The sequence below is a fragment of the Lontra canadensis genome, unplaced genomic scaffold (assembly GCF_010015895.1).
Source record: "Lontra canadensis isolate GAN:19392208 unplaced genomic scaffold, GSC_riverotter_1.0 scaffold123, whole genome shotgun sequence".
Lineage (NCBI taxonomy): Eukaryota > Metazoa > Chordata > Mammalia > Carnivora > Mustelidae > Lontra > Lontra canadensis.
This window is the reverse complement of record NW_022631117.1, coordinates 3,925,715-4,069,893: the sequence shown is the minus strand read 5'-3', so window position 1 is coordinate 4,069,893 and position 144,179 is coordinate 3,925,715.

The following is a 144,179-nucleotide window of genomic DNA, read 5'->3' as shown; positions in this document are numbered from 1 at the left end:
GTGTGGTGCTTAGCATAGTGCTTGACACAGACTAAATCCTAAATAAATAGCATTTATGATTGCTGTCATTACTGATTAGTGTCATCAAATTGTTTCACATGTGTAAGTTTTAGCTTTCCAGGTTATCTCCAAGCTCTTAGAGGCAGGAACTCAATCTTTGTTCAGCATAGCTTCATACTATTTTGCACAAATATGTACTCAATAAATGTTAATTTCTTGCTTGTCTAATTACCTGATGGGTTAAATTCAACACTCTATTTCTGATGACCTATTTTTTCAAGAATTTACCCCAACTGCTGATTTTACTGATGAATGGAAATCTTTCATTTGAATTGAGAGCAAATCTAGCATGGATTTATTATGAACTGGGTGCTCTTGTAAACAAATAGTTTACAACTTAGGGCAGGAAGTGTGACCCTCACTGAAAGATGAGGAAATTAAGGCTCAGAGAGGTTAAAATATTGCCCATGGTCTCATCTCCCATAGTTAATGAGATATGGAAATAGGACCAGAAACCAGGCCTTCTGCCCTATAGTTCTGTGCTCTTCCCACACACCACATGGCCTTTCTAGAGCCCTTTTATGATACTCTGGGGGTTTCCAGTCTGGTGAGAAAATAAGACCCTTGCAGAGGAGAGTGTGAAAACAATAGGAGCTAGCAGCACCTCACTCTTTCACATCAGTTACAGATTGTCAGAGAAACTGTAATGCTCAGTAGGTTCATTGTGCTTCTTAATTGCCCACGCTACTTCCACAGTGCTGTCACTCACTCAGGGGGTCTCCAAGGAGACAGTGCACATCCTGGCAGTCAGCTCTTGGCACCTCCACCTTGATATTTTTACAAAGATTATAATGCTAGGTTCATTCCCTCAGCTTTGAAGTATTGTTTTATATAAATCTTGCCCTTTGGTTCATGGGAGATTGAAAATGGGGCTCTAGTTTCCCCAAACCACAAATCTCCCAGAGTTGGAGAACTGAAAACAGAAAGAAGGTGTAAAGAAATATAGCCTTTGTCCCCACTACAATTACTAATTCCAGGGTCCCCACTACAATTACTAATTCTGGGGTCATATTAAATTGACAACCTATTGAGTATTTAGGAATTGTCTCCATCCACCATGTTATTCCCTCTTTGTCGAAAGCCAATGGTGGGAGTGAGGGAGCAGAGTTGAAGTGAGAAGGAGGCTGTTGGAGGCACAGTAATTAAGCCCAAGACCCAGATTTGAATACCCATCCTGCCTCTCCCTGGCATTATGAATTTGGGCAGGTAGTTAGCATCTCTGAATTTCAGTTTCCTTATCTATAAAAATGCCAGTTCTTTTTATTTGGAGGGAAATGGAAAAGAAAAATGGAAAAAAAATGGAAAAGGGGAAAAAAAAAAGAAAGATTGGAAAAGAAAAAGCCACAGAATAAGACTAAGTTTAGGCACCACTGAAGTTAAAAACAAATGATCCAAAAGATAGGAAGATTACAGAAGCGGCAGGTGATAAAAGACAAGTGGCAAATAGCTCCACAAACAACAGAGGAAAATGCAGAAGAGACATTTAGAATTGGCCAGAAGTAGTTCACTGAGAACCTCAGAGCAGATTTTATGGTGTGCTGAGGACAAGAGCCAGACTGCATGGGCTTGAGGAGGGAGCCAGGACTGAAGAAACAAGACAATGAGAGATCCCTCCCCTCTAGCCATGAAAGGCATGACCTAGGAGAGTGGTTGCGTCTTAGTGTTGTGATGCCCTGGGGACAATGGTGGACTTCCCGTCTCAGTCCAGTTCTAGATCTGATCTCTTTATTTCCCCTTCAGAATCTCCGTTTCCTTGTCTGAAAATGACAAAAATTTATTATTGATTTCATAGGCTTTAGAATATTGAAGGTGTGACAATGCATGTAAATGCCTGGCCTATGGAATGAAATGACTCTATGTTAGCTGATGTTATTGTATGATTATTATGTTTTAGAGCATTTTACTATTTTATTATTGTTTTAATTACTATGTAGAAGAGCAGGTTAGTTAAAAAATGGCTTGAGTTGCAAGTAGCTCAAGGTGGGAGGTGTAGGAGTCTAGTAGTCAAAACTGTGCTAAATTATGTGCTGGTGGACATATAGGAGTAGAGCAGATGTTCCTGCCCTCATGGATCTTACAAACCAGCTGGGGGAGTAATGCCAAGGAGGCTGTGCTGGGGGTTAGAACAGGGGAAGCAGAGGGTACTTGTCCCAGGAGCTCCTCCCCTGCCCAACCCCACCACCATCTTTGGAAGAGAAACTCTGGATCTAAGAAGTAATGTTAGATCTACAGGTTTCTGTTAGAGAGGGACTCTCATATCCATTAGAGATTCCTTCATTGGCCGATATTAACTGGCCTGAGGAAGGATCCAGAGATGGCTCAACTTGCTTAATTTTAACTCAATCAATCAATCCATCCATCAATCCTAGTGTGAATGCTCTTAGAACAGTCTCTGAAACTTACTATGAATAAAATCACTATAATAACAATATGGAGTCTTTCATAGCAAATCATTACAGAAATTCCATTTTCTGTCAGCAAACACAATTTAAGCACTTAACAGCTAAGCTTCTTAAGATTCATAGCTGACTAGGGAGCAATTAGGGCTGGATTTTAATGAATACACACGAACTCAGGGGTTTCTGCCAGGAAGAAAGGCTAAGTTTGTAAGTGGTAGAAATGGCTTTTGGATTTAATTTAGAATATTGCTTAGACATCTTCTTGGATTAAAACACAATCAAACAGATCCTTAACTTATGCACTAATTACAATACACTATATTCTCCTCATTTACAACATCTTTGTCATTCAGTTTGATGAGCAAAATGCATGGCGGGGAGCTACTGCAGATTTTTAAATGACTATTAAACAGGTAAATTGATCAGCTATTCAACAGAAATAGGACCCCCCTCCCCCCAAAAAAGCCCCACCTAGACTGATGAACTAACTTGTGTGTTCTGATCAACTCTGGCGGTTTGGAGTTCAGGATCTTTAGCATCTGAATTTCAAGGGGAAGGGACTACAATGAAAAGAAGTAGGCACTGAATGGTTCTTGCACAGGACTGCTTTTTAGTACCTCTTTCCCAATTCCCTGGAACTTCTATAAGTCATATCTGTTAGTTCTTAACCCCAGTGTCTATTTTAGGATCCCCATAGTTTGCAAAGTTCTATACCAAAATATTTCTTGGAGTCTCCATGGGTTCTTTCTCTTAGACACACTGTTTAGGTACATGTGTCAGTTCAGATCAGCTGGGAAGTCAAGATGGAGTTTTAAGGATAGGAGGGCTATTCAGAGTAATACCCATGGAAGAAAAGGGGGAGAAGGGGCTCCAGTAGGCAGGAGGAGCCTTCAGACCATAATGCTGATCTGATACCTCTAAGGGGAGGTGGGAAGGAAGGAAAATTGAGTACGAAGAACCGCAGACATCAGTGTAGCTTATAGAAAGTCTTGGCCAGCCCAGCAACGACCTCTGGCACCACGATTTCCCATAGGGGAGGTCCATATTGGGCAGAACAGGCCAGGCTCTAAGACAATCCCCACCTGCCCCCCCGCCCCCCATAATCTTACTCAGTCACTGGCTGGGGGCAGCTTGGGAAGAGCATGGACTCAGCTCAAATGCCACAGCAGATCCCTGAGTCACGACAGCTGGAGGCTTTCAGCTAACTATGTTCCTCGCAGGATCAGCCATTGCTTCCTGGATGGAGTTCCCTACCACTCACCTTCATGGCTGCCAGAGGAACGCATCTAGATTAGAGACATACAGGGCTGCCCCGGCATACACTTCAGGATTTGGTGTTTGAAATAACTTAGAAAAGGATATTCCCAGTGGCTTTAATGCTTTGTGGGTGCATTAGAACTCAGAACAAGGCCAGCAAGGGGACAGTTTCCATTGGGAAAATTCTACTAAAGTCAATTGTATTGAATGTAGAGTTATTCACTAAGATTTTAAGAAGGTTACTTAATAAGTATATAACTTAAAAACCTCAAGAGTAACTGAACTTATTTTTTTCATTTAAAACAGGATTTGGAACCTCAGATACACAGAAATGTTTATAATATGCCAAGTAGCAGTCTTTCAGCGTTTAAGTACAAGCTGATCCAGCCTGCTAAAAACAGATAAGTTTGTAAAGGACTTTTCCTTAATTATGAAAATGTCAAGTCTGATTTATATGAAGGGGTTTACTGCATGAGTAGTTTATAATGTTTTAATGTTTAGAATGCCTGTCTTCCCTGAGTCCCTGTGTGTAATCAGGTGCAAGCTGATTTTTCTCAGGCTTAATGGGAAGTGTACGTTAATCACTAGGTACAACATTCCCCATGGTTTACCACTTGTAATCCTCAAAATAGGCAGAAGAGATACTACTTTGATGCCCATTTTATGGACTAGTGCCTGAGAGTGAGAGTTTAAGTAGATGGCTTAGCTTTTTTTCTGATAGAAAGTGGCAGGATCTAGGTCTGTCAGATTCTGGAGTCTGTGTGTCCAAACATTGTATCATACTGCCTATCATTAGAAGTTAAATAGAGAATTTTTAATCTACAGGTAAATAATGGATCTGTTCATATTTGTGGTAATTTGTACCTTCTTAAAATACTCCTTTATTTTGTTTTGCTGTTGATTTTAAATGGGATCCTTTGTTCACTAAAATGAGCAAATTATAGTGTGGCCAACTCCCTTAAATTATACACCAAATTTTGTGTGTGGGGGACTTTTCTGGTGAGACAGTCTATATATTTAACCAAATTCAAATGTAATCAGAGAGAGTTTGACCCATAGGTTATTTAAAAGTTCTTTAGATTCCATCTATTTGGAGATTTTACTGTTATCTTTCTGTTGATTTCTAGTTTGATTTTTCATTCTGGTGTGACAGTGGATTCTGCATGATTTCAGCTCTAAATTTTTTAAGTTTGTTTTATGGCCCAGGATATGGTCTGTCTATGTATTTGTCCCAGGGACATTTGAAAAGAATATGTACTACGCTATTGCTGCGTAGAGTGTTCTACAAGTGTTGATTAGATCTTGATGGCTGACGGTGTTGATTCTTTTATACCTTTGCTGATTTTTCTATCAGTACAGTATCATCTATCAGAAAAGTCAGATATTCTATCAGTTTGCAGATGTTCTATCAGTTTTTGAGAGGCATATTGAATTTTCCCACTATAATTGTAGATCTGTTTATTTTTTTCAGTTCTGCCAGCTTTGGCCTTGTGTATTTTGCAGCTCTGTTATTTGGTGGAAACACACTTAAGACTGCTATGACCTTGTTGTGGATTGACACTTTTTTCATCATATAATATCCTATCTGCCTCTGGTAATTTTCTTTGATCTCAAGTCTACTTTATCTGATATTAATTAGTTAATATATAATTGCTTATGCTTTCCCTTGCATGATAATATCTTTTTTTACGGTTTCACTTTCAACCTGTCTATATTATTATTTTTGAAAGGAATTTCTTTAGATAGCATATAGTCAGATTGTGTTTTTAAATACGGTCTGCCAGTTTCTTTCTTTTAATTGGTGTGTTCAGACTATTTCGCATTTAACATAATTATTAATAAGTTAGGGCTTAAGTCTACTATTTTATTTTTCGTTTTGTTTGTTCTCTTTGCTTTTCATTTTCATTTTCCTGTCTTCATGTTTGTTAAATGGACATTTTTTAGAAATTCATTTTGATTAATCTTCAGTATTTTTGAGTGCATATCTCTGTTGTGTATAGCTTTTTTAGTGATTGCTTTAGATATTACATTTTATATACACATGCTAGTGTAACCTGTTGACGGTGTTATTTTTATCCATTGGAGTGAAGTATAGAGACCATACCTCCCTGTATATTCCTTTACCCTACCTCATTTATAATATAATTATCTTAAATATTTCCTCTACCTATTTAGAATCACATAAGACAGTGCTATAATTTTGCTTCAACCATCAATATAATTTAGAAAAATCAAAAGGAGGGGGACAGTCTTTGTTTTTATTCATATTTTTGCTTCCTGTGTTCTTCCCTCTTTCCTCATATCCCAAGTTTCCTTATTTATCATTCCATTTCTGTTTAGAAAACATTCTTTAGCTATTCTATTAAGGTAGGTTTGCTGGTGAAAAATTCCCAGTTTCCCCTTATCTGAGAATGTTTTGATTTACTCATTATTCCTGAAGAATGTTTTTGCTGGGTATAGGATTATAGTTTTGCAGTTCTTGAAAAATATTGTTTCACTTGTTTCTGGCCTCCATGGTTTCTGATAACAAATATGCTATCATTTGAATCATGTTTCTTTTATAGGTTAGGTGTCATTTTTCTCTGGCTGTTTTCAAGATTTTTTTCTTTGTCTTTAGTGTTTAGAAGTTTAATTATGATATATTGTGGCATGGATTTCTTTGGGTTTATTCTGTTTGTGTTGTTCAGCTTCTTTATGTTTTTTGAGCCCAATGTGGGGCTCAAACTCACAACCCTGAGATTAAGATCTGAGTTGAGATCAAGTCAAATGCTCAGCTGACTAAGCCACCCAGTTGCCCTTTGCTCAGCTTCTTTAATCTGTAGGTTTATGCCTCTATATTTGGAAAGTTTTCAGCTATTATTTCCTCAAGGTATTTTTTTTAGCCTTTCCCTCTTTCTCCTTTCCTTCTTCACTCTGATGATATGAATGTATAGATATTCTATTATAGTCCCATAATTCCCTGGGAGCTGTGTTTATTTTTTTAGTCTACCTTTTCTCTGTTATTCACTTAAGTAATTTCAATTGTTCTGTTTTTCAAGTTCACTGACACTTTCCCTGTCACCTCCATCTTGCTGTTGAGTCTATGTGCTGAGCCTTTAATTTTGCTTATTGTATTTTTCAGTTCCAAAATGTCCATTTGATTTTTATCATCTTCTATTTCTTTGCTGAGACTTTCTATTTCTTTTCTGGGGCTTTCTATTTTTTCCATTTGTTTTAAGAATGTTTGTAATTGCTCCTTGAAGCACTTTAGATGATGGTTGCTATAAAGACTTTGTCAGATAATTCTAACATTTTTGTCATTTTGGTGTTGTCAGCTGTCAATTGTCTTTCTTCATTCAGTTTAGAATCTTCCTGATCGTTGGCATGAGCAGTGATTTTTTTATTAAAACCTGGTCAGTTTTGTATTTTAAGATTCTGGTTGTTATTTAAATCTTCTGTTTTAGTTAACTTTGTTTTTTAAATATTTTATTTATTTATTTGACAGAGAGGGACACAGTGAAAGAGGGAACTCAAGCAGGGGAGTGGGAGTGGAGAAGGAGAAGCAGGGTTCCTGCCAGGCAGGGAACCCAGGGTGGGGCTCGATCCCAGAACCCTGGGACCATGACCTGAGCCAAAGGCAGACGCTTAATGACTGAGCCACCCAAGTGTCCCTTAGTTAACTTTTTCTGACAATACTGTGGCAGGGAAAGGTGAGGGCACCACTTCATTATTACCAGGAGGAAGCACAAGTTCAGGTTCCCTACTCAGTCTCCGTTGACACCCAGGGATCAGGCTCCTCATTGCTGTTGGGTCGAGGTATGGGTTCTGGCTTCACACATGGTCTTCCCTGACACTGTCATGGGGATGGCCTTGTAACCACTGGATAGTGGCAAAAGTCTTGACTCTTTGCTAGGCATCTTCTGGCACTAGCCCAACAAAGGCACTTCATAACTTCCAAGTGGAGGTAGAATTACAAGCTCCTCTGTGGTTTCCAATGACACTGTGGGGATAGAGGATCATTACTGGCCAGCAGGGATGAGAGTTCTAGGTCCATCCATGGCCTTCTCTGACACTACCCTGACAGGGGTGTTGGGGTGCCTTGTTACAACCTTCCAAGAATGGAAGTCCTGCAACCACATGCAGAAGAATGAAACTGGACCATTTCCTTATACCATACAATAAAATAAACTCAAAATGGATGAAAGACCTAAATGGGAGACAGGAATCCATCAAAATAGTAGAAGAGAACATAGGCAGCAACTTCTTTGACTTCAGCCACAGCAACTTCTTGCTAGACATATCTTCAAAGGCAAGGGAAACAAAAGCAAAATGAGCTATTGGGACTTGATCAAGATAAAAAGCTTTTGCACAGCAAAGGAAATAGTCAACAATACCAAAAGGCAGCGCACAGAATGAGAGAAGATATTTGCAAATCAGATAAAGGGCTAGTATCCACAATCTATAAAGAAGTTGTCAAACTCAACACCCAAAAAACAAATAATCCCATCAAAAAATGGGCAAAAGACATAAACAGACATTTCTCCAAAGAAGACATACAAATGGCCAATAGACACATGAAAAAATGCTCAACATCACTTGGCATCAGGGAAACACAAATCAAAACCACAATGAGATACCACTTCACACCAGTCAGAATGGCTAAAATTAACAAGTCAGGAGACAAGAGATGTTGGCAAGGATGCAGGGAAAGGGGAACCCTCCTACACTGTTGGTGGGAATGCATCTTGTTTATCTGTACAACTGTGTATACACACTCACAACCTTCCCCCCCACTGGAATATTACTCAGCCATCAAAAAATGAAACCTTACTATTTGCAACAACATGGATAGAACTAGATAGAGGGTATTAGGCTAAGTGAAATTTGTCAATCAGAGAAAAACAATTATCGTATGGTTTCACTCATGTGGAATTTAAAAAACAAAACAAATGATCATAGGGGAAGGGAAGGAAAAATAAAATAAGATGAAATCAGAGAGAGAGACAAACCGTAAAAGACTCTTAAGCATAGGAAACAAACTGAGGGTTGCTGGAGGGGAGGGGGATGGGGTAACTGGGTGACCCGCATTAAGGAGGGCACATGATGTAATGAGCACTGGGTGTTATATGCAACTGATGAATCACTGACTTCTACCTCTGAAACTAATGACACACTATATGTTAATTAAATAAAAAAGAATGGGGATCAAGTCCCGCATCAGGCTCCCTGCTCAGTGGAGAGACTGCTTCTCCCTCTGCCTGTTGCTCCCCCTGCTTGTGCTCTTTCTCTCTCATTCTCGCTCTATCTCAAATAAATGAATAAAATCTTAAAGAAAAAAAAAAAAGAATGGAAGTCCAGGTTCCCTAATTTGCCCTTTGCTTGTGTGGGTGGTAATGGGATAAGTTTTTTTCTGTTACATTTGGCTGGAGTAGAGTGGTTGTAGACTAAAATGTTTCTTCCTTAGTAGGCTGCTGCTTTCCTGGTCTTTTGGCAAGACAGAGAAAACTTGGAAGGGGGAGGGGGATTTTTTTCTGTCTTCTTCTGTTGGTATTTCCAAATTATCAGCTTCTTTAGCTCTGTGCCTAGGATGTATCAAGCCAAAAAAGAAAGAAAGGAAGAAAGAAAGAAAGAAAGAGGGGGGATTTTTTTCTGTCTTCTTTTGTTGGTATTTCCTGGGATCATGACCTGAGCCGAAGGCAGAGGCTTTAACCCACTGAGCCACTTTAGCTCTGTGTCTGGGATATATGAAGCAAAAAAAAAAAAAAAAAAAAAAAAAAAGGAAGGAAGAAAGAAAGAAAAAAGTAAGGAAAACCCCAACAACAACAATAAAAACTAAGGAATTTACTACTATGTCATTCCTTAGGTCCCATGGTCCCTAACCAGTTTGCTTTCTTCTCTTTCTGTTTTGGAGTCTTCTTAGGGTTGTTTTATATGTAGTGTGTAGGAGTGAAGGGTTTTAGTTGTACTTAGTGACAGGAATAGGGAAAAGTACATCATCTTTCTGGATGCAGAAGCCCAAGTTGTGCATTTATTTTTTTTAAAGATTTATTTATTTTAGAGAAAGAAAAAGAGAGTGTGAGCAAGGAGGGGGCAGAAGGAGAGAGAATCTCAAGCAGACTCCCCAGTGAGTGCAGAGCCCAATGAGGGGCTCGATCTTACAACCCAGAGATCATGACCAGAGCTGAAATCAAAAGTCAGCCACTTAACTGACTGAGCCACTCAGGTGGCCCCCAAAGTTGTATTTTTTTAAAAGGTTCCTTGCAAGCAGATGCTCTCACTTCCCTGGCATCTAGGCTCCCGAAATATCTCCTCCAGCACTGTCTGGAATTTTTGGTCATGTTGCCTGAAGTTTCACCGATTAGAGTATCATTAAGGTTAACAGGATTCTTCTAAAAAATTACATGTGTTTCAGATTGACAGGCCACTGATTTTCCACACCACATTGAATAGGAGTCTTGATGGGCGAAAAAGCAGGGAAGAACTGTGTGTACTTCTGTAGCATGGAGCACTATTTGAAGGAGGGCAGTTTGATAAAATGTCCTAGTGGATAATTTAGAGCAGAGGTGAGAGCTGTGAGGATACCAGGATCTAGGACAATAAGAAGACAATGCTGCAAGAAGGAAGGCAGATAAAAGGATATTCAAGATGAACACCACTGATTATTGAAATTTTGCTTAAGGTCATATCTGGCCCTACCAATGGTATTTATCTTCCATTTTCTATCAAATGACAGGCACTTTTTTTTTTGACAGGCATTTTTGATACATTATCTCATTAAACTCCACAATGGCTCTGTGGAATAGGAATTATTCTCACTTCACAGAGGAAGAAAGGGGAGCATAGAGTTTAGGTGACTTGCCTAAGGTTTCCTAGATAACAGATGGAAGGGTGGAGATGCAAAACAGCTGATCTGGCTCCAAAGCCCAGTTCTTAACAACTGCAGATCTACTCTTTCCCCTCTTCCCTCCAGCGGAACATCAGCCATTTTCTGGAGTGGTCTTGGGTTTATGGAGATAGTCCCTGAATGCAGGATGGTGAGCTTTGCAGGACGAGCCTAGGACCCTTTCAACAATGGACCCTATTGTCTGTGGCAAAACACATTCTAGGTCCAACTGACATATAAATGACCCTTTGAAACACATCCCATTTGTAATGTTGGAGCAGCTTGTATTTTTCAGTCCCACACAAGTGCTTCTCTCTTTTTCTTTCTCTAAAGGCTGCATTTTCATGTAAGTTAAAGAGACAATCAAGTTAGCAATCTTTTTATTTTTTCTTTCAGGTAATGACCCAGTATTTTCCTTCAGGCTCATCCAAGCTCTGAGGACTATTGCAATCATTTGTAAGATATTTCCTTTGGCCAAGAAACATTTTTGTCTATATTCTGCCATGTGATCTAATCATGGGAGTAATTGATTCAATAATCACAATAGCAGGGACCTCAGGGGGCCATTTAAATGTGGCCTGTGCTGATGTGGCTGAGGCCTCATTGGAGCTAGGGCCATAAAAGATTGTGTTTTTCATTTTCAAAGACAAAAGTACACTTTTCCCCCTTGGTCTTATATGCAAGAACCTCCTCACACTTATACACACCTGGGGCATGGGAAGATAGACAATTTCAATATAGTTGGACAAAGGAACAAAAACCTATCTAAATCTGGTAAGTCGATCTTTTATTCCAGTTTGGATTTTAAATAACTCAGTAAGATTGAGACTGACTGTATCAAATGGGCTATATAAATGCAAATCCAAGGGCTCTCATTCTGTGAGCAAAGGTCACTCACTGGGCTGCAGCATGGAAACACAGAGGTCAATATCTATAATGGCACTCAGGTTTACCTGAGACAGAAATCCAGGCCCCTCTGTTTTAGTTTATATCTAGGGATTTTCTTAGGGTCACACACATCCTGACTACAGTCATGGAGTTACTATTGACAGTTTCGCGATTATCAAAATAACTAAAATTGTTATCAACCTGTTGTCTTGTAGAGAAAGTTGGAAGAACTTCCAGCGGGATGGAGAAGGGTAGAGAGTAGAGAACGAGGCACAATATTATTTTTTCTGGTCATTTTGACCATACATGTTCATTGTAAAACAAAATTCAAATACTATGAGCAAGAAGAAAGCAAACCTAAGTATAATATCACCATTAATGTTTGAGTGATCATTCTTTCATAAATCTCTCTCCACACACATAAACACTATATATATATACACATATGTAAATGTATGTATATGTTTTATACAAATATTTCTCTATATATACAAATATTAATCTCCCTGCTCATATAATTATATACAAACACACATACACATGCAAAGTTTTCTTGGTTATTATTTTTGAAAAATGGAGGCATATATATGGCATATATCTTGTTTCATTTTTTCCTTCCCTACCCTCCAAACCCCCTACGTTGCCTCTCAAATTCCTCATATCAGGGAGATCATATGATAATTGTCTTTCTCCAATTGATTTATTTTGCTCAGCATAACACCCTCTAGTTCCATCATTGCAAATGGCAAGATTTCATTTCTTTTAATGGCTGCATAGTAGTCTAGTGTGTGTGTGTGTGTGTGTGTGTGTGTGTGTGTGTGTGTGTACCACCTCTTCTTTATCCATTTATCTGTTGATGGACATCTAGGTTCTTTCCATAGTTTGGCTATCGTGGACATTGCTACTATAAACATTAGGGTGCATGTATCCCCCCTCTTTGGATCACTGCATTTGTATCTTTAGGGTAAATACCCAGTAGTGCAATTGCTGGGTCATAGGGTAGCTCTATTTTCAACTTTTTGAGGAACCTCCATGCTGTTTTCTAGAGTGGTTGCACCAGCTTGCATTCCCACCAACAGTGGAGGAGGGTTCCCATTTCTCTGCATCCTCGCCAGCATCTGTCCTTTCCTGACTTGTTAATTTTAGCTATTCTGACTGGTGTGAGGTGGTATCTCATTGTGATTTTGATTTGTATTTCCCTGATGCTGAGTGATATGGAACATTTTTTCATGTGTCTGTTGGCTATCTGGATGTCTTTGCAGAAATGTCTGTTCATGTCCTCTGCCCATTTTTTGATTGGATTACTTGTTCTTTGGGTGTTGAGTTTAGTACGTTCTTTATAGATTTTGGATACTATCCCTTTATCTGATATGTTGTTTGCAAATATCTTCTCCCATTCTGTCAGTTGCTTTTCTTTTTGTTGACTGTTTCCTTTGCTGTGCAAAAGCTTTTGATCTTAATGAAATCCCAATAGTTCATTTTTGCCCTTGATTCCCTTGGCTTTGGTGATGTTCCTAGGAAGAAGTTGCTGCAGTTGAGGTCAAAGAGGTTGCTGCCTGTGTTCTCCTCAAGGATTTAAAAAAAATTTTTTTTAAAGATTTTATTTATTTATTTGTCAGAGAGAGTGAGCACAGGTAGACAGAGTGGCAGGCAGAGGCAGAGGGAGAAGCAGGTTCCTTGCTGAGCAAGGAGCCCAATGTGGGACTTGATCCCAGATGCCAGAATCATGACCTGAGCCGAAGGGAGCCACTTAACCAACTGAGCCACCCAGGCATCCCTCCTCAAGGATTTTGATGGATTCCTGTCTCACACTGAAGTCTTTCATCCATTTGGAGTCTATTTTCGTGTGTGGTGTAAGGAAATGATCCAGTTTCATTTTTCTGCATGTGGTTGTCCAATTTTCCCAACACCATTTGTTGAAGAGACTGTCTTTGTTCCATTGGACATTCTTTCCTGCTTTGTTAAAGATTAGTTGATCTTAGAGTTGAGGATCTATTTCTGGGCTCTCTATTCTGTTCCATTGATCTATGTGTCTGTTTTTGTGCCAGTACCATACTGTCTTGATGATGACAGCTTTGTAATAGAGCTTGAAGTCTGGAATTGTGATACCCCCAACTTTGGCTTTCTTTCTCAACATTCCTCTGGCTATTCGAGGTCTTTTCTGGTTCCATATACATTTTAGGATTATTTGTTCCATTTCTTTGAAAAAAAAAAGGATGGGATTTTGATAAGGATTGCATTAAACGTGTAGATTACTTTAGGTAGCGTAGACATTTTCACAATATTTGTTCTTCCAATCCATGAGCATGGAACATTTTTCCATTTCTTAGTGTCTGCCTCAATTTCTTTCATTGAGTACTTTGTAGTTTTCTGAGTACAGATTCTTGGCCTCTTTGGTTAGGTTTATTCCTAGGTATCTTCTGGTTTTGGGTGCAATTGTAAATGGGATTGACTCCTTAATTTCTCTTTCTTCTGTCTTGTTGTTGGTGTAAAGAAATGCAACTGGTTTCTGTGCATTGATTTTATATCCTGACACTTTACTGAATTCCTGTATGAGTTCTAGCAGTTTTAGTGTGGAGTCTTTTGGGTTTTCCAGATAAAGTATTATCTGCAAAGAGTGATAATTCGACTTCTTTTCTGATTTGGATGCCTTTAATTTCTTTTTGTTGTCTGCTGAGGCTAGGACTTCTAGTACTATGTTGAATGGCAGTGGTGATAATGAACGTCCCTGCTGTGTTCCTGACCTTAGTGGAAAAGCTCTCCATTTTTTTCCATTGAGAATGATATTCGCAGTGGAATTTTCATAGATGGCTTTGATGATACTGTGGTATGTACCCTCTGTCCCTACACTTTGAAGAGTTTTGATCAAGAAAAAATGCTGTACTTTGTCAAATGTCAGCATCTATTGAGAGTATCATATTGTTCTTGTTCTTTCTTTTATTAATGTATTGTATTGCATTGATTGAATTGCGGATGTGGAACCAACCTTGCTGCCCAGGAATAAATCCCAGTTGGTCATGGTGAATAATCCTTTTAATGTAAGGTTGGATCCTATTGGCTAGTATTTTGGTGAGAATTTTTGCATCCTTGTTCATCAAGGATATTGGTTTCTAATTCTCCTTTTAGATGGGGTCTTTGTCATATAACATAACATAATATATATATATATAATATATACTGTGATATATGTATGGTATATTATGCATTATGAGATGTCTACATTATATATGATATTATATATTATAATATATTCTGATGTAATATATATTATACCTGACATATTAATATATTATGTATTATATTATATATATTATATTCACAATATATATTGAATATTATGTGTTATATATCACCCTATATGATATGTGCGACATACAATATATATTATGTAATATATTATATCTTATATAATAATATATCATATAATATGCATTATATGTAATACATTACATATAATAATATATACATATGTATAGTATATAGTATATGTGATATGATATATGATATATCATATGTTATTTATCTTATTTATATATAAAATAACAATATATTTAATATATAATATATGATTATTTTTATGTATTATATGTAATTACATAACATACTGTTATGTAATAATATGGTATAATAAACACTATATATGATATATAATTCTATAATATAATATATGCATTATATATTATATAACACATAACATAATGTATATTAATATTAATAATGAATAATTAATACAATAATATATATTGTATGAAATATGTATTATTAAAGTATAATATATATAATTACAGTATATAAGATATATTGCATATATAAGAATACATATTATATACCATATACTATATATAATATATCACATATGCAATATAACATCATATTGACATACAATATATAAGTATGTCACATGTAATATATGACATCACATATGATATACATCCTATATAACATGTATCATATGTGATATGTCACATATTGCATATGACACATGTTATATATAACATATATATAATATATCACACATATAATATCGACATACATGAATATATCATATATATCATAGTACATATATTACATGTATATTATTATTATTTTTTAAAATATTTTATTTATTTATTTGACAGACAGAGATCACAAGTAGGCAGAGAGGCAGCCAGAGAGAGAGAGGAAGGGAAGCAGGCTCTCTGCTGAGCGGAGATCCCGATGCGGGGCTCGATCCCAGGACCCTGGGATCATGACCTGAGCCGAAGGCAGAGGCTTTAACCCACTGAGCCACCCAGGTGCCCCTATTACAAGTATATTATATATGATATAATAAAATATTATATATCTATGTAATATCACATCATATATGTAATAGATAATATATTGAATATTGTTATATATTATATATGTTATACATTATATGTGATCTATGTAATATATGATATATTTATATATTATATGGCGATATAATATTATATAGGTATATATATCATATATGATATGTTATATAATATATAAGTAAAATATTACATATCATATATTTATATATTGTATATCGATACAATGTTGTGTATGTGGTATATTATATAATACAGTATATGTTATGATATGTTATGTATTATATACCATATATTATATGTGATGTTATATTTAAATATATGTATATGTGTTATATATTATATATTATGTTTATACATATAGTATATTAATATATTATACAATATATGATATATATTTAATATATATTTTATATGTAATGTATAATACATTATTATATATGTTATGATATTATATATTTATGATATATAATATCATATCACATTACATATTATTACATTGTATGATATATTACTTCTTAAACATCACATATTATATATTATATATAAATATCACATATTATATATTATATGATATATGTAATATATTATCCTTAATATAGCATATATGTGCCATATAATATTATAATATATAATAATATATAACATGCAATATATTACATGTTATATATTATATGATATATATGTAATGTATTACATTACTTATACATATGTTATATATATAGCATATATATAATTTTATAATTATATATAACATATATATAGTTTTATAATATATGCTATATAACAAATTCCTGTACTAGATTTAGGGTGTAATTTGATCTATTAGAAGAAGTTGTATCCCAATATTTTTTAGAGGAAAAATCCCTATGTGTATACAAAAAATAAAGTTAGATACAATGAAGGATAAAATATGACTATAATAATGAGGGATCGAAAAGATTTTTTTTATGAAAGGTAATGTTAAGATAAACTAGTTTAAAAATTTTAAAAGAGGAAAGGGTAAAAGTGAAAAAAATTAGAATAAGAATAAAGTAAAATTTAAAAAAATTAATTAACTTTGTGAGACTAAAGAATCATGGGGAGAAAGCCATGAATTCCATGCTTTGCTTTCCCCTCCTCTGGAATTCCGCTGTTCTCCTTGATCAGTGAGCTTGGTCTTGGCTGGATGTTCTTGCTGATCTTCTGGGGGAGGGGCCTGTTACCATGATTCTCAAATGTCTTTGCCTGAGGCAGAATTTCACTGCCCTTGCAAGGAGTGGGGCTGAGTAATCTGCTCGAGTTCACTTTTGGGAGCTTTTGTTCCCTGAATGCTTTCCGTAGAGCTCTGGAGGACAGGAATGAGAATGGCGGCCTCCCAGTCTCTGGCCCAGAGGAACCAGAGCTCTGGGCCCCACTCCTTAGCGCGCTCTCAGAGAAAAGCAGTCAATCACTCTTGTCTGCCTGGTCTCTGGCCGTGCTCCGAGCTCACTCGGCCTGTAACTGAGCATTTCTGTCTCTGGCACACAGCCCCATTTGGAGTCGCCAAACCCAGCACATTCCTGCCACTCTGCTCTTCTGGTGGTTCTTCCCGGATTTGTCACTTGTGGGGTCCCTGCTCAAAGAGCAGTGACCCGATTGTGCCACGGATCACAGTTTAAGGTAATCCCGAGCTGAGAGCTCACTCCTTGGCTCTGTCTCTGTAGCTGGCTTCCCCACTCTAATACCTGTGACCTCTGCTACACTCAGACACCCCTGATCCTTCTGTGACCCTGCGGGACCTGAGACCATGCTGTCCCCGCCGCGGCTCCACCCCTGCTTAGCCTCTGGAGTGATGTCCCTCAGTGGAGCAGACGTCTAAAAGTTCCAATTTTGTGCTCCGTTGCTCCACCGCTTGCCGGGAGCTGGCCCCTCCCCCCATGGTCTATCTTCCTGTGACTTCGGATTCACCTGTCCACATATCCTACCTTTCAGAAAGTGGTCAATTTTCCGTTTCTAGAATTGCTGCTCTTTTTCTCTTCGATCTCTGGTTGGATTTGTAGGTGTTCAGAATGGTTTGATAACTATCTAACTGAACTCCTGCGACCTGATGTCATCTCAGTCTGCTATACCTCTGCCATCTTGACCCTTATCTGATAAGTATACTCTTTTTTTTAAAAGATTTTATTTATTTATTTGACAGAGATCACAAGCAGGCAGAGAGGCAGGCAGAGAGAGAGGAGGAAGCAGGCTCCCTGCTGAGCAGAGAGCCCAATGTGGGGCTCGATCCCATGACCCTGGGATCATGACCTGAGCCGAAGGCAGAGGCTTTAACCCACTGAGCCACCCAGGCGCCCCTGATAAGTATACTCTAAATCCCCATCACCTATTTCACCCATCCCTCCAACCTCCCTCTGGTAACCATCAGTTTGTTCTCTATGGTTAAGAGTCTGTTTTTTGGTTTGCCTCTTTTTTCTGTGTTCATTTGTTTTGTTTATTAAATTCTACATATGAGTAAAATAATATGGTATTTATCTTTCTCTAACTAATTTATTTCACTTAACATTACGGTTTCTAGATCAAACCATGTCGTCGCAAATGGCAAGATTTCATTCTTTTTATGGCTGAATAATATTCCATTGTGTGTGTGTGTGTGTGTGTGTGTGTGTGTGTGTGTGTTGTGTGTATAATCTCTTCTTTATCCATTCATCTACTGATGGACACTTGTGTGGCTTCCATAATTTAGTTATTGTAAATAATGCTGCAATAAACATAGGGGTGCATTATGCTAAGTGAAATAAGTCAAGCAGAGAATGTCAATTATCATATGGTTTCACTTACCTGTGGAGCATAAGGAATAACATGGAGGACATTAGAAGGAAGGGAAAAATGAAGGGGGGTGGAGTTGGAGGGGGAGATAAACCATAAGAGACTATGGATTCCGGGAAACAAACTGAGGTTTTTGGGGGGTGGTGGGATGGTTGAGCCCAGTGATGGGTATTGAGGAGGGCATGTATTGCATGGAGCACTGGCTGTTATACACAAACAATGAATCATGGAACACTGAATCCAAAACTAATGATGTACTGTACATGAATAGCATAACATAATAAAAAATAGGGTACATATATCTTTTCAAATTAATATTTTCATATTCTTTGGGTAAATACCCAGTAGTGGGATTACTGGCTCATATGGTAGTTCTATTTTTAATTTTTTGAGGAACCTCTGTACCATTTTCCAGAGGGGCTGCACCAGTTTGTATTCTCACCAACAGTGCATGAAGTTTATCTTTTGTCCACATGCTTACCAACACTTGTTTCTTGTGTTTTTTATTTTAGCCATTCTGACCAATATGAGGTGATGTCATTATAGTTTTGATTTGCATTTCACTGATGATGGGTGATGTTGAACATCTTTTCATGTGTCTGTTGGCCATCTGGAAGCCTTCTTTGGAGAAATGTCTCTTCATTTCTTCTGCTCATTTTTAAATTGGATTGTTTGGGATTTTTTGGTGATCAGTTGTATAAGTTATTTATATATTTTGAATACTACCCTTTTACTGGATATGTCATTTGCAAGTATCTTCTCCCATTCAGTCATTTAGTTATGTTGATTGTTTCCTTTGCCGTGCAGAAGATTTTATTTGGAAGAAGTCCCAGTAGTTTATTTTTGCTTTTGTTTCCCTTGCCTCAGGAAACATCTAAGAAAATATTGCTGTGGCCAATGTCAGAGAAATTACTGCCTGTACTCTCTTCTATGATTTTTATGGTTTCAGGTCTTACATTTAGGTTTTTAATCCATTTTGAGTTTATTTTTATGTATGGTGTGAGGAAGTGGTCCAGTTTCATTCTTTTGGATGTAGCTGTCTGGTTTTCCCAGAACTGCTTGTTGAAGAGACGGTCTTTTCCCCAGTGTATATTCTTGGCTTCTTTGTCAAAGATTAATTGACCATATAATTGTGAGTTTATTTCTAGACTTTCCGTTCTGTTGATCTATGTGTCTGTTTTTGTGGCAGTACCATATTGTTTTGATTACTACAGCTTTGTAGTATATCTTGATATCTAGGATTGTGATACCTCCAGCTTTGTTCTTATCTTTAAGATTGTTTTTGCTATTCAGGATCTTTTATGTTTCTATACAAATTTTAGAATTATTTTTTCTAGTTTTGTGAAAAATGCTATTAGTATTTTGATAGAGATTACATTAAATCTGTAGATTTCTTTGGGTAGTATGGACATTTTAACAATATGTGTTCTTCCAATCCATGAGCACAGAATATCTTTCATTTGTTTGTGTCATCTTCAGTTTCTTTCATCAGTGTTTTATAGTTTTCAGCATGCAGGTCTTTCACTTCCTTTAAGTTTATTCCTAGATACTTCATTATTTTGGTGTCAATGTAAATAGGATCATTTTCTTAACTTCTATTTCTGCTACTTTATTATTAGTGTGTAGGAATGCAATGGGTTTCTGTGTAATTGATTTTGTATCTTGAAATCTCACTGAATTCGTTTATCCGTTCTAGTTAGTAGTTTTTTTGGTGGAGTCTTTAGGGTTTTCTATATATAGTATCATGTCATCTGCGAATAGTGAAAGTTTTACTTCTTCCTTGCCAATTTAAATGCCTTTTATTTCTTTCTGTTGTCTGATTCTGTGGCTAGGATTTCCAGTACTATGTTGAATAAAAGTGGCAAGAGTGTACATCCTTGTGTTCCTGATCTTAAGGGAAAAGTTCTGTTTTTCACCATTGAGTATGATTAGCTGTGAGATTTTCATATAAGGTCTTTATGATGTTGAGGCATGTTTGCTCTATCCTCTGTCATGAATGGATGTTGTAGTCTGTCAAATACTTTTTCTTCATTTATTGACATGGTCATATGGTTTTTATTCTTCCTCTTGTTGATGTGACGTATCACATTAATGTATTTGCAAATAGTGAACCATGCTTGCGCCCCAGGAATAAATCCCACTCAGCCATGGTGAATAAGTTTTTTAATGTATGGTTGAACTCAGTTTGCTAATATTTTGTTGAGGATTTTTCATCTATGTTCATCAGAGATATTGGCCTGTAGTTCTTTTTTTGGTCATGTCTTTATCTGGTTTTAGTATCATGGTAATGCTAGCCTCATATGATCTCACTGATATGTGGAATTTAAGAAAGAAGGCAGAGGATTATAGGGCAAGAGAGGAAAAAAATAAAACAAGATGAAACCAGAGAGGAGACAAACCATAAGAGACTCTTAATCTCAGGAAACAAACTGAAGGTTTCTGGAGAGAAGGGAGTTGGAGGGATGGGGTGGCTGGGTAGTGGACATTGGGGAGGGTGTGTGTCATGGTGAACACTGTGTGTTGTGTAAGACGGATGAATCACAGACTTGTACCCCCAAAACAAATAATACATTATAGATTAATTTAAAAAAGAGTAGGGGGTTAATAAAGATTTACTTAAATTTACTTGACTGCTATGGGCAGATGATAGTCCAAGCTTATCTTTGATAACCACATCCCCTGATTTTTTAGCTTTTTCCATTCTAGTTTGTAAGTCAGCTCTTTTTAAAGAAAAACAAGATTTTAAATTACTGTATTTATATGAAATGATATGATGCATAGTATTTGCTTCAAAATAATCTCAAAGTAAGTAAGTTACAGGTGAAACAACTGTTGAAGCTGGTTGATGGGTATATGGGACTTCATTACACTATTTGATATACTTCTGTGTAATTTAGAGATTTTCTATAGAAAAGGTTTTTAAGAGGACTTCCAGGGAAGATGGCAGAGTAGGAGGATCCTAAGCTCATCTCACCCCATGGATACAACTAGATAACACCAATATCAGTATAAATAATCCAGGGAAAAAATCTGAAGATTGGCAAAACAGCTAAAGGTAAAGAGGCCACAATGAAGAGGGTAAGAAGGGTGGAGATGCAGTCAGGAGCTAAATGGACCCATGGGACTCTTTGCAGGAGGGAGGGACACCACGGGACACCATGGGAGCCGAGAGAGGAGAGGAGCAGACCCCCACATCAACCACCCAGGAACAGAAAACCCACACTAGGAAGACAAATCCCCATAACATTTGGCTTTGAAGATCAGAGGGGCCTAACAATCATTGGGGCTTAATACCTGGAACTTTAATAATCAGTGAGTTTGGCTCTGGGAGAACTGAGTGCAGAGTGACAGTACAACAAACAGCCTCCACTGAGATACAGCATAGAAGCAGAAGTTTGAAAATCCCCTGGAGTATATGGAAAGGAGTTTTATTTACTAATCTTAGAGCACGCACTGGAGGGACAGGGATCTTTGGAATACTTCTCCAAGAACAGAGCTACTTCTGTTCCCATATGCAGGGGGTTAAAGATGGCCAGAAATTCTTTGCTGTTTCTCCTGTCAAAAGTGGAATCTAATTTCCCTCCCCTTGAATCTGGGCTTGTTCTAGTGACTTGCTTGGCCAGTAGAATGTCGTGGAACTAATGTTCTGGGACTTCTGCAGCTGAGTTACAAGAAGCCTTGAGGCTTCCACCTGGGTTTCTTGGAACCCAGAACTCTGCTGTGAAGAAGCTCAAGAAGGCCTGTGGAAATGTCCATGACAAAAAGAACCAAGGACCCTGGCAAACAGCCATAGCTGAACTTCCAGAGAGCAACTACCACCATTTTGCCAGCCTTGTGAATGTGTCATCTTGAAAGTGGATCTTTCAGTCCTAGTGCCATATGGAACAGTGACAAGCCATCCCCACTGAGATTGCAGAATCATAAGAAAAAGAAATGATTGTGTTATTTAAACCACTAAGGGTTTGCGTAGTGTGTTAGTTTTGTGTGTAAGCATTTCTACTCCAATGGCTGCTACCAGAATGCCACACTGTTGCTGACCATCTTGCTTCTACAATAGCCTCTTTCTGAAATGGGTTGTAAGTCTCTGGGATTGTTTTATAACTTACAAAAGAAATCAACATAAATTTCACATAGTAAAATTAGGAATATAGAGAAGGAGAAAGAAAAGAAAGTTAAAACACTCATTGTGTGGGGAGTAGGAAAAGAATAAATGAAACAAGATGGGATCGGGAGGGAGACAAACCATCAGAGACTCTTAATCTCACAAAACAAACTGAGGGTGGCTGGGGGGACGGGGCTAGGGAGAGGGTGGTGGGGTTATGGACATTGGGGAGGGTATGTGCTATGGTGAGTGCTGAGAAGTGTGTAAGCCTAGACAATTCACAGACCTGTACCGCTGGGGCTAATAATACATTATATGTTAATAAAAAATAATAAATTAAAAAAACCCCACCCCTTACACCACCACCTATGGATTATCACTATTAGTATCTTGGTGCATGGCATTCCAGATATCTTCCTGTACATGTATTCATACACACACACACACGTACACACACACACACACTTTTAAAATTTAAATTCAATAACCAACATAGAGAACATCATTAGTTTCAGATGTAGAGTTCAGTAGTTCATCAGTTGCATATAACACCCAGTGCTCATCACATCACGTTCCCTTCTTAATGTCCATCACCCAATTACCTCATCCCCCCACCCGTCTCCCCTCCAGCAACCCTCAGTTTCTTTCCCATAGTTAAGAGTCTCTCATGGTTTGTCTCTCTCTCTCTGATTTTTTCCCATTCTCTTTTTCCCTCCCTTCCCCTATGATCCTCTGCACTGTTTCTTATATTCCTCATATGAGTAAAATCTCATAATTGTCCTTCTATGATTGACTTATTTTGCTCAGCATAATATGCTCTAGTTCCATCTGTGTCAGTGTAAATGGTAAGATTTCATCCAATTTTATGGCTGAGTAATATTCTATTGTGTATGTGTGTGTGATTATCTATCTATCTCTCTATCTAGATATTGCTACTATAAACATTGGGGTGCACATGCCCCTTTGGGTCACTACATTTATATCTTTGGGGGTAAGTACCTAGTAGTGCAATTGCTGGGTTATAGGGTAACTCTATTTTCAATTTTTTGAGGAACCTCCACACTGTTTTCCAGAGTGCTTGCATCAGTTTGCATTCCCACCAACAGTGGAGGAGGGTTCCCCTTTCTCTGCATCCTCGCCAACACCTGTTGTTTCCTGACTTGTTAATTTTAGCCATTCTGGTGTGAGGTGGTATCTCATTGTGGTACTGATTTGCATTTCCCTGATGCTGAGTGATATGGAGCACGTTTTCATGTGTCTGTTGGCCATCTGGATGTCTTTGGAGAAATGTCTATTCATGTCCTCTGCCCATTTTTTGACTGGATTATTTGGGCTTTGGGGGCGGTGTTAAGTTTAATAAGTTCTTTATAGATTTTGGATACTAGGCCTTTATCTGGTATGTCATTGCAAATGTCTTCTCCTATTCTGTTCAGCTGCCTTTTAGTTTTGTTGATGGTTTCCTTTGCTGTGCAAAAGATTTTTATCTTGATGAAGTCCTGATAGTTCATTTTTGCTTTTGTTTCCCTTGCCTTTGGAGCTGTGTCTTTGGAGATGTGTCTAGCAAGAAGTTGCTGTGGCTGAGGTCGAAGAGGTCACACATACATATTTTTAAATGGGTGCGTAACATACCTGCCACTTTGAAACCTGATGTTGTCAATGAATAATATATCCATGTCTTCAACTACGAATAAATATAAATCTATAATCTTGTTATTGATGATTATAGTATTCCATCTCATGGAAATAAAAACCATACTTGTTGAGCATATAGATTCCTTCTTATAAACACATTAATGGATAACTATTTATAGTGAAATTTTTGCACGCATTTATGTTCTTTAAGATTATTCCATGATGTTTATCATTGAGTCAGTGAACATACACATTTTAAGGATTTTGCTCCAAATTTCTGAGTTGTCTACACCCCTGCTTTGTATGAAGTAGACAGGTGTCCTGTTAGAATGTGCAACTGAATGAAGAAAAAAATGAAACAAGAACCATTTTGAGAAGCATCAGTATGAAGTATGTGTTGGCATGAATGGTGAAATTCTAATTGAATCTAAATCTCTTGTATCAAATCAGAAGAGTCTGTATTGCACATCACAGACTTAACATGGATGTATGGTTGAACATTTGAATGATGACCTGAGAGAGCAGGGTGGTATCAAGTCTGGGCTAAGAGAGATTAAATGCAGGAAGAACATGCTTTTAAGTTGAGTGGCGAAGGTTCACAGAAAACTGAAATTATGTTCAGACTGAAATCATGTGTGCCTTGTGAGCAGGTTATCAACAAAAACTAAGGCCAATGTCTTCTAGAAGAATCTGGGATTCAAGAGAAGAGGGTGGTGCAAGAAGCAGGTAAGATCAGGGCACCAGAGTGAGATAAAAGAGGAGCCCGAGAAAGGAGTTTGAAGATTTCTCATTCCAGATACCCTGCATCCCTCCACCTTCAAGAGAGTTTGTGTTATTGGCCATTGCTGGCCTTATCATATGTGGCAACTCTGAGAGTTAACACAAGGGCTAAGAGGGGTCATGCTGGAGATGTACCTATACATGGTAGCAATCCCTACTCTATTTGTAAAACAATACTCTGTTGATAATTTGGTCTAAACTTTAAAACCTCGTGAGAAGGGACACATTAGCTTTGCCTTTTGATTTGACAGCAGGATAACCTGCACAATAAACTGCTAAACCTGTAGGACAGTGACTGAGTTAAATCTTGTTATGGGTAGATTTTGTGCCAGATGTAGTCCTCTATCCATTGCAAATCAAGAGAACTCAAGCTTTGAGAGGGGAGTGGGACTAGGGTACCCTTAATTTCTCTTCCAGCCTTGAGTTCTGTGAGTCATGGACATACCTGCGTAAGATTTGAGCATAAGTGGAGAATATCTCCTAATCTCGGGGCTTTTCCATGGCATTGATAGGGATTTAGTGTATGCATGTAAGTGTCTGTCCATTTATTACCCAGGAAAGGCTTCTCCTTCTGGCTGGAAGTAACCCTTTGCCTAGCAAAAGAGCAAAAATGAGAAATGAAGGAGTTAAAAAGAAAAGGAATACTTGAGAGTTGGGGGTGAAGGTCAGTGGGGAAAGAGCCTTTGTCTTCCAGCAAAACAAGCTTAATAATAGGAAGTTTGGGAATTAGTAAGACAGTCTGGCTCACAACTGGAAAAACAGGTGACCTCTATGTGGCTCCCAGATCCCACAAAGAGGTAATCAGTTGAAGGATTGAAGTGAGAAAGTCAGGAGAGCATGCAGCAGAAGTAATACAGCCAGAGTGGAAAGACTCTTGGCTTATAAGAACAGGAATTTGGCAGTGTGGGAGGAAGGGGAGCTTGCCAGCTCCATATACCAACTACTGAACAAATGTTGTTAAATATTGCTTGCTGTGAATTAAACTTCTCAATATAACTCTGTGCCAAGAATGTTCAACAAGACATGGTACATGGGCAAAGAGTATCACTTGATTTAGTATAATGGATATGCCCAAGTATAATACACATTAAAGTAGAAATGTTCATAAAAGTCTTACTCTGGGCATTTCTTCATGGTAGTCAAAGACAGTTAAAGGGGTGTGTGTGTTCTCAAAAAGTTAGAAGCATATGTTGAAGGAGCCCATCAACCCAAAGCTGAGGCTGTAGTTGAGAAAGAGAAGTCAGAAGTTCTTCCCAGCAACAGCAATTCAAGCAACATTTATTGTATATCAGTTGTACACCAAATGCTGTCCTGGGCCCATATTCACGTAGATGAAGATGACTTGGCCCCTAAGGGATGCACTGTCAGTGAGTGAAACAATGGCAGTACCGCATTATAAATCCTGATACGGGTTAGCTTAGGTGCTATGGGATTTATTCCACCGTGGGAATGATGGATAAAAGAAGAATTCTCTGGGGTGATAGGATGAATAAAAAGCTTTTAATGAAAAGGTAATATAACGCCATGGTAGGAAGGGGAAAAGAACTGGGCCAGCCACTAGGGGGTGTGTGAGTTGGGGGGGGGGGCTGTAACAACATTGAGGAAAGGGGATCTTGGTGGTTTCTGGTAGCAGAGGGGAGATTGTCCCCCTTAAATTGGAAACCAGAGGGAAAAGGAGAGTTTTTCTGCCTCATCTCTCCATTAGAACTAGCAGTTGGTTGTTTGTTTTATGAGCAAGTCAACATGTATTTGTTAATTGAGGAGAAATTCTGAGGATGGTATTGAGGTGAGTGATCCCCCCAGTGTGGGTCCCAGGGAAGTTAGGCTAGGGACATAGGGCTGGAGGTGTTGGTGAGACGGGAGACCTGAAAGCATGACACTGGCAGCAGGATGTGACAGGGGCCATAGGGAGCCCAGCTCAAGAAGATTCCTGCTTCTCTAGTAACCAGAGAACATGGAAGGGGTTGGGTGATGGGGGGGGGGGCGTTCAGTCTCCATGTACTCTAATTTTTGTTGATGTGACCCTATTTTGTATCCTAGTGTAACTTATATTTCTCCAGGCCTCTCAAAGTGTGTGGGCACCAATGGGATTGTAGTAACAGAGATAATTTAGATGTTTTTGGATGATGTCCTTACCCACATAGCGCTGTACCCCAAGTCCCTGGCTCCATCAAATCTAGATCCAGGGGTGCCCAGGGAGACTCACATATATACTCACACACAGGCCTCTCATGGTGTTCCACTTCAAGCCGTAGGGTGGGTCTTTCTGCTAAACTTGTGTTAAGTGTGTTTCTAAGAAGAGAGGATCATTTTATTTAATTTTGCATGATAATGGTACTGTGACTTAAAAAATGAATCTGTATCCTGAAATATATGTGGATGAGATTATATGGTGTGTAGGATTTACTTCACAATAATATGGGAGAGTGAGGGGGATATGGTTATAGATAAAACAGGATTGGGCAGTTGATGATGGTTAAAGCCATTGATAGGTTCATTACACCATTTTAAATATATATATATATATAATATATACATATATATAATATATATATATATAATTCTTCATAATAAAAAAAGAGGAAGAATGCCAGATGAGTTGAGCAGAATAACATATATTCCTATAGAGCTTGTTGAACCAAGTGAATCAGGATTTTCAATTTCTGGTCTCCCAACAGTAGCCTGGATTCTTTCGCAGGGCTTATTTAGTAGAAGAGTTACATCAAAGTAAGGCAAACACCAAGTCTTAAATGAAAATGAGGAATAAATTAAATGTATCAGAAGATGAACCCCAGAAGGATCCTGGAATAAGAACTTCAGACTAAGTCTCTAAGATCTGCCTCAAAAGAAGAAAAAAAAAACACCCCAAAAATCTATGGAGAAAGTACACAGAAGTCCCCTCCCCTAACAGCTGATGTCAATGGCAAGGACGACTTCATTGCTCTCGGGCAATTTTTTCAAAAAATAATTTAATTATTTATTTATTTGGCAGACAGAGATCACAAGTAGGCAGAGAGACAGGTAGAGAGAGGGGGAAGCAGGCTCCCTGCTGAGCAGAGAGCCCGATGCGGGGCTCTATCTCAGGACCCTGAGATCATGACCTGAGCTGAAGACAGAGGCTTAACCCACTGAGCCACCCAGGTGCCCTACTCTCGGGCAATTTTAAATGCTTGGATGTAAAACCACTGTGATAGCAGAATATAGCATAATGGCTAGTTGTAGTTTTATTTGCGTACTGACAAACCACTTGGGATAAACCTAAGGACTGTTGCATTTGCACGTTTAGTTCTCACTCCTAGAATGCTGGTGAGCAGGGAAAATGTCCAATGTGGTCTCCTTCACATGTTGCAGTCAACTGTCCTGCTCGGGGCTGAACCTCTGTTGCTTGCTCCAGAGCCAGTGGTGGTACCTCTTGGTGTCTTAGAGTGAGAATACCTCGGGCTCAGCATCAAGAAATTCCCCGAAAGTGGTTTCATGTCCACTGAGAGTTAAGATCGCAGATGTTCACATCATTAGTGTGATTTGCTTGTCCAGTTCCCAAGAACAGCTGTGTGGGGGTTGTTGGCATGGTAAAGGTGTGGCCGGATTCTGAAGCAATATCTGTGATGAGAAAGTGAATATCTAAAAATGCCAAATGTTTAGTAGGAGCTCTCTTTGTTTCTTCAGATCTGTGATGAATGCCACTTGGTTCTCCTCTCTTCTCCCTCCACTGCCGAACTGGTTGCTCTCCCATTGCATTTGCAACCTTGGAAGACATGCCGTTTCCTGCATGTTTAGTAGTGAGTAAACAAGAGGTTTTGCAGAGCCAGAGTTTGCAGGGAAATGAAATCTACAAAACTGATAGTTACAAATCAGGACCATGGAAAGGGAAGCCACATTCCAAACCGTTGGATCTTTCAGACATCTTCCTGAGTCAGGTTCCTTACAGTAGCCGTGAAGCAAAATCTATCTCACATTTCCATCAAGTCACACCTGCATATCAGAGTACAGTTTTCCCTTCTGCAAAGTAGTTTCCTAGAGGAAATATTCCAGTTCTCAACACATCATCCAAAAACCAATACCCGTAATATTTAAGACAGAAGTTCATCAGAAGAGGAATAATTTGGCAGAAGGCCCCAGTCATAAGCTGCCTGATTTCCTGGGTGTCCTGCTCTATGAAACAGGGTAGGGCAAAGAGGGACAGCCATGGCCTCATTTCCTGAGATTGCTCAGAGGGCAGCAGGCATCTGGTGCTCGAAGGGGGTGGTGAGGAGTACCCATAAGGTGTTGACAGGGAGGAAGTCAGGACACCAAATCCCACCCCTGAGAACAGAATTTTGAAAAGAAAGAAATGCTTCTTTTGGTTTCTTCCACTGGTTTTGAAGTCTATAAGCTTGTAAGGAAACTGTCAAAGATGAGTGATCTTATGTAGCCTCCAATCAGGTAGTGGTGAAGTTGTTTTCTAGGAGTTGTAGTCCCAACACCAGAGACCCACCTATATAATCACCTCCTCTGGGCTCCTTCAGAGTACTCTGTACTCTTTTTACACACTCATTATCTGGGGTGGTGATGATTTATTTGTTTCCATGTCTGTCTTCCAGCTAGACTCTACCCTCTAGGGAAGATACTTTATCTAATTAACCTCTGTATCCTTAGCACATAGCACAGAGACTGAAATGGAGTAGCAATTCATTAAATGCTTTCTAACAGATGGATGGATGGATGGAATGAAAAAAATGCCATGTTCTCCATTCTATAGCTAGAGCTAGGAGTGAGTAGATGGATTATTTCTGTTCAAGATCTAAGCTTCTCTACCATGGAAATCTAACAAATGTTCAGTTAAACTCAGGAAGCATGTGAGCAATTACTATGTGTTAAAACAGTTCTAGGAACAGTAGAGGGACTCTAAAGAAGTTCAAGGTATACCCCTGTCTTCCAAACCACTTACAAAGTCATTGGCATACAAGTAGTCAAATGTGAAATAGGCAAAAAAGGAAGACAGTGTTATAACTAAGGACCCTGTAGTTGATATTAGCAAGCTCTACAGGAGTTTAGAGAAATGAGGAAGGAATATATGCCAAAGCCAAACAACCACAACAAGCAGAAATGAGGGCAAAGCAGAGGGGCAAATATAAGGTCATGAACACTTATGGCATATCTATACAACAGCTCTCCCTTTTCCTAGGAACTGCCCCCTTCTCCCCAGTCGTATGATTCTAACAAGTCTCTCCCCTTAGCTAGGTAGATAAGATTCTTCTCTAGGATATTTTAAACTAGAATCAATAGATTCAGGATCTATTGGCAGACATAGTAAAAGGTAAAAGTAAGGAGGTGCTGCTGATCACTGTTCTCACCATAGGAAGGATGCTGATCATAGCTTTAGCCCAGCATCCTTTCAGTTATTTCCCTTTTTTGTCTGAGCTAGTCCAATGTAAGTTTCTGTTATGAACAAACCCAAAGAGTACAGTTTAATGGATGCATGACTCACTGAATAGTCGTGTGTCTTCAGAATGGCTTATAATTTAGTATGGCCAAAGGGTAGGGTGTATGGGAGTGACAGGTGGAGCCGCTGGAGCGTTAAGCAAAAAAATACTGTGGTCACATTTGTTCTTGGGAAGATCAGCAGGGAAAATGTGCAAGATGGACTTGATGGGGGGAAAGACTGAAAATAGGGAGACAGGTTTTCAGCGGAAGAATCTGGTGAACTTGTAATTTTGCTTCACTTAGTAGAAATCCAGTCTGAGAGAATAAAAACTTACATTACAAAAAGAACCTTAGAAAATAAACTAAGCAAAATGAGATTAAATGAAATTGATTACCATTACTCCACACCCACACCCCAATGTCACACCAGACCTTCATATGAACACCCTTAAAACTATTTACATAGCTTGTTTAAGGTCATTTTTTGATGTTCTGTGCAACCACTACTCTTAAAACTAAAACTAAGATCTGGCTCTTTCTCCTCCTCCTCTTTGCCTCTTCCCTATTCTGTCCCACATTCCTTCTTTTTTCATTCCCTGGCTAACCCTGAACTTGGGTTGCTAAGTCAGGGTAAAACAGATTTGGGTCTTAAGAAAGAGCACTCCCCTCTCAATAATCAGGATTTGCATGGAAATGTCATTGTGGATTTTAATGGCACAAAGCCTGTATTACCTACTCTCCAACATCTAGGGTTGAATCACAAATAAAGAAAGAGATCCAAGATTACTAATGAACTGCCTTACTCTGCCAAGAAGCTAACTTGATATCAGAAAAAAAATTCTATTGCATGGCATCTGTCTGTAATGCTAGCCAAAGAGTTGTATAATGGGCAGTCACAATTGAAAATGACCTTCATTATGCTGAATTCATTTCTCTATTGTGTCCATTTTCCCTCGTCTTACATCCCGACAGTAATAATAGACACGGAAATAAATCCAAATTGTGATTCAAATTTCAGAATGTGGGATTCACAGGTGTGGTGGCTTTTCTCAGCTGAATGTGGGGGGTAGATGAGTAAGAAATCTAGGAGGATTTAACAAAGTGAGAAGCATTGTTCAGAAAATAAAACATGGGCACAGCATGGGCAAAACTGCCTGTCTTACTCAAATACGAATTTTTATGTAATGCACCAAGAATTCAAGTGAGTGATCTGCAGTTCAGGAAGAAAAAGTTAATTCTAAGGAAAAAAAACCTGGCTTTACAGATAGGCTCCCAAATATCCTTGAGCACCTGTTTCTACATTCTTAGCACTGTACCCATGGTATACTGGGGTCATAGAACCATTTGGCTGCTGTCTGTTTAGACTGGATGTGTAATTAGCAGAAAAAGTAGTGGACTCAGGGTTGGGAGACCCTGGGTGGAGTCCTGGCTCTGCTTATTGTTTGTGCCATGTTGAGAAGTCACTTAACCCCTGAACTTTTGTTTCTGCAGCTGCAAGGGAGGACTATAGCCACTGCCTAACCTGCCTGGTAGGGTAGTTAGAACCAAATGGCACAGTGGATGTGAAGGGGCTTTGTCAATTGTAAAAGATATTATTGTCAATGTTGTTAGAGTAATTCTTCTTCCTGATTATGGATGACACTGAAATAACAGCAAGCCAGTGTCATGGGTCACAATTTTCACTTTGTCAACATTCCTACTTGCCCATAGCCTGATGTTTTTATGCCATAACAAGTCTTGTCTGTCTGTCTCAAAGCTTTTGTCCCCAAGGAGTCTCAGGCTGGCTTGTACCAGCTATCTTTCCTTTCTCTTGCTCTTGAAGTGTCTAAGATGTGCAATTTGCTAAAGAGACTTTGTGGTTGATTGTGAGACCCAGGCTGGGTCAGCAAAATATCAAATCAGGATCAATTCAGCACACAGAGTCACGAAGCCCCTTGATTGGTCTTTATATACGTACAGCCTCTACCTCCTAGCTTAAGAGACTGCGGCAAGCTTGTGACCTTTTGCTTAACACAATACCTTGTTGCCCTCAACAGCTCTAGATATCAAAAGAAGCTGCCAAATCAACCTGAGGGAGTAATTTCTTAGTGAGATTCCTGAAAACAAACATGAATGGACAGTGCTTCCATTTCCATGAAAATGGAAATTATAACAGGAACTGCATTTCCTTCATTTCCTTTACCTAATGATTCATTCACTTGCTGGTAGGAGTGCCATTTTTCTTTTTTCTTTTTTCCCCAGGGGTGCAGAATAGCCCTTGTTTAACAGAATAATAACTGTCCTATACATTTTTTTTTTTTACAGAACTTTCACATATATTACCCCACTTGAACTCATTTTATTCGGCAACTACTTCCTTGTTTGGTCCTTTCATCAAGTTTCCTAAGAGTATTTCAGTGCTGCTGTATCTTCAAAATTGCCCTTCAGGAAATTTTTAGGTCTCTCCACAGTAATTGAAATGGTCTTAGAGTTGGCTATAACCATAGTAGAATAGTAGAATACTTGTGGTAGCATTTGATTCTTTTGAACTTCTCCCTGCTTGTTAAAACTCTTATTCCCTGAACATTCTTCCACTTCACTCTGTGCCAGTCTTCTTTGTGTCTTTGTCCTCCTCTGCCCCTTAGAAACTCTTGTTTCTCAGGACTTACTCTCGGCAACCTTTTTTCACTGTGTATTCCTTCATTAAGGTATCTCATCTGCTATGATGGCTTCAGTTATCATCTCTAGGTACCCATAATGATCCAATCTGGATCTCTTGCCCTTTCTCTTCAAGCTATAAATCCCTACTTCTAAAGACTTTCTAGGCTTTGCTACATGAATGGGTTCAAGTTCAACCTGTCTGGAATGAAGTTCTGTTCTCTCAAAATCTTTTGCATCCCCTCTCTGGTTAGTGATTCCATCATGTACCCAATTGTCTAAGTTAGAATCCTTGACTCCTCTCCCTCCATTTTCTCCCACATTGAATCAAATATCAACTCCTCTCCAGTTTTCCTAAGTTTTTCCCAAATTTGTCTTCTCTCCACAACAACTGCCACTATCTTAAATTTGTGTGAGACTAACAAATCACTGCCCACCTGTTCTTTTTTTTATTTAATCATTTTTTAAAAATTTATTTTCAGCATAACAGTATTCATTGTTTTTGTACCACACCCAGTGCTCCATGTAATCCGTGCCCTCTCCAATAACCACCACCTGGTTCCCACAACCTCCCACCCCCTCCACTTCTTCAAACCCTTCAGATTGTTTTTCAGAGTCCACAGTCTCTCATTGTTCACCTCCCCCTCCAATTTCCCCCAACTCCCTTCTCCTAACTCCCCATGTCCTCCATGCTATTTGCTATGCTCCACAAATAAGTGAAACCATATGATAATTGACTCTCTCTGCTTGACTTACTTCACTCAGCATAATCTCTTCCAGTTCCGTCCATGTTGCTACAAAAGTTGGGTATTCATCCTTTCTGATGGAGGCATAATATTCCATTGTGTATATGGACCACATCTTCCTTATCCATTCGTCCGTTGAAGGGTATCTTGGTTCTTTCCACAGTTTGGCAACCGTGGCCATTGCTGCTATAAACATTGGGGTACAGATGGCCCTTCTTTTCACTACATCTGTATCTTTGGGATAAATACCCAGTAGCGCAATTGCAGGGTCATAGGGAAGTTCTATTTTTAATTTCTTGAGGAATCTCCACACTGTTCTCCAAAGAGGCTGCACCAACTTGCATTCCCACCAACAGTGTAAAAGGGTTCCCCTTTCTTCAAAGAGCTGGAGCAAATAACCCCAAAATTTGTATGGAACCAGAAGAGACCCCGAATCACTAAGGAAATGTTGAAAAACAAAAATAAAACTGGGGGCATCACGTTACCTGATTTCAAGCTTTACTACAAAGCTGTGTTCACCAAGACAGCATGGTACTGGCATAAAAAGAGACACATAGACCAGTGGAACAGAGTAGAGAGCCCAGATATGGACCCTCAACTCTATGGTCAGTTAATCTTCGACAAAACAGGAAAAAATATACAGTGGAAAAAAGACAGTCTCTTCAATAAGTGGTGCTGGGAAAACTGGGCAGCTATATGTAGAAGAATGAAACTCGACCATTCTCTTAAACTGTACACAAAGATAAACTCAAAATGGATAAAAGACCTCAACGTGAGACAGGAATCCATCAGAATTCTAGAGGAGAACATAGGCAGTAATCTCTTCGATATTAGCCACAGCAACTTCTTTCAAGATATGTCTCCAAAGGCAAAGGAAACAAGAGCCAAAATAAACTTTTCTTTTTTTTTAAGATTTCACTTACTTATTTGTCAGAGAGAGCAAGAGTGAGCACAGGCAGATAGAGTGGCAGGCAGAGGCAGAGGGAGAAGCAGGCTCCCTGCTGAGCAAGGAGCCCAATGTGGGACTCGATCCCAGGATGCTGGGATCATGACCTGAGCCGAAGGCAGCCGCTTAACCAACTGAGCCACGTAGGAGTCCCCAAAATAAACTTTTGGGACTTCATCAAAATCAAAAGCTTCTGCACAGCAAAGGAAACAGTCAAGAAAATAAAGAGGCAACCCACAGAATGGGAGAAGATATTTGCAAATGACAGTACAGACAAAAGATTGATATCCAGGATCTATAAAGAACTCCTCAAACGCAACACACACAAAACAGATAATCATATCAAAAAATGGGCAGAAGATATGAACAGACACTTCTCCAATGAAGACATACAAATGCCTATCAGACACATGAAAAAATGTTCATCATCACTAGCTATCAGGGAGATTCAAATTAAAACCACATTGAGATATCCCCTTACACCAGTTAGAATGGCCAAAATTAGCAAGACAGGAAACAACATGTGTTGGAGGGGATGTGGAGAAAGGGGAACCCTCTTACACTGTTGGTGGGAATACCCACCTGTTCTTAAATGCTCTAGCTCTCTTCCCTCCAGCTCTTCCCCAACATGGCTGCAAGAGTGAGGTTTCTGAATAGGCAGGTACTCTTCTGCTTGGAACTCCTTGATGGCTTCTCATTTTGGCAAGATAATGTTTAAATTTCTTACCATGACCCTCCAAGCTTATATTTGGCTCTTTATTATTACCTTGTTTCTCATCCTCCCCACTCATGCTTTTCACCCCCTTCCCACTACATTGTAAATAATTTCCTTTTTTCCTACATACAGCACAGTTTTTTTGGTTAGTTTTATACTTTGTGATCTGAGTAGAGATAGAAACCACTAGAAAACCAGGCCAGAAGAAAGGAGAGAGTGAATGAATCCTATAGATTTTGTGATAAATAAAAAGAGAGCTTATCTCACTGTATAAGCCATGTCCTCTACTACACAATTTAATTTGATGCAAGTGTCATCATCATTCCCGTACACAATTTAATTTGATGCAAGTATCATCATTCCCATTTTAGAGATATGAAATAATATCTGAATATGAAATAATAACACAGGTAGGACTGAACTAACACTGAGCCAGGACTGGAACCTAGGTTTTATGAGTATGGATTCTGGCTTCTTTCCATTCTCCTAGAAGAGAATTACAAAGCTTAAAAAAAAACCCCAAAATAAATAGTCACACATTTCCTCTAAGACGGAAGTCCTTCAAATACATGGAATTAAGCCCGTTATCTGATTCTTATTGTTGCTATGACCTGGAATATTGGAATCTCCCTACTGATTAGAACAACTAGCTATAGTTTCAGAAATATTAGAACAACTTATTTTGTAATAAAACACACTTATTGGGAAAATATATAAATTATCAATTAAATTAAAAACTGGGAATATAACAATTGTTACCGATATAATCTCTTGGCTTTCTTATGATCATGAGACCCTTAGCCACTGCTTGTGCCAACAGATACAAGGTCACTACCTCAAAGCTGAACATGACCTGGGGATTCCAGTGTTTGGTTTTATGTAGTACTACCTTCTTCCCTTCAATAGCACTGTCAAAACAATCAGATGCTATTGGCCAGATATGTCTGGAAAGAGGCTAATCAGTGATGTGGAAAACAGAAGAAAATGTTAGGACTTGGGTGAAAATTTGGAAGTCTTAAGGTACCTTGAGGCTGATGAAAAACTTTGCCAAAATGTTAGGGCTATTTAAGACTTACTATTCCCAGAATGGGAACCCTCTGTGTGGTCAGGAGGAGCTGGCAAATCTATGGCTAGAGGTTTGCTTCTGTTGTTGTTTTATTACTTTCATTTTGAGACTACTTTTGGGGAACTGGTAATATTTGGGGTTGTTAATATCCTGCTATATTTTATCAGAATATATATATATAAGCTTGTTTGGAAGACTCGTTGCATTCTTGAGTATGCTTTGTTTACATTAGGTGTCAACTTTTCCCCCTGGAGAACCAGCTCCAATTTTATGAGCTTAAGACAAACTTTGCCGGGATGTTAGCTTTTGTAAGGAACATCTAAAATTTTATTTATTTATTGTTGTTACTTCTTTTTACAGATTTTATTTGTTTATTTGACAGAGAGAGATGCAGCGAGAGAGGGAACAGAAGCAGGGGGAGCGGGAGAGAGAGAAGCAGGCTTCCCACCGAGCAGGGAGCCCGATACAGGCTCAATCCCAGGACCCTGGAATCAAGACCTGAGTTGAAGGCAGACACTTAATGACTGAGCCACACAGGTGCCCCAGGAACATCTAAAATTTTAAATAGCAATTTTGGAAATCCTTTAAAAATGCTTGCTGGCCAATATTTGGAAATCATACATCTTTTTAAAAAATTTATTTAAATTCCGCTAATTAACATACAGTGTATTATTACTTTCAGAGGTAGAGTTTAGGGATTTATCAGTTGCATCTAACACCCAGTGCCCATTACATCAAATGCCCTCCTTAATGCCCATCACCCAGTTACCCCATTCCCCCCACCCACCCTCCGTCCAGGAGATGATATATCTGATGAGGGAATTGTATCTGGAATATGTAAAATACTCTTACAACTCAATAGTAAAAATATAACTCAATTTAAAAATGCATGAAGGATTTGAATAGACATTGCCCCATAGATACACAAATAGCCAATAAGAACATGAAATGATGCTCAGTATCAGGGAAAAGATCAAAACCACAATAAGATATTACTTCATACCCATTAGGATGATTCTATCCAAAAAGTCAGACGATAACAAGTATTAGCAAGGATATGGAAAAACTGAAGGTCTCATACATTTCTGGTGAGAATGTAAAATGGTACCACTACTGTGGAAAATAGGTTGGCAATTTTTCAAATAGGTAAGCATAGAGTTACCATATGACCCAGTAATTTCATTTCTGGGAATATACCCAAAATAACTGAATGTAGGGGTTCAAATAGATATTTTTATACCTCTCTTTATAGCAGCATTATTCTTATAGCCAAAAGTGGAAACAACCCAAATGTCCATGAATGGATCAATGGATAAAATAATATGGTATGGGAAAAAAAAATATGGTGGAATGTCCATTATCACCACTGCTATTCAACATAGTACTAGAAGTCCTAACTTCAGCAATCAGACAACAAAAAGAAATTAAAGGCATTCAAATAGGCAAAGAAGAAGTCAAACTATCACTCTTTGCAGATGATATGATACTATATGTGGAAAACCCCAAAGACTCCACACTAAAACTGCTAGAACTCATACAGGAATTCAGTAAAGTGTCAGGATATAAAATCAATGCACAGAAACCAGTTGCATTTCTTTACACCAACAACAAGACAGAAGAAAGAGAAATTAAGGAGTCAATCCCATTTACAATTGCACCCAAAACCAGAAGATACCTAGGAATAAACCTAACCAAAGAGGCCAAGAATCTGTACTCAGAAAACTACAAAGTACTCAATGAAAGAAATTGAGGCAGACACTAAGAAATGGAAAAATGTTCCATGCTCATGGATTGGAAGAACAAATATTGTGAAAATGTCTACGCTACCTAAAGCAATCTACACGCTTAATGCAATCCTTATCAAAATCCCATCCTTTTTTTTTTCAAAGAAATGGAACAAATAATCCTAAAATGTATATGGAACCAGAAAAAACCTCGAATAGCCAGAGGAATGTTCAGAAAGAAAGTAAAAGTTGGGGGCATCACAATTCCAGACTTCAAGCTCTATTACAAAACTGTCATCATCAAGACAGTATGGTACTGGTACAAAAACAGACACATAGATCAGTGGAACAGAATAGAGAGCCCAGAAATAGATCCTCAACTCTATGGTCAACTAATCTCTGACAAAGCAGGAAAGAATGTCCAGTGGAAAAAAGACAGTCTCTTCAACAAATGGTGTTGGGAAAATTGGACAGCCACATGCAGAAAAATGAAACTGGATCATTTCCTTACACCACACACGAAAATAGACTCAAAATGAATGAAGGACCTCAATGTGAGAAAGGAATCCATCAAAATCCTTGAGGAGAACACAGGCAGCAACCTCTTCGACCTCAGCTGCAGCAACTTCTTCCTAGCAACATTGCCAAAGGCAAGGGAAGCATGGGCAAAAATGAACTATTGGGATTTCATCAAGATCAAAAGCTCTTGCACAGCAAAGGAAACAGTTAACAAAACCAAAAGACAACTGACAGAATGGGAGAAGATATTTGCAAATGACATATCACATAAAGAGTAGTATCCAAAATCAATAAAGAACTTATCAAACTCAACACCCAAAGAACAAATAATCCAGTCAAGAAATGGGCAGAGGACATGAACAGACGTTTCTGCAAAGAAGCCAACAGACACATGAAAAAATGCTCTACATCACTTGGCATCAAGGAAATACAAATCAAAACCACAATGAGATACCACCTCACACCAGTCAGAATGGCTAAAATTAACAAGTCAGGAAAGGACAGATGCTGACGAGGATGCAGAGAAAGGGGAACCCTTCTACACTGTTGGTGGGAACGCAAGCTGGTGCAACCACTCTGGAAAACAGCACAGAGGTTCCTCTAAAAGTTGAAAATAGAGCTACCCTACGACCCAGCAATTGCACTACTGGGTATTTACCCTAAAGATACAAATGTAGTGATCCAAAGGGGTACATGCACCCTAATGTTTATAGTAGCAGTGTCCACAATAGCCAAACTATGGAAAGAACCTAGATGTCCATCAACAGATGAATGGATAAAGAAGAGGTGGTATAGATATACAATGGAATACTATGCAGCCATCAAAAGAAATGAAATCTTGCCATTTGCAATGATGTGGATGGAACTAGAGGGTATTATGCTTAGCAAAATAATCAGAGAAAGGGGCACCTAGGTGGCTCAGTAGGTTAAGGCCTCTGCCTTTGGCTCAGGTCATGATCCCAGGGATCTGGGATCGAGCCCCGCATCAGGCTTTCTGCTTGGCAGGGAGCCTGCTTCCCCCTCTCTCTCTGCCTGCCTCTCTGCCTACTTGTGATCTCTGTCTGTGAAAAAAATAAATAAAATCTTAAAAAAAAAACAAAGTAAAAAAAATAATCAGAGAAAGACAACTATCATATGATCTCCCTGATACAAGGAAGTGGAGATGCAACATGGCGGGGTTGGGGGGTAGGGAAAGAATAAATGAAACAAGATGGAATCGGGAGGGAGACAAACCATAAGAGACTCTTAATCTCGCAGAACAAACTGAGGGTTGCTGGGGGGAGGGGAGTCAGGAGAGGGTGGTGGGGTTATGGACATTGGGGGGTGTGTGTGCTGTGGTGAGTGCTGTGAAGTGTATAAACCTGGCGATTCACAGACCTGTACCCCTGGGGCTAAAAATACATTATAAGTTTATAAAAAAATAAAAAAATTAATAAAAATATGGTATTTCCATACAATGGAATATTATTTGGCCACAAAAAGGAATAGAGCACTGATTCATGCTACAAAATGGATGAACCCTGAAAACATTATGCTAAGTGAAAAAGCCAGACACAAAAGATCACATATTATATGATTCCATTTATATGGAATGTCCAGAATAGGCAAATCTTTAGAAACAGAAAGTCGATTAGTTGTTGCTTAGGGCTTGGGCTGGCAGGCAATGGAGAATTGTGGGGCTAAAGCATATGAGATTTCTTTTTGAGGTATTAGAGAAATTCTAAAAGTGACTGTGGTGATTATTGCCAAACTCTGTGAATATACTAAAAATCATTGAGTTGTACACCTTGAGTAGGTGAATTGTATGATCTGTGAATAATATCTCAATAAAGCTGTCACAAGGAATATGCTTGCTGCCCCTGTTCTCTATGCCTAGTGCTGTACCAGCCACTCAGGGCATGGGTAGAGAGATAACTAAGACTTAGAAGCCATCAAAGAGGTTATGATGGAGACAGGAAAAAAAAAAAGGAAGCAGCTATCATGATAGAGTAAAAGAAAGTGCTACAACAGAGCTTGGGGCTTCTGGAAGAAATGAATAGTTATGACTGATGCAGTTAAGGAGCATTTCAGCTAAGAAGCAGAATTTAGCCTGGACCTTGAAGTGTGAATAAGAATTCAGTTCAGGAAGCGCCAGGGTGGCTCAGTGGATTAAGCCACTGCCTTCAGCTCGGGTCATGGTCTCAGGGTCCTGGGATCAAGCCTCGCATCGCATTGGGGAAAGCGGGGAGCCTGCTTTCCCCTCTGTCCCTGCCTGTCTCTCTGCCTACTTGTGATCTCTGTCAAATAAATAAACAAAAAATAAAAAAAAAAAAAAGAAAGAAAAGAATTCAGTAAACAAAGCCTCAGGGCTTTGTTGGGGCAAGAGTGGAAATGGAAGGTCATTCCAAGTTGAGGGATTAGTGCATGCAAAGAAATGGCAGCCTGAGTTATCTGGCACAATCAGGAAACAACCAAGATTTTGGATAGTACAAATTCTTTTTTTATTACGTTCAGTTAGCCAACATATAGTACATCATTAGTTTTTGATGTAGTGTTCAATGATTCATTAGTTGTATATAACACCCAATGCTCATCACAACATGTGCCCTCCTTATTACCCATCACCTGGTTACCCTGTCTCCCCCACGCCCCTCCCTTCTGAAATCTTCAGTTTCCTTGAGAGACTCTTGACTCTAGGAACCAAACTGAGCCCTTGAATTCCCTGGAGCTTGGAATATTCTCTGAGATAGGACTTCCATTTTACACAGCCATGGTGCAGTAATGCTATTGGTAGGAATCATAAAATGGTATTTGTGGCTCTAGTACTGACTAGCTGAGACCTTGGGCAAATCACCTAACCTTCCTGGACTTCAGTTTCCTTAACCTGAAAAGGAAGATAATCATCCCACATATAAGGTTGTCATATTGATCAAATGAAAGGGGAACATGGCAGACATTGTAGGCTGAATAACCCAACATCTCTACTTAATGCTTTTCTCCCTTACCTGCATCTAGAGCAGAGGCTTGAAAAGGCAAATTCATGCTCAGTCTCCCTTGGAGCTCAAGACAGCCACATGACAATAACATACTTATAGCTAATGATACATAAACAAAAGACTGCTGAGTGGTTTCTAGCAGCTTTTCTTTCCTCAAGAAAATATACAGACATTGCTAATGTCGTCTGCCTCCCTCTAGTTTCTGCCTTGAATGCAGAGTGATTCCTGGGGCTCTAATAGCCATTTTGCAGCTGAATTATTGGCAGCAATGAAGATGAAAAGCCAACATGTTAAGGATGGATGGCAGTGCAGAAATATTGGAAAAGAGTCTGGGACCTTGATGAGACCAATAAACAAATGCCAGCAACCACCTACCTTTGGATTTATTCTTATGAGAGAAAAGTAGCCCTCTGTTATTGTATAAGTTAGTTGGGGTTTCTGTTACCTGCAGCCAAAATCATTCTTAACGGATACAGAGTTTACAAAAGGACTTTAGAAGCCAAACAGTGATTTCTAATGAATCGTTGAACACTACATCAAAAACTAATGATGTACTTACTATACGCTGGCTCACTGAACATCATCATAAAAAAGCACAAAAAAACAAAATAACAAAAAAATTAAAAAGTAAAAATAAGGAATGATTTTTGGAGAAGGACTTTTAATATGAGTTCAGGTATATTTTGATAACATGGTGAGAAGCAGAGAAATGCATGGTTGCAGGGAATGCTAGTGAGGCAGTAATGACAAGAATTCAGGTGATAAACAATGAAGGGGCCATGGCAGTAAGGGTGAGGAGAAAGATACCAGAGACAACATGAAGGGAAAGCTAATAGGATCTGGCCAACCGACTGGACACTGGGGGAGGGTGCAGAAGTGGGAGGGGTTGAAGATGCTTTAGAAGGTTTTAGTTCTACTGACTGAGGCAATGGTGGGTCCATAAACCTACATTCATAACAGAAATGAGTGTAACTCTGAGGAGAAAGAGGAGTTCAGTTTTGGATCTATTGATGTTGATCCAAAGGTCAACAGCACACCTAGGACAGGTCCTATAAGCAGTTGAAAATATGGGGCTTAGAGGACAGGTGGAGGTAAGCATTTGGGCAGCAGCAGCATACGAGTGGCAGCTGGAGCTGTGGGAGCAGGTCAAGATCACTCATGATGAGGGGGTGCAGTAGAGGAGAAGATGGCCTGGACAGGAATTCTGGACGTGGGGGTTGTCTACCTTTAAGTATTAGATGAAAATGGAAGAGTCAATGGAGAAGACGCTAGATACTAAGAAGTCTTCCATCATTCAAAAATATTTATGGAGAACGTACTATGTGCCAGATCCTGGGCTGGAGGCTAAGCAGTCATTGAGGTAGGAAGGGACACAGAAGAATACAGCGCTGAGAAGAGTGGGTAGGGAGCAGGGGCTGGTCAGCAGGGTCAAGTGTTGCAGCAAAGCCAGGTGTGGTGAGAAATGAGGACTGCCTTTCCTTAGCCACATTCATCTGAATTCCTGTAACAGGAGTTTATTGTTAGCTGTAATAGCCTGTCTGGAAGATAAATGCTAAATTAATTTGGGAACTGACTTGTAAAACTCTCGAGTGGCCTAAATCATTTAAAAGAAGTTCAAATTCTATTATGTGAAATTGAATTGGTTTCTGCAGGTGGCTGTGCAACCTCCTCCCCTAGAGATATGTTTGTCAAATATGGCTTCTGTCCAGTTCCTCCCAGGATCAGGAATGGCCGTGCTGTGAGAGCAGCGTAACTCCCTCAAGCTTCCTGATGCCTTCTTCTGTGAATGGGAATCAGCACTCTTTACTCTGAACTTTGGTAGACCTTGGCACCCTATGCTGTGGGAGGTACACTTGATTCATGAGATTTTTTTCGTCACTTGTGTCATGAGCATTAGTCTCGTCTCTCTAAATAGACTGAAAGTTCCTCAAAGGTAGATATTCTATCTTTGTCCCCTCTCTTATTCCCCACAGAGATGGGCAAAGAATAGTCATTCAATAAATATTTATGAAATGTCAATGTGCATTTTATAAAATGTGCATTATGTGTGTATGTTTTTTTTAACTAATAGTTACCTTAAACCCTAGTACTAGGAATCTAGCTATACAATTCCATTTGGTACAGGGTGTAGTTTGGAAGGGTGTAAAGAAAGTACATGAGTAAATTAGCCTGTGTAGATTATATCATAAAAAAGCACAAAAAACCAAAAAGATACAAAACACACAAAAAAACCCCCACAAAAACACAAAAAAAACCACACAAAACACAAAAAGATACCAAGATTGTATCTTGGGTGGAAGAAGAAAGCAGGAGGGAAACAGATCCGGCTTGAATGAAGCCCAGCACCTCTTGGCAGCGATCCCTCAGATCTCTGTGGGGAAGACTGGATTGGTGCCAAGTGGATAGGAGGTATTTCAGGCCAGAATCCACTGTAACATTTAAACTTAGGTGTGTGGGATCTCCATGGGTTCAGTCAACAACAGGTGCATCATAACCTTTTTCCTACGACTAGGTCAATGAACATTCATTGAGCCTATATCATGAGCAGGCATATGTATCCAGCCATCAAATATGAAGGTTCTCAGTGCTCAGTGCTAGGTTATTCATCTCTTTGCACTCTATACTCTCTCTTTGGGTGATTTCATTACAGCCTCTGCTTCAATTACCACCCATAGGCAGATGACTCACATGTTTATATCTTCAGACCAGAGCTCCGCTTTGAGATCGAGACCTAGACATGAACTGCCAGCTTGACCTCTCCTTTTAGGTGGCTCCCAGAAATTCCAAATGAAACAAGGCTTAAGAGGAACTCATGCTCTTCTCTCTCTCTCTCTCACTCTAACATCGCTGACTTCAAGCAAACCTGGCCCTCTTTCAGTATTCTCTGTCTCAGCTGATGATACCTTCATCTCTCTTGTTCCATGAGCCAGAAACCTAGCAGTCATCACTGATACATGCCACTCCTTCAACCTCCTATCCAGACCTTTAGGAAGTCCTAATTGTCACTTGGACCTAAAAAATATAGCCATATCTGCCCACTTCTCTTTGTCACTCCCACCACAGCCCTAGTTCCAGCCACCATCTTTTCTCCTCTGGTCTGGACCATTGCAAATTTCTTTACTTTTTTCAAGTATTTATTTGTTTGTTATCTCTACATGCAGAGTGTCCCTCAAACTCACAACCCCAAGATCAAGAGTCTCATGCTCTTCTGACTGAGCCAGCCAGGTGCCCCCTCATTGAAAATTTCTTAAGTGGTCTCTCCACTTTCACTTTCATCTCCCTCTAGTTTGATACCCATTTGTTATCCATGCAGCAGGCAGAGTGATCCTTTTTAGTATATGTGGCTGCCAAAGTGAGCACAAGTGATCATTTTTATATACAAATCTGATCATGCCACCCCTTGCACAAAATCTTTCAATGGAATACCATTTGTCTTAGAAGAAAGGACAAAATGATTTACTTAGCCTACAGAATCCAGAACAATTTCCAGTTTTTTAACTTGGACTTTCACTTAATGGAGGAGGAAGATTTTTAAATAGTGAAACTAAACAGAATTTTGAAAGTTCCTTTCAGGACTGTGTTCCATATTTATGTCTTTACCACACGGAATATAAGTTAACTTTTTCATGAAAATTTGGTGGTTCTGGCACCTTCTCTCTTCCTGTTAACTTATGAGTGTGTCAGTTTCAAACATCCCCCCTCTTGTCTTCCTTTTAAGATATCTTTGAATAATTGTGTGTGCGCATAGACACACACACACATACACACAAACACACTACATATATATGTGTGTGTGTGTGTGTGTGTATATATATATATATATATATATATGTATGTATACCCACAAAATATACATATATATTAGTTGCCTTACATGATTGTGGAGGCTGGATAGGAAAATCTGAAATCTGTAGGGTGGGCCATCAGGAAGGGCAGGCTGGAGACTCTAGGGCTGGAGGTGACACCATAGTCCACAGACAGAATTTTTTTCTTCCTCAGGGAACTATTTAGTTTTTCTCTCAACTGATTCCATGAGGCCTGCTCAGATTATTGAGAATAACCTCCTTTACATAGTCAACTGATTGTAGATGTTAAGCACATCTCCAGAATACCTTCACAGCAACAACTAGATTAGTATTTGATGGTATAACTGGGGACTGTGGCCTAGTCGAGTTGACACATAAAACTGAGCATTGCACTTGAGAAGGAAATATTCATAGTTGACACACATTCTAATTCATAGGCTGCAGGGAGGCTTTTGGATGGCTACTGCCCTCAATACTCATATTTTTTTTTTCATTTCTTTGTGGGTTTACGGCCACGTTCTCTATGGTTAAAGCTGCTGAAACCCCCCTGCCTTCAGATAACTGAGGTGGTTTTGTATGGTTCTTGGAATCCACATATTAATTTTTAAACCAAAATAATTAATGAATTACCTGACAAGTACAATTATAAATGTATAGGTAATACAAATGTATAGGTAATACAAAGTCAGTTGGGGCCTACAGTGTACAACAAACGATGATTAGGACAAGAAGGAAGAAAAGTGAACAGCCACGAGAGAGGTAAAAATTCTGGATTGAAGTAGTAAGAATCTTCATGCCATGACTGGGCTAAATTGTTTATAGGAAACCATAGAAGAAGGAACTCATCCTTTGAGGTTTAGGTATTTATACACATTGTCAAGAAGAAAACATTCTGAATTAATGAATGATTTGGGCATAGTGACATGGAATTAAAGGACTGTTATAAGAAATTATGACAGTCACCAAGCACTGTGCTAAATGCTTTGGATATTCTTATTCAAAGCATTTCATTAAGAAATAAAAATTCTCAGACAAGGTGTAGTACAGGTAAGACAAAACAGATCATATGATCCTGATGCTGTAAACTTTCCTTAAGTAATATCATAGATGGGAAGGAAGTCTCAGTTGAGTAGCTAAAAATACAAAGTTGAAGATGTGCTTATGTTTGTTTGGAAAATACAGAAAGGTCTAGAAAAATATGATCTTGCCATCAGGAAAGCTGATCTCTAAATTGTGTTGGGTACTTTTGTTGTTGTTGTAGAGGGACTGGGTGTTAGTGGGGAGATAGTAAAGAGGGGAAGAATATTTTGTAAACTTGAGACATATATCTCTAAACATCGGAACCACCTCATCAGGAACAGCTCTAAGGAATTGACCCCATCATGAGGAGGGGGTGCTAAGAGGTGAATGACATTTGGTTCAGGAATCCCAGCAAGCATAATCCAGAGACACCTCTGAGACAGCCTTGGGTTTGCTGAGACTGAGGATAAGTATGGGGTCCAAACCTAAAGGCCTTTGCTTCCCCAATGCCTAAGGGAATTGGCTTTGGCCTGCAGTTGGAAGCAAGGATGGGCTAGAAAGTGAAGCTAGGGAGATCTAGCTTCAGAGTCAAATCTGAAATTTATGTAGCTTGCATATAGTTTGCTTCAAGATTTCTTCAGACATTCGAGCCCAGCTGATAAACTCCCAAAGTATGAACATCCCTTGTGAATGAATGGCCTCCCTGTTTTCCACTTTCCCATCTGATGCTGCCAACTATGAGTCTCCTTTCCTTCTCATACCACTGGGCCTCCATCTTCCCCATCTATCATCCATCAGTGGCATAATTGACCCATACACTCATCCCCAGGCCCCATAGCACTGTCTTTCTATTCTCCCTCCATCCCTTCCTGCCTGTAGGAAAAATAACACCATTGGTCTTCTGGTTTTCCCTTCCTCCAGATTTTCCCCCTTGGGGACAGCAGTTCCTCATTTTCAGCTCTTCCTCAACCTAGGTCCCAGTGGTGTGTGGCTTCATGTGTGGGGATCAAATAGTTGGCTGTGGTGGGGACAGAACTTGACTTTGACTCATACTCTCTTGGATTTGCTGCCCAGCCCCATCTCTCCAGAGTTTTGGTTTCCTCATCTATAAAATGTGAATAGTGACACCTGCTTTGCCTACCTCAAAGGGTTTTTGAGAATAGCAAAATCAAACTGAATTAATGGAGAAGAAAGTATCTTGTCAACTCCAAACACATGTACCCATACCCTAAGTGGAGATAGAAAAACACAGAGCCCAAGACAAAGATGCGTTGAGAAACCCAAAAACTAAGAGAAAGAGAGTAAACAAAATGGATTATGAAATTTTGCTTTGAGGCTTGGGGCAATATTTTTGTTGCTTCTGAATGAAAGCAATGTTCTTTTGTGAGCTGAAAACAATCCTGATCAAGGCTAGGTAAGAGCAACACTAGTGATGCATCTGTATCCATAAGCTTTGAAGTAAAATTAGACATTAAAAAAAGCCCAGTGCCCTCAATCTCTAAAGCCCTGGGAAGTGGCCCCAAATCACCTTTAGCTTCTTCATGGAAGTCTCTGTCTACCTCTTATTTTTCTTAATTAAGTCTGATTTACCTTAAGCAACCTTCAAGATAAACAAACAGTACTTATGCAAGTATACAGCATTTCATTCACTGGTATGAGAACACGACAGAGAACCTGTGCACCTCTATCTTTTAAAGTGTCTAAAGGTGTCTTTCTAAAATATATGTTCTGTTTAAAAAGTGGCTTCACAGTCACTTTTGTTTTTCAAAGTTTGTTTTTTTTAAACTTGTGAACATACAATATTTAGACTATACTATGACTTAAATAGGGTTTTGAGAGCTAAGTATTGGACCCTAACCAGAGAGGCAGCACATTGATAATAGAGCATAAAATTAGGAATCAGGACTTGGTTTGAGTCCCAGCTCTCATGCTTACTCACCATGTGACCTTAGTTTTTATTAAAGTTCAGTTTCCTACAAAATGGAGAAGATACCTATCTTTCTGGGTTTGTGGTAATGACTACAGATTATAGTAGTTTCCTATTACCGCCATAACAAATGACCTCAAGCTTAGTATCTTGAAATGATACTGATTTATCATCTTAGAGTTCTGTAGGTCAAAATTCCAACCTGGGTCTCAATGGGCTAAGCTCAAGATGTCAGCAGAGGGGTACCTGGGTGGCTCAGTGGGTTAAAGCCTCTGCCTTCGGCTCAGGTCATGATCCCAGGGTCCTGGGATCAAGCCCCATGTCGGGCTCTCTGCTCAGCGGGGAGCCTGCTTCCCCTCCCCTTTCTCTCTGCCTGCCTCTCTGCCTACTTGTGATCTCTGTCTGTCAAATAAATAAATAAATTCTTAAAAAAAAAAAGATGTCAGCAGAGCCCTGCTCCCTTCTGATTCTTTCTCTAAGGGAGAATCTCTTCAGTTGCCTCTTCAGCTTCCAGAGGCTTCCTGAATTCTTGGCTTCTTCCTCCAACTTCATAGCCAGCAATATTTCATCTCTTTGACCATTCTTCCTGATCATATTTCTCTTTTCCTCCTCTTCTGTTTTTAAGGACCCCTGTGATTATAATGGACCCACCTGGATAATCCAGGATAATCTCCCCCAAATAAAGTTCAGTTTATTAGCAACTTGGATTCATTCTGCAACCTAATTCCCATTTTCCATGTAACCTAACATATTTTTAAGTTCCAAGGATGAGGATATAGACATCTTTTGGTGGGGAGGGGGTTTTGGGGGGGTCATTTTTCTCCCTAACACATGCATATGCACACACATATGCACAGAAAACTTAAAAATTGTTTTGAACAACTTTAAATTTACAAATCCTAAAGATAATGCAGAGAGTTCCCAGATACCCCTTTAACCCATTTTCTCCTAATATTAGCATCTTATACTACCATGGTACATTCGTAACAATTAAGCCAATACTGGTATATTAGTATTAACTAAACTGCAGACTTCATTAGGATGTCCACTAATATCCTTTTTGTGTTCCAGGCTCCAATCTAGGATACAACATCGCATTTAGAGAGGTATTAATTGTAATAACAATCTTATATATGTTATTTCTATGACAAAACATATTCCTGTTTCCAAGCAAGTGACTTAATTCATTTTAGGATTTCCCATAGTGACAAAATAAACAAATCCTTTGCACTTTAAGCATTCATTCCACCCTCCCTCCCTTAAACATATTTAGTAGTACTTACTGTAGTCTAGGTGTTCTTCCAAGCACTGGGGATACAGAATGAATGAAATAGACAAAAATCCCTGTCTTCATGTGACTTACATTCTAGTAGAGATGGTGGTGGTGGTGGACAGACAATAAACAACACAATTAAGTAGGATTTATAGTTTGTATATAAATGCAATGAAGAAAAACACTGCAGTTAGTAAAGAAAAATAAAGCAAGGAAAGAGATGGAGAATGCTGGTTGTGCGTGGAGCAATTTAAAATAGTGTAGTCATCTGTGCAAAGCCTAAAAAAGAAGAGGGAGGGAGCCACAGGAATACCCGGGAGAAGATTGCTCCAGGCAGAGGAAACCGCTGGAGCGAAGTCCCTAAGGCGGGAACTGTGTGATAGGTTGGAGAAAGAACAAAGAAGCCAGGGCTGCTGAAGCAGAGTGAATGAGGTGATTCTGTAGAGTCTTATAAGCCATTGCAAGGATTTTTAACTTTGACTTGGAGGGAGATATGAAGTTTCGAGCAGAGGGATAATTTGATTTTTCATGTAAACCATAACAGCTCTGTATGTTGTGCTGGAAGTAAACCGTGATGGGGCTAGAGTTACAGGAAAACCAGTTAGGAGGCTACTGCAATAATCCAGATAAGAGATAATAATAGTTTAGCCCAGGGTGGTAGTAAGGGATGTGCTAAGAGGAAGGCTGAGTCTAGTTAAATTTTGGAAGAGTGTCAACAGAATTTGCTGGTAAATTGGATGTGAAGTATTTGAAAAAGGAAGGGATCAAAGGTGACACCAAAGTTTTGGGCCTGAGCTACTGGAAGGATGGGTGTGCCATTTGCTGATATAGTGAGGACTACGAGGAGCAGGTTTTGGTAGTGGCCATGGGTGGAGGAGGTTTGTCAACAGTTTGATTTTGTACTTGTTAATCTTGAGATGCCAAAGATATGTCAGACTGGAGCTCTGAAGTGTAGGAAATTGAATACATGGGTATGAGGTTCAGGGAAATGATCTCGGCTAGAGGTATAACTTTGGGAGCTGTCAGTGTGTAAATGGCATTTAAAACCATTAGACTGGATGAAACTACTAAGGAAGAGTGTGTAGAGAATGATTAAAGGACCATTCCAATAAAGCAATGATGCCAGGGAATATCAATATGAAAAAGGGAGGGAGGTAAGGATGAAGCAGCACTGGAGACTAAGAAGGAAAGGCCAGTGAGTGGAAGAGGACCCAGAATGTGTAGAGTGCTGGAGACCAAAAGAAGTGAGTATTTCCAGGAGGAAGAAGTATTATTCAGTCTCAAATGCTTCTGGTAAGTCGACTACAAAGAGGAATGAGAGGTGAACATTTGGGGTCAGTAAAGGAGGCGTCATCGGTAACCTCAGGAAGGGCAGTTTCAGTGAAATGGCAGAAGTAAAAGCCTGATTAGAATGGGCTTAAAAGAGAATTAGAGAAGGCGAATTGAAGATGATGAGTATGAGCAACACTTTTGTGGAGTTTTTCTGTAAAAGGGCAGAAAGAAATGGGTAGTAATTGAAGGGCAATATAAGATTAAAGCATTTTTTTTAATGATGGGGAGAGTAACAGCATGTTTTTACGATGATGGGATGATCCAGTAAGATGGAAAAATTGATGGTGTAGGAGAAAGAGAGTAAATTGCTGGAAGACTGTCCTTAAGTAGGTCGAATGGGATGGGGTTGGATGCACAAGTGAAGGAGTTGGCCTTAGCTAAGAGCACAGAGAGTCCATCTATGGTAACAGGGGAGGCAGTGTGAGTACAGGTGGAGGTCAGCTGGTGGGAAGGGTATGAGAAACAATTTCTCATCTAATTGCTTCTACTTTCCAGTGAAATAAATTCGTCAGCTGAGAAGAGTAAGGACGGTAGTGGGGGTAGGGGAGGAAATTAAGGTATTGCTTGTTAAGAAGAGTAGGAGAATGAATGAGTGAGTAAATGTAATAAAATTACTGAGCAACATTAAGGGCCCACTTGAGGATAGTGGTCATGAGATGAAAGAGAGACCAGTGACCGTTTGGTATGTTTTCCCCAGGCATGTTTACCTGCACAGATGCCTGTTCAGAGGAGGCAGAAATCTGATTAAAGCAGAGCAGAGACTTTGTCAGATGGGTATGATGAAGCACAAGACAAGGGCAAGGGAATCATGGGTATATACAAGAGAGAAATTATAATGATTGGCCATGGAACCTGTGTAGTGAAGGAAGTTAAGGCTCTGAGAGATAAGATATAGTAGAAAGGGGATAAAATCAATGAATTATAGGTCCTAATAGGGTTGAAGGATTGCTGGAGATGGAGTACTAGAGGAAATGAGTAGAAAAATAAGAAGTGGTGGTGGAATAGTGTGATGCATAACATTCGGATTACAAAAGCAAGCAAGCAGGGTAGAGACACAAAAAGACCAGCTCTAGGGTCTGGTCATGAGAGTGGCTGAAATGGGAGGGGAGAAGAAGATCACTAGAGAAGAGGAGGTCAAGAAACTGAGTGTTCAGGGTGCAGGTAAGATTATCTATGTGTATTATTGAAATTCCTAAGGATTAAGGCAGATGCAGCATTGGAGAGAGTGACAGTGTGCCAAGAGCTAAAACATTCAAGAGGTCTAGGGTCTGTGGATGACTGCTACAAGGAGGGCATAGTGAGTGATATATCTGATATATATAATATCTGATAATATGAGTTTCAAAATGAAAGTGTTTTGGTGGAGGGAAGAAGAATGTTCTGGAAATGACAATGAAAAACAAGGGTACCTACTTTACTTCTAGACCCAGTAATATGGAAACTTGGGTAGACAAAGAAGACAGCCACCATTTAAGAAGGCAACAAGGGGAAGGATGTTCTCAGGGGAGAGCTGAGTTTCAGTTAGAGCAAGAAGGTGAAAGTAATTTTCAGAAAATGGACCAAGATTATAGGAAAAGCAGTTTGGGGAAAGAGCAGTAGACTTTGATGTAGAAATATTTGGTCCATTGGGTGGTGGTGGCAGAATATTGCCTGTGTGTCCTGGGCTGTTTCATATCACACAGTTTTCATAGAGACTCGAAAAAGGAATTATGTAGGGGCACCTGGGTGGCTCAGTTGGTTAAGCATCTGCCTTTGGCTCAGATCACGATCCCAGGGTCCTAGGATTGAGCCCTGCATTGGGCTCCTTGCTCAGCAGGGTGCCTGTTTCTCCCTCTCCCTCTGCTGCTCCCCTGCTTGTGCTCTTCCTGTCAAATAACTAAATAAAATCTTAAAAAAAAGAAAAAGGAACTACATAGAGTAAGACATAGTCAATGTATCTCTAGCAGTGGCCACAGGAGAGGGGTACCTGATCAGTCAACATAAATCTTGGTATCTACTAGAAAGTTCTGTCCACTCCATCAGAGAAGCAGAACTCATCAGGCTGCCTTGGCTTGGTGACTGTACTTTGGATCCATCTAACAACTCTTGTCTTGACTTTTGTATTTTTCAGACAACCTTTGGACTTTAATTTGGTTTTCTAAATTACCTTTCTCTCTGACGGAAAATGCACTGACTCATTGACACTTCTATTTTTCAGTGTAAATTAATCAATTGGCTTCCCATTTAATCGGTTAGTCTCTTATAAATTTGGTTAGCATGAGTCAGCCCCCTGAAGGCTGATCACCTCTATATGAATGCCATAAAAATCAAGTTTCTGAATTTGTTAATCTGAGAACCAGGCACTGGCACTTGTGGTGACCTCAGTAATGTGGCCCAGCCTGAAGCAGCTATGCCTGCATTCTCCACAGATTTACCTAATTCTCTTCTAAGAATCTGTCAAAAAGAGAATAAGGCCAAGCCCTTTACAAGTGCCCTGTTGTCTAGACAACAAAAACTATGGAAATCAGATTTTTTATTCTTATGCAAATATGCTAGGAGGTGCAGAGGACCAGTGTGCTCTGACATATAATTTTGGGAAATTTACACACCTTGTTTCCTCAACAACACTGGCTAGGGGAGTTAGCTGCCTTATTATTATTATTATTTATCATTATATTTGGGCTGGCCTTATTTCAGAAAAGTAAAATGAGAAACGCAAAGCCCAGGTGGCTAAAGGAATTAGTACAGTGATGGATTAGAATTCTCAGTCCACAGATGCCAGGACCATGTTCTGAAGAGAAATGTTTCTGTTTTGAAGCACATGAGAATTAGCTAAGTTCCATCAAATGGAATGATCTGCATGAATGAATATTCTAATTCTTTTTGACTTTAAAACCCATAGTTCTGGGATTAGGATGCATTGACTCCATTCCTTATAAAAAAGACTGGCTTTATTCATTGTCTGAAGCACCAAAATTCAAAAAGTTAATGGACCCAGCCATCCCAATTTCTCATAGTAATGAGGAAGGATGGTTATCTCAAAATCTCAGTCTTTCTCTGAACGCTCCTTTCCTCCCCCTTCCCCTGTGTGTGTGTGTGTGTGTGTGTGTGTAGAGCTTACATCATTATTATGTTCAACATAAAATTATGATGAAAAACCAGACTCAAAGTAATGCAGTAATGCTGGGGTCAGTCTATAGGCTTTCAATATCTATGCAGATCGGCCAAAATAAGGCTGATGAGAAAGGAAATAACAGAAAGGAAACACCTATGATCCCTGCCCAAACATCTATTAGTTGATGAAATTCAGTTGAAAGAAGAGAAGAGTCATAAATGCTGTAGGGTTTGGCCAGAGCAGGCATTGAAGATAATAGCTATGGCCTGTAGACCAAACCCGGCCTGCTTCCTGACTTTGTATGGCCAGTTACCTAGAACAATTATTACATTTTTAAATGATTGAAACAAATAAAAGGAAGAATAATATTTCATGACACTTAAAAATTATACAAAGTTCAAATGTTGGTGCTCATAAGTAAATTCTATTGGAACACAGCCACATCCATTCATTTATGTATTGTCTATGGCAGCTTTCACACTACAGTGCAGAATAATTGCAATGGAGGACATATGGCTCACAAAACCATAAATATTTGATATCTAGCCCTTTACAGAGAAAGTTTGCCAGTTCCTCAGCTAGAATGATGAATGGCTATTTGGTTTTTATTAGATGATAACTATTTATCAGCTCACATCCTTAAACCTGAAGCAATTTGGGAGAGGATGAAATGGATATTTAATTATCTTTTCTGTTAATTGATTCTTCAATAAAAATCTTTAGCAGTGAATGTAACCACAAATATTAACTCAGCAAGGAACTATTATGTATTTTTATATTCCCAAGAAACTCACAGAGGTAGAGCACCAGATAGTAATTTGGAAGATGATATCCAGAATTCAAAATACCATTTGCTACTATAGCTTTTCATTCTGTACAGTAATGTGAATATAAAATATCCATCTGGAGCAGAGCTGAGCAAGAGGAAGAATCAGAACCTGTTACACTATTGAATTCACAAACAGAAAAAAGGAAAAGTGTCTCTGGATATTAAAAACCTGACTACTAAAATTAAAAAATCAGCAAAATGGCTGAATGACTGAATGGGTTTGGCTAAAGATGGAATTAGTTATTGGAAACAGAGGGAGGCAAAATCTCCCCAAATATGAAATAAACAAAGAGATGGAAAATATCAAAAAAGCTGAGGCATTTAGGATCAACACAGCTCCCCGAAGTTAGGAGTCCTCAGGCTCCTTCTATCTTTCTGTTGCCATCATTCTCAGGGTGTGGTTTCCGTCCTAAATTTACCTCACAGTCCAAGGTATCTGCTGGTGCTCCAGCCATCTGGTCCATATTCTAAACAGCTAGATGAAGGAAGTAGGAGGAAGAGGAAAATGGATGCTTTTCCCAGTTTTGTCAGTTCTCTTTAAGGAGGCTTCCTGGAAGTCCCACACAGTAATTATTTTAATTTTATTGGCCAGAACTTGATCATGTGGTCACTCTTGAATAAAGAAAGACCGAAAAATATAGTATTTACTCCAGTCAGCAATGTACTGTGCTAAAAATTGAGTTTTCATTCCTGAGGAAAAAGGGAAAACTGGACTTTGGTTAGGCAATTTGCAGTGTCTTAAATAAGTCCTGTTCTTAGGCAAATTGGCATTCAAATATGAGGGCAAATACATACTCTTAAATTTTATTATTCACGGACCCTCTCTGAAATACTCAAGGGTGTACTAAAACTAGAAAGTAATGCAATAAAGAAAAAAGGCATGGCATATAAGCAACCAGCAGTGTGCTGCTGAATATTTAACAATGGACTCTTTGGGGGTGGGGGAAAAGCTCTTACCTGTAGTGTTTGGTGATTTCTGTCGTATACACAGTCCCATGATGGCTGACATCAAGCTACCAACATGTCATTGAACACAGAGTTGGAAGGAATTGCTAATAGTTGGCTCTTGTGAGCCAGTGTGAGTTGGCCCCATCATACCAATGCAAGAAACAACGAGGAACACCAACAAAACAGGTAAAAGCTTCAGTTAATTCTAAATAATTACTAATGCATAAGGCAAAAGCAATTTATAAGAATCTGTAGCTGAAATGAAGTGATCCTACCTTGAGAGAGAAGATGAGGGGACAGTTAAGTCTAAATAATTACTAATGCATAAGGTAAAAGCAATTTGTAAGAATCTGTAGCTGAAATGAAGTGATCATACCTTGAGAGAGAAGATGAGGGGACAGTGAAACCAGACAGGTTAGCGATAGTATGCTAAAAATCTTGTCTTGTTTAGAGAACAGGCATGGAGGTTTGTTGATTGTAGATATTTATGGAATAATATAAACTCATGTGTTTAAAATTTTAATTTAAATTAAAAATTTAATTTAAATTAAAAATTATTTTAAATTAGGGGCACCTGGGTGGCTCAGTGGGTTGAGCCTCTGCCTTCAGCTCAGGTCATGATCTTGGGGTCCTGGGATCGAGCCCCGCGTCAGGCTCTCTCCTCAGCCGGGAGTCTGCTTCCCCCTTCCTCTCTCTGCCTGCCTCTCTGCCTACCTGTGATCTCTGTCTGTCAAATAAATAAATAAAATCTTTAAAAATATATTTTAAATTAAAATAGAAAAATGGAAAAATGGAAATAGGATTCTTGGCTTCCAAACCACCAGAGGAAAAAAATGCAGCAAAGAAAATCAATCAATGCAACTGTAGTAGACATTCATTATTCTTTTTGGATTTTCAGTACCTTGGCATATTCTCCTTATGTTTAGGAAATTTCCTCACCTGAAGGGTCTGAATCCTCCAATGTAGAAGCCATGAAGTTGCTTTCCTAGCCTCCTTTGCAGCTAGGGCACAGTCATGTGATCTAGATGTAATCAGATCCAACCGCATGATGCTTTGAATTGGAAAGAGAAGGAGGCATGGTGCGGGCATCTAGTAAGGGTGGTCGTAGCTGCACGCAGCTGGCCAGGGGTAGCCTGGCAGATGTTCAGGTCTCAGCACTCAGCAGCAGCAGAAATGTCTCCACAGAAGGAGTTCTATGGTGTGATTTGAATGTTGTTACTATGTTGGCTCTACGTTCTTACCAGAGATTCTGTGATCTGAAATACTTAATTCATTTGTTGTTGTTGTTGTTGTTTTAAACTAGCTAAAGTGAATTTCTCTTTTTTTGTGACTAAAAGTCCTGAGATCCATCAACAAAACAGAAAAGGAGAAGAAAAAATGAATGAAAGGGACCATAAAGAGGAACATAAGATGGAGGGATAAGTTCAAACATATCCATAATTCCAATAAATGCAAACAAATTAAATTCCATGATTACTTTTGGATTAGGTTGGAAAACTTAGCATATGCAGTTTATAAGTGACACATACCTAAAATGAAGTGATAAAGTTTGAAAATGAAGACTTGGGGAAAATAGAAGACTAACAATGTTTGGAATTGAATGAAAATAAAGGAGCTCCATATTAGTATCTCTGGTGAGTGGCCAAAACAGAAGAAAATTAGAGTGCTTATAAAAGAAGAAAACCTGAAATTTAATGAAACTAGTATCCAACTCAAGATGCTAGGAGAGAACCAGTAATACATAAGTAAGGAATGAAGATGGGAGTAATAAATAAGATATAAACATTACTAAAATAGAAAATAGGAAAAACTAGACCCAATTAGCAAAACCAAAAGCTAATTATTTAGAAAGTCCAATAAAATGATAAAAATAAACCCTTTGACAAGTCTAAGAGAAAAAGAGATTTTATCTTTTTTTCCGTTTTTTAAATAATGTTAGTTACCATACAGTACATCATTAGTTTTTGATACAGTGTTCGAAGATTCATTGTTTGCGTGTAACACCCAGTGCTCATTGCAATCGGTGCCCTCCTTGATATTCATCACCAGGTTTACCCACCCCTCACCCTCCTCCCCTCTAAAATCCTCTATTTTCCCTGAGTCCATAATCTCTCATGATTCGTCTCCCCCTCCGATTTCTCCCCCTTCACTTTTCCTTTCCTTCTCCTAATGTCCTCCATGCTATTCCTTATATTCCACAAGTTAGTGAAACCATATGATAATTGACTTTCTCTGACTTATTTCACTCAGCATAATCTCCTCCAGTCCCGTCCGTGTTGATACAAAAGTTGTAAGCAACCTATTCAACAGGACGGAAAACATAATCAATATTGAAATATTAAGGAGCACCTGGGTGGCTCAGTTGTTAAGCGTCTGCCTTCACCTCTGGTCATGATCCCAGGGTCCTGGGATCAAGCCCTGAATCAGTCTCCCTGCTTGGCAGGAAGCCTGCTTCTCCCTCTCGCACTCCCTCTGCTTGTGTTCCCTCTCTCACTGTGTCTCTCTCTCTGTCAAATAAATAAAATCTTAAAAAAAAACTCTTAGCTTATAAAAAAATATTGAAATATTAAAACATTTTCAGAGACATGGGTCAATCTTTTCTGGTATAGTTTTGACTCTTGAGATCATGTTGATATTTCACATATTCAAAAAGTGAAATTGAATCAGTAAAGTTGAGAAAAACCCTAAAATTGAATACCGATGACAGGACCTAGTTAGATTCCAAATTGATAACATAACCAACACAGAAGAAGAAAAACAATGAATCCAACTAACTTTTAACCATATGCCCTTAGTCTAAAGTTAAAATAACTTAAGCAAATCTTGAACATTCCTTAGTTTCTTGTTGGTCGTGGTATCAGTGTAACCATCCTAAAACTATTTTTTTTGTGTGTGTTTATAGGACTGAGCAAATGAGTAATTCTGTGAATGTTGAGAGCTAGGGTTCTCTCTATGGGAGGAAGAAGATACATCTTTGGAATGGGGGTAGAAGAGGAATAACCCTGTGGCGTTGAGTTGGAATTAGTGGTAGCAGTATGACGTCATTCCTGACTCTGTCTGCTGAAAAGGCCAAGAAGTAGTAACACCCAAGCTATTGCCAAGGACTTGGTTTCTAAACAACATTCTCCAATAAAAGGAACCAGAGACTTTTGGAGAAGAGGCTGGTTCTAGGGCTAAGGGAAACTGGGACCATCTTGTTGCGCCAAAAGTAAGATAATGATCAAACACCAATAGGGGCATGTCATAAGGATACAGGAGCTGGTTGAAGAGTTTCTGCAACTCAATGGGGTCAGTTTTACCATCAGAATGAATCATGGAAGTAATAGATTTAACACACCGAAGTGAAGGGAATCCACAAGTGCAGATACTGAAAACCAAAACAAGGGAGAAAAGATCGAGACACTAAAACAGGAGAGAGGAGGGAAAACTCTTCTCTAACAACAAAGTCCTCACTACCAAATATTGTGGGAATAATGGAGTTTGAAATCAGTATTTTGCAATTTACATAGTAATAATTGATTTAGGCAAGAGGCTAAAAACCCCTGGGTGCAAGTTTGTTAAAGCGAATCCAAGTTATTTCTCCCCAGATTACTTAATAATTATAAAGGGGGAAAAAGGTATATTTCTGATGGAGAAGACTGGTAGGCACCACCTTAGCAAAGTGAACATCCACCAAAACCTGGAGCAAACTGACATCACGTGCCTCCTTGCCATGATGCACGGAGAAAGAGCATCACTTCCGCCGTACTCCTGCCTGAAACACATCGCCTGAACCCAATCCACAAGCCAATCAAACTGACAGCCTTTCTACAACGTAACTGACTTGTACTCTTCAGAAATGGCAATGTAATGAAATATAAGGCAAGGCTCAGGAACTAACTGTCCTAGGAAATTAAAGAGACAGGACTTAAACTAAATGCAATACACGATCCTAGATTGGAGCCTTGCTTAGAAAATTATTTGCCATAAAGGACTTAATTAGAATAATTGGTGCAATTAGAATTTGGAAGGTACATGCAGTGAAAATATCGCATTAGTGTTAAAGGTCTAGAATTTGATCATTTTATTGTTACTACGGAAGAAAAAGTCCTTATTTTTAGTAGGCATGCTGAGGGTTTGTCACTCTTCCCATAGTTCAGGCAAAACGTAATACTTGTATATATTCATGAAGAAATAAAGCCAATGTGGGAAAATGTCAAATTACTTTTTAAAGACCACTGTAAACCACTGTATGCCAATAAATTTGGCAATCCAGGGATGAATTTCTAGGAAAATAGATTTCCAAAGTTTACTCCAAGAGGGCTTTAAAATGGGAATAGTTCTCTTATCATAGGAGAAATTTAGAAAATACATCATTCCTTTCTTAAATAAACTGTTCCAGGGTGTGGAGGACAAGAGCAAACACTAACACAGGTCTCACACTAAGGTGTTTGCGCTGCACGTTTGCTCTGGTGTGTCACGGTAATCCTTAGGCAGCCCAGGATAGGACATGGGCCAGCAGACAGGGAGTCAGTGGTCTAGGTTATAGTGCGAGCTTTGCCTCTCGGTGCAGTGGGGATTTGAGCAAGTCACGTAACTTCTCTGAGCTTCCATTTCACCGTGTAAAAGGCTGGACCCTGTGAAATGGGGCTCACAATGTTTGTTCTCTGCCCCCCCACCCCGACCCCTGCAGATCTGCTGTGAGAATCAAATAAGCTAGCGCTGTCGGAAATGAAAAGGCCTGAACACATATAAGAAATGCTAGATGAGAATTCAGGGATGTCTATGCGCATTTTGGGATTTGACCCATATTTGGAATTCCGTTTCAACAAATGTCTTCTGTTAAAAATAGTGATGTTTAGTCCAGGGGGTGAATTTGAAAAAGGCCAATGGCGGAATTTCCTAAGCTTTTGGATTTTTGCCATTCTCTCTGCCTTGAAACGCTTTACATAACCAAGGGATTGTTTTTCTTTTCTTTTTTTTTTTTTTAAAGATTTTATTTATTTATTTGACAGACAGAGATCACAAGTAGGCAGAGAGGCAGGCAGAGAGAGAGAGGGGAAGGGAAGCAGACTCCCTGCTGAGCAGAGAGCCCGATGCGGGGCTCGATCCCAGGACCTGAGACCATGACCCGAGCCGAAGCCAGAGGCTTAACCCACTGAGCCACCCAGGTGCCCCCAAGGGATTGTTTTTCTTAAAGGCCGGTGACTCATGTGGGTGTGTAAATATATAATTACTCCTTAGCTTTCATGACACTTTCAAAAATCTTTCGCGATTCTCTTGGACCAGGACAGGGTGCCCTGGCCCGTAGCATTTTGTACTTCTTTGTTTCATCCCCCATTGTTCGGGCACTTGGTAGTTGTTCAGAGCTCTCATTGAGCAAAGAGAAATGACTGAAAGAGCTGTTACCTTCCAGCAAAGATTTGTGAGCCGTGTTCTGTGCTCAGCAACGTGGGGGCCATAGAGCTTATCCCTGATCTTCTAGTTTCAGACAAGTACCCAGCTCCCAGGCGGGGTCATTTTCCCCTCCGGATGCTGGGAAGTGACTGTTTGCAGAGCCACTCTGCCACCTCTCGGCTGTACCTGGGAATTGCACCTTCCCGGGCCTCCTGAGAGAAAGTGCTAGGGTACGCTTGAGCTGTAGTCCGGTCATCTGTCCCCTAAGCGCTCACAGGACTCCTGCCTTGTGCCGGGTTCTGTGCCAGGGGCTGGAGATGTAGTGGCAGAAAAGCACACCTGGCTCTTACCCTCAAGGAGTTTACGATCTGGTTTAGGGGAAGAGAGGCTAATAGACACCCAATTACACAAATAATTAACTACGCATGTGTTCAGTGCTATGGAGGAGAAATACCTGATATCTTGGGAATATCCCCTGTCCTTCTGTCCTGCTTCTTTCTGGAGCAGAAAGCTGACCTTGCCAACACCCTGATACCACAAGCTAAGCTCAGGAAATAGGAATACGGTGCACTTTGCCGTCCTCACCAGAGGAGCTGGAATACCAGTGCTTGGGCATTGGAGGGGCTGAGCCATGATCAGAGTGGTTGGGGCAATTCGTGTGGCCTGGATTTTCACAATACCCAGGTTTACCTTTGGTTCAAACCCAGACTGCTCTCCAAACTGCTCCATTCAAGGTGACTTGTTGCCCAACTATTAAAAGCTCTAGTTTTCGTTAATAATAATGATGATAATAGCAGCTGATATTTATTGAGAGCTTACTTTGTGCAAGGCACTGTATTTTGTTAGTTTACCTATGTATGTATTTACTGCAAGGCATTTCAAATGCAGCATCTAGCATAACATTCCTAAAAACCCTATGTAGCAGGTAGCCTCACTGTTGCTGTAAGAACGGTCATGGTGGGGAGGAAAGGGTCTGGAAAGGGATTGCCCACTTTGAACCCAATGAGGCCATCTCCCAGCTGTGGAACTCTAGGTAATTGGCCCACCTTCTCCGCGCCTCCATTTTTCTCAGGTGTACAATGGAGATTAGATGAGCAAGCTACTCTAAAGGGTCGAGGTACAGAGTAAAGGAGTCCGTGTGTGTACTTAGAGCCATGCCGGGCCCACAGTGAGGTCTTACTAGGTATTAGATGGTTTTGTTTTGTTTTCAGATGAGGGCATTTGGGCATTAGTAGGTTGCCCAGCCTCCACTAGCTACTGAGTGGTGCAGACGATAATAACAGGAAGGCTGCTTCCTGAGCCTGGCCTGCATGCTTGTCCACTGTGCTATTCTGAATACCCTGTTCCTGGGTACCTTCTGTTTCTCTGGCAACAGAAATCTCAATTGACTCAGCACAGTAATATTCTGGAAGCATTTGGCCACGGCTTGGTTTTAGCGGAACACTGGCGAAAGGAGTTTTTCAATAGACACTTGCTATCTCATTCCCCGAGGGAAGACCACACAGGTACATTGCAGAAATAACCCCTCCTTTGGTACTTAAAGACACACTGGGGCAGGGCAGCCTTCAGCAGCCCTGTTGTCTGCATGGGAGAGCTTTGGAACGTGATGTCGTCACTGTGCAGAGGAAAGAGTTGGAAAGCCAACCCCATCTGTAATCAAATCCCAGCTCTACCATTTGACCCCAGACAAGGCCTCCTTTCTTTTGTCTGAAGTTCACTTTGCTCCCATTGAAAATGAGGGTGATAACAAGTAGTCTGTAAGTTGGTAGAAGATAGCAAAAGAGAATCTGTCTTTCTCAAATGGCTTAGCACAGTACTTGAGTTGAAACTTACCAAATGTCAACTCTCTCCCATCAGGGGGTTAAGTGCTATGGTTACGAACAGGGGAGAATCCAAAAGGTAGGCGAGCATAAAAAACCACCATATGGGAAGAACAGAGGGAAAAGGGGAAGAAAGGCAGATGGGAGATGTGAATAATTTCACTCTGGGCTTGGGCCCAAATTCCAGAGCAAGGGGTGTCTTCTTCGTAAAGGGTCAACCCCGATCTGGCCTGCGGGAAGCCACGGAGTGCACGTGGGCAGCCGCGTGGGAGGGATGAATGTTCTGGTGGAGGGCTGCCTCCCAGGCCAGTGCCGCTGCCCCTCGGGGAGGAAGGTTTATGGAAGGCTTAAAGGGAAAGGCAGGTGGGACGTGGCTCTCCGGCCCTCTCTTCCTCTCGCCTTCATGGTGCCAACTTCAAAGGCTGTCTGTTCAGGGAACTGAAGGCCCCTTGCCTCAGAAGCCAAATCAAGCTAAATGGATATCTTTTGGTATGTTTTCTTGATCCCTGGGTTAGCTGGAAAAATATCAGGTTGGGGCTGATTCCGGACAAAACTTGCACTGCTCCCTGAGCCGTGGTTCTGCTGGATAAGTCCCGATTACTTCCTGGGGCCGAGACCTGTGAACATTTTGGGAGGGGACTGAGGTCACAGCAGACTGGGTTGGAGAAAACTTCCCAGAGTTGCCTGGATGTACAGGCTCAAACTGCTCAATTTGGAATGATGCATATGGGAATTCAAATAAGACAGAAACTCTGGAAAGCCGGGGCTATGTTAGATGCAGAGCCAGGAGCCAAGAGAAGCAGCATTTACGCTGTCTCTGAGCTGGGGTTCTGCAATATTTGTTTTCTGAGGTTTGTTGTAAGGGACCTGGAGGCCTCAGTTATCCCAGTAATGGCAGAGGCTCCATTGTGAAGCTTCGAGAGAGAGCTTGTAAATCCAAGTTACTCCCCCCAAGAGGGAGTCAGGGCCATGGCATGAACATCCGTGTAGCTCCTCTGTGCAAACCACACAGTCACAGAGCCCTGGCTTTCAGAATCGCCGCCTTCACTGATGAGGGGCGGAGGGGTGAAGTCATCTCAAAGAGCTCAACGTGGGCAATCGAGCATCTGTTGGATGCCTGTTAGGCAGCGCCAAGGATCCAGAGGAAGTGTATGATGTGGCTTCCCCACCCTGTCACCAAGCCTGCAAAGCAAAGAAACTAACATGTGTGATACTCCCTGAACAGTGAGGTGAAAAGCTGAGAAACCTAGGCATCCGGAGAATGTGGCGGCTGGAGGTGGTGGGGACCATGAGGTTGGTGCAAGAGACAATGAGAGGACCACCCGACTGTAGCACAAGATCTGGGTCTGGGAGAGATTCTGCTGGGTGGGCAGTGGGGGGATCACCAGAGGGGGCCTCACAGGATGCGCTGGGGAAGTTGGGACAGCAGGGTAGATGGGGACAAACTTATTTTAGGAAGAATGGGCCTCTTCCTGCCCTCTGATCTCATCTTGCACCATGCTTCTGGTATTTAGGTAAGAAATGCTAGTGCCGAGAGGTTACCCCCGAATTCTCAACTGTGATCCCTATTCCATGCACTCAGGGACCTGGTGCCTTCCATTTTGTGACTGAAATCTTCAAGGGGTTTGAAATTGTCTGTTGACTCTTTTGCAACCCACGAGTAGGTGAAAGAAGGGAGAAAATCACCATTGGAGGGTTTTATAGGCCAGTTCCGAAAATGGCATCGTTCACTTCCGTTCACGTTCCATTGGCCAAAACTCAGTCATAGACCTGCATGTAATGGCGAAGAAGGCTGGGAGATGACGTCTGTGCCCATGACGTCTCTGACCCTCATGCTCAGCAAGAAGAGAACACAGGTGGTATCGAGCACTCACCTCCTCTGCCACATGTCCCTGTGACTCCCATGATCCGTTCTTCTGACATGCCAACATTTTCCCCTCCTCCCCCAGGGCCTTTGCAAGTGCTATTCCTTTTATGAACAGTGCCTTTTATGCCTTTTATGAACAGTGCCCCTTGACTGGCTGATGAAAAGTCACTGCCTTGGAATGCCCGAGTGGTTCAACTGGTTAAGTAACTCTCTTTGGCTCGGATCATGATCCCAGGGTCCTGGGATGGAGTTCCGAATCAAGTTCCCTGATCGGCAGGGAGTCTGCTTCTCCCTCTCCTTCTATCCCTCCCCTGTGTGTGCTCTCTCTCTCTCCAATGAATAAATCTTTAAAAACAAAAGAAAGAAAAGTCACTGCCTCAGGAAGGACTTCCCTGATCACTCACAGGAAGGATCTCACTCTATGACATTGACTCTTGTGTACATTGCTGATTGGAGTTATTTTGTCTGTTTATTGTAGGTCTCCTCCTGCTTGAATGCGTGCTCCAGGAAATCAAAGACAGCACTTCTTGTTCACAGCCATATCCCCAGCATCTAGGACAGTGCCTGGATCATGGTATTTGATTGCAAATTACTCAGTTACAGGACTAGGAAAAAAGAAAGAAAAAATGCGCTAGCAACATGATGCAGTTGAGAGGGCACAGAGAGACCAGAGGCAGGGGACCTGCAGGCATGCTGCTCAGTTGCTATAATTGGAATTAACACTCATGTGGCACGTGCTGTGAACCAGACATGGTTCTGAGGACTTCATGGACATGATCTTATTTAATCCTCACAATAAGTGACTATGAAATTGACAAGTAAGGAAATTAAGGCATAGAGAACTGAACCAACTGGCCCAAGTTCACACAGCTGGGATGTGGTACAGGTAGGATTGAAACCCAGGCAGAATCAGACCTCTTATGCCAGCACACTGCACTTGTTTTCCTTGGGAGGTGATGGGAGCCTGGCTTATGGTAGAGGTGGTGGAAATGCAGAGCGGACTGGAGAAATGGGTGAGCTCGGGGATCGGGCATTGCTGTCTGAGACTTGGGTTCCTATTTTGGTTAGGAAGAGAAAGAAATCTTTTGTTGTCACTGTAGCTGTGGGTATGGAAGGCAATGCAGCACTCACCCCCCCCTTCCACCCTCAACTTAGCCCACTCCTCTCTCTTGAGAAAGGTGTTCTGGAACACACTCAGGGAAATGAGGACAGAGGCAGGATGAGTAGTCATTTGGAGCCTCATGAAAACAAAGCAGGACGTTATATTTCAGAAGACAAGAAGGCCACATAACAAGTCAACCCCCATCACCTCCAAAGAGTTGATTTAATGCAAGTTGAATCATCTTTACCTGCCTACCCATAGCAGTTACAAAACAAAATTAATATAAAAATAGAAATTCCTCTGCTTGTCAGTTGAATACCTTTAAGCAGTGAGGAAATGTGTGATGCGTGTCTCAGATGAAAAACACAGTGAGCCTTGAACTCCAGTAGTCAAGTTAAATCACCTTTGCTGGGTCCTCCGTCTCTGTTTGAACTTTAACTACCCAGGTGTCTTAGGACTTAGTCCTGGTCCTTTTTATTCTCTGTCGCCCCTTTCATTTTCTCCCTAGGTGGTTCTGTCTAGGGGATAATCTGATCTTATGGGGCTTCTGAAAGTCTCCTCTCCTTTGGGATCACCATCACAACTGTCTAGAGGCAGGAAAAAGCAAAAAGACTGAGCAATTAGTCTCACTTGGCTGTCTCTCAGAGGCATGCTCTTGGGGAACGTGATCTTTGATTGGAAGAGAGAAGGATTTATAACCCAAAGGTTTAGGTTACAGGTCTTAATCCTGGATGTCTCAAAATTACCTGGCAGAGGGGGGGCAGGGGTCATTAGAATACTGATGCCCCTGGGAATGTAGTGATTCTGAATTTGGGCGGGGGTGCACCCCAGCTACCTTGGTCTGAGTTTGTGCATAGGGACATCTGTATTCCAGAAAACTCCTCCCAGTGATTCTAACACATAGCTAGGATTGAGAACCACCTGTTTAAGGGATGCTGGGGAGAAGAGAGAAAATAAGAAAAACTCACTGGAAGGTGAGAAAATGAGTCTTTGTTATTCCCAGGGACTCACCCCAGGAAAAGAAAAGGTAGAGAATATTCCCAAGGATTCTGGGAACGAGGTTGTCCAGGTCAGTTAACTAGGGTTAGAGTATAGTCAAGACCACAAGGTAGATGTTCTAAGTCTTGTTTGACCTCATGGTTGTCTGGAGTGTCACCAGGGTAAGCAACTTCTGGAATCAGAGAATGGATCTATATATACTATGTATAGAGCCTATGTAATCCGTAACTTAGTTATTTAGACATACGGTACAGTAAAGCTGTATAGCAGGGCTTCTCTAGATGTGGTTTCTGGTTCTCTTATGTCAGACAAACTATGAGGAGGAGCGTCAACATACAGTTTCCCAGACCCCAATCCCAACCTCCCAGAATCAGCACTTTTAATTAAGACCTTACTAAAATTTAAGAATCGGTGTTTTACGATATGGAGCTGAAGACTTTTATTTTTTCTAGTGAGGACCACTAGTTTTCAGGAAAAAAGGAAGTTGACCAAAGGTCACATAAGTCACAAAAATAAAGCTAGGAGTAATGTTTTGGGGGTGGCAATAATATTCTGTTTTTAAAAGTTCAGGAAATCTAAAACTATTCATTTCCTTGGGGTAAATACCCAGTAGGGGAATTACTGGATCATACGGTAATTCTATTTTTTAAATTTCTGAGGAACCTCCCTACTGTTTTCTGCAGTGGCTGCCCCAATTTGGATTCCCACCAACAGTGTGCACTTTTTCTCTACATCCTCGCCAACGCTTGTTATGTCCTGTTTTTCTCATCTGAGTCATCCCAACAGGTGAAAATGATGTTTCATTGTTGAGCATCTTTTCATGCGTCTGTTGGCCATCTGTATATCTTCTTTGGAAAAATGTCTATTTAGGTCCTCTGCCCATTTTTAAATGAGATTATTTGGCTTGGAGGGGGATTGAGTTGTATAAATTCTTTCTCTATTTTGGATATATTGCCATTTGCAAATATCTTCTCCCACATGGTAGGTTGTCTTTTTGCTTTGTTGATGGTTTCCTTCACTGTACAAAAGCTTTTTATTTTGGTTTAATTGTTTAATTGTTTAATTTTGCTTTTGTTTCCCTTGCCTGAGGAGACATATCTAGAAAGATGTTTCCATCGCCAATGTCAAAGAACTAACTGCCCGTGCTCTCTTCTAGGATTTTTATGGTTTCAGGTCTCATGTTTAGGCCTTTGATCATTTTAAGTTTATTTTTGTGTGCGGTGTTAGAAAGTGGTCCAGTTTCATTCTTCTGCATGTAGTTGTCCAGTTTTCTCAGCACCATTTTTCAAAGAGATTTTTCCCCATTGTGTATTCTTGCCTCTTTTGTTGTAGATTAGTTGAGCACATAAACATGGGTTTATTTCTGGGCTCTCTTTTCTGTTCCATTGATCTAAGAATCTGTTTTTGCGCCAGCACCACACTGTTTTGATGATTACAGTTGTGTCGTATATCTCAATAGTTGGATTTGTGACACCTCCAGCTTTTTCTTTTTCAAGATTCCTTTTGCTATTTGGGGTCTCTTATGGTTCCATACAAATTTCAGATTATTTGTTCTTGTTCTGTGAAAAATGCTATTGGTGTTTTGATAGGGATTGTGTTAAATCTGTATAGGGGCTGTGTTAAATCTGTAGATTGCTTTGGGTAGCATACAGAGGGCAAGCTGGTGGTGGCCTGAGGGGAGGTGGGTAGGGGGCATGGATTAACTAGGTGGAGGGGATTAAGAGTACAGTTATCATGATGAGCACTGAGTAATGTATAGAATTGTTGAATCATTATATTGTATGCCTGAAAACTCATATAACACTATGTTAATTGTACTTGAATGAAAAGAAAGAAGATAAAGAAACAGTGTTAGAAAAAAATAACTAAAACTGTACAGTATATATAGCAAATGATGAAAGACACATTCCGATTCTAAAGCAGGAGCGATGAAGGCAGTTAAAGAGAGAAAGAACGCAGTAAATAAATGAGGGGGAAAGTTGAGGGGTGACTGAACGAGAAGCACTGTCCTATCTCAGCTACTATCACCACTTACAATGAGACAATCGATTTTTTAACACAGATAAACGACACCAAACTTTGTTATTTAAAATGCTTTGCTCCTATCTATGAATTGTGCCTTCTGGTAGTCTCAGTAGCAACTTTCCTCAGTGTTCAGTGGACAAAAGTCCCAACTTTCTGCTCTGAAAAGAAGGAAGTCTTCCCTCTCAGTGGCAAGAGGACAGGGTCTGTTTTTATGGAGTAACACCCCTATCTGGTGGCCTTCTGGAATATTGACACTGCAGACAAAAGGAGTCTGGACAGCAGAAGATGGCTGTGCCCTCCCCCAGCCTCCCCCAGCCTCCCCCAACCAGCCGGTTCCAGAGGCAGGAGACAGATCCGACCCCCACCCCTCGCCACCACCCTCTGGGCTGGTCTGTCTCTCTAATCAGGAACTGCTTCTCTGGGAGCCCTGATGTGTCCCTTTGCCAGGTCTCAGATGCTCACTGCCCCGTCCCAAGTCTATTACTGCATGGATTACACCATGCCCTAGAACTGGCATGTCTAGCAGACGGACCTCTCCCTTCGAGGACAGAATTGTTTCTTCTTGCCATTGGATCCCAAATGCCGTCATATAGTGTCTTGCATAGAGAAGGCCCTCAATCCAACTGTGGCTTGAACTGAAATTTCCCGTAAAGGGCAGTGGCCCTAGTCACTTAAAATTAAGCATTAACAGCCTGGTGAGATTTCAGCTTGTGTCTCAGCTGCTTGTATGAAATAAAGATGGTCTTTTTCTTTTTATGATTGGTTTAAAGCAGCTTTTCCACAGAGACATAAATGAGCTTTCTCACAGGGGCAACGGTCTTGTTTTAATCCTTTGAACAGCAAAACTTCTTTCGTTGAACGGTTGTGAATGCTTAGGTGAAATCGTGATCATCTGATTGTCAATGAGAAAGAGAACACAGCTATTTTGAGAATAATGAGCAATTACATTCAGGGAAGCGCCCTTACTTTCCTAATGGGATTAGCCATACACATGCATTCTAGACACGTGGAGGGAGAATACATTTGTGTCACCATTCTGCTCTTCAAAGGAGTTTCACATATGTTACCTCATTTCAGCCTCACAACGTCCTTCTGGGCTTGGCAAAGGAGCAGTCATTTCCGTGGACCAGTCAGGACACTGGCACTGGGAGCTTAAGTAATCGGGCCCAGATGACCCTGGAAATTAGCGTCAGATCCAAGACAGGGCCATTTTAACTCCCTCCTCTTGTCCGGTTTCCACAAGGATTGATCAATTTCCCGCTTGAGGCGCATCAACTCTTCAGAGAACAATAATAAGACTGAAAATGTATGTGCTAACATGTTAGGGTCTTCTACGCGCACGAAAGCTCCTTCCAAATAGGTCCGTTTTCTGTGGGAGAAGGAAAGCTTAGGTCCAGGATCCACATTCGTCAGGTGCGATCAATGCTCTTTCCATGGCTGTGGTTTGGAGGTCAGACAGGTCTGAGTTGCAGAGTTGAGGTGAGTTGCAGCCAGAGCTGAGTTGCAGCAGGAGTGGGAGCCCCAGGTCTGTCGTCTATACTGTTTCGTTGCCTGCTTGCTGCTTTTGCATCTGCCCCCACCTTCGTTAAAAAGGATTGCAGGATGCTGGGTGGGCTGCTTTGAGGAGGCAGACAAGCTGGTGTCCCTCTTCTGAGCCACCCTTGGGGCTCCAAGAGGGGCAGGAAAACCTGAGAATTTTGTATTTGTTTAGTTTGTTGGTTTGCAGAGAACCCAGGACATTGAAAGGACCTCACACATCTCTGAGTCCAGCCTCTCTCCCTTTTACCCGCAGGGAAACTGAGTCCTCGAGAGAGGAAGTGACTGACTTGTTCAAGGTCGCACAGGCAGTGGCAAAGCCAGGACAAAAATCGTAACAGCATATTTCCAGCCCAGTGTTTGTTTCTTTAATTGCAGCAGAATCCGCTCCCTTCATATTGTGTTAAAATATGAACTGCTAATTTCTACTAAACACATGCTATGTGTCAAACACTTTGCTAAGTGCTATATATATATATATATATAGTCTCTCTTGTTGAAACTGCTTCTTTTTCAAAACAAACTACAAACCAGTAACCATTTACTGCATCTCTTTTTTTTCTCCCAAGGGGAAAATATGGAAAATCTTAACTGAGTGCTGATCTCACCACCCTGTCATGGTTCCTCTTGGGGCCTGGCTCTTTGGGGTGTTTGACTTCAGACTTGGTTCAGTTTTGTCTCTCACCAAGCTATCCCATGGTGGGTATTAAATCTTAAAGTATTAAATAAAAATAGAACAAGATCCCAACCTTTAAAATAGATCCCGGGGGTACCTGGGTGGCTCAGTTGGTTAAGCTGCTGCCTTGGGCTTGGGTCATGATTCCAGGGTCCTGGGATCGAGTCCCGCATTGGGCTCCCTGCTCAGCAGAGAGCCTGCTTCTCTCTCTCCCTCTGCCTGCTGCTCTGCTTACTTGTGCTATTTCTCTGTCAAACAAATAAATAAAATCTTAAAAAAAAATAGATCCTGATTGTCCTTTGAGCTGCGTTTCTCCTCTGCAGAAAAAAAAAATGCTGTCAGAGGACCCAATTTGCTCAGCTTCTCATGTAGTGTCGTCCCTTTATCTCATTTTGAGACTATGATTTTCCTTTAATAAATATTATCTCTCCTATCCCCTGAAATTTCCTCCTCGCCTTTTGAACAGCTTGCTGGAAGAGCCTTCTTTTCAAACACAATGGCTTTGGCCTTTCTAGGGAAGACAAAGGGCTAAATTAAAGGCACAGCTGGTAACTCGCCACTGGTTGGGGTGGAGAGACTTAGTTAAGTATTCATTCATTTACCTCAGCCCAGTTGGCTTTTGCCTCTCTCTTTTCTCATCCCCTGAATCAGACTGGAAGTAAAGAATCACCAGGTTCTTCATTGTACTTCCAGCAGCTGGGGCGGCAGCAAATGCCTGCAGGGATTTGCCATCCCCTGGACCCAAGGCAAGTAAGCCCAGAACCAGGATCTCAAGCACAGTGAAAATCCAGAATGTAAATAACAACTCGTGATTATACTTGCAAATGTCTTTCTCTCATATGAACACCACACCTCATTTTCTACCTCTGTGAATGCATTATTTTGTTTAATGGAGAGAGACTTCACAATGCGAATGCATGAGTACAACTCCATTTAGTTGAAGAGAACTCCTTCATTTGTTCATTCATTTATTCATAGGATCGTCACCATATTCTGAGCACTACGTGAAACCCTTGGGTAGTCGAAGATGAATATTATGCAGTCCCTGCCCTTGAGAAGTCATGGTTTTGCTGCAGCAAGAGCCATTTAATCAGGTTTTGATACAATATGGTGAGTACAGGGGAGAAGGTGCAGGGATGAGAAATGGTTGAGCTACTGTATTTTGATAAATGAGGGGTGTGTATGCATGATTTATAAAAGCTAAATGAAAGTTGCTGAGAATGTTCCAGTGATCTCTTGCCTCCTCCCTTCTCGTCCACCCCTGCTCCCTTCAGGCGGTTTTAGAGCAACCCTATCTGATAGGAGGGATTATCTACCCTGAGAGTGTCGCCAAGAGAGACAAAAATCAACATTTTAATAGAAAAATTTCCTAAATGTTCAGTTCCCCTCTTGATGCTTTAAATGTTGGAGCCGTACTTTCTTGGGTCACTGGGCACTATTTAGAGTTCAGACAAATACAGGATTAAAATTTGCATTGTGGGGCGCCTGGGTGGCTCAGTTGTTAAATGTCTGCCTTCGGTTCAAGTCATGATCCCAGGGTCCTGGTATCCAGTCCCGCATCAGGCTCCCTGCTCAGCGGGAAGCCTGCTTCTCCCACTCCTACTCCCCCTGCTTGTGTGCTGTCTCTCTCTGTCAAATAAATAAACAAAATCTTCTTTAAAAATCTGCATTGTGGCCAGCCTGATTTCCTTCAGGCCTAGCCTGAGTAAGAACTTTCAGATCCTAGAAACAGGTTTATATGTCTTGGAATGTCGAATCAGGCAGAGAAGGGGGCTGCTCTGGGAGGCTCTATGCTCTCAGAATTGAGAGTCGTTGTCATAAAGTAAGACCAAATGTAAACAAACAAAATAGGCAATAAAAATAGAAAATGCTTTGAGGTCTTTACTAATATCAGAAGAACGTGAAAATCCTAGGTCTCCTGAAGATAATTCATTGTGTGAAATCATCAGTGTTATTCTGTAATGTTTATTGGGTTTTAATTAAATAATAATAGACAATATGTGCATATAGTATGTCTGCCACTGTCCTCTGTATATCTTCTTAGAGATCGTCTGTGTCTGTAAGTACATATGTACATGCAAGCATATGTGATGAAATTATGATAATTATTATTCCTATGGCTTCCAGGTGTTCAAATGCCTTTTCCTGAAGAATCCACATTTCCCCCAGTGATATGAGACGATAACTTTATCAAATGAGAAATTCTCCTGTGTATTTACATGTATTTCTGGATCATTTCATTTTATTTCATCAGTATGATGACCAATTCCTGTGTCCCTGCCACAGCCTTAATTACTGTCGACAGACTTACAATGCATGTCAATATATTCCTACAGTAATCCCCCCTCAATACTTTTCTTTTTCAGAGATTTCAAGGTGATTCCTGATTCTTTCTTTCTTTCTGCTTACTCTTTTTGTAATTCTTTTCTAGGTTTCCAGAAACCTAACCATGACTTTCCTGCCCCCATGTGTTCACCGGAGCCTGCAATTGGGCAACTATGACCAACTTCAGACTTTAATTGAGTCAAAAAGAGGGAGAAAGAAAACCTATCAGGATAATCTTTACAGTGCATATGAATGTTTATGAATCAAACATCCATTGGCCTTTGTTCTACTTCTGGCCATGCCGGTTATTTCATGGCGATTTCACACCTCAATGACTCTGTTTTCTTATTTCTAGAAAATCCAAGTCTAAAAAATGTTATCCTTTAACAACCAAGTAATTAGTAAAAGGAAAGAAAAAAATAAGTTCCCAGGAAAGAAAAGTATTGAGAATGTTAGGAGTACTATCCATTAATTCCAGCTCTCTTTCCGTCTTCCTGCTAAGTTTCAGATCGGTGCTCTGGGGTAGTTGACGTCTCTCTTTCTAACACTCGCTAATCTCCCCTTTCTAACAAAGAGAGGCCAGGCCTCAGCTCAGGGCCTCCAGCAGGAAATGGTCTTTAGTTAAATTTAATATCATTGTGTGGATACATTTATGTTTATGGTTAAATTCTATTTGTGGGAAGAGAGACCGCTTTCCTCCTTATTAGACTGACCAAATGTCCTTTTAAAATAAATGTATTTAAGTATAAAAAAGTGAGTCCACTTCTAGAAAAATACTAATTAAGTAATAATAATACAGCTGATACACATATAGCAAAAACTCTACTGGTGATTGGAGAATGATCAAAGTTTGAGAAGTAATGAGTCATGTGATTGAGGCAAAGACTGGCTAGGTGGTCCCCAAATACAGTTTCTTTTTATTGGGCACATGGGGGGGGGGTTACATTTTCCGCCTCCCCTGCAGTACAGATGGGGCTAGGCAACCGAGTTCTGGGCCAAGAAATGTGGGTGGAAACGTGGTGTGCCACTTCCAGGTCTGGCTCCTGAAACATCCCAGGAGTTCCTCTGCTCATCCTTTCTTCCCTTGTTACCAACCAGTCGCAGAGTATCTGAGGCTGTAAAGAATGGTGAAGCCAGGAGATGACAGGAGATTGGATCCTTCAGTCCCCATTTTGAAGAGAGCTGCCAGGAAAAGGTGAGTGGGACTTTGCACAAAGGAGAAGTAACATCTTGCTGTGTTAAGTCCCTGAGATTTGGGGATTTTTTGTTATAGCTCCAGCAGTTAGCCTCCCCTGACCCTGACTAACAAAGTGATCTTTGAGGACTTTAGTACTTAGCACCGTGACTTTCTTGGGCATTGGGTATGAGGCAGTTAATTTTGTCCTATTTTATCTGCTTTAATCATCATTATTGTCAGGTGGTAATGTTTTGAAGTAAAGTACTGAGATTTCAGCTCAAGCCTTAACCCCTGTTTTGTGGCAGACCAGACAGCTCTACTAGTCTTAGATGACTGTAGAAAATAAAATTGGTTTTAATGACGATTTAAAAAAAATATGCCCCATGATAAATTCAGGACCAAAGTGGGGGGGGACTGAAAACAGGTTACACTATTGCCCAAAAGATTGGGAATCTCTGCCTCCATACGGACATGAATTCAGTGTTCTCGCAATGTTTCAAAGATTTTAAATGATTTAGAGTCTACCCTAGACTAGACCATCCCTCTGCCTCCAGAGGGAACTATTTTTCACCCTCATAGACACAATAGCTGTTTGTACCTTATAAAATAACAACAGCAAACCTCCCGAGGTGTGGTTTTCCTTAGGTATTGTGTTCGAGGGTCTTAGAACTTTCATATTCAGGAAACTCTTCTTTGGGGAGGATCAAATAAAATATGTTAAAGTCCTTTGTAAAACATTAAAGTGCTATACAACTATAACATTATTGTTAGCCATTGTTCAACCACTAGAGCTATTTCCTCTTCTTTGGCTCTCTGAATCAGGTAACATAATTTTCTTTACTGACCAGCCACCTAAAACAACATTACTTGAAAGGCAAATTAGAAATATCTACCCTGCAGATGTAAATATCCATGTGCTTAAATTAGAAGTTATGTTCCTGGAACAGGTGCTATAGGTTAAGACAGAAAACCCGAGGCTGATTTGTTTCCTATAGGAAACATGTTATTGGAGGTAGCATGGTGTTGTTTCCTAATTCTGAGCCTCATTCTCCTTCTCTGTGAAATGGGGGAAATAATTATACCTACGTCATGGAGCAGATTCAGGAGAAAAGGAGGTCACGTAGGTGGTACGGCACACATAGCGCAGCATCTGCGACAAGAATATTCTGGAAACAGGAGCACTCACCTCATGGTGGTGCTCAGCAGCACAGGGTCTGCAGTTGGACCGCCTGACATCTTGGAAGGCAGCTATGCTCACGACTATACCACCAACGCTGACATCATGTCTTGGCTCTGCCATGTGCTAGCTGGGTCAGTCCAGGAAAGCAACTGACCCCCTCTGAGCCTTGTTTCTCTCACTTGCAGGGTGGGAGCCGTGTGAACATGGGGCCCAGGTCACGAGGTTGTTGTGAGACTCGAATGACACAATACACGACTTAGCCCTCTTTTCCCATTCACACCCAAACTCCCTGAAGGAGCGGTCACCCCCTCTGGTCTTCTCTTTCTGGCCTCTTGCCCTCCACTAGTGAGGCTCTCCGCAAGGTCATTGACAGCCTCGTTGTTGGTAAAGGCTGGGGACACATTTGCTCGGCAACGCCTCTCCAATCTCCAACCTACATTTCTGTGTATTCCCCATGGCCACTCCGGTAGCTGAGGCCACTTTCATTTCTCCCCCACGCTACTACCTTAGTCCACTTGCTGATCCCTCTGCTTCTTTGCTGGTCTCCTACTGATCTGTCTTCTGTAATACAGCCAGGACGATATTTCTGAAATACAAATTAGATGATACCTGTTCCCTGCTGGGAGCCATTTAGTGGCTTCCCACTGCCCTCAGAATAAAGCCCAGACTCCCTAACTTCTCCAGCCCTGGTCTAGACCACCCTTCTCTTCTCCCAGTGTCTTTTCACATCCTTTGAGAATACCGCTGTTTTCTCTGACTCCCTCTTTTACCTGGGCACTCTTAATGATCTTTCAAATCTCAATTTTTATATTCCTCCCTCCCTCCCTGGCCACTTGAGACTGGTTTAGGCATTGCTCTATGCTCCCATAGTACCCTGGGGTCATTCATTCCTATGTCCAGTCATAGTATGACCTGTTTCTCTGCCTGTCTCCCTCAAGTCTAAGTCCCTGAGGGCAGGGAATATGACTTTTTCTGCATTACATTCTCTGTGCTTTGTATAATTCCTGGTTCGTGGCAAATGTTCAATTAGTATTTGTTGGATGAATAAAAATATTATCTAGGGGCTCCTGGGTGGCTCAGTGGATTAAGCCTTTGCCTTCGGCTCAGGTCAGGATCTCAGGGTCCTGGGATGGAGCCCCGCATCGGGCTCTCTGCTCAGTGGGGAGCCTGTTTCCTCCTCTCTCTCTGCCTGCCTCTCTGCCTACTTGTGATCTCTCTCTGTCAAATAAATAAATAAAATCTTTAAAAAAAATTATCTAAAAGTCACCAGCCCACTTTCATCTAGAAATGTCATATGCCATAATTTTTTTTTCAATTATAAATCACATACCTGTTCACAACGAAGCTTTCTAAAGCATATGGTAATCAACGTAAGTAGGAAGTACTAAAAGGACATTCCTTCCTCTCCTGAAAGAGTTTTCTCATTAACCACCCGTTGTCACTTTCGTGTCTCCCACACACATAAAATTCTTCTTCTTCTGGTAATTAATGTCAGATGCTTAATGACAGAAATTCAGTACCAAGTATAGGACCCAGGGAGAACTGTTCCTTGGGGCCCATAACCAAGAGAGTCTGTTGTCCCAGAATACATTGGAAAGCGAATAATCCTGAGGACACAATGCACGCACTCCCTGCTGTTGACAGGCTGTAAGGAACGTCAGGGGTGTCGTTGGCCAAACTCAGGAAGGGAGGGCGGGGGCAAGTGAGCTGCTCCAGGATGAAGATGGGCTGGAGCGCTCACGCCATGGGACATGCATTTGGCTGACTTTTTCCTGCCTCCGCACTACCTCTTGTTTTCCTACCACCTCAGGAGCAGGAAAAATGTACTGAAAGCCAAGGTTTTACAGGCAGTGCTGTGAAATTGGACGTGTTGGCGATGTATCATATGCTCAGAGTATTTCCGTTAAAGCCTGGGGAACTCATAATTTGTATTTTTTTCTATTGTGATATTATTTTGTATTTTAAAACCCTTAAGAAACAAGATATGAGACACAGGATGTTGCCAGGAACTGGGAGAATCTTAGCCAAATCTCACACAGGGGCCACCTACTCAGAAATATTCTAGGATTTGGGATCTGAAGTGGACAGCTGGAATGTTTGAATCCCCAGGGCCAGGCCAGCTGGCACTTAAAGACTGATCTGTAGCCATAAACAGCTGAGAGAGGGTTATGTGTGTGCACGCGCAGGCGCGCATGTGTGTATGTGTGTGTGTGTGTGTGTGTGTGTGTGTGTGTGTGTGACAGAGAGAATGCAGAAAGAATATACATGCCGATAAAGAGATACGTAGTCAGCTCTCTCACCTCCAACAGTCAAACCCTCATTTCCTTTGGTAAACATTGTACACATCCTATGCACCGGGCTAGGCACTGAATATCCTTCATTAAGCATCTGATATTTGCAGCCAGAAAGCTGGTAATTGTGAGTTTGTGTGTCTGTGTATGTGTGCTATAATTGTGACAACTAGAGGTCAATGGGAAAACTGCTAGAACAGTCTGTCTCGGAATATATCCAAACGAAGGTCACGTGGTGTCTTCCTGCTCCCTCCTCCTGTTCGCGGGTGATGAAACCAGGGCAGAAAGAATGTTTGTCTCCCTTTCAACTGCATGTCTAAGTTGGAATTCATGTCATGAACTACTCAAGTTCCTTGTTGAAAAGAGCGTCCCTTGCTTTGGAACAGAAGTCTAAAAAAGCAGAATCTCAGCCATTGTGGAATTTCCATCCCGACATCATAGAGAGGCCAAAGCAGTACAAAGTGAGTCCCAGGAAAGAACTCTGTTCTTAGAGAAGGGAGCCTAGTCCACAGGCTGGTGAAGGATGTATTCTATCCTAGTGGTACATTTTCAGTCTTAGAGAAAAAGATTTTTTTTTCTCCTGAAAAAAAAAGTTTAGATATTAACAGTATTGGAGGTGAACGTTACATATGATCATTGGTTTTTAAATCCAAAACATACTGGGACTATTAGAAGATTCAAGAAAATATGGACTCGTTATAGACTAGATGTTCTAAGCACTATTTTCTGTGGTCCTCTTGCTGACTTAAAATTCTGATTAAGGAGGTCCTTTGTGGCTTCATCTGGTCTCTGTTTAGCTGACTTGGAAAAGGACTTCAAAACAGGAGACATTTGCACATCCTGGATGAGTGTTCGTTAAGAGTTTCCTGACTAGAGAGGGAGCCAGGTTTTGTGGTACCTAAAAGCATTTATAATGTTTGGTGGGGAGGGAGATTCCTAAGAAAAATAATACAAAAACACTTACTTTTAAAAAAATTGTACAGTACCACATGGCCATGAGAATGCATTGCTAGGGCCCCACCTAGTAATGGGTTTTGAAGCTCAAAACTGTATTCCCTTCATGGTAAATCTGCCTTGAGCTCACAGTGTATCAGAAGATGCTCATACGCGTGAGGAGGGTCAAGAGAGGCATGTCAGGGATTGTAAAGCTCAATGTGTTAAAAATAAAAAAACAAACCCTAATTGTTGAAAGACAAGAGGGCTCTCCATCGCGCATGAAGCACTCAATTCTTGAAAATGTTGAAAGCGGCTTAGTCTCTACGCTCAGATTCTTCTGATTTGATTATATATTTGTTCTCCTGGCCTGGTCTCAAAACTTCCTTTCTTTTTCTTTACTATGTTCCATGGATAGAACTGGTGCCACCCAGATGGCCACTTACGAGAGTCTTTATCACCAAGATGGAAAATGTCTCTGCTAGCATTCATCTCCATGAATGCTGCTCGCCTGTAGACCCCATAGACTTTTCCTTGGGCCATTATCTGTTGGCCTAAAGGTAGAAAAACAGCTCATGCCTCTAAAGCTTATTATTAACCAGCGCTTTTAAAGGATTAGAAAATTGAATGGTCTTACATGAATTCTGATTTGTGAAGGCCACTTTAAAGTGGCCTTTAAAGCTTAGGTGCAACCCATGAGGTGGCTATAGACACTTTTTTTTAAAAGGTCCATATTCCATGAATCATAACATAGTAAGTACCTAATTATTGTGGAAAACCAGAGGAAATGTAAAATGCATTTACTGAATGTGTAATCTGTGTACTGCTGGCACTACCATTTCCCATGGCAGGTGTTGTGTTGGGTTATTTAATCATGGAGCTTTAGTAGTAAGGAGCAATTTCAGGGGACAATTTGCTTCTTGAAAGGCTTCTAAAATATAGGTGGCTATTTTTTTAAAGGAAACCTGCTGCATGAAAACCCAAACTTTACAAAACGAGGAACTTAGGGGGTGATCAATGACATAATAAGTTATTCTTTCCTTTAAAAAGAGTAGCCATGGGGTTTCCTGAAATAACACACTTCTTCAGGGTAGTTCAGATTTGGTCGGAAGAGGCTCCTTACGGCTTTGGCTGCTAGCTGGCTGTGCCCCGGGCAGTCCTGTTCTTCATCTCTCTTTAGCCGTAGCTGTCTCTGGCAAAATAGGGATTACAGCTGTGAGATTAATTATGTTGAAGATTTAATGAGATAAATTGTGGAAATGAGACCAACGCAGGGCCTGACATGTAACAATTACTCCATAAATGCTTTTCGAATGTGTTGATTTGGAATATTTCTTATAAGGCAAATGGGTTTGCTTCCTTTGGGTCCTTTTATTTATTTTGTGGATTGATGCATTTTTGTTTTGGCTTGGTTTGGTTTGGTTTATGGATGACATTTGTGGTATTAAGAACACATACCCACTTTATACATTACAGTGAAAGTATCTTCTTTAGTGAGCTGCTTTAATAATGTTTCATGAATCCATGTATTAAAAATCAACTCCAAATGTGATACTTTCAAATAACTAGATATAATTATGTTTGATGGGGAATTTCTGGTTTTTCAGATGGGTCTCTGCAAAATGGATCTCACTCCCATGTATCCTTAGCCCATTCTATGTGTTCTCAGACTGCTCCCATAATTCTCCCGGACTACACACTGAGTTCTCAATGAGTGTGTGTCAAATTGACCATGAATTCTTCTGCCTAGCTCATGGTGGAAATTTCTATTCTTTCTTTCTCTTTCTTCCTTTTTCTCTTTCTTTCTTTCTTTCTTTCTTTCTTTCTTTCTTTCTTTCTTTCTTTCTTTCTTTCTTTCTTTCTTTCTTATTATTGTTTCTCTCCTTACTCTACACCATCTCCCTCAGTGGTTCCTCCACTCACCCCCTGGCTTGGATGACTGGCTACATGACAACAACTCTCACATTTGTGTCCCCAGCTCAGACTTATCTTCTGACCTTCAGAATGAATATGTCCACTTGCATCTCAGAGGGACTTTGAGTTGAACATGCCCTCAACTGAACTCCTCTTCCGTCCCAAACCAGTTTCTTCCCTGTCTTGTATGTCTCAGTGAAGACCCCACTGTCCACTCGGTTGCCCAGCCAGAAACCCGGGGGATGCCCCTGCCACCTCCTCTTCTCTTACCTCCCACATCCAGATAAGGCCTCCAAATTCTGCCCATTTTCTTCACCCACGTTATCACTTGGATCCACTGACTTCCTTCTATCCCTATCATCGCCCAAGCTCAAGCCATCATTATCTCACCTGTACTTCTTTCTTTCTTTTTCACATTTGGGGCAAATCACATGTTTAATGTTTTTTAATGGAAATTTGCAAGCACTCAGAAAGATAGAACAGTATAATGAACACCCATATATAGATCACTAGATTTAACCGTTCTTAATCTTTTGCACATTTGCTTCATCTGTCTCATAAATTGTTTTCAGGAGAACTACAACATAATCACCTCAGTATCAGTCTCAAAAAGTTATTTTCCTCCATAACTGCAACAGCATTATCGCATCTAACAAATGACCAATAATTTCTTAATAACATCTAACCCTCACTTCATATTCAAGTTTTCCCAGTTTCAAAACACCTTTGAATGGACGCCTGAGTGGCTCAGTCAGTTGAACATCTGATTCTTGATTTTTGGCTCGGGTTGTGATCTCAGAGGTGTGAGGTCGAGCCCTGCATCTGGGCTCCGTGGTCAGTGGTGAGCCTGCTTGGGATTCTTCTTCTCTCTCTGCACATCCTGTCAATTGTGTGTACTCTCACTGTCTCTCTTTCCCTATCTCTCTCAGGTAGATGGATAAACCTTTAAAAAAAAATCCTTGAAATGTGATCAGACTCGGAAGATCCCATCAAGGACCATGTATTGCATTTAAAATTTCTTTTCATCTAGAATGTTAGCCTCCCCCAAGCATCCCACTTTAAAAAAAAAAAAAACTTTGATTTTTTTAATAGAGCTAGCCAGTTGTCCTCTAGAAGGTCTCACTTTGCTGGATTTTAATGATTGCTGCCTTACGGTAGTGTTTAACTTGTTCCTCTGTCCTTAGCATTCTCTGTAAACTGAGATTTAGATCTGAATCTAAGACTTTTTTGGATTCAGGTTAAATATTTTAGGCAAGAATCCTTGTTATGGACTGAATTATGTCCATCTGAATTTACATGTGGAAGCCCTAGTCCCCAGGACCTCGGAATGTGACTGTATTTGGAGATAGGACCTTTAAAGAAGTAAGTTAAAATGAGGCTGTTATGGTGGGTCCTAAAGCAGTCTGGCTGGTGTCCCTCTAGGAAGAAAAGCTTAAGACCTACAGAGAGAGATGTTGAGGATGCGTGTGCACAGAGGAAAGACCACACGAGGACACAGCAAGAAGACCGCCACCTGCTAGTCAAGGAGAGAAGCCTCAGGAGAAACCAGTCCTGCAGACACCTTGATCTTGGACTTCAAGCCTCCAGAGCCATGAGACAATCCATTGCCATTTTTTAAAACAACCCAGTCTGTGGTGTTTTATTACGGCGGCCCTAACAGAGCAGTGTAGTCCTCACATTATGTCCCATTGTAATGTCTGATTGTCCCCGCATTAGAGAGGCTATGATCGCTGGATCGCTGAGGTCACGTGGGAACATCCTGACGCCTCTGCTGGGCAGTGCTTCAGCAACATGCGGATATCCAGGTCCCCACGGATGTTGCAACCTAACGCTTTAACATAGTTTCCATTGATGGTCTGGCCTGAATCAATCGTTTGAGTCTCATCAGGACGGTTTCAACAGCCTTCTCGTTGTGGCCCTTCCTTTCGGTCTGCGTCACCACTGGCCTATACTACGCCTTTGTATGACTTAGATAAAGAAGTTCCCTTTGAGTAGACACATCCCAGATCCTGAACTTTGCGCTTGACAAGCAGAGCTCTGGCCCTATTTCAGCCTCCACTTGCCCCCAGGTAAAGCCTTATTATGCACAGAGAGCCTGTGCCCCTGTACCTGGGAGAGCCCTGCTTGCCCTGCTCCGTTCCGGAATATTCTGCCTACAGCAGTCAGAGACAGCGATCTAATTCCACCACTCACCTACTTCAAACCATTTCAGATCTTTGAACTGAACTTGAAGTCAAAAAATCTTTCGTTAGTCCATAAAGTGAGCCCGGAATGGTCCGCCGTCCAACTGCTTTTCTACCACTCTCAGCCTCATTCGCTAACCTCCAACCCAGTGTTCGCCTTGAAGTTCCTCAGTGCACAAGTGTTTTCCCAGTCGCACTCCCTCTTCTCCCTCCTTAAGAGAGCTTGCCATGGGGTGCCTGGGTGACTCAGTGGGTTAAGCCTCTGCCTTCGGCTCAGGTCATGATCTCAAGGTCCTGGGATGGAGCCCCTCATCGGGCTCTCTGCTCAGCAGGGAGCCTGCTTCTCCCCCACCCCGCCTGCCTCTCTGCCTACTTGTGATCTCTGTCTGTCAAATAAAGAAAATCTTAAAAAAAAAGCTTGTCACATTGCCTCTTTCTTCACCTCTGACCAGGTTAGGGGCCCAGATCTATCCCACTCTCACAGCACCGTGCTTTCTCTCCATACAGAAGACACAGAGCGCAACCATAGCACAACTATAAATGATTTATTCCTGTCTTCAGTTGTCTAATATTTGCTTCCCTAACTAGACGGTAAATGCCGGAAAGACAGAAATGCTGTCTGTACTGCTGTCCTTTTAGCTTTAGCGACATTCACTACGTGCGACATAGCTGACGCTCCTTCGCTGTTTGTTGAATGACGTAAGGAAAGGAAGACACACAGCCTAGCGTGTTGCAAAACGGCCGCGCTGAGGCGGACGTCACGGAGTCACTGAGTAGATCACATCAAAGAACGTGTACCTCACGCCTGGCACACAGGAGGTACTTAGCAGAGGGTACACAGAGCACCTCGACGACTGTTTATAGGTCTGGTGAGGAGTTTTGTTTGGGTGTATTGCGGGGAGCAGAGTGGGAAAGCTCTGTATTAGACATCTCAGAATAATTGCCTGTTATCAACTTACTAATCTTGGTTCTGTGGTCCTGTCCCATCCATAAAAGGCCTTTTCTTCTGCCACCCGAAGCTTCCACTTATGCGTAGACTCTTCTGTTCCTTTTCCGCGTTCTGTGAGGGTAGTTTATTGCAGGATCCCAGCAGCAGGCGTGACGGCTGTTGGCACTCCCGCGGTGGAACTATATCATGAAAGGATCAGATTCTCGTATGTCAGCAGACATCATTTTTTTTTTTTAATCAAAGTGGCTACGAGGCATGGGGAAAGCATCTCATTCCTAGTTTAGGGCGCGGTGAGAATCTTGGAGATGTAGGTCGAAAGCGTGTAAAAAGGGGTGTTCTCCTCAGCCCTGTGATCGTTAGAATCTAATGGGATCTGTGAAACCTCTAGGAGAGCCGGCTCGGGGCAGTCGCCGCGGAGTATGACTGATCCTGAAGGCCTTTGTGAGAAGCCCTGAATCAAAGTTTGCAGTCGCCTGAGCTCTGAATCCCTCCCTGATGCCACGCTGGTGGCGCTGACCTCGGGGTCATTCTTTTCTAAACAATTATGTTTAATTTGTGAATGCGCTCCCCCAATGCCAAAACTCCCCTGCCCTCCCCTGATTTCCCTCTGTATCAGAATGAATTCACACGCATCCTGTCCCAAGCAGGAGACACTGTCCCACACCCTGGATATTTGCGAGAAACTTGCCAAAGTGTCTAAGGCTGTCGCCTGCTCTCCTTCTGGGTTTTGTTTCTCCGGCGGGATTGGGCTAAACGTAAAACAAGAGGTGAAAGCCCTCACTTCTGTTTCTTAATCTTTCTTCTTCTGTCTTTTTTCAAGCAGTCCTCGTTTTTCCCTCTCTTTTGCTTCAATGGAAAGAAAACAAGTTTTGTTAGCACTCCTGTTTCTTTTGTTGTTCCCTTTTTCTCAGAAGTCTTTCTCTGCGTTTCTCCTAATCCCAGTTATGCATGAGAGAACAGTTGTGTTCTGTTGTTAGGCTGTTCTGCTCGTTTTGAATCAGTGGGACTTCCTCTTTGTCCTCTTTCTTTTTTGAACACAGAAAGGTAAAAGAGGAGGAATGGGGATTGGAACTCTGGAGAAGAGAAACCTATATTTATTTTTATTTCATGCATTTTTTTTTTTTTATGCTGCGCCGGTAACAGTGCAGGACTCGAGTCCCGGTGAACCGAACGGAGATCTCCGCCTCCTCGACCTAGAACACTTTGTTTAACGGGTGTCTCTGGGAGTAGCACCTCTTAATCACACGCTTCCGAACGGGACGGTTCTTGGAATCAGCTCCGTGGACTCGGGGAGGACGGTTTCTTTGCCACTCGGGGCTGATAACTTTGCCGCAGAGGCTTTACGGTTCAAGCGCCGCCCACCTGAGGCAGTGCCTGCCGGGGCTTCGGAATGAACTTCACGTTGAGCTCGTCTGGTTACCGCACCGGAAGGTTTTGCCGGCCAGGAGAGCGACGGAGAAGCCAGAACAGCTTTTTCAACTCACCTATTTGTTTGTTTGTTTGTTTGCGCGCATGTGATTTTGCAGGCGTTCAGACATGAGACTTGAACTTAGGCTGAGGACGAGAGGCCGAGTTTGTTAAGGGCCGAGGTGGCTTCCCCAACACGGGCTGGCTCCGGGTTGTCATGGTGATGGTGTAGGCCTGACCGTTTTCACAGGCTGCAACGATGAAGTTTTTGAAAACTGTTTTGATTAATTTTTCCCCACTCCAACTTCTCTCTCCCTTCAACTGTTTCCCCTTTTGTTTCGCACTTGATTTATGGCAGGTCGCTGTCATTTAAATAGATGTGCATTTTGAAATTCCTCCTTTCTGTGCTAAGGCGAAGAAAAAAATAACCCATGCAAGTCATGCTCAAAGAGTTGGTTATTGTCCCTTGCTGGATTTCCACTCTCTGTGGTTGTCGAGCCTAATTCAAAGTAATTCAGACTCCTCAGTGGGGGCAGTGCATAGCTCCACAGGAAATTATGATAGCAAAAGTCTTCCTGTCGAGCTCTGCACTTGGCACTACAAAGTGCCTCGGGCTGCGGCTACCTGAATAGGGTTGAATTAGACCAGACAACCGCATCATCCCACTTCTTAATCTATTAGAGCGATATACAAGTGGCAATTGTTGATTGCAAAAAATGGGATTAAGAGGCTCTTCAAGTGAATTGATTTTCTGGTGAGAACAAAAAGAGGAAAGAGAAGCCTTCGTTTGAATCACGCAGCCAGAAAGTTTCATGAATGGGTTCCACTCCAAATGTTAGAATTAAAGCAATCAGTGCTTCCCCATGGGGTATGCAGGTGAGAGAAATAAACTGGCTGAAATAGCAAATTACACGCAAAAAACAAGTTTAAGGTGGCCGCATTGCAAGACTCTGTGGAATAAAATAGCCACTGGAAAGCTGCCTGAGAAGGGGACCCAGACGGATGATGCCGGTGGTTCCTCTCTGGCCTGGCGTACTAGTTAGTGTCTGCTTCGGCCGGCCTGTGCTACTGACAGTCAGGTGAGTCACCGACATTCTGTCACCGTTCAGACTCCCATTTGCGGTGATGACATTTCTCGCCGTCCCAGGTCCGTCCGTAGGTCCGTGCTCTCTATTGAAAACTTTTTCCTCGAGGCCAGGTCTCTCTTTAAAAGTCAGTTAATGTTTAGGTTTTTTGTTTTGTTTTGTTTTCCCTTTGAAGTGTCCTTAGATTTTTTTCTTGGTTTGTTTGTTTTTGTCTCTTTGGACTACTTTGGAAATGTAACTAGAATCTCCACTGCTTGGATTAAAATTCTGTTTCACTTTTTCCAAAGTGCCATTTAATTTGGAAGGACATCTCTCATAGGTATTTGTCTTCCAAATGCTAAATGGCACTGTCTAGCCTCTGCCGCAGGATGATGGTGAAAAGCATCCACTCTGTTGATTTAAGTTCGTATGATGCTCAAAGCTGGGATAAATCATCTCAAGCTGATTGAAAACCCTTCAGGATCCTCAAAGAAAACACGTAGCAGACGTATACACAGACTCCTGGATTCGGATATCGACAACGATGCTAAGGGTCACCCGAATGTTGGTTGCTTTCTCTGGCCTATCATGCATCACAAATGTATCCAGAATGATCATTTATCTGGCGGCTTTAGCTGTCAGAAAATCCGAGGGTGTGGAGAATAGAAATGACACCATGATGCCTGCTGGGGAAAAGAAACTGACCAGAGCAGATGGGGGAAGCCTCCTATTACCTCTGCCTTCAGGATCTGTCACACACTAACCAGCAGCAAATAATTTGGAAAGCCCGAGTCCTTTGACAACACAATTGGCGACAAGCCGTTGAAATGTGTTAGAAGAGGCTCCTGTTTGGGAAGATAAACATAACTCCAAGTGACAATGAACTCTCCACAGATCTAAGACTTCTCCGAAGAAAATCCTTGTCAATGAATGTAGGAAATGAAAGTGTCCGCCTTTCCCTCACCTATCAGCCTCAGGGGTTAGGGGAGGACGCGATGATGGGGAAGGCCACCTTTGTTTACCAGCACAAAGGGGACTGTCTCTCCCATCTTCAAAGGATGCTTCAAAGATCCTTTGGAGAAAAACGGCACAATTTAGACATTTGACATTCCCTGTGCATACTGACGCCTTGACTTCAAAAGCCCAGTCAACCAAGCTGGTTAGCGAGGTGTTATTTATTTTTGTCTGGGGAATGTCCCCCCACCCCTTGTTTTGTTTTCTTAACCTGTGGAGTCTGAAGCCAAGGGCCACATCAGCAACTGCTTGATGGAGTTGTTACTGCATCGTGAGTCTGGAAAGCTTGCTGAATCTCAGGTCCCCACCCGCGGGGAGCACTGTTTTGGGCAGTAATTTCTGAAGCAAGTTTGCAGGGCGGGTGGGGGTGGGGACGGGAAGGGCAGAAACAAAAGAGAGCCAGCGCCAGAGGACCCCATACAGCCAGCAGCGCATTGACTGGTACTTTACGTTGGTTCTGTACTACCTTGGCAGGTGGAGTTTTTTTGGTGGTTTGTTGTTTTTGGTTGTTTTTTTTTTTTTTAAAGGAAGCCCTTGCTTACACAACGTCTGCACGGAGGCTTTCCATAGATTCGCAAATGTGAAACTCTCCTGAAAAGAAAGAACATGGACATTTACATGAAAATGTAATTGATAGATTTCATGTCCTCCTTTCTCTGCATATTCAAGTAATTCTTTTTCTGGGCGTATTTCACTTGTAACGGCCTTTATTTAAAGCTTAATTCAGAGGAACCACAGTTTGTTAGGTCTTTTCTTTCCCTCTGGGTTTTCTCTAAACCCCGAAAGCAGAGGCTTGGGCCTGCATGTAACATAGCAAGTATGGGATACAGTAAGTAATAATTGGATATTTATCATAATGTTGCTTTCCCGGAACACTCTTCATTAACTGCCCCATATTTAATTATGCCAAAATTAGCACAGGGGAGTCTTTGCCTAGTGTATTTGCACACGCTATCAATTATGTCCTAATAAATTAATTTGCTTTTCAGGATTCACCAGAGGCACCGGCTGGGCCTCTGCGCTCCCGCTTGACTGTTCTGACTTTGAACAGGTTTATTCAGATGCTGTCTGCTAAGCCCTACAGAAAAGCACAAAGGCTGCTGATCGGCCTTTTATGGTTTATTGGAAACTGGTGGTCCGCACTGCAGCTCTGGTCAGTGATTAACCCGCGAGAAAACAAACTACACAAGGGCTAAGTTGATGTTGGAGGAGGAATGAGCTCACTTCATTAAGGCTTGAAGAGGAAACCTTTTCTTCTTCAGTGCTTGTTCAAAACTTTTCAGGTCTCTATTTAATCACGTAATTCTCTTTAAGTAGCAAGAGAAGCCTGCTGCCCAGCGAGTGGTCTTTTGCCCCATGACAACTTAGAAAGATAAATTATATATAAATATCTTCATGGTTTTGTGTGGGGAGGAAACCAATTTCAGCATTACTCTGTGAAGCTAATTTACTTGTTCCTTTATTAAAAGAAATAGCTGGGTACACTCCATGCTACTTAATATTTCTTCTGGGCTTCTCTTTCTTTGCTAGGGTTATTGAAAATGCAGGTGAAAGGTGCCTCCGGCCCTCCCTGTGATTCTAAACAAGGATGCCAAAGAGGCTGAGGAGTGGGGAGAATGAGGAAAAAAACCTCAAATAAAACAAATTATTGCAAAATTGGAAGATAAATCTCTTTCCAACTAGAACAGAAGGTGGAACAGGATCAGCATTGCCTGGCATCATCTAAACTCTCGCTCTCTTGCTCAGGTGCACAAGTGGCAACCTCAACTTTGTAGACCATGAATACAAATCATAGGAGATTTAGATGACTTAGTTCAGGTTTTGGCAACTCTTGACTCCTGGCAGATGGGACAGGGTCTTCATTGTCTTAAATTAGAAGTCAGTGATGATACAGAATCGGTAAATGTCGAGGGATTTCAGTGCGGCCTTCCAGTTCTGAATTTAAGGATGTAACTCAGCCTTAGTTTTGATCCAGCACAAACTGGGGGGACTCCGTAGTAATCTGGGGGACATCTAACTGTCTTTACTCACTTTCTCACTCATATATTTTTCGTATTAGATCTAGAAATGGTACTTGATTGCTCCTTACCTCCCCGCCCCAACATACTCACATGCACAAGCACTCTTAAGCCATTATTATGGAAAGAGGTTTAATTAATCAAGAAAATATGTAATAAATGTGTAGATTGCCTATCAAGGAGAAAAGTTTCACAAAACTCTCCATTATCATCTGGTATATGTAGGCCTTCAGAAAACTCATGATCACTGGAGGATAAATCAAGGAGTGGAGATGGATTCTACTTGGTGTGTGTGTGGGGGGAGGTGCTGCTGGACCCTCTGAGCCCTATACTCTTTGCTGTTCTGATGGCTGCTCTTAACTGGGGCCGTCTTCATGATCCTTCCTTCATCACTAATTTGTGTTCCAGTTACAATGAATCTGCCAGCGGGACCAAAGCTCTGATTTTCTGGCATCTTCCATCTTTTACAATACTATCTCTATCTCTTCTTCTTTCCATGCCTTCCCCATGCCCTTTTATTGCTGTGAGAGAGATTTTACAAAGTTCTCTGGCTTCTTTATCACTCCCTTCCCCCCAGGACTTCATGCAGTGACCCCACTCCATCATTATCTTGTCTCCACCACCTTTACTAGCCACACATGGGATGAACACTGGCCCCTTGCCAATGGGTCACAATGTCCCTGTTTCGCTGTTTGATTCTCACCTACAAATGTGACATAAGTGCTTTGCAAACTAATGTGTACCACAAATGCCCTTGAGAATCTTGTTAAAAATGAGATTCTGACTTGATAGGTCTGAGATGGGGTCCCAGATTCTGTGTTTCTAACAAGCTCCCAGATGCTGCTGCTGGGCTCAGGGACCACACTTTGAGTAGCAAGTTCACTGGTTCCTCCCAAAACACACTTTAAAAGCAAGGTGGTTTGTGAACACGCTGGGTTGTTAGAGAATCAATCATTTGCATTAAGGCACAAGAACTTAAATGAAGCTGTTGAGGACCAGTACAAGGTGCCCCCGTCTTAGGGCACGTAGATCAAAGTCTGGATGGGAACCAGGTTCTTTTCACATTCATAGGAAATCTTGCCAGTGAACAACACACATGGTTTTGCATAGTTTAAAAAATTAAACTCGGTGATAACTGCAAGCAGTGAAAAGGAACAGTTTGTGCCAAACTCCATAATTGAGGGGAAAAAAACTAGAGCTCACTAAATGACCTATGATTACAGGATTTTAAAACGTTAAGCAAATTCACTACTAAATCACCTCTCGGTAGTGTCATTGTGAAGAAAGTGCTCTCAGCTGGGGGAATATTTTAGCTGTACAGCGGTATTTCAAAAATAGTCTTAATGTTGGTGTAGCATTTATTCTAATTTATTTCAGCTTCTGAAATCTTCTGAGTGATGACGTTTGCTAGAGTGGATACTGGACCAGCCATATACCTTAATCTAGACTGACGTTTCCCTTGCTTGCTATTCCTAAGATCCTTAGGAAAAGATCGGCTACAACCTCTTAAAGCAATTTTTAGGGAATTTAATCTTACTCCTAACCATAGTAGATTATGCTGCAATTTAGACCACTATTATTTTGTTTAACCAACCATAAAATATTTTTAATTTATCTGCTATCATCCTGAAATAGTGCTAGGTACCATGGTAGAGATAAAGAATTTTAAGGCATGGAGTACCACGGAGTATAAATAGTTGTATAAAAGAATGAGGCGCAGGGGTGCCTGGGGGACTCAGTCAGCTAAGCAATCACTCTTAATTTCAGCTCAGATTATGATCTCAGGGTCTTGGGATCAAGCCCTGTGTCGGCCACCCTGCTCAATAGAGAGTCTGCTTGAGGATTCTCTCCCTCTCCCTCTGCCTATCCCCCCTGCTCATGTATTCACTCACTCATTTTCTCTCTCTCTAAAATAAATAAGTGAATCTTAAAAAAAAAAGTAATGAGGCACAGTCTATGAACTGATATGGTATAATTTTCAGGACCATTATTAAGTATAATGGAAAAGTGCGAAGTATGGCATGCTATTTGTGTGTGTGTGTGTGTGTGTGTGTGTGTGTAAGAAATAGCAATATACATATGTTTGTATGTGTGCGTTTTCCTTACAAAAACAGAGAAAGGATAAGACAGAATCTATGGGGTTAGTGGAAACTGGGTATAGAAGATGGGAACAAAAAACAAACTTCTCTATGGTAGCTTTTTAGATAATTGTGACTTTTTAACAGACAAACATTTTACTTCTTTAAAAAAAAAAAGCAGTAAAAAGCGATGAAAAAAATCAAACCTTAAAACGTACTACAAATAGAAACAAATGGACCTAGGTAAATATCACATTTGTAATAAACCACAGAGAGAAAAGGATATGCAATTTTTTTCCAAAAAATTTAATACAGTTCTCTGATTATATACATCATTAGTAGAATATGTTCTAAACACAAAAAAGAGCTGCAAAGTAGTTGTCATCTTTACTTAGTAAATGTATTGTTAATAGTCTATTATATTTGTGCATTTATGTCAGCTGTAGGAGGAAACAAATAAGGAAATGTATTCATGTTATGAGGAACCAAGATTTTCATGGTATAGGAAAAGGGATTTAAGTATAAGGTAACAGAAAGTAAAGGAAAGCCCTCTAATGTTAAATTTTAATCAAGAACATTAGTATGATTTTATGTATCTATGTATGTTTTTCCTAGCTCTATTCACTCAAAAGATTTTGATGTAATGACACTCCAGTGGCAATGAGGATACCTAGAGCTCAGATATTGGTTTCTAAATACCATTTTCCATTAAAAAGAACCAATGTCCCTTGCAGAAATGGCTGATTATAGGGCTGGGGCAGTGAAAAGTACAAGGTTAGGCTGGAAAGGAAGGAAGCTGAAATACTAATGGGGTCAAGTCAGAATGACACAGGGATGGGTTTGAAGGGTTCCCACTGGTCAAATTGAAGACAATTTTAACATCATAAATAACGATCTTAATAATGGATTATAATACATTGAATTAAAATAATCTATGAGTCTGAAGTGATAGGGTTTAGGGAGGGTGAAAGTGGAAGGAAAACTTTTCTTTTTAGAGTAATACTGATTTTCAAATGTAGAAGAAAAGACAGAAACTCAACATCTTCCAACCGCCAATGTAATAAGTTATCAAAGATCATCAGCAGGTGTTAAAACCATTGAGTGAAAATTAGTATGGGCAACAGGATATTCACATGGTGTCAGGATATCCCCCCATAGATTGCTTACAAAGGAAACAATGTATGTTTACAGTGGTGAGATATGATAGTCACCACTTTCAGTGATCAGTCTTACCATCAGCAATATGACATAATGCGCCTCCTGATATGATATGGTAAGGACCAACAGCATATAAGAAGTATCTCTGCCAAGAGTGTTTAATCTAGATCTAATCATGAGGATATAATCAGAGACAACCACAATGTGAGATTTTCTTTAAGACCACTAGCCTGAACTCTTGGGGAAAAGTCTATGTCGAGACAGAGAGGGGAAGGGATTGTTTTAGGTTTAGAGACTAAGGAGACATGGCAATTAAATGCAGTATACAAACTTTCATTGGAACCTGGACTGGGAAAAAAACATACAAAGCATTTTGGGGACAGTTGAGGTATGTGTTGTGTGTTACATGAGTATGTACTGTATATTAGATGACTTCATAGAATACTTACTACATTTCTTTTTTAATTTGAATTCCAGAAGAGTTAATGCCAAGTTTTATATGAGTTTCTGGTATACAATATAGTGATTCAACCGTTCTATACATTGCTCAGTGCTCATCATGGTAAGTGTGCTCTTAATTCCCTTCCCCTATTTCACCCATCCCCCCACCACCTGCCCTCTGGAAACCATTTGTTCTGAATATTTCAGTCTGGTTTTTGTTTGTCTTTTTCTTCATTCATTTGTTTTGTTTCTTAAATTCACAGATGAGTGAAATCATATATTATTTGTCTTCCTCTGACTTATTCACTTAGCATATACCCTCTGTATCCATGATCCATATTGTTGCAAATGGCAAGATTTCCTTGTTTTTTTTTTTAAATTTTAATTCCAATGTCATTAACTTGCAGTGTTATATTACTCTCAGTTGTATAATATATTGATTTAGCAGTTCCATGTATTAGTGCTTGTTAAGAAAAGTGTACTCTTTTTTTGGTCAAATTTTTATTTAAACTCTAGTTAGTTAGTGTATAGTGTAATATTGGTTTCAGGAACAGAATTCAGTGATTCATCACTTATATACAACACCCAGTGCTCATCACAGCAAATGCCCTCCTTAATCCCCATCCCTCATCTAGCCCATCCCCCACCCACCTTCCTCCATCAACCCTCAGTTTGTTCTCTATCGTTAAGACTCTCTTGTGGTTTGCTTCCCTCTCTCTTTTTTTCCCCTTCCCCTATGTTCATCTGTTTTGTGTCTTAAGTTCCACATATGAGTGAAATCCTGTGGTATTTATCTTTCTCTGATTGACTTACTTCACTTAGCATAATACTGTCTAGCTCCATCCATGTTGTTGCAAATGGCAAGATTTTATTCTTTTTGATGGCCAGGTAATATTCCATTGTATATATACACCACCTCTTCTTTATCCATTCATCTGTGGATGGACAATTGGGTTGCTTCCATAATTTGGCTATTGTAAATAATGCTGCTATAAACTAGTGCTTTTGTATTTGGGGGGTAAATACCCAGTGGTGCTAATATTGGATCATAGAGTAGTTCTTTTTTTTTAATTGTCATTGTCCTTTTATTCACTCTTTAAAAAATTTTTTAATTAATATTTTAAACTATTTTTATATTAATGTAATGTATTATTTATTTCAGGGGTACCTCCAAAACGGGGGCAGCCACCACACCAGTTTGCATTTCCACCAACAGTGAATGAAGGTTCCTTTTTCTCTATATCCTCATCAACGCTTGTCCTTTCTTGTATTTTTCATTTTAGCCATTCTGACAGTTGGGAGGTGATCTTTCATTGTGGTTTTGATTTGCAGTTCCCTGATGATGGGTGATGTTGAACATCTTTTCATGTGTCTCTTGCCATCTGAATGTCTTCTTTGGAGAAATGTCTTTTTGTCTTCTGCCTATTTTTTAATTGGATTATTTGTGGGGGTTTTGGTGATGAGTTGTGTGAGTTCTTTATATGTTTTGGATACTAACACTCTATGGAGGTGTCATTTGCCAATCTCTTCTCCCATTCTGTGGGTTGCTTTTAGTTTTGTTGAGTATTTCCTTCACTGCGCAGATTTTTATTGTGTTATAGTCCTAATAGTTTATTTTTGCTTTTGTTTCCCTTGCCTCTGGAGACATATTTAGAAAAATGTTGTACCGCCAATGTCAGAGAAATTACTGCTTGTGCTTTCTTCTAGGATTTTTATGCTTTCGGGTCTCACATCTAGACCTTTAATCCATTTGGGGTTAATTTTTGTTTGTGATGTGAGAAAATGATCCCATTTCACTCTTTTGAATGTAGCTGTCCAGTTTTCCCAAAACCGTTTGTTAAAGAGACTTTTTTTTCATCGCATATTTTTGCTACCTTTGTCAAAGATTAATTGACCATATAATTGTGAGTTTATTTCTGGGCTCTCTGTTCTGTTCTATTGATCTGTGTGTCTCTTTTTGTACCAGTACCATACTGTTTTGATTACTGCAGTTTTGTGGCATATCTTGAAATCTGGAATTGTGATACTACAGTTTTGTTCTTCTTTGTCAAGATTGCTTTGGTTATTTGGGGTCTTTTGTGGTTCCATACAAGTTTTAGGATTATTTGTTCTAGTTCTGTGAGAAATGCTGTTGGGATTGTATTAAATCTGTAGGTTGTTTTGGGTAGCATGGGCATTTTAACAATATTTATTCTTCTCATCTATGAGCATGATATATTGTTTCATTTGTTTGTGAGGTCTTCAATCTCTTTAATTAGTGTTTTATAGTTTTCAGAGTACAGGTCTTTCACCTCTTTAGTTAAGTTTATTCCTAGGTATTTTATTATTTTGGGTGTAATTATAAATGATCTGTTTTTGTAAATTCTTTGTCTGCTACTTCTTTATTAGTGTATAGAAATGCAACAGATTTCTATGTATTGGTTTTGTATCCTGTGACCTTACTGAACTCATTTATCACTTCTAGTTAGTAGTTTTTTGGTGGAGTCTTTAGGGTTTTCTGTATATAGTAACATGTCATCTGAGAATAGTGAAAGTTTCAGTTCTTCCTTAACCAATTTGGGTGCCTTTCATTTCTTTTTATTTTTTAATTGCTGTGGCTAGGACTTGCAGTACTGTGTCAAATGAAAGTGGCGAGAGTAAGCATCTTTGTCTTGTTCCTGATCTTAGAAGAAAAGTTCTCAGTTTTTCATCATTGAGAATGATGTTAGCTGTGGGCTTTTCATATAAGGTCTTTACTATGTTGAGGTATCTTCCCTGTAAACCTACTTTGTGGAGGGTTTTTATCACAAATGCATGTTGTACTTTGTCAAATGCTTTTTCTGCATCTATTGAATCAATCATATGATTTTTATCCTTTCTCTTATTGATGTGGTGTATGATTATTACATTTCTTGGGTATGAAAATGGTATTGTGATTATGTAGGAGATTGTTTTTATTCTTAGGAGATATGTGCTAAGGTATTTAGGGATGAAATCTCAATGTCTGCAAATTGTTTTCAAATACATAATACATGATATATGTATGTCATAATATAATGACATAATAAATATAACTATATTAATAAAATATAGTTATAATATATAACTATATTATATAACAATATATAATATATATGTGAGTGTACATATTATGTATATGTGATATATTATGCATATGTGATATACCTATATGTATGTATACATGTGTGTATATGTATATATATGTATATGTACAGGTACACATATGTGGGAGAGAGAAATACAGCAAGATGCTAACAAATAGGGAAATCCAAGTGAAGGGCATATAGGAATTAAATATATTAATCTCTTCACTTTCCTGAATGCTTGGAATTTTTCAAAATAAGAATTTATGGGCATAGAGGAAGTCATTTTGTCATTCACAGAATTGCTGGAAAGGCAGGAGAGCTAGACTCGGAAAACAGATGGGAACAAGGGTGGTTCTGCAGCCGGAACCAGAGACCCACTCATGCTGCAAGTTTAATAGTGAGGACACTGCTGCTGTTGTCACAGTGTAGCCCTGAACTCCAGAGTGCTGGGCCTGGAGACCGGACTGGCCTGCAGCCCCAGTACGGTTTCTCCCAGCTCTGATTCCATGTGTCCTTAGGTCTCATGGATCTGACTGATTGAGCCTCAGATCACATGCCCACACCTTGGCTGTGGGAAGTATCGGGGATGGGATTTTTTAGTTTTTTTCTTAGCAAGCTCTGCCTTATGCCAACTCATTTGGTGAGAGATTCCCTAAACATAAGATTCACCCATACATCAGAAGGGTGTTCAGAAACTGTCTTTCTAAAGCAACTCTTAGTCTAGGCTAAAAATCATAACGGGCTAGATAATGGAGAGCCTTATGAAGTCACTTGTATCTTATCATTCTCCTGTCATCACCTAGAAAAGCCCTTCTGTTCTAGGTCAAACCCTTAGGTAACCCTGCTTATTACATTAATGCAAATCCAGGTAGAACACAATTGGCCCTTAGAAATTAGAGAAAGGTTGGTACAGAAGAGATAAATGTAGATATGAGTCCCTTGTGAAATTAACCAGGATCTACACATCATAAATGTAGAGTAAGTTATTTGGAGTAAATTATGCAGCCCAAAGGGTTATTTTCATGAGATTAAGATGTGTCCCAGTTTTCATCTAGAAGCCAACAACCTTAAATGAGCTAAAGGCTCAGAAGGCAGAGCATGTTATAAAAGTTAGATGCTGTATGTTCAAGTAACTTAATGGAAGCACCAACATGGAGAAAAAGTCTTGTGACGTTAGCACCCCCTCAGGGGAGAGAGCCCTGTCAAGCTAATTTGAGTACTTCTATTGCCTTGATAAGTTTCTCTCTTAGGGTGATAAGGGTGACTCACCAGGCTGCCATAGCTTGATGACATTATCCCCCAATTCAATTTGTTGTAATTATCATCAACAACAGCCAGTTATTGAGCGCTTCTTTGTGCTCATTACTGCAAATATGAAGATGAATAAGGCCCTTGAGGACCTTATAATCCACTTGGAGAGAGGAGATATACAGGAAAGATAAATAACAATAAGAGGTAGCACATAAAGACCAAATGAGTACAGACAAGTGCTGAAGAAGGTCAGATGAGGGACAACATACTGTGGGGTGGGACAGTGACATCAGGCTTCCAGAAGGAAATGAACGGCGGAGGAAGTTATTTGCATTAGAGCAGAGGGGTGGTTGGAATTTGCCATTCCAGGTAAGCCTAAAAACATGGGCCACAGGGTTGAAGGCTTGGCTTTGTGTGTGCATTCAGTGGGAGAGGGTGGTGAGGAAGCCAGTGTTCTGGGGACAAAAACATGCGCAGGTTGTAGACTGCATGGTGTTGCAGACCCTGGATGCAGGATAAGGATTTGGAGAAATTGACTACTAGGTTAGCAGACTTCCTCAATGCTAACCTCTCCATCTTCTTTCTTTTATCTGGATGCCTCTTTTGTTTGCTCAGTTCTCTCTTCTTGATTTTACTTCTTTTTCTTTTAGGATTTTTTTAAAAGTTATTTATTCAGGAAGGAGAGAGAGAGAGAGAGAGAGAAGTAGAGGCAGAGCAGGGAGCCTGATGCAGGACTTGATCCCAGGACCCTGGGATTATGACCTGAGTCGAAGGCAGATGCTTAACCAACTAAGCCACCCAGGCACCCTGATTTTACTTCTAATTCCTCACTTACAAGTTACTTGTTGATTGCCTTGTACCATGAAACTACATTCTTACTACTGAAACAGTCCTTTAAGGTTTCTGGTGATCTCTTTGCCCTCAAATCAAGCAGCCTCTTCTCAAACTTCAGAGATATTCACAATTAAACTCTTGATTTTTCCTCATCCTTGAACCTGTTCCCCTTGTAGTCATTCTCCATTTGGGGAGATAATAATTCCACTTTTCAAGTTTTTTAGGCCCAGAGTCTTGGAGATGACTTTGATTTTCTAATCTTTTTAAAACCGCACACCCAATCCATCAGCTCTAACATCAAAATATACTCAGAATGTAACCACTGCTTACCACCTCTGCCACTCTACTTCTGGTTGAATTTATCTACCACCTCTCACCTAGATTATTGGAATACTTCCCTACCTACTGACCCCGCTTATACCTCTGCTTCCTACTGTAGTTTCTCAGCACAGCAGCCCCAGAGAGATCCTGTTAAACAAGTCATATTTTGTCATACCCCTGCTCAGAAACTTTCCAGTGGCTCCCATCTCACTCAGTGTAAGATCTAAAGTCCATATTATGGAAATTGTTACCTCATCAAAGCTGACCCAGTCATCTACTCCTCTCTTCCTCAGTCAATCTTCTCTAGCCACTCTGGTCTCCATATTGTTTCTTGAATAGTCGAATATATCCCCCAACTCAGGACATTTGCACTTACTAGTGTTACAAGTGCTTTTCCCCAAGGAATCCAAAGAGTTTTTTTCCTTTGTTTCTTTCAGGTCTCTGTTGAAGTGGAAACTCATCAGAGAAACCTTCTAATGACCTATATAAAACCGCCAGCCCTCTTCCCCTTATGTTACTGTCCAGCTCTTTAACCTAATGTATTTTTCTTCATAGTTAGCTTATCACTAACTGATACAGTAGAATGTGGGACTTCAATAAGTATTTGTTGAATGAACAAAAGAAGATATTTGTCCAAAGGAAATGGAAGAGCCAGTATTTGAAAATAGAAATATCTGGTTCTATATCTTATATTTCAAACTATTATATGCCACTGTTTCCCTACATAAACTTTCTATCCTGCTCAAACTATGTCAGTTTCCATGGAAGAATCTAGTACCAGTAAAACGGCATATTTTTTTTTATCCTGAATCACCTTACATGTACATATAGCCTGACAAACACCAAGAAATTCTGAATAATATATGTCAAACACACTTTTAAATGCACCAATAGGCTCACAAAGTATAGGAAGTCCTCAGGCACAAAAAATGAAGAAGGAACTGAAAACAACAAATGCTACTGTCTTAAATATTAGAAAATTAAACCAGTGGCATATAAAAAGGATGCTATATCATGGCCAAATGAGATTTACCATAGGAATGTGAGACAGGTTACCATTTGAAAATCAATCAGTAGAATTCACCATATTAAAAGAATAAAGGAGTAAAAACACGAGACTATCTCAATAAATGCAAGAAAAGCACTTGAGAACATTCAAAATCCTTTAAAAAAAAATCTCAGCCAGCTAGGAATAGAAAGATATTTTCTCAATGTGATAAAAAGCATCTGTGGGTAACATATAGGCAACATGATACTCAGTGGTGAAAGACTGAATGCTTTCCCCCCAAATCGGGAATGAGGCAAGGATATATGCTTTCACTATGTCTACTCACCATTATACTGGAGGTGCTAGCCAGTGAAATTAGGCAAGTAAAAAATAAAAAGCCTTACAGATTGGAACAGAAGAAATAAAAGTGTCCTCATTTCCTGGGACATGATTTTCTATACAAAAAGTCCTAAAGAAATCTACAGAAAACGTACTGAAACAAATAAGAAAGTTAAGCAAGTGGGGCGCCTGGGTTGCTCAGTGGGTTAAAGCCTCTGCCTTCGGCTCAGGTCATGATCCCAGGGTCCTGGGATCGAGCCCCGCATTGGGCTCTCTGCTTCGCGGGGAGCCTGCTTCCTCCTCTTTCTCTGCCTGCCTCTCTGCCTACTTGTGATCTCTCTCTGTCAAATAAATAAATAAAATCTTTAAAAAAAGAAAGTTAAGCAAGTTCAGAGGATACAAGGTCAATGTACACATTTCTATATACTAGCTATGAGCAATTGGTAAGTGAGATTTAAAAGAATACCATTTTCAATAACATTCCAAAACAGAATATTTAGGGATAATTTTAACAAAGTTTGTGCAAGACTTACACACTGAGAGGTACAACGTTTTGCCAAGGGAAATTAAAGAAGACCTAAATAAATGGATTGGAGGATTTGCAGGTTTTATTATTAGGACATTAATTCTTCCCAAATTTTTAAAAAGATTTTATTCAATTATTTGTCAGAGAGAGGAAGAGAGAGAGAGCAGAAGCAGGGAGTGGCAGGCAGTGGGAGAAGCAGGCTCCCCAATGAGCAAAGAGCCCAATGTGGGACTCAATCCCAGGATCCTGGGATCGTGACCTGATCCAAAGGCAGATGTTCAAATGACTGATCCACCCAGGCATCCCAAATCTTCCCAAATTTTCTGGAGATTGAACACAAACCCAGTTAATGGGTTTGTTAGCATAATTTTTACATCAGCATAATTGTTTAAAGAAATTGATGATCTGATTCTATAAGGTAGAACAGAACTTAGAATAGATCTTGGAAAAAATAAAGTTAGAAGATTTATACTGACTGATTTAAAGAATTTGAATATTCTTTCCTGCTATGTTGAAAGTTAGTTGACCATAGAATTCAGGGTCCATTTCTGGGGATTCTCTATCCTGTTCCATTGATCTGTGTGTCTGTTTTTGCACCAGTACCATACTGTTTTGATTATTACAGCTTTGCAATACAGCTTGATGTCTGGAATAGTGATGGTTTTCTTTTTCAACACTACTTTGGCTATTCAGGGTCTTTTGTGGTTCCATACAAATTTTAGAATTGTTTGTTTCAGCTCTGTGAGGAATGCTGGTGGTATATTGCTAGGGATTGCATTGAGTGTGTAGACTGCTTTGGGTAACATAGACATTTTTAACAATATTTGTTCTTCTAATCCTTGAGCATGGAATGTTTTTCCATTTCTTTGTGTCTTCCTCAATTTCTTCCATAAGAGTTTCATAGTTTTAAGAATATAGATCTTTTACTTCTTTGTTTAGGTTAATTCCCAGGTATCTTATGGGTTTTGATGTAATTATAAATTCCTCTTTCTGCTGCTTCATTGTTGGTGTATAGAAATGCAACAGACTTCTGTGTATTGATTTTATATCCTGTGACATTGCTGAATTCTTCTATCAATTCTAGCAATTTTTATAGCAATGAAAAGAATGTGATATTGACATAAAGATAGACCTATAGAATAGAATCCAGAAATAAACCCAGAAGTATGTGATCCACTGATCTTTGACAAAGGTGTCAAGGCAATTCAGTTAGGGCAAGCATAGTCTTCTCTGGAAATGTGCTGGAACAACTAAATATCTAGATTTTTATAAAAAGGAATCTCAATTTTTATCTGATGCCACACACAAAAATTAACTCAAATGGATTATAGATCTAAAGGAAAAAGTGCAAATTAGAAAACACCTAGAAGAAAGTGTACCACCTTGATGTAAGAAAAGGTATCTTAGGACACAGAAAGTTGAAGTCATAAAGAAAGAGGTTAATAAATTTCACTTCACCAAAATGTAAAACTTCTGTTCTTTGAAATATACTTTAAAATATGAAATGGCCAGTCAGAATGGGAGAGAAATCTGCAGTATATTACACTTTTGACAAAGAATTTTTACCGAAAGTATAAAATGTCCTCATAATTAATTAATAAGACAACCAGCTTAAAAGGTAGACAAAAGATTTAAATAGACACATCACAAAAAAAAAGAGATAAAAATGAGCAATAAACAGTCAAAGAGAGGTTGAACATCATTAGTCATCAGGGAACTACAAATTAAAATGACAATCATAATATCACTACACATCTAGTAGGATGGCTAAAATTAAAAAGACTGATAAAACTAAATGTTGACAAGGATGTGAAGCAATTAGAAGTCTTGCACATTGCTGGTAGGACTATAAAATGGTGCAACCACTTTGGGAGACAGTTTGGAGTTTTCTTATAAATTTCAGTATACATTTATCACATATCCTAGCTTTTCCACTCTTAGATATTTACTAAAGAAAAATAAAAACATGTGTCCACACATGGATGTTTATAGCAGCTTTGTTCATAATAGCCTAAAATTGGAAACAACCTAAATGTCCATTGACAGATGAATGGGTGAACAAATAGTGGCGTATCCATATAATGACATGTTACTCAGCAGTAAAAGGGGACAGACTGCTAATATATCCCCTAAAATGGATGAATCTCCAAAACACTATATGTGAGTTTAAAAAGCCAGGCATAAAATAGTTCATACTGTATGATCCCATTTATATGAAATTCTAGAAAAGTCAGAAATAATCAGTAATGATAGAAAGGATGTCAGTGATTGCCTGGGGCTTGAATAAAAGATATGTCTGGAAAGGAGGACAGGAGGCCTTTTTATTTATTTTTTATTTATTTTTTTAAAATTTATTTATTTGACAGAGATCACAAGTAGGCAGAGAGGCAGGCGGGGAGAGAGAGAGAGAGAGAGAGAGAGGAGGAGGAGGAGGAGGAGGAGGAGGAAGCAGGCTCCCCGCTGAGCAGAAAGCCTGACGTGGGGCTCAATCCCAGGACCCTGGGATCATGACCTGAGCTGAAGGCAAAGGCTTTAACCCACTGAGCCACCCAGGCACCCCGGACAGGAGGCCTTTTTAGGGGGTTGTAAATAATCTATATGTTGCCCATGGTGATGATTACACTGGTATAAACATTGGTTATAACTCATAGCATTGTATATTTATAATGAGTGCATTTTAATTGTGTTAATTATACTTCAATAAAATTTTTAAAAGACATGGAAGATAGAATGCTTAAAGGTCCAACATAACATTTAGTAGGAATTACAAAGGCAGAGAATATAGAGAATGGAGGATAATCGATATTTAAAGAGATAGTGGCTGACAGTTTTTCAGATGGGATGAAAAATATTAAACTTCAGATTCAGGAAACACAAATTTTGTCAGACAAAAATAAGATAAATTACATGCAGACACATATAGGCAAAATCCACAATGCCAAAGACAGATGATGTTGAAACAACCCAAAAGACAAATTACCTTCTAAGGAACAACAATTAGATGGATAGAAGACTTAATAAGAACAATAACTGAAGGCATATATAACTGAAAACAGTTTAAAAATATTTTCAGAAGCTGGATGGTGGTTATAAAGGTATACAAATAAGTAAAAATTCATCAACCTGTATACTTCATATTTGTACATTTGACTGTATGAAAGCTATACCTGAATAAAAAATTTCAAAATATTTCCAGGCATAGACCTGAGTTTTTACCATTCATAGATCCATAATAAAGCAACTACTAAATACACACTTCTGAAAGAGAAATTTAAATTGGAAAAAAGGAGTGAGGTTTAACAATTAAGAGCAAAGAAGTTGGTAAACATAAGTAAAACTTAACAAGGAACAACTTATCAAACAGCAATAATGATATCATATTAAATTGATTGTAAAATGCACTTTTAAAAGGCTTTTCAACATTTCTGAAGTTGAGATGTCCCTTGTAGACTGATGAGTTATGGTTTAAATGGCATAATTTTTTCTTTACTTGGAGTCAGTAAAATAATGGTGCACCTTATAATCAATGAGACTTTGATTCAGCAAAATGTAATAATACTAATTTGGGTAATATAAAAACCAAAGTGAAGACAAAATTATTTAAAATGGGAAAATGGGGTTAAAATGTTCTAAGATCCCTTTTAGGAAAAGGATAAACATAATGAATGGGCTCAGATTTTTATTAACTGTGACTGCCCAAATATAAGGGAAACCTAGCTATATATTATAACCATACGGGGAAAATAATTTATCTAAAGTGACATTAGAACACCCTATTTTGACCGTACATGCCTAGTGGAATATAGCATGTGGACAAAAGGAGCTATGAAGAGTATTAGGCTGCATTAAGTAGTCTTTTGTTGGTAGTAATAATAGTAGTGTTATTTTGAAACTACCAAATATGTAATGATGTGAATGTCATTAGGATCCAAGATTTTCAAGATAAGAGGAATACAAGCGCACAATTAGATAAATTAACTAAAATCCTTGTATCCTTAAAGTTGATTGGGGATATAGTAAGATCTCATAATTTATTTTTCACTTACTGAAAATAACAGTTCATTCCTAGCTCAGTGAAATGAGCAATGAGCCCCATAAGCTCCCACTATCATGGTCTCTAATTTTTCCACTAGATAGCATGTATATCGAATGATTACATGCATGATAATGAATGATTACAGATTTGGATTATGAAATGGACAATATGAGCCTCATATATCCTGTTGTGACATAAAGCAAGAAAATTATCAAAGATAGGAGGGTCATGTCAAAAGGATATAGGATCCAACGTGAAAGAACTAGACTCCCACTGGCCAAATATGGGATAACTTGAACTCAAAAGAATAGTGACTACAATGGATCAAAAATCATAAAATATATACAAATCTATGAATTGGTCATGATAATTTAAAAAACATTGATCACCAGGGGTTGGAGTAAGGATGAATGTGGGGCAAGTGCTTACCGTATATGGAGTTACCTTTAGGAATGCTGAAAATGCTTTGGAACAGGGTGGAGGTGATGACTACTTAACATTGTAAATAAACCAAATGCCACTGAATTTTATACTTTATAATGATTAAGTTTATGTTATGTGAACTAGACCCCAATAAAAAATATTGGGTGATAGATACATGGCACCTTATTACACGCTTCTATACTTTTGTGTATGTTTGAAAACTCTCGTGGAGCAAAGAAGAAACCCTAATAGAAAATACAGCTCAGCCAAACTATGGAAAGAACCTAGATGTCCATCAACAGATGAATGGATAAAGAAGATGTGGTATATATATACAATGGAATACTATGCAGCCATCAAAAGAAATGAAATCTTGCCATTTGTGACAACATGGATGGAACTAGAGAGTATTATGCTTAGCGAAATAAGTCAATTGGAGAAAGACAACTGTCATATGATCTCCCTGATATGAGGAAGTGGAGATGCAACGTGGGGGGTTTGGGGGGTAGGAAAAGAATAAATGAAACAAGATGGGATCGGGAGGGATAAAAGCCATAAAAGACTCTTAAAGTCACAAAACAAACTGAGGGGGGCCAGGGTCAGGGGGGTTGGGAGAGGGTGGTGGGGTTATAGACATTGGGAGGGTATGTGCTATGGTGAGTGCTGTGAAGTGTGTAAACCTGGCGATTCACAGACCTGTACCCCTGGGGCTAATAATACATTATATGTTTATAAAAAAATTAAAATAAGAAAATACAGCTAAATCATAATGAAAAGATTATGTATCAAAACACAAGGGATATAGCTAAAGAAGTACTTAGAAGGAAATGTATGGCCTCAAATGCTTATATAGGAAAAGGAGAAAGACTAAAAATTAATAAGCTCAAAATCTAATTTAAAAAAATTAGAATAAGAACAAATGAATAAGATGTAGTAGTAGAAGTAAAGAGTTAATAAAGAGGAGAAATTAAGTAGAAATTAAAGATATAATAGTATCATAAAGACAAAAGTTGTTTCTTTGACTAATAAAATAGGCAGACTTCTTGCAATTAATACGCCACCTGCGCAGGTGATCTCCTACTAGCTTTCTCTCTTCTTAGCCCCCAGTCCACCACCCCAGTGTGGAGCCAGCCTACTTGTCTTCATTGGGAATGACCTTGGCCATATATTCTAGTCAAGGTCCCAGTACTCCCCCCCCACCCCCATAAAGCAGAGAAGAAAGGGCACCTGGGTGACTCAGTGGGTTAAGCCTCTGCCTTCGGCTCAGGTCATGATCCCAGGGGCCTGGGATGGAGCCATGCATCGGGCTCTCTGCTCAGCAGGGAGCCTGCTTCCTCCTCTCTCTTTCTCTACCTGCCTCTCTGCCTACTTGTGATCTCTCTCTGTCAAATAAATAAAATCTTGTAAAAAAAAAAAAGCAGAGAAGAAGAGTCTCTTTCCCCCCTCACTTTCATGGCATTAACATCATAATCATTAAAGAGATGCAAACTTGTAATGAACATGAGTGCCAGAATTTTTACATTATTGTGCAAATCTGTTTAACCCTTTTACATTGTCCCAAACTTCTCCATTGCAAAATAGGATTTTGGCTTTGTGTCTGCACAGAGAAGTAACCATCTCTGTTAGTTAGCTACTGCTGTGTAAGGAATTATCTCCCCAGTTTAGCAGCTTAAAACAAACAACATGATATCTCACAGATTCTGTGCATCAAGAATCCAGAAGTGCCTTAGATGGGTCCTGTGCTTTATAGTCTCTTGTGAAGCTGCGGTCAAGCTCTTAGCTGGGGCTGGGGCTCATCTGAAATCTTGACTGGGCCAGGGAATGTCTGCTTCCAAGATCGTTCCTGTGGTTGCTAGATAGTTCTTCGCTGGCTGTGTCTTTGATATATGGTGGCTTCCTCCAGCGTGATTGATTCAAGAGACAGCAAGAGCAAGAGAGAACCAAAGATGGAGGCCATTCTATTTACAGCCTGTTTTGGAAGTGATATACCAACACTTCGGCCATAATTCTATTGATCACATGGACCAATCCTGGTCTATTATAGAAGTGTCCTACACAAGTTGTGGATACTAGGAGGCAGGAATCCCTGAAGTCATCTTGAAAGCTGAGCACCACGTCATCCAGATATTAACCCCAAACAAGAACTGGGCATCCGCTCAGAAAAACAGGAGGAAGACTGTTTCCATGTTTAAAATATTTTCTCTCTTCTTCTGACCATCAAGACTTTTAAAATTATTAGGATCCAATCTCAAAGCATTTAAATGTGTTTCTTATTATTTCTAATTCCAACATATTTGGTAAGAAATAGACATCAAACTGAAATAAGAGGAAGTTTGCCTTTGGCTACCTATATGAACATCTAACTAATGTGCAGAAAGAAATTCTAGGTATCCTAACAGCTAGAGATTGCCCCACATCTAATTATGTTTTAGTCATAAGCACTTGCATTTAACCACATCCCCGTGAAACTGTAACCATTTGTCACACTATATACTGACTGTTGTCTTTGTCCTACTGCCTAAGCTCTATAGAAAGAAATGTGAAATCCGTTCTCTTCTCATTGGAATCTGTCCAGATCCACAATGTCAACACTGTATGCTTTTGGAAATGAATATCCGTCTTTCTCATGTATCATATCATTGAATCCTCACGATAGCCTTGTTAAAATGTTGTTATCCCATTTTATAGATGAGAAAACTGAAATGGGAGACACTAAGTTTCCTGAGCTCATACAACCAGCACAGTTAGGGGGCAGTGCCAGGACATGAAGCCAGGTCCTCTGACCCTCAAGGGAATTTTTGGAACTTTTAACTGAAGTGCTACAGCCATTCATAAAAGCACACAAATCATAAATATACACTCCACTGAATTATAACAAAGTGAACCCTTTTGGGGAAGCAGATTCCAGACCAAGAAACAGAACTTAGCACCCAGAAAGGCCCCTTTCTGCCTCCTTCTAGTCATGACAACCACAAGGGCAATCACTATCTTGTTTTCTAATGGCGTAAATAAGTCTAGTCGCGTGGAATCATGTACTGTGAATGGCGCTGTGTAGGGTTAGGGTTATTGCTGTTATGTCATGTACTCCCTGATATGATGTCCTAAAAAGGGCACTTCAGGCCTGTGATAGTCTTCCCCAAAATTTCCATCCACAGTACAATCATAAGAAAATCTCAGCAAACCCAGATCAAAGGCTGCTGTACAAAATGTGTGACCTGTACTCTTCAAAACTCTCAAAGTCATGAGAAACAAGGAAAGACTGAGGAACTGTCCCAGGCTGGAGGAGACAAAGGACACATGGGGACTAAGTGCAACACACTATCCTGTATTAGATCCTAGAACAGAAAAAGGACATGAAAGAAAACACTAGTGAAATCCAAACAAAAACCCCTGTAGTTTAGTTAATAGAACAGTACTGGCCAGATTTTCTGAGTTTGGACAAAGGCACCATGGTGAATGAATGTGTTTATTGGAAGCTGGTTAAAGAATGTATGAGGAGGAAAAAAGAATGTTTGGGAACTCTGTACTGTATTAACAACTTTCCTGTAAATCTAAAATTATTCACAAATAAAAAGGTTTAAAAATGGGCAAAGAATTTGCATAGACATTTCACCCAAGATGTACCAATAGCCATAAACACCTGAAAAGATACTCAAGGTCATTAGTCAATGCGGATGGGTATATAACATGGCCAGCCACTGTGGAAAATTGGGCAGTTCCTCAAAAAAGTCAAACATGAAATAACCGTACGACCCAGCGATACCACAACCCAGTAATATTTGACCAAGGTAACATGAAGTGTTATTGCTAATTGTGGCTTGACTTTCTACACTTAGAGTTCTAGATTTGACAAAGCCCTGGGAGTAGAGAAGATCCCCCCACCACTTACTGGCTTTAGTAACTATGGGGTGTGAGTTCTACCTGCTAAGACCGGGAAGACTGGAGAAGGAATCGGGTTTTGGGAGAGATTGGGATTCAGGAATTCTGTCTGGGGTTGCTGGGTTGGAAACACCTGTAAAGGGATGTCAGACAGGCAGTTAGATATGAGACTGAAGAGGTCTGGCTATAAATAGAGTTTGTTTTTGTAGAGTTGTACCAGCCTTTAGTAAGTGCCCAGTTCTCCTGGGTGTGTTCTGCTGGCTATGGCTGCTCTAGGAAGGTGATCCCCTGGGTTGGCAAGGGTCAATTTCAATCGTTCTTTTTTCCTTCTGTGCAGTGACTCTTCAGATGGCCTGGTCTGCTATGTGAACTGCGGTGTCATGGTCACTCCATCTGAGGTGGCTGCTTTCTGAAATGGTGCAAATGGTCATTCTCCACCAGAGTGCCCAGTCTGGGAGAAGCATTTTGCCTCCTGCTGTTCGAAGCTGCCATCAACTTCAAGGTGAGGGTAAACAAGGTGGCTTGGGGCTGGGGTTCAGCTTGAGAGTTGACTTAGACTACTCCCAGATGCTATAGGTGGACCTCGGTCACTGTGGACAGTGCCACCTTTTTAGGGAAATCCATCATCAGCATGGTCCCTCCCATAGGACAGAATATGATAAAATATCATAGAAGAGTAACTCTCCAGTTCTCAGACTGGAGATTCCTGAGTCGGAGGGAATCAGGAATGGTTCCTGGGGTTGTCATCAAGCCAATCTGCATCGCTTCTGGTGAGTCTGCGTGAGACAGGCTTACTGTTCTTGAAACAGAGGTCTGAGAGGGTAGCGGAACAAAACTAGTCAAAGGCAGCTGGCTCAGGAGAGGCATAAGAACTAAACACAGTATGAGTATGTGAGCCTGATTCGAATGAAAATTACTATAACGAATATCATTGATAAAATTTGAATATGGACTGTATATTAGATGATAATATTGGATTAATACTATACCTCCACCACCTGATCATTTAGCTATATTTATCCCTGAGAATGTACTTTTCTCAGGAGATTCATAAGGAAGCATCCGGGGACAAAAATCACCCAGCAAAACCAGCAATAATAATGCTAAGATTATGCATGTGTGTATGCACACATGTAGAAAGAGAGAGGGGGCAGGACGTGTCTGACGCAGCAGAAGGTTAATCTTTCACAAGTCTACATTCATGAGTGTAGATGTTCACTAGACTATACTTGAAATTCTCCCTGTCATTCTGAAAGTTTTTTTGAAGTAAAATGTTGGAGGCCGAAACAAAACAAAACAAAACAAAAAGCTGGCTTGGAAAGCCAGGAAACCTAGGCTCAGGAAGGAAAGAAAAGTCGGATGAAAACATGGGAGGGAGGTTCTGGGGTCACTGCTCAGAATAGGTATTCTTGGCTTTCTTGTCTTGCTACGTCAGGAAGTGAGCTCAGTGTGAGTGCACAAACGGGACGCAGTTCAGAATTGAGTTTGGTTGAATGTCTCAGTCTGCTGGTGAGTGTGGAAATTGATACATTTTTCCCAGTTCCTTTCCAGAAAGGTAGTATCAGGAAGACTAACTCTTCCAGAACATTTTGTGTGTATATGCGTGCATCTCTGTGTTCTTCTTTCTTTTCCCAGCCTTGTTGAGGTATAATGGACAAATAAAAATTGTACCTGTTTCAGATGTACAACACAGTGTCTTGATATACATACACATTGTTAAGTGATTATCATAATCCCGCTAATTCACACATCCATCTTTTCACTTTTTTTTTGAGTGGTGAGAACATTAAAGATCTACTCTCAGTAAAGTTCAAGTATACAATCTAGTATTACTAACTGTACCTTTGCTTAAATGTAATTTCATTTCATTTTGTATTTTTAGAGCAAGAGAGAGAGTACATGTGAGCAGGGTGGGGAGGGGCAGAGGGAGAAAGAGAGAGAATCTTAAGCAGGTTCCACGCCCAGTGCAAAGCTCAATGTGAGGCTCGATCTCATGACCCTGAGATCCTGAGTTGAGCTGAAACCAAGGGTCAGATGCTCAACTGCCTGAGCCATCCAGGTGCCCCAAAGATACGTTTCTTAATACATATAGTAAACAGACATACAGCTCAAGGCACCAACTCTCCCTGGCTTCAACAGACACCTCTAGGGAAATAATTCAAAAATTTGTATTTGAAGCTACCTTGTAGTAGAAACTAAGATGTCTAATAGCAGAGAAATAGCCAACAAAGGAAGATGAAAAGAAGTTCTAAAGTGGTATGGAGAGCACTGACAATAAAAAGCTAGAGAGAAAAAAACGCTTCAAAGAGAAGAGAGTGTCCTATAGTCTGGAACTGCTTTGATCAATATGGTAGCCACTGGCCACAAGTGGCTTTTTAAATTTCAGTTAAATGAAATTAAAACTTTAGCCCTTCGTCCCACCAGGCACATTTCAAGTGATCAGCATCCGCATGTACTTAGTGGCCACTGTCTTGGGCAGCACGCATACACACCATTTTCAGAGCTGCAGAAAATTCTGTCAGACAGCATTGGGCTGAACATTAAGCAAGATAGGGACCATCGTCCAGTGGCCCCTGGACAGTTAAAATGGAACAGTTGTGCATTTTAATAGGAAAGAAGGATGGGCAGAACTGAGGATAGGTCTGTAGGTTTGGTGGCAGGAAGTTAAGCAAACCTGTATCTAAGGCTTTCAATTTGTAATGTGAATTTGAACGTTCCTTTGCTGGGAGTGAAGGGTGAGGTGGCTATGGGACATGGCGGTATGAAGAGAAGGAAGTCTTGACATGACATCTATGGAAAGTAGGAGTGAGAACATGTGGCTAGAGCCCTTGGAGGGATCACGGTTTGGAGAACCACCAGGCTTGCCAAGCAGTACTGACAGAGGAAGTCAGTACTGGGGCAAGGTGTGAGGACAGCTAAGAAGGTTTGCAGTCACAGAGAAGGTCGAGAGAGCTGACTGGAGGAGCCATCTTATTGTCGAAAGAGTGTTGGTATAGCTGGATAGTCAACGAGCAGTTTTGACTGGGACATCAAGAGGTACTAGATATTGAAGTGATTAATGAGACAGGCCAAGCTGTCTGAATTGCAAAGTAGAAAACCAAGAGCTGACTTCAGAACTCTTCAATGCTTCACCCACAGTAAGGATATAGAAGGATCTGGTTGTTGGAGATTAGGGGAGGATTTATAAGGAAGATTTCTCTCAAGAGGCCTGTGCTTGGGGCGCCTGGGTGGCTCAGTGGGTTAAAGCCTCTGCCTTCGGCTCAGGTCATGATCCCAGGGTCCTGGGATCGAGCCCCGCATCGGGCTCTCTGCTCAGCGGGGAGTCTGCTTCCTCCTCTCTCTCTGCCTGCCTCTCTGCCTGCTTGTGATCGCTCTCTGTCAAATAAATAAATAAAATATTTAAAAAGAGGCCTGTGCTGTGAGCCTCTCTCCCCAGGAATGAGGGGTGGAGGGTGCTTCTCCCTCCCAGGAGGGAGGAATGTGAAGAGATGACATAGAGGGCTTGCTCGGTGTCACCTGCAGTTAGGAAGGCATGAGGAAAAGATAGCTCACTCTCATTTGGAGACCCCAAGAAGCTGGCCATTTTGCTCTAACAGCAGGAGCTCGTGGGGGTGTGTCGCTGTTGTGCCGGGAAATGCCTATGCCCCCAGGAGGCTGCCAGAGGCAGGGATGTAGAAATGTCCAAAGGGACCAGACGAGGGCCACGCACGCACGCACGCACAGGAGATCTGCAGGCTAGTGGTCTGCAACGTGGGGCCTTAAAAGCAGCCAGGAATCACAGAAACATCTACAGAAGGGTTGATTTTAAACATCTTTGGGGCCCAGAGAATGCAAAGCCAGTTCACTACGGTATCAGTCAAGAAAAAACTTCCCCGTCTCCCTTACCTCTTCTCCAGCTCCTTGCTCTGCCTTGGACCTATGGTCGCCAGACAGAGCAAAATAAAAAGCAGGATGCCCAGTTCAATTCGAATCAGAAGGAGATAGTGAATGCCTTTTTATTCTGGGACTTCTGTCTGTCTACCTTACTGATTGCATCTGTAGATGTGCTAAACCACTGGCAACACTTGCTTCCAATAGCACAGCGAACTCTGACTTTTAACGCCTTTCAATTTTGTTTGAACCCTTATAAATATGAATTACTTTGATCATCAAAATCAGTAAATCTCTTTTTTTTGAAACTGATCTTTTCCCTCTGTATTTCACGAACATGTTTCCATTGTAGTATTCATCTCAAAAGTGGTTCCTAATGACTGGTGAGTATTTCATTATATGGCTAGAGCATAAACTCTACAGGGCCCTGATCCTGGTTGTTCTATATGTTACTTATACACATCACATTGCCATGAAATCTTTGTAGTTTAATCTTTTTTATTATTAATTATTTTATTAGCATATAATGTATTATTTGCCCCAGGGGTACAGGTCTGTGAATCTTCAGGCTTACATCCTTCACAGCCCTCACCATAGCACATACCTTCCCCAGTGTCCATAACTTGTAGTTTAATCTTTGTGCCCATCTCCTTAATCACTACCTTAGGGTCCATTCCCAGCAATGGAATGACTGAGCCCAAGAGTTACTGTGCATGTTTTTAAGCTTTACAAAATTCCCTCTCAAAAGGCTGTTTACCTATATACCCCAGCCCCACTACAGGCAATTATCAGTAGTTATCTCATGGTTTTGATTGTCATTTCTTTTATTAGTCATGAAAATGAATATTTTTCAAGTGTTTCTCAGCTGATTATATTTTCACATTAGTCTGATGGCTCTAGCAGGCAGATATGAAATGGAAGGGCACAAGGGGGTGTTTGCTGTATATCACAGTGACTTTTGCCAGAGTAAATCCTTCCTGGTCATTTTACTATTAACATTTTTTCATAATTTATTCACCCACTGACAAACAGTTACGTAGTGCCTGCCATGAACACGGGTCAATGCTGGGCCATTTAAAAAGGTAATAATAAGCATTGGGAATAATTTCAACCAATATAATAAAGCTAGTGAATCCCAGATGTTCCAGGAACATCTTGGCCATATAACCCCTTCAGAGGAATGAGCCTGTCTGGGTGGGTAAGTGTTCTAGGTACTTTGAGATTTATACACCAACTTTAAAATTGTAAATGGCTATTGATGAAAATATTTCCACAAGGTACTATGTGCACCTGTGGTTTCTTAAATACTGTCTGTGGCAAATGTCCCTTCTTCTCCCCTCGGTGAAATGTGATTGATCGGGATGGCTTGAGAAACTGAGTATCACAGCTTCTCATGCTGAGTGGCTGTTCCTGTCTCAGCCATTATCCCCCTAGCCTCTCCAGTCCTACTTGGACCCTCTGCAGTGTCTGCTGTCAGTGATGTCCATTTCTTTTTTTTTTTTTTTAAGATTTTATTTATTTATTTGACAGAGATCACAGGTAGACAGAGGCAGACAGAGAGAGAGAGGGAGAAGCAGACTCCCTGCTGAGTAGAGAGCCCGATGCGGGGCTCGATCCCAGGACCCTGATATCATGACCTGAGCCGAAGGCAGAGGCTTTAACCCACTGAGCCACCCAGGCGCCCCTGATGTCCATTTCTTATTGGTTTCTTCTGTCGCTTCTCCAATGCTCCATGCTTGCAAGTGTGAAAAATGACTTTTTCTATATATTGCCAGCTACTAAGGGCCTCACTTTTCAGTGGCAACCCAAGGAGTCACCTTCCACAATCTGTCCCTCTTGGCCATTTTTTAAAGTAGGCTCTGCCTCCAGCATGGAGCCCAACGCAGGGCCCGAACTCCCAGAACTGAGATCAAGACCTGAGCAGAGATCAAGAGTCAGATGCTCAACCAACTGAGCCACCTGGGTGCCCCATGGCCAAGTTGTTCAATGCTAGATGACAAGGGGTCACTTTTTCTCTATAAAACATATTTTTGAGCTGCTTCCTGAGGGTTCTAGAAGTCCAGATGCTAGGTAACAACAGTATTGTACTACCCGTGGCATCAGATGAGTATGAAGTTTTAGACAAGGGGACCCCAACTGTGGGGTCTTAAGGCTCTTAGAGACTGGTTTGATTGATTTTCAAGCCAGTTCTATTACGGTGCTGTTGTAGGATATTTCTGAAGAAAGCCATCTCTGACATCCACTAATTCACATTATTTCGAGACTTTCTCATCACTTTCTGAGCCCATCAGCCTCCCAGTTCCCATCTTAGGATAGTGATTGTAAGCCTCCAGGGAAATGAACCCTAGATCTTCTTCACCACATGTTTGCAGTTCCCTTTCGTAGGCAGAGGACGAGTCTATACTTTCTTATCAGTTAAGGAGTCCTGAACTGGGGGTGAAGTTGTCACCGGGGAGAAAGAAAAGAACCAAAACAATGTTTTAGGTAGGTTCCGACCCAGCGAACGTGAGTAGGCAGTAAAACTGTCTTGTTAGGAGAAAATCCTCCAGTTTTAGGAGTCTTGGTGCCTTTGAACGTTCTGACAAAGAAAATTCGAGCATGGTAAGTGCTTCACAAAGTGGCTGATTTGTGCCACCTTTAACACCCCTTCGGTGTTGTTGAAGTACCTCTTTCTTCTGACAATGTGCTGTTATGATGGGGGTAGGGGTGGGGGAATGTTTCAGGGAATGCTGTGGAAGCCGCTGTGGGAAAATCCCAAAGGCCAGAGGAGCAGGGAAGGAGGGGGAGGCAGAAGGAGACGAGGGAGGGAGGGAGGGGCCTGCTCCCGCCCCAGCACCAGGGGCCCAGGGCAGTGGTCGCAGAGATGAGCAGAAAGTGCTTTCTGTCAACAACCGAAACCACCACCAACACAGCAAAGAGGAAAGTCTTTCCTCAGAGATAATTCCACCTGCCTTTGACACCAGGAGCCACACATCTGGCTTGCTGGGGCTTCGCTGAAATGGCCCCCCGTGTGGAGTTCAGAGGGAAAAATAATGAAGTAGGTTTTGCCTCTTCTCTTTACAGTCGCCCCCCAAAAGAGTGTACATTTGATAAGGGCCAAAGTCTGTTTGTGAAAAGGAACCTCTGAGAGGAGATAGAGCACCTAAGACCAAAGCCCTTAATTTTGCCTCAAATTTTGGCTATACTGTTTCTATAGAGACCAAAGGAAAGCTTTGGCTCCCCCACTCAGCTATTAAAGTTTAGTGCATTGAAAACTGTCTTCATGCTGTGATCCCCTTTCAGGGAGGAGAATAGGGTCTGAACTAATCCATGAAAGTTGTCATGCTATGAACTAGTAGTCAAGCTTTTTCCTTTCAATTGAATCTAAGACTGTACTGTACTTCACACTTGATTGGTCCTCAGACGGAAGGGTTCAATATCCCTGCTGGAAATCAGCTCGTCTTCTTCACACAGTGCCGTTGAACGCGGAAAGAACTTATTTCTGAGGCATAATTACCAGCTCTAACATATGAAAAGTCGTAAGGATATTTCATTTCTTTCCTTTTCTCAAATTTCGGCCAAACTCTTTAGAATGCTAACTTTGATTTCCTCCTCTGACAAAGCTTGTTTACCAGACTGTGTCCCCATGCTTGGGCTCTGCGGTTTGTCATTAGACGTTGGATCTACCCATGCTCACCAGCCTTTCTTTCCTCAGGATGATAGACAGACATACAGCATAAATGTATCGAAGACAAAAAATATCTTCTGAATGCAGCCGTCAACGAGCCATTGAATGTCCTGTGGCAAAGGTAACGGGTCACTTATTTACCATGAAGACTGAGACGAGAACTCACGGAATCTGAGCAGTGCGATGCCAATTGTCTGAAGGAAAGGACGCTTTTCCTTTCCCACTCAAAGAGTTCGCTTTGTTTGTTTGCACATGTTTTAGATCAGTAACTGGTGATAGTAAAGGCAGAACAAAAGCTCTAATAACCATGAGCCGTTTGCAGTGTGAATCGACATTTCCCAAGTTAAACACTACTGTCGTGTGAATGAATACGTACAGTGTATATGATTTTTTTAATTGAAAAAAAAATGCCTTGATCTAGCTACACCAAAAGGGGGCACCAAGGTATTAAAGAAGTGGTGATGTTTTCAGAGTCTGTAAATGAAATTAAGTGAAGTTTGGAGAGGTTTTTAGTATAATTAATATGTCTACAATTTTTTAAACTTGGTATGTTGAACAGTCCGTTAGGTGGTTTCAAGTTTTGGGGTAAGACTGTTTCGGTAGGAGAATGAAATTTTCTATTGGTGTGGGGTGGTTTCTTTGGAGTTTGGTGGTGCACATGCAAAAAAGGGACACATTTTACTGGATGAGAAATAATATGAAGAAAAATTGCTTATATGTCTCCATAGAATGCTATCGGTATTAAGTCTCATGGTATTTTTCTTTGAAATTTTGGGTTATGCTGTCGTTTAAAAACAGAAGTTGGTTTCTTTGTTGTCCAAGACACTTAGGAAGTGTAGGACTGTTCATATTCATGTTTCTGTGCCTAGATGGAAAAAAATCAGCATCCCGTACTGGCTTCTCTGAGAGAAGGTTACAGAAAGTGGGGATCTGCAGGTTACAGCAAATAGTAGCTCATTTAGAGATCCAGGGCCATCGCTCCCAGAATTCAGAAGAAATGCATAAAGAGAATGGAAGGCATTTTCTGGAAAGATTTTCAAATTGTATGCTTTCGTTACTCCTGCCTCATTTCTGGGATTCTAGTAAAAGAAATGTAGTGGGAGAAAACAGAGACAAAATATCTGTAATGAGCTTGTAAATATCAATATCAATGTCACCTAGGAGGGGTAAAAAGCAGTTTGGTTTCTAATTTTGTTAGTGATTGAGTAAGTGCTATTTATGGTATTTTTCCTGGTCCCTCGATCCCTGCCCCATACCCTCCCCCATGTGAAATAGAGACCTTTTATATGTAATCAAATCTGAACCGGTTTGTTAGCTATTAATTCCTCTTAAACATGGAAATCAGTGGCTGCGTGAGCCTGTTTGCTCTGTATGTCTGTACCGGTTCCAAAGATGGCTGCAACCTAAACAAAATACCTTGTCTTTTCACGGACATTTTCTCCATTTATTTCTAGATGTCCAGTCCTCATTTCTTAAAAGAAGAGAAAATGATAAATTCAGTTGAACTCGTGTTTTATAGTTTAATTTTTTTACCCAGCCTTTGGTCTTACTCATGATTTTATGCTTTGTGATGATTTATGGAATCATATATTATGCAATGCAAGACAATTTACAAGCTGCTATTATATCCCTGTAACTTTTTTGAAATATGTGGCTAATTAGTATACTGTTTAACTGGGAGAATTAGATTAAAAAAAAAAAAACAAATGTCTTTCAGGTTTATTTGAAACAGATGGACTTTATTTCATGGGAGTAAATATTCAGGTATAATAAATTATGGGTAGTGCAGGAAGACAGCTATAACTTTATTTTAAAATGTGGCAATATTGAGAAGTTCTTACGACTCTTGTTTGTTGGAAATAAAAATGGAATAGGGTTATTGACTTTCATGTCTTTTGCTTATCAGCAGTGCAGCAATTAGTATGTATTGAAATGTCCACTTAAAGGCAGGAAGGGAAAGTTACCATCGCTTTTTGTCTGTCTGGGTTCTCCCCCGTCCCGTGTGGTGTAAAGGATGTTTGGCTGGATTGTGAAATATTTAAAATGGAGTCAACGAACACTGCTCCCCCTAACTGGATATTTTCAAAGTTGTGGTCTTCTTTTTGAAAAGTAGTTGTGTAGTTAATAGTAATTGTACTGTGTCATTTCTGTTTTAAGGAATTAGTGTTCCTGGGTGTCACTGAAAAGGAAAATTCTTATTTTCAGGGCAATGCTTTGGAAACTGTTTATATACAGAGTATTGTGTGGATAGAGAGATCATGTGTATATTTCATTTCTCTGTGTGCTCTTCGGGTCCTGCCCCTTTGACAAAGGGTGGAGATGAATGATTAAATCAGGTGTACAGTTGGGGGATATGGATCGGAAAATCCAGAACAGCCATGATCTAAAAAAGCAATTCATCATGATGCTGATGACCAGTGTTTTGTTGTGGCCTCAGTCTGTGCTTTGGGAGGTCTTGCCTTGGGTTGAAATATTGCTCCATTTTGAAGAACTATGCTTCTTATTCGTATGAGGTCAGTACAGGCAAAATAATGAGGTCAGTTTTTGTTCTACACTTTTCAGTTCTTCTGCATAGCATTTCTTAGGACAAGATTTCACATCAGTAAGCCATAAAGACTTGTTCTTTAGATCCCCCCCCAAAGTCAATTTATTAATGCTTAAAAATCTGTCTGTCCATATGCTCAACGGCTTGTTTTTATGGTGTTTTCAAGTTACCTCTCCATGGAAGCAAATTAGTGGTCAGGTAGAGCTTCTAAAAGAACCTGAAACACAGAAAGGTCTCCAAAGGGGCTATTCTCTGTTAGGGAAGCTATCTCCAGATTAAAAAACAAAACAAAACAAAACAAAACAAAAACAAAACAAAAAAACCCCACAAAAAACAAAAACAAAAAAAGAATCGAAACCACAGCCGCAAGGTCCCTGATCTGCCTCTAGCCCGACGTGTTTGTTGAGAACTCTGTGTAGAGGGGTTTCATAGTGGAGAGGTCATTTCTTTTTACAGATTGATTTGCCTACACAGGCACAATCTGCAGGAGTTTTCAATCACGAGTTTTATTTATTTTTTCCAAAATCCAGCTCGATTTCTGTATGCAGAGTGAAAGGGACATTTTGGGCTCTTTGATTATAAAGACAGGAAAACTCATAGAAACACTGATGGAATTAAGGGGGAAAGAGGTTTTAAGGCAAGTAATCAAAAGGCACGTTTTCTGTTCCAATGAAATTCTCCATTCTTCTCAAAGCAGACATTCCACGTAAGAATCTTACCAAAGAGCTAACTGCAGAGACGGAAAAGTCTGCCTCTTGCTCAGCTTTCTGGTAGCACCTTTGAAAAGTTGTTTTTTTTGCCTTTGAGGCAGTAAACTCCAGCCTCAGAACAAAATTTGACCCTAGAGAAACTGTGCGGAACTACATGTTTTTTGTTTGTCTTCCTCTAAAACAGACAAACAAAATATCTGGGATAAAACTCGGGGACTGATTTGCCCTGTCATTCAGTAGAACTGCCATCTCGAAAGTCACTGACCTGAATGCAGCTGCTGATTAGAAATTGCGGTATTATTTGTCAGTGTGGTTGGAGCAATGTGATTTGGAGTGGGATGACCAGAATGGAATTAAAGATATGTTTCAAACTTCACACTTTAAAACATGTTCCTGAACAGTAGAGACAATACTGATTTATCTATTTATAAAATCGAGTCCTCTCGGTTTGAACAGTGAGAACAAAGGTGCTAATCTGTAGTTCTGAGAAAGGCCAATTATGCCCTCTGCATCAGACAGGGTCTAATATGACTGATTCTAAGTAATTGCCAAATCAGATGCACATGAATGTAGTTTTATTATTTACTCAAAACCCATTAACCCAGTGTTTATGTCGTGTGGACTTGGGTGCATTTGCAAATAAGCTCACATATATAGAAATGCTCTACCTCACCTTATAAAAATGGAAAGAGACGTGCTGGGTCTGCTCGAATCCATCAGTGCTGTTCAGATTTGGAATGAGCTGGTTAGGCAAGGCAGCCAAAGCTGGAATGCCTCAGGGGTCCTACACTTTGTACTATGAAAAAAATTTTTTCTTAACCGTGTCCACATTTTTTATCTCATTAGATTCTGTATCAGAGTCTGAAAAAGTCGATATTCACCCCCATTTTCCAGTTGAGAAGACTGAGGCCCAGAGAAGAAGTCAAGCGACTCTCACTAAATCGTGTGGCCAGTTAGCTGCCAAAACCTAGTCGGCGTGACTTTGTTACAGTGGGCAGAGTATGCTGGCAGCCTGCAGACTTCTGCAGTGGGCGTGCAGATCATCTTGTTTGGCCCTTGAACAGCGTTACAAATATGTTTTTAAATTAGTTGCTGCCATCTAAAAATTGATAGATTTCACATTAAAAAAAATCAGGATTTCTGGATTTGTTGGGGGGGGGATCAAAAGATTTGGCAGCCCCGCATCATCATTTCTGTGTGGCAAGCCCTCACCAGGACTGAGTTGTGCTTGCCCCCACCTCCCAGGGTAAACCACCACTTTGCCAGTCTCTAGCATATCCACCTTCTTACCTGCCTATGCCCTATGAATTTGTGAGCTTTAATGCCCCCACAACACTAAACCAATGATTATCAACCTTTCTTGCGTACCTTTCTTGAGGTCCCATTTTCACCGGAAAGAAAAAAATAATTGCCAACCCTTGGTTTAGAGCTCAGTCTTTCCCACGAGGCAGAAATCTTCAGGGGCCAGTATGGAGTGTCATTCCTCTCTGGAACCTCCCCAGATCCTAGCACAATGACTAGCACACAAGGTACTCTCAGGAAATTGCTAGGGTGGCGAGGTTGCGACCACTGTCTTCTCACTCATTATCACCGTGCCGACCGGTAGAAAAGTCCCATAAATTGGGTTTTGAGAAAGGAAATCGACTTCTTTAAACTTGAAAATTGTAAAGCCTACTTTTCATTGAACAGAATAACTCCTCATTTAACAGAAAAATGTTCAATGTGCATCTTGCTCATTTGACCTGGAGGCATCATCTACAAGATCTCAAACAAGCGTGGGTAAAACACGTCATCAAGCTAGCGCTCTGGATTCGTCTACGTGCTTACTGCTGTGTAGACCCAGCCTCTATGGACTGACTGCTCCAATCTGGGTGCATTACTCAGAGGATCAGGCAATCACGTGAGGTGCCTGCTTCCTTGTGACACTGGCCTGAAAAGTGCTATTTTCAATTTTCCGAGCTCTCCTCCCCCAGCTAGAAATAATAATTTCAAGATGCCAGTCAGCACGATGTTATGTATGTGTTTTAGGGTGGAGAGCATGGAGTTGTAAGATGTATTTATGTGCAGCAGCCTTTCCCCTCCTCTGGACTTTTCCAGCAATTATGGTCTGTATTATTCCTGGTGTATTCACGTCCACAGGATTAGAGAATGTTCTCTGAGGTCATGTTTTAGACATGAAATGGAGGCCCAGAGAGACTCGTCCAAGGTGTCTGGCCCCCTGTGAATTGCATGTGTCCTCACAACATGATGAAGCATGAAGAGGTCAAGGACTGGGCTTTAGTCATCTTCATGCCCTTGCTAGCACCTGGTATAGTGTGTCTTACATGTAGTAGGTCCTAGTCCATATCGTGAAAAGCCGTGACATTTTCCGATTGACTTGGGATACAGAGTCCATAAAGATTTGGGACACCTGGGTGGCTCAGTCGTTAAGTGTCTGCCTTTGGCCTGGGTCATGATCCTGGGGTCCTGGGATTGAGTTCCGCGTTGGGCTCCCTGTTCAGTGGGGAGCCTGCTTCTCCCTCTCACACTCCCCCTGCTTGTGTGCTCTCTCTCTCTCTCTCTCTCTTTTCTGGCAAATAAATAAATAAAATCTTAAAAACAAAATAAAAACAAAGTCCATAATGATTTCCTTGTCAGGCTTTCATTTGCAGAGGAGACCCTCGGTAGAGGCTGTGTGCTAGGATTTTCTAGTGGGCTCAAGCCAAGTGTTTGGGGGCGAATAAAATGGCCACCAAAAGGCGTGCTTTTGAAAGGGATTGGATTCTGTTTCTTCAAAGAGCTTGTTTGGTGGAGGAGAGAGAGATAGAAACTTGTTTTTTTTTTCTTTTATTAGTGATCCAATAGATATCCCTTTAAAAAGGTACTATGTATAAAATCTGAAGGCTCCGAAGTGATCTGACTCATTAGAGTTAATGAAATCCAGGAGAAAGTACTTCCTGAATCCCAAGACCTTTCATAATATCGTTTACCTAATTCTTTACATGTGATTTTTCAGCTAGTAAGTGCCAGAAATAGGCCCATCTGCAGAAAGTGAGCACATTTTCCTCCACAATATGACAATGCTATCTGACAGCTATTAGAACTTGAAATTCAGGGGTTGCAAAGTAATTCTTCACAAGGGTAGCTCGTTTCCAATAAAAGCGTTCAGTGTTCTGTTTTTTCACTTCATTGAAATTCATTTAAAATTTCTCTTCCACGGAAATGCTATTGTGTTTCTATAATCATTATATATGTGCTTTCTGGTCTTACACTTTAAAAAAAAAGGTCATAAGATCTTTTTAAAATTTAGTAGTGAGACAGCAAAAACACAGTCCATATAAATGTTGTCTCATTATGTAAAGTATCATGAGACTGTTTCATTTTTATTTCCCATCCTGTTTGGGGTTTGGGAGTTTCCCTGTCTAAATCCTGGTTCAGTAGGAATTGCTGAGGGCAGCTGAGAATAGGGGCTCAACCCAGGGGTAGACATTCACCAGCTGAATTACTCACACAACGGTAGCAATCACCTGAATCCTAAAAGTTGTTTTTCTTCCTAAAAAGAAGCCTCGTTCCATTGTTCTGGTTAAAATGGTTTGGGTTCCTGCCCTGGGTCTGCCAATGCCAAGTAGTGAGCCATTCAGAAGTTAACATAACCTTGCTTGGCCTGTGTCTGCCTCTATATAATGAAGGATCATCACTGAGACTGGACCCATATAGTGGTTAAGAACATTAAAATAAGCTCATGCAGGCAAAGTGCTCTGCCTAAATGTCCAGCACAATAAATAGCATTTTAAAAATTATTATTATTATTATTATTATTATCAGTAATCATGTTTGATTCTTAGCTCTGTCCCAAGTGACATTTGGAACTCCAACTCAAGAAGACCAGGAGAAGAGGAAGTGGCTTTTCCGGTTGGTGCTATAAAAAGATAAGAGGCTTTTAGAAATCTGGTCTATAGCTCTATCCTCATCTCCTGAGGAATGGCAAGAAATGAGCAGGACTGACAAAACCACTGCTGATTGCTATAAAACAAGCTGAAATGGCTCCAGCTTCCAGCAGTCAGAATCCATGGGCTGGTAAGCCACAGGGAGCCCAGGCCGCCCTAGATACCCCCTCTCCATCCACTTTCCACCACACCCCCACCCCCTGTCTTGAAAGTGGCAAGGAGGTAGTGCTTCTTCTGTACCCAGGAAGCTATCAGACATTCAACAGTAATTGCTTCTGGGAAGTGATTATCTTGGGAACCTAGGGGCAGTCTTGGGTCAGCTGTATGTGTAATCATTTATCAGTTTGCTAAGCATCCTTAAAGATCAGGGGAACGGTCTGCCCTCAGAAGTTGCAACACACTTCAGCCTCTCATCGTTTATGAAAATCAAAGTTGGTTTGGAGTCTTGGCCAAGTCTTCATCTGCCAGCCCATCTATGCAAGGAAGGATTTTAGATTTGAAAAATCCATGTTGCCATTGAAAGCGGCTTTGGTCTGCCTCCCTGTCCAGCATTTCTCCCGAATGAAAACTGGCACTTTGGGCTTCGGACTGTAGACCAGGCACCAGCTGATCAGGGAGAAGGGGCAAGAATGAGAACTTAAAAGAATATCAAGCCATTCCCTGGGCATGTCCCTTAAGCTAGGTACCAAAACAGGTGGCTTTCAAGAATTGTTACTCAGGAACCCCCCAAACCTGTGTGTTGTGGGAACCAGTATCTTCATTTTATAGATGTGAAAATTGGGACGTTCAGTGGCTTTCCCAAGGGTCACATGGCCTACAAGTGACAGAAATGGACATTCAGGCCCAGGCTGTTTACATTCTCATTCCCATGCCCTTCACTGCTACAGTATTCGTCTTTTGAGCCTATAAAAATATATAAAAATGCCCAACCCCCCCCACCCCTTCTGCAAGCAGGTCACAGTTCTGATCTCTCAGCTTTGTCTTGGAGGACTCGGACCTCCCTTTCCTTGGTGGAGTAGAGAGAGGACAAAGTGGCGAAAACTTGGGGGTAGAAGCCTTACCTCAGTTGGACCAAATGTACCCCCTTGGGTCCCCTCTAAGCCTCTGAGCCACCAAAGTTACTCCACGGGCCTCAAGTTGAGGTTTTACGGAGAAACAGAAGAAGCATTGACATCCTGCTCTATCGCTGGCTAGCTGTGAGAACTTCAGCAAGTCTCTCTGACCCACAGTCTCCTCTTCTGCAAACTGCGGGAACACCTCCCTCACAGGCCCGGCGAGAAAATGACAGAAGAGCCTGGACATAAGACAGAGCATGGGGTACTGCTTAGAGCCCAAACTCTAGGAGCAGACAGGCTGAGTTTGAATCCCAGCCGCCTTGACTGACCAGACTTACTACATTCCCCGTGCCGGAGTGGAGTGGAGAGCAGGGCTGGGAGAGACAGGGGCAGCTTGTCACGCTGGTGATACAAGCCGGCAGGGGCAAGCTGTGTGGTTCGTGGCTTCGCCAGACGGCTGTTGCCAGACGGCTGTTGCGTGGCGTGAAGTGATGCCCTTGACCTCTATGAGGGCAGAGGCGGAGTCTGTTCCCTGTACAACTAGCCGAGTGCCTGGCCCACAGTAGGAAGCCTCAGAAAGGCTGGGGAACCTGAGAGGAGGGAAGGATTGGCGGAAATACCAGCAGAACCTGTACCATTTATCCTTCCCCCCCAAAGGAAGGGTGGTCTTAAGTACAGGGCAACCACTGAGTACAAAAATCTATTCTAAGAGTTTAAGATAATCTTGTCTAAAAATCTCCTTCCTTCCTACCAGACAAAGACAGTTTAAGGTCAACTTGTTTCTCCTCAGTTCAGGTTGTGAGGGTTGTTTTTTTTTTTTTTTTTTTTTTTTTTTTTTTGTCAGTTCTCTTCTTCTACCAGGACCTTGATTGCGGCGGGGTATAGCGTTTATGTAAATTTCAAGTGCCACTCCGATTTGCCTTGGGTTAACCTAATGGTTTATGTTAATCTCAATCAGGTCTGCCACTCAGACCTCTTGTCTCCTTCACCTTTCACCTAATTGCTGGGAGCCAATTTCCCTCAAGGACCCGGCTCTGGAGGCCCTGTCTCCATTCGATTCCTCCCTCCCTCCCTCCCTCCCTCCCTCCCTCCCTCCCTCCCTCCCTTCCTTCCTTCCTTCCTTCCTTCCTCCGCTGTTGAATGTCTATTCCACTCAGTTGTTTCCAGAAGGAGTGAGTGGATGATTCTGTGCGTTCCTGACACATAACTGTGTTGAACTCTCATGAAACTGCCTAATTCCTCTCCCAAAAGGTCTATATACACGGTTACGTACACTAACAGGGACAGAGCTCACAAATCCAATGCTGATTGGTAGAAGCCTGACACAAAGGAGAACATACTCTCCTATGACAAGATTCCATTTATAGAAAGTTCAAAGCCACGAAAAATGAAACTGTTTAACCTTGCGGGGTGGGGCGGTGCCTGGGAAGGGGAATAAGAGAGGCTTCAGGAGGGCTGGTCGGGTTCTGTTTCTTGATCTGAGCGCTGGTTCCAAGAGCGTATTCGATTTGTGAAAATTCATCCAGCAGAACACTCAGGATTTGGGCACTTTTCTGCGTGTACGTTATACTTCCAGTGACATTCTGTGCAAATAAGGGACGATCGAGCTCCCACCTTATATCAGTTCCCATGCTGGGGAACACTGGGGATTCTTTTCTCTTCCAAACGGATTAAAATATAAAACTCAAAATAGGCAAAAGACCCCTTTGGGTTCCCCTTAATGGTTAGGATAGTTGTAGCCAAACCCCAGTCCATCTTTGGGCTCCTGCAAAGAGCCTTCCAAGTCTGTTTTAGCGCACTTCGTCTTCCCTTGCTCAAATACTTTTCCTCTCCACTGCACGCTGTTAAATATCCTCTCTTCCCTCGCACTGCTCTTTACCAATTTCCAGTGCACGTGCCTGGCCTCTCCAACTTCATTCTTAAGTTCCTCAAGAGCAGGAACCCAGATTATATATTCCTTCATAAATCCCCACCGCATAGCCCAGCATGGAGCTGGGCACAAATCCCCAGTTCATAGCTGCAGACAAAATAGACCCCAATACCAGGATGGATCTGATTTTCCTTACTCTCCCATTTCTAGGCCCCCTCGACACATTCTGGGCTTTCACAGGCAGCCTGCGAGCCAGTAGTCGTCCTGATTTCCCGTTGGCATAGTGTGGCTTCTCCCCTAAATGAGGACCTGAGACTCAGATACCTACCCAGGTCTGGTGAGACTGTCACTTTAAAGAATCAGCAGACCCTGGGCCTCTTTTGATATCACATTCATAGCTTCAAGTATTCATGAGTGGGTCTTAAAGGCCCATGACATGTAGTAATTTGTAATTTTGCTGAGACATAAATTTGAATTGCATATACTTTAAGGCTGATGGGAGGGAGCAATTGGCTTCATCAGAAGGTGATAGTTCTTAGGAGGAAAATAGAAGTTTTGCAGAAGAAACTGCATGCCAGTTTGTGTAATTGTAGGATTGCTGAACTGGAGGGAGGTTGGAGATAAACTTTTCTGGATGTCCTTCCTGAGTGTGAAGGGTTCATTGTACTTCAGTTTCCTGATCACAATACTCCGAGAGTTAGTCTGCACGTATTGGTTTCTCCTTAGTATTCATTCGATTAAAACTTTCTTAAATGCAGGGAGCCTGGGTGGCTCAGTGGGTTAAAGCCTCTCCCTTCAGCTCGGGTCATGATCCTGGGATCCTGGGAACCTGTTTATAAAGTGAGGAGTTTAGAGCAGATTATCTCTAAGATTCTTCCAGGTATAACATCATAGGAGTTCATGACCTTAAGCTGCACATCCGGTTTCATTTGCAGCTCTTTTTTCTCAGTGACGCCTTCCAGAAGAGATCAATACTTATCATTACTGAATGCCCACAGGACTAAAGCCATCAGATCAGGAGGATGCACTCACAAGTAGCTTTTCACCCCAGGAAAGGTGTGGACAGCTCCTAGGGCATCATTGGATTTAAATAACCAACCAACCAAATGAACAAACAAACAAATGACTCATACACTTTTATCAATTTGGAATCTTTGTTTAATTCCCTGGGTTTTCTTTTGACTTCAAAAGAGAAACATTTTTGTACTCTCTGATATTTCTTTTGAATTTTCATGTTTACTTTCTGGAACTAGAAAAGTGGACCAGGGATCTACCCTTTATTTCAGGAGGCTCAGCAAATAGAGGGCAGTGATCCAGAAAGCTTGCTGCCTCAGGAGTCAGAGAGGAAAGGTGGGATGGTGTCCAACTTGGAGTCATAAACTCGTCCTCGCTGGAAGAGAGAACAGAACATTACCTCTTGCTAGATGGAGGCGGAAATGGAAGCTTAAAGAAGGGAGGTAACTTCCACTCAACATTTATTTTAAACATATACATTGAGTACCTAGTGTGTGCCAAGTGCTGGGGATATAGTAGTAAACCAGGCAAAGGCCCAGCCTCATGGAGCTGACATCACAGTGAATGACAGACACTATAACATTAATATGACAGACATTTCCTAGAAAGGAGAGGTATGTGGTGCCATGGGAACGTAGGATGCAGCGCTTGACCAGGTCAGGAAGGTCAGCAAATGCCTTTCCGAGGGAGTCATGCTATGGCAAGAGCTGAAAGATGGGTAGCAGCTAAGCAGGTGACAAAGGGGCCCCAGGTTTGAAGGCTTGGTGGCAAGTAGTCCGTAACTAGCACCAGGAACTGAAAGCTGGCCATCGTGGCTAGAGAGGAGAGAATTCAGTACAAGTAGCACAAGACAAGGCTGCAGCTGTGGACAGGGGCTGGGCTGTGTCCAGTCCCTGTCCTAAGAGGATCTAGAAGCCGTTGGAGGGTTTTAAGCATGGAAAGGGCACAGCCATATCTGGGCTTTTAAAAGATCACTCTGACTAACTTGGGGCTGAGAAAGACACATAGTGAGAGACAAGGCTGGGGAGGCAGTTGGGGGTCCAGCTGAGAGAGCGCCTGAACTACAGGCTAAGGAATTGGACTTAGTTGTGTGGGCAGAGAGGACCCATCAGAAGCAGGGGCCGGTGAACTGGATGCTTGTAAGACAGTCCTGTGCGAGCTCCACAGATGTTACTTGTATTTGGTACAAACCATGAAGGGGCCAATGAGAAATGGACGCCTTGGTCTTCACTCTCCATATTCTGAAGATGGCAACTGACACAGATGATCAAATTCTTGGCCTTCATTTAACAAGAAGTGTGATGCTATTTCCCCAAACACTGAAGTCACTGGAAAATACACCAAAAATTGAATTCTCTCTTGCATACCTTTAACTCCACAAGGATTTATAGAACCTGCATTATGAGCCCAGTTGCTAGGCTCATAGTATTAGTTATCTGTTGCTGTGTAACAAATGATCCCCAAACTTAGCAGCTTCTATCTAAACACATATATTATCTCACAGTTCCTCTGGGTCAGAAGTTCAGGCATTGGCTGGGCTGGGTACTCTGCTCAAAGGTCTCTCACAGGCTACAAGCGGCCAGGGCTGGGATCTCATTCGAAGGTTGAACTGGGGAAGGATGTGCCTCTAAGCTCACAGGGTTGTTGGCAGAACTCAGTTCCTAGAGGGCTGTTGGTTGGAGGGCCTTGGTTCCTTGCTGGCTGCTGGCCAGAGATCACCCTCAGTTCCTTGCCCTATGGGGCTTTCCATCATGGCAGCTTGCTTTACCAAAGTGTAGTGGCCAATGACACGAGAGACTCTTGATGCTTGCTCTCAGGGATTTGACCATCTCCTTTAGGGAAGCAAGATCTGTATATAGGGAACAACTGGCAGGCAATGAATGTGTCAGACTGTAATTAAATGTCCAAATGTATGGTAATAAGCTGAAGGATTCATGGCATTTTAATGGAGAGAATCAGTGATATAGGAAGCTAGAACGTGCAGTGATATGGAGGCGGAACAGTATGGTATATCCAGAGGACAGCGAGACTGGCCGTCTGGGTGAGTAGAGCACAGGTTTTGAGGTATAACAAAAGCAGAGGAACTGAACAGATTCCAGGCGTGCCTCGGAGAGCTGAGGGAGAATCAGAGTCGTTTGAGGGAAGACTCATCATTTTGCCAATGGATATTCCTGTCAGGGCCCAAGGGGGTGACCATGTGCCTGGGCCTCAAAGGCTGACACATTGATGAATGTGTACTTTGACAAGAATCATGATTTTTAGCATTTACAGGGTAATTCAATTTACATAATCATTGCTACATGCAGGATATTTTTCTGAACATTTCCCTTTCAGAACAAAATAATTGGGCAGTAGCTTTTCTGTTGACTACTTTATGTTTCTTTTGTCCCCAAAAGTAACCAAGAGAAACTTTTCTTGTTGCATGGGATGCACCTCGGAGGTCGATATTAAGACGTCTTTCTCTCATGTCCAGTTCCCTAACCCTGAACAGGCTCACCCCACTTTCCATCCACAAGATTGTAAACTAACAAAAGAGTGAGCATTGCCAAAGAGTTGAAAATGATGGGGTTGGTGCATTTCATTTGTAGTTTTCTGTGGGGATTAAAAGTGATTGGGGGACATGATTTGCTTTGTTCCAGCCCCTAGCCCAGTGCCACGCAGCATCTGATAGCTGTGCCCAGCAGATGGACTGACTGAGCGCAATGCCAATGATTTTTTTAAACGTGACAAGGAATTTGACTTGACCCGGTATGATTTTACCTGGTTCCTTGTGCAAAATGAGAAATCAGTTCAGATGCAGATCACATTCGTATCATTTAAAACTGCTCTGGGGGCTCTCCACCTCCCAGGTAGAGGCTCTGTAAAACAATAAGGCAGTTTATCAGAGATGGGATTTACTGCTCGTTGTTTTTCTATTAGGGAGGAATTACGCTAAGCCCCACAGCAGCCATTTTGTGTTTCCATGGCAGCCCATATTTCCTGCAGGGTTGTGACCCCTAATGACTACAGTGGGAAGGCAGGAAAAATAGAGACTCTTTGAAGATTAGTAAATAAATGCACTACTTATGCAAACCGACTCTGAGACGGCCCCACAGTACAGAGGAGAAACGAGGAAGCTCTTCAGACCCAGACCGAGCAAACGGTTCCTGGTAAATACCTCTCATTTGCTCTATTTCTTTAAAAGTCTGTTGGGGCCGATAATGAAAGTAATACCAACAGGACTTCATTCTCGACAACTCATCTGTTTTTCCCCATAATGTGGCTCCTGGAATGATTTTGCAATGTTCCTCGATGGGTCATGGACAGGGAAAAAAAAAATGGACATATTCGACTTGATGTAGGCACTGAGAAAGCAGCCCACCTTTCCCTGGCTAGGGTGGTTCAGTATTGGTTTTGGCTGACTTGATTTGTCTTAATGGACCTGATACGTTTCTGAACATGAAGCTGAAAATAGGGCAAAATCAAGCATCCATTTGGGGCTACTCTTTGTAAGGTGTTTTCTTAGTACGTACTTTTGACGTCACACCTACATTTAATTGTACAAGAAATGCTTATTGAGTCCCCACTATGCTACTGTTCTAGGCACTATGTTCCGGCAAAAATGGATCTACCCTTGCCTTGTCTGGGTAGATCAAATACAAATGGATGTGATTTGCTTGGTGTATCCTCTGTCACTCTTGAAGTGAGTTATTTTGTTGAGTACAAACGGAGGGAGGAATATGGTATAAAGGGAGTTAACCACATACATCTGGGGTGTTGCCGATCCATGTCTTTTCATAGTGTGTTTACAGGAGAAACATTTATTTATCGGGAAGCCATTATGGGCCAGGCAGAGCTCCAGCCACTGGGGATGGAGCTGTGGGTAAGACGTGGCCTTTGACCTCAAGGATAACATGGGACAGCTCTGGTTCAGGCCGCTCACTTTGACTTGGTAGTTTGCCCTGCTGGTGTTCTAGCAGACAGAAGGGGCTGCATCAGGGACAGTGTCTCCGGTGGTGCCGATTGATTTGTGCTGACCCGTCGGTGGCCTCTCACCTGGTTCTCCTCATATCAACAGCGCAGATCTTGGCCAGGCAGTGTTCACTTCCGTTTTATGACTTAGTCCTGCTATAATATTTTTTACTGTATCTTCTGCATGTTCTCTCTAGCCAGGAAGATTTTTCAGAGCTTTACTCTCTAGAGTTGATATTAAAAAAAAAAACAACTATAGGAATGTTGTGATTTTATTCCATGCACTACCTCTGTTCTGTTCTTCGCAGATTCCATTATACCCTTCCTTTTGCCCCTCCCCACCCCCCAGCAAAAGGTTGAGACTTACTGGGGAAACTGGTCTAGAAATCCATTCCTCAGTTTTGGCTTTCATGGCTTTTGGCAGGTCTAGAATGAATTTGCTGGATGAGGAGGCCAACGTTTTAAGTCCTTGAAATTCCTTGGCCAAAAGTGCCAAATAAAATTTTACAGGCTACCACTCTAAAAGGCAGGATTTTAACAGGAAACACACATTGGAGGTGGCTGTCCCTTTTCCTCATAGAAATGAGACCTCAGCCATTGACTCAAACCAAAACCATTGTTGTGCCTTGGCTCTAAGGTTGGAATGGCAGGTTCCATGCAAGGATAAATGGGCTAACACCTATTCCCTCTCCATGCCATCCCCAAGGGTGCTAGAGAAGGAAAGGAAGTGGAAATAGCCAAGGCCACTGGGAAGGGGGTGCCCAGGAAAATGGAAGGGGTTGATGGGATTGAGCACTACTGTGAAGAACTAATGTCAAACTAATGTCGTGTCTCCACGCTCAGTAGCCAAAAGGCCGTAAGCCTTGACTTGGCCGACTTGGTTGCTGCTGATTGTGTGTGTGGATACCATCATGGGCCATCCATCTGGTGCCCTTGGAGGCAGCCTCTTACTCCCTTGCTGTAAGGCTGGGAGACGAACACTTCCATCCATCGGAGATATTTTTGGAGGGCAGTTTCTAGAACTCACTCAGTATTCTGTCCTTTCTTGCTTTCTGGTTTCCCTTATAATTATTCCACACAACTTCCTAGATCATGGCCTGAGCAAGAGAAGAGAACCTTTATCTTCGTCCCTTTGCAAATTAGGAGAGAACGAGACTTAATTGCCCAACAGCTGTGCAGCTGTCGCTAAACAGAGGCTTTGGATGGCACCAGGGAGCAGGCACATGGAGAAAGTTGTGCCAGTGAGTCCCACTGCTGCTTCACCCTGCCTCGACCTCTTCCCTCCAGGTTCTAGGCACCTTCCCCAGACCCAGTATAGCTCCCCGGTATGGTTTCCCGCTACAACTTCAAACCAGAGAAGTTCAATGGCTGAACTTGGGCCATCCGAGCCTGTAAAAGGAAAGGGAAGAAATGTCGCCACCAGAATTCTGCACACCCCAGTGTGTTCCTTTATGGGGCCTGGGGTTGGCCTCACTCCTGTCCCTGGCTCTGGAAGCATGGAGACCCAGGAGTGAGGCCTCCATACCTTTCCTGCCTCCGAAGTGAAATATTAGCTATGGGAGGGAATGAGCAAATACTCTTAGCAGGTTGCCGATTACAGAGAAAAGTCTTTCAAAATTGCATATGGATGGACTGCAGAGTAGTCTTCTCTGTCTGGGCCAGAAGAGCTCATAATGGAAAATAGACCTTAACACTGTTTGTAGCATTCAAGAATTATTTTACAGGCAATCTCCATGACAAGCCTGCTGGTGGAATCTGACAGCAATTCTAGGGGAGGGAATTTATGGAAAGAAAAATAGGGCTGTTGAAAGAAATCAGGACTCAGAAAATGTAGGGAGATGGGCAAGGTGACAGGATGATTGGCGTGGCGTGTGGAGCCACACAGAAGGCTCCCAGGGGGAGGACTGCATTAACTGACCAGGATCGAGGGGGCTGGTCCTGGTTCGAAATTGCTGGTTGGCCACGAGGGGCTGGGGAAGAGCGCTCCCGAGGGGCTCCAATAGAGAAGGCAGCCACCATGTGAGGACTGGTGTGGCTGGGCTTAGAGACAGGTTTGCTTTGCGTTAGATCAAATCTTGCTTTCTAACTACAGGTGCCAGCATGCTGATGGCAAGAGTTCTGGAAAATACTGAACATCGTGCAGAAACTAAAAGTAACTCATAATTCTACCCCCCCCCGCCAGAGATAGCCCCTATGAACGTGTAAAGTGCATACCCCGTATGGAAAGTTCTTTATACGTGTGGGATCAGTATGTTTTATAGCCTGTGTTTGCCTCCCACATAACATATTGTGGTTCTTCTCCTCTTCACCTGTCTGAATCCTTCTTCTATCTGAGGGCTTGGCCGGAGCCTCCCTCACTCCCAGCGCCTTGCCCTGCACCCCAGATAAGAGGTACAGTCCCTATTCTCTGGGCTCCTGTGGCACCCTGTTCCTGACGGTTGTCAGTATACCTCCCATTTGCTCATTTCCTGTCTCTTCTATGAGAATATGGGTCCATTTTGGTAGCTGCTATGTTCCCAGAGTCTAGCCCATAATGGGCAAAAACTCAGTGTCTGTTAAACGTGTGAATGAGAATGCTCGTGACCAGTATCTTAGGGGACCTAGAATTTAGGACCAGCACGGATGCATTAAGAAATCCCAAACTTGGGATCTAGGGTGGAGGCAGGGAGATGGATGGTTTATCTGCACCATCCTGTGCAGTCACAACTCACCCCGTCTGAATAAGGGTTGATTTTTCAAGGCTCCTTACTTTGCAGTCAAGTTACTTTGTTCTTGCTCCACCGCTGGATGAACCCATGATGTGGAGAAGAGTTTACAGAAACATGATGCTGGAGTGGGGGAAAGGCTATGGTACAGAGGCTGCCATGATCCAAGGTGTGCTTCAACTCCCCCACTCCTAGGCTCTTAGAGCAAAGACACCGGGGAGCTTGGATATCTGCCTTCATCAGGCTTTGCTCCGGCACAAACAAAAAAAACACATTCATTAGGTCTTTAAACCCCCCTTGGTAAGGAGCTGCTAGGTGCAGCCGGAGGAAGAGCGTCTGCATGGAGAGAAGACCTCAGCCGCTCAGGACCTGATGGAACCCTGGCTCACTGCATGGAGGAGGATTTTCATCTATTTCAGGAAAGCAAGGCTGCCTGGTGGATCTCGTTCAGCGACAGCGCTGCTCTCTATAAATGTAAGTGATCCAGCCACCAGCTAGTTTCTTCTTATACTTTCGATGAAGCTGGAGGAGAGTAGACACTTTTGACAATAATTTTATTGAGCAGTTTTTTTTTTAAAGTCCAGTAGAGTCTCACCAAGCCAGTTTCTGTCATCGATACTGTTCCTGCAACAATGAAGTTAAGAGAAAATGATTGTTTTGATTTCTGATGAAGGGAAAGAATTGTAAAGTGGAACTCCTAAGTGTTTGATCATCTGCTAAGACTCTTCTCTGTCATTGAAAGGCCAGCAATCTTTCCAGAAGTGGCAAAGCCCACTCAGCCTCCAAGCAGTGTATGTTCCTTGTACATTTCTACAGTTAATTGCCTCTTCTTGTTCTCAAGGTTCTAACCAAGTCTAGGACTATACGGAAATGTCCTGTAAATTTAAAAAATAATTCCATTCGGAATTCTCTGTACAAGGAGTGACCTCCTTAAGGTCTACCGTACGTTACTCCATCCATTTGACAACCTACCATGGAAGCACTGGGCTGCGAGCACAGGGGCAAACAAAGGGACCCAGTAGAAGGAGGCAGAACCCTTCTGCCAAGCAGGTCCCAGTCTAGACCCATAACCTTCAAGAGCTTCAATGTCAAAACTCTTCTGCTGGGCTTTTGTGGCCCTTTGCCTCCTCTGAAAGGGATGTGATTCCACCTACCCTGGAGTTTCTTTCTTTTCCCTCTTTTTTGAGATGTAACACACCGCATGCAGCCTAGCTCTTGTCCTCACACCTGTCGCCCTCTCCCATCTTCTCAAGACTCAGCTCAAAGGTGGTTTCCTCCGCATGTCTTCCTGGCTCTACCTGCAAAATACGCATCCTGCCTGAGATCAATCACCTTTCACTCCCTCCACTGCTGCCATCCTGATGCAAGCCACCGTCATTGCTTCCCAGGATTGTTTGTAGGAGTCTTCAGCCTACCTCTCTGCTTGTACACATGCACACCAAAGTCTGTCCTCCACATGCTCAAGTCCCATCGAGTCTTCTCTCTCTGCTCAGAACCTTCCATCACCTCCCTGTCTCGTTCAGAGTCTGAGCCAAAGCTTTTGCCATGGCCTACGAGGCTCTGCATGACCTGGCCCCTCTTACTTTCCTGACTTTATTTCTCACTGCTCTACCCTTACTTCCTCTACCCTAGAGGATCCCAAACTTAAAAGATCTAGTACCCTTTTTTGATAACAAATACTTTTAATGTCCCTTTTATTATCATGAAATGAAATGTATACATAAGATAACTTGGCTATGCCCGTATTTTAAAAACATCAATATAATGCCCCCCAAATGACATAAAAGAAACACAAGGAAATAATTCATAACAAAATCGCAGTTTAACATTCCATATGTCAATCCTGGGCCATAGCTACACTTGCCAATGTAATGAAGTAGTAAGAAGCTTTGCGTTATAACGAAGAAAAGTCACAGCAAGAGGCACGGCTTGATAAAAGCATGTGGCACAGGCTATTCTAATACACAGAACTGCATTGCTGCCACTAATGTGGTTTTTTCCCAAAATGATATGTATTTCTTGATAAAGTTCCAAACAAAATGAAATACGATCTTTCCTGCCACCCACACCCCTCTTCCAAGTAGGAAGTTCTAATCACTGGAACAATTGAGAAACAAAAACAAAACAAATCCCCTGCCCTCCCCAAACACTGACTCATGTTTTCAAAATGCCCTCAAGGGGGCACTGGTGCCCCATTGAGAATTACAGCTCAGCCCATTGATCTTGTCTTTCTGTATCTATGCAAAGCTCATTCCTACCTCAGGGCCTTTGTACTTGCTGTTCTCTCTGGAAAGCTCTTCCCCCAGACATTTGAATGACTCCCTCCCTTTTCCCTTAGGTCTCTTGTCAATGACGTGACTTTAGAAAACCCTTCCAGGACTAGTCTATATAAAATAGTACCCTTGCCCCATAGCCTTCTAGAGATCTTTCTACTCTTCTTAAATTTCCTCATAACACTATTACCATTCCTATCTAACATCACCTTTGATGTCTCTTTGACCATGTATTCATTGCCTGGCTCTCCAGTGACTAGAAGAAAATCTCCAAAATGAACGAGACTTCTGTCTTTTACATGGCTCTATTTCCAGGGTCTAGTAAGTGTTGCCTGGCCTATAGTAAGTGCTCAATAAACACTGGTTGCAAGTGTGTCTGGAAACCCCACCCCCACCCCACACAAATCTGCCCAGTAATGGGCAAGCACTATGACATGTTGAGTGTGGCTGCAGTGAGGCTGGGGACCGTTGTCTTCTGCGGGGCTTTTCTTGTTATGAGCAGGTGCCAAAGCATCCAAAGCAGGTGGCTAGCCATGTCATGTTTGCATATATTTTTTTGTTTTCTTCCCATCCAGGGTAAGCATTTCTAAATCAACATTTGAATTATATGCAAGATAATGCTGTTGCCCTGCTTAGACATGCATGATTAATCTTCCTGGGCAGGCTAAAACATTGTCCCTAGGTCTGGGTGACCTCTTTGTTTGTTTGTGTTTGTGATTTTTTAAAATTTAAATTCAATTAATTATTAATTGATTAATTGATCAATTACCATATAGTGTATTGTTAGTTTCAGAGGTAGAGTTTAGTGATTCATCAGTTGCATATAACACACAGTGCTCATTCCATCAAGAGGCCTTTTGACTAAGTATTTTAACAAACCAAACAAGGCAGCTTACGGGGTGTCTGATCCACGCTGTGGGAGAGGGACTGTCAACCAGGTGGCAAGGTGAGGTCCCAAGGACAAGGGTTTGATGAACAGCAGGGGAGCTACCTGAGTGGCAAAAGATAGAGGAACCAGACAGTCCATGCAAACTGCATACACGAGAAAGTACCCAAAAGTCAAGAGGGGAGAGAATGAGAAAGAAGAGCAAAAGGTCAGGAGTTGGATAAACACAGGGCTAAAGGACAACCTCATTGGGGGTTGGGGGTTGGGTCAGGAGGCAGGTACCACAGAGCGCCATCCCTCAGTTCATTCAGGTCCCTGTTTAAATGTCACCTCGTCAACTGGATCATCTGTCCAATGGTGGTGGGCACGCCATACTCACCAGAAAAGTATCTGCGGACTGAATGGGGGAAAGAATGTACCAAGGTCTGGGAACTTCCAAGAGACCTCTGCTTGGTGTCCAGTGTGGAAGTGGGAATACCCTAGTCCCTCCGTCCCCGGGCACCATAAGAGAGCCCTGAGAATAACATGGAAACAAACATGTTTGTCAAAGGGTGGCCTTTGACGTTATTCTGAAAGGTCATCCGTAGAAATGTTCACCGTGGTTGATTACTTTCCCTGACCGATTCCTTTATTTTCTTCTTTTCTTCCCTCTTTCACATTAAGGTAGATTGAAAGACCACAGAAGAAGGAGTCACCAAAAGTGGCCCCCATCCCCAAATATCTGAGTGACCTTGACCAGTTGTTAGGGGATCAAAAGTTCTACAGGAATGAAAGATTAGAGTCTAGACCACATTTTCCTGGACATCTAGTTCCTGCTCCATTAGGAATTCATAGAGATACCAGGAGAGTTTATTAATGGACCCGGGTTTTGTTTTTCCCTCTGATCCCAGGATGTCATGAATCATCAGACTTCCAGCCATGAAATAATCATAGTTAAGAGCTATCCCGATTATTGAGCAATTGCCATATACTGTGTATGGGGCTGTGTTTTAATGACAACCCTAGGAAGTAGGTGTTATTATCAGGGAGGTTACTTTATTTGTCCAAGATCCCTGAGCTTCTGGTAAGTGGCAGAGACTGATTTTTTTTTTTAATATACTTTGCAATAAGTGGGAAGGGTAGGACTTAATTAAGAGGCAGTCCTCCCTCAAACCCCTTTGCCAGGCCAGCTCAAGAGTGAGGACTGATAGATAAGCTGACACCTAGGGAAACTTCAGTGAACTTGGTACACACCCAACCTTGGCCAGGGATGTTGATAGGTTTGAAAACAAATACTGCCTCCCCCCTCCTTCAAAAAACCCACATTTTGGGACACGTGGGTGGCTCAGTCATTAAGCATCTGCCTTCCACTCAGCTCATGATCCCAGGAGGATTGAGCCCTGCATCGGGCTCCCTGCTTGGCGGGGAGCCTTCTTCTCCCTCTCCCTCTGCTTGCTGCTCTGCCTACTTGTGCTATCTCTCTGTCAAATAAATAAATAAAATCATTTTAAAAAAATACCATATTTTCCCAACTTCTCTGCCCATTACTGTTATTTGTATGTACATATCCTATGTCCCCTACTTAGTAGAGATTCCACAAGCCCCAGGGACCAAATTTTAGTCAGCTTATACTCTCCTCAGTAACCTTCAGCCTTCCAACCAGACTGTCCTCCCCCATCCATCATGGAGCTTTGTACATCCCACTGGACGGTTCCTGGAGCTCCGTGTGACACTTAGACATGCAGCATGCATTCAGTATATACTTATCGTTTGCTCGCTGTCTTCATCTTTTTTTTTAAATCTATTTATTTATCATAGAGACAGACAACTAGAGAGAAAGCACAAGCACAAGTGGGAGGGGCAGAGAGAGAGAATCCATGCCGACTCTGTGCTGAACGTGGAGCCCGATGTGGGGCTTGATCTCAACAACCCTGAGATCACAACCTGAGCTGAAAGCAAGAGTCAGACACTTAACCCACCAGGCCACCCAGGTGCTCCTTGGTCTCTTTATAGCAAAACACCAGGCCCTCTCACTTTCTGTTTGCCCTCACTCATTCACTCATTCATTCCTTGTTTCCTTCTTTCTTTTATACAACAATCTCCCTCCTTGAGTTTCAGAGAAAATAGGAATCTCTGTCTCTGTCTCTCTGTCTCTCACTTTCTTCTGGTCCGATCCCTGTAGCCTGAACTCGGGGCAGGTATAGACCCTAACTGCTTAACATCCACAATGACCCTTGAGGGTGATAAAACTCCCTCCAGGCCTGGGACCCCAGGTGGGGACAGCGATGATACCTGATACCTATGCTGCTCTTATCTCCTGAGTATTTCATATACCTCTTGTTTGCACACCATAGCATTCCTGTGAGTTAGGCATTTGTTATAAAAACCCCTTATACACATATATGGGAATATGAGAAAGTAAAATAGGATATATATTATATTATAGATAAGGAACTAATCTTTGGGAATTATAATGATTTTCCTAAGGCCACACAGTGAGTAGAGTGGCAGAACTGGAATTTAAGCCTGGGTTTTTGGATGTCTAGTTCAAAAGATGCTCTTTCTGGGGAACGTTGGGGGAGCAGAAGACCCTGGGATCCTTTTGCCTCTATCCCCCAAATCCAGCTTTCTGCCCCCAGTACCTCACAGGGATGGATAAATGGGAAGAACGGTTTCACTTCTCATGAGGTCTCTGTTGCTCAGTGTCCAGTTTGTTAACTAGTTATAATGAGGAAACTGTTCTAGATCTCCCAAGTGGAGATAGGCTTATGTTCTAACCAAAAGGCTGAGGCCAGCCTTACTGGACCAGGCTTAAGTGTGAGAACCGTTGGCCTGGGCCAGACCACGTCTGCTGAACACCAAACCACACTCTCTGAGACACCCCCTCCTTCCGTTCTGGGCTTCTTTCTCCCCATTTGAAAGTTGCTACCATCACCTACGTTCTGAAGATCATCCCCATTCACTCCTGTTGGCAGCATGTGCTGAACTCAGCCTGTGTTAATCAAAGAAGGTACCAGTCTCAACGCAAACGGCTCTGATCCAGCTCACCTCAACACAGCCTTACCACCATCCCTGGGAAAAGTTGGGCCCCAAAAGCCTGCTCCCTGAAAGAAATGAAAGAAAACCTGAGCAAATGGAAAGGCATCCTGGGTTCATGGTGGAAAACTCACTATTGTTAAGATGACATTCCCATCCAAAGTGATCTATAGATTTAATGCAATCTTTATTCAAAACACAACAACTGTTTGTGAAGAAATAAAAGTATCGATCCCATGTTTCACGTGGAATTACTGAGAACCCTGATTAGTCAAAACAATCCTGAAAAAGAATGAAATTGGAGGACTGAACACTTGCCAATTTCAAAACGTACTACAAAGTTACAGTAAGCAAGTCAGTTGTAACTGGCATAAGCAGAGACATGTAAATCAATACAAGGGAACCGAGTGTCTAGAAAGGAACCCATATGTCTATGGTCATCTGATTTTTGTGCAAAAAAATTTTAAATCTTGTATCTGATAATTCTAGCATCTAGAATATATAAGAACAACCCAATTTTCAAAATGAGCAAAGGACTTGAATAGATATTTCTAATGTATTTTTATCTATATACATGGAGAGAGAGAGATGGTCAAAATTCATATGAAAGATACTCAGTATCATTAGTCATTAAGGAAATACAAATAAAAACCACAATGACACTACTTTATAACCACTAGGGTAAATATGTGTGTGTGTGTGTGTGTGTGTGTGTGTGTGTGTGTGTGTGTGTATGACTTATTTATTTGAGAAAGAGAGCACACATGTGGTCAGAGGAGTTTCAGGGGGAGAAAAGAGAGAGAGAATCCCAAGCAGACTGAGCATGGTGCCTGACACCTGGCTTGATCCCGTGACCCATGAGATCACGACCTGAGCCGAAACCAAGAGACAGATGCTCAACAGACCAAGCCACCCAGGCACCCCAGAGAGAGAGAATCTTAAGTAGGCTCACTCCACTCCCAGTGCAGAGCCCAACAACCCTGAGATCCCACAACCTAAACCCACAACCCTGAGATCATGACCTGAGCTGAAATCAGGAGTCAGATGCCCAACCAACTGAGCCACCTGGGCACCCCAGCTGTGTATGTATGTATATGTATGTATGTATGTATGTATATATGTATATTTTTAAAGGCATATACATGTTGGCAAAAATCTAAAGAAATTGAACCCCTTGGGCATTGCTGGTGGAAATCTTATAGGGTGCAGCCTCTGTGGAAACCAGTTTGGTAGCTCCTCAGAAAGTGAAACACATAATTACCACCTGACCCAGCAATTCCACTTCCAGGGAGATGTATTGCAAATAGGTGCTCAGAGGAATGCCTGTACACCAGTGTTCGTGGCAGCACTATGCATAGTAGCCAAAAGGAGGAGTCAACCCAATGGCCACGGACTGATGAACAGAAAAACAAAATGTGTTGTAGTCACATACTGGAATAGTATTCAGCCAAGAAAAGGAATGAAGGTGCAATAATGCCACAACACGGATAAATCTAGAAAATATGACTCTAAGTGAAGGAAGCAAGGTACCAAAGATCGTGTCTTGTGTGACTCTCTGTAAATGAAATATCCGAAACAGTGAAGTCCTTAGAGATGTCAGTACAATAGGGGCTGGGAGCAAGGAGGGGCAGGGCCCTAGAATGTGAATGCTTGACGCATACGGGGTTTCCTTCTGGGGTGAGGAAGTGCTTGGGGACAACATCATGAATGTACTAAAGGGCCCTGAATTGTTCATTTTCAAATGGTGAATTCTAACTTGATAAAATTTTATTTTCACTCAATAAAAACATCCTGCTCCCCTCCCGTGCAGCCCTGTCACTAAGAGGGCTTTCTCCAAGCACCGGAGAGCCTGGCAGTCTGGCAGGGGCTGAATCCAGGAGCATTTCTGCTGGAAGAACAGCATTTGGCCACCACTGCTCTGTGGGCATACGTGATGGCACCGAACCATCCGACTCACACCTCGCAGGGACCCCCAAGGGGTGCAGCAAAGCCCCCATCCCATTTTTCCCACAACAGCTCTCAAAATTTGAGTTTGCCTGTAGCAGAAGAGTCACGTGGAGCTCATGGGCTCCCCTGGAAGCAAGGAAGAGCACATTTTTCCCTCAACCATGAGGTCTCAGCTGAGCCTCTTTATGTCAGTGGAATCAGAGGTTTGTAAATGATTCTAATGTGCTAAAGATGAGAAATCGGATCTCCGCTCCAGTGAAGGATAATGTTTATTACATACTAAAGAGCGTTCAAGGAGATGGCAACTAACACGGTAGTTGTATGAACATGTGTGCCATTAAAAATCGTAATTAAGCCAACTCCCTGAGCACCAATTGAAACCCAATGAAGGCGTTTGGGGGAGGGTTGGGTTACAATTCCACATTGTAGAGGGATCTGTGACAGCATCTGCAAGGCTGACCGAAGCACCAGCATTGACCATGGCTCTTGGAGCAGCAAGGGCCAGGAGACCCAGGGATACTGGGATTCACCTGTCTCCACTTAGCATTTGGCAAGAGTAAACACAGCGGCATGGGTACAAGTGATAGGAAATTCTCAGGAAGTTACCGAGAGAGAAAGCAAATATGTTTGGAGATCCCAGAAGTAATTTCCAAGGAACACAAAAACAAATGGTAATGTTTACTGTTATTTTACTGTAAGCAAACAGTACTGAGTGTTTACTGTGTACGGGCACTCTGCCGAGCTCTTCATAGAAATCCTCTTAATTAAGGTAGGTGTTAGGATCAGCCCCAACTTACGGATGAGAAAGCTGCAGGTACGAAACCAGATTGTCACCTGCCTGGGGTCACACAGCTAGTGAATTAGAGAGCCAGGGATCAAACCAAGATGACTGACTCCTGAGCAGATAAGTGGGGACTTGTCCCAAGACCTTACTTGGGGCCTTGCTAAGGACGAGGGGTGGGAAGGGTGGGAAACCAACTTTTATTGATAACATATTTGGTCTCATTTCATCCTCACAACTCCGCTGGGAGGTGGATTCTGATCTTTCCACTTGACGGCTGAAAGAGTTGAGTGTGTCGGTGGCTGAGTCGGGTGGGGAGAGCTGTTACTCGGGATAAAGTGTTTGAAACCTTAGGAACGAGCTTGAGGGCACTTCCATAGGCATTGTTAGGCCTCTGCGGGATGGTTTCAGGGTCTCCCCTGGTCTGTCCTGATTCAGACTTCCTGGTTTGTGCATATCTGCGTGTGACGCTCAGCACATCACACATCCGTGGGCTGGGGCCCCGTGACCCTACGACGCCTGACTGCCTTCAAGTTCCTGTAACTTGGAGGGGTACATTGTGCTCAAGTGACCCTCCTTTCTGGTTGGGTTCTGTTGGTTTTGCCATTTTGTTGGGATGCACTTTGAGACTTTAAGATTCGAATAGACTACCGGAAAAATACTGGATGCTGAGAGAGCCCGTTCCAGAGACTGGAGATGGGGGCT